Raw genomic sequence first — 140396 nt, 5'->3', positions numbered from 1 at the left:
ACATCAATTCTTTTTATATCTTCCGAACAACATAATGTTCAACAGATGATACAAGATACAAGCCTCTTTTCTTTTTATCATTTTTTTTCTTTCTGTTATTTGTATAAAATACGCGATCGTTTTCTTATAATAAACATTGTTACTAAATCAAATTTATATTGTCTCACCGACGACAACGACAACCAGTGAATCTTTATATTGGCTTTTTTTGGGCAATTAAGAAAAAAAAATTGAAATTGAATTCAAAACAGAGGAGAGAAAAAAAAAACGGATTTCATAACTAATTAAATACTCTGCTGGCTGAACGCGTAAATAAAAACGTTGACAAATTTGAATCCTAAATTATCTTTTAATTGAAAGTTTATTGTAAAGCCTGGCGTTTGGCCTGCAGCTGGCCTGGTGATATATATCGATAAATTTATCTGCATAATCCATATAACCGATTTTAATGTCACAAAAACCAATCTATCTGTAATTTTAGTCACAACAACCGAATAGCACCAAAATATCAACGTACACAAATTAATATCAGGTTATTATCTAATCGCATAGAGCAAAAAGGTTTTGTGTTTTCATGAATGGACACAATGATTATGTTTGATGTTGCAGCGCATCAGACCTCTTCGAATGACAATAATTCAATTTTTTTTTCTCTAAACTTGTAATTTGACAATTTTTTATTTAATCTATGAAAACCTATGAACTGAACATTAATAACTTTCGTTTTTTTTTTGTCTGTAAAAATGTATTCGATGCAGTATGGATTATCATAATAAATTTAATTGTGCGGTACAGAGAGATCGGCCTTAAATGTAGACATATTGATTGTAGGGCCATCAAAGCTGGTCATGGTATATTAATACCTATATATTAGTAGAATAAATAATTATTAATGATTATGTGCGGTTTTCTATTTGGGTTATTCGTGTAATAATTTTTTGTCGTGTTGTTGCATGGATTAGGTCATTTAACGATTTTAATATGGTTAATGTGCTGTCATCAAAAGCCCTAAACTAAATTTAACGTTAAATTAATTAATTGATTTTTGTTTTTGCATAACTTAAGGCTGTCTGATACATCTTTCGATATTCATGTATAATATCTTTTGTTGACGTTTTTGTATTTGCAGATCTGTAAACCTACAGTTTTCCTAAAAAAATTAAAATTCGCAATTCATTGAACATACTATTTCTTTTAAAAGTTAAACAAATTGAAACAATAAATTTAGCCGTTGACTTTATGGATTAGATATCCTCATTATAGAGTGGATCGATTTTAATTTTGATCCAAAAAGCACATAGTGTTCCATCACCGCCCAAGCTCCAAGCACCTTGATAGCTATTCCGAAATGAGATTTTTTCGAAGTCCTAAGTTAATTTTATTGAGATGAAATTTGCAACTTACGCCGCCTGTGTGCGATGTTTTATGAACGTCTTTTATCGCACTAGTGTGATAAAGATTTTGCAAGGGGTTTATCGCTTTATTTCGAAAAAAGACACGTGTTACTGACGTCACGCTTCAGTTATCTTCGATATTTAATCGATATTCTTCATTGCATAAAACGTTGTATGCTACTGCAACATGAATCATATACTGGTATATTCTGGCACTAGATGTCATACTGCCAATAAAGAGGCGAAGCATATACCTTCTTACTATTCTTGTTTCATAACTAACTATTTGTGAGCTGTACGGTCGTGCACAGTTAAAATTTTGTTCCCAACGAAAAACTGTTCAACTTTGAAGTGATATCTCGGACTGAAGATATAACCATGACCTAGGTCAAACTAACCGTTATTTAATCCACATTTGCATGAATACATCAGATGCCATTATTGTAACAGAATAACACAATACTCGAACCTAAAATTTAAGTACCTTCTGAAAGTGAACATTTTGAAGTTTTTATTATCTGTATGTTATAGTTAGAAGCGAGGTTAGAAGGAAGATGATGATGCAACAGATCGTTCCCATTGGCAATGGTCTCCGCAGTATAAGTATTCGAAGAATTCTTAACACGTAAAAAATGGTCGGATGGAAAAAAATTGGGAAGAGATCAGATGGCGCTAAGTGCACCGTTGATTAAAGTTTTAAAATCGATCCACCCAAATCCTAATAGCGAAGTGTAAATATTTGCAAGCCTATTTCGTAATAATTAGAAAACTAAGCTTTCTAAACAAGTATTGAACAAGTGTACTAGGCGACCTTGAACGAGCAACTACTTTACGCGGAGCAACATAGTAAGAACGAAGATGTTTGATAAAATCATTAGACGAAAATTTTGCGACAAGAATATGTATGAATGGCAAATTCTAAAAAAATCGGTGGATTCGAAATTCAACGCATTTTTGGGTCAAGTCGCAGTCTCGTTTATTTTGGTCATTTATTTGGATGATCAATTAGAAGTATGACGAAAATGGTTAGCAAAAGAGAAGTTGTTATTCTATTCATCTCACACAGAAAGTCGTAGGAGACGAGCATGAGCAATAAACTAAAAATATCGAGCCGCCTATGATACCAGGTGTGATTACATTATTTTCAGTTTAAGACGATTTTCTGTGCTATTTTATTGAATGATCGAATGATTTCTTATTAAGATTTATGGTCAGAACACTCACACTTTACATTCTATGAAGTAACATCTAGATGAGATTATTGTGGTAGAGTGGTGAAGATAGTCATAGCGTCAGCAATAAAAACGGACCGGACGAAAATATCTTAAACATTTCTGTTTGACGAACTTTAGAATACTGCTGCTCAAAAATTTTCGCCACTTAAGTTGTTCCGGGCCATAGTCTGAAAAGCAAGGTTTGAGGATCGACTTCCGTAGAATTGTCCATTCCTAATCATTGCATCGTAAAGAGCATCTGTGGTTGGTATTATCGAAAAAGCTATTGGCACGGAACCTGATGAGAGACCACGAACACAGTGTAAACTTTTATGAGAATGAAACCTTGCTGATAGACGGGAGCGACGGGAGCATTAAGTAACCATTAATTTTGTAATAATATTGAATTCGAAATAAATGAGCAAATTAAAGACACTCCAAATTCTACTAACCCATCGAAGAACAATCCGACATTATCCTGTTCCCTGCATTAATTTTAGGTTCTACAGAATTCTAGACACTATTTTCACGCGTCAGTTGCGGCGTTAAAACAATTGCTTTTGAAATAAATTAGTTCTCAATTTTGTATTAACTGCATAACCAATCTTTAAACACACGCTCGGCACACACTTCATAAGATATCATTAAGTTTATTAGTCTTATATCCATATATCCATACGACTTTTACTTTTTTTTCGCACAAAAAAGCGTCTTGTATAACATTATTGTTTTATTACAGTTACATTAGACAATTTATAACCGATCCGACTAATAATAATAATAATATGTAAACTTGATGGGTAAATTATTGGATTTTGATCTACTATATCAAATCGCAAAATGGACATATGTGTGGATAGACAGTTAAAATGCCAAAAGATATTATTATAAAGACGTTTTACGCTTCGATACCGAAAACATAAGGTGAAATGATTTTTGCATATCTCTCACCGATCGTGACATAATAAATAATATTCCTATGTCGTATAGACACCACATTGCAGATCGAAATGACTTTTATTCGATTTATTGATTGATATTTTTGGCGATTATCTATTATGGAATTATTATCAATGAAATTATTATAATGGGAAAAAAAAGTGTTGGTGAGACGTGAGGTGCAGTATCGTATTATAGACAAAATTCGTATTTGGGAGAAATATAAAAAAAAACTTCAAAAGTTTAATTATGCAAATGACGTGAAAATAAAAATAACGATGAGAAAAATCATAATTGATCGGTAGAGACAACTATAAAAATTTGATATTTTTATCCCACATTAAAGTTAATTTATTTGACGGTTGAGACGACCATTTATTCGATCGTTTTACATTTTTGATGTATGGAAGCACCGCTATTTTTTAACAATACGTAACGAGAAGACAATGTAAACTCCAGCAACAGCGGTGACAAAAAAGTCTTGCATAGCTATTAGGAAATATCGAAGAATTCAATATAGTAAATCGACGGGTAAAGTCAATCGTGCCATTTCACGTGAAACGTACATTAAATTGTATCGGAAAACCCCAGCACGATCATTTTTCCTGACTACAAAATTTTCATATAGTTATAATCGACAGGTGACATGGTGGCGCTAATCAGCACCCAGAAAATACATGGGGCCCATTGGCCATCATCTCTCGATGGTGTCACTCTATGAAAATTGTCGATGTCGAAAAGTTCAAAGGTTAACGAAAAGGATGTTTCTTCAGTTATAAAATGTGGTGACGGTAGTTTTCGAAGCAATTTAACGTCCACCCTCCACCCTCGTGCAGTGACCTTCCCTTTGAGGAATTCTTTTGAAAAACAGCCTGCAGAAATCGGACACATTTTCTAGTGGACTTTTTGATATGTGCCTAGATAGGTACTGGTCCCTAGAAGCCAAAGCCACTTTCAAAAAAATTCGTCCAAGCTTGTGTGGCTAGTGAGAGGTGACCAAAAACATGCACTTTTCTTATGGAAATTTCTCGTAGGCCGCGAAACGTACAAGGTCGTGTGGGGTGTCATTAGAAAGGTAATTGCATGTACTTTCGGAGCAGATTGAAATTTACGTTAACCGTAACAACGTAGATTTGTGGCTCATCACACAAGCTCATGTCTTAACCATTGATACCACTGTCTAATAGAATCAAATGTTTGGACTCTTTTTGGCTTATTGTTCGTTCGAACAAGGCAATTTTAATATTTATTTTAACAAAAAGCACTTCAAGCATTAGTGGTACTCTTAATAGGGTACTGAAACTTGTCAGTGTGTCAAACAACTGTAAAACACTGTAAAAAACTATTTCATACAAAATACTTGAAGTGCGTTGTTTAACAGCAAAAATCTACAGCCGGGGTAAGCCTAAAATATGACATATCATGTTTTAGACTGTCCGGTCCTCAAATGTAAGACTGTTGATAAACGTTTTTGTAGACGGAAGGTTGATAAATTCTAGCATAGCACTCTGGAAATTGCCATTTCAACATTATTATTTTTTAACGTCATCGAGAAAGTCGTAAGAAAAAAACTCAAAATTTCTAGACTTACAATTTCCACTAAAAACCAAACCAAAATGGCAAAGCGAATGGCAAGCAACTCTCAGCCAGACTATTATCCTGCGAAACGATTGAAAGTCAATGTGAACAAAGAAGAACATCCCACCACAATATTCGCTCTAAACGAAGATTGCTTGACAGAAGTGTTCTGCTTTTTAAGCCAAACTGATTTGGTTAACGTTTCCGAAACTGATAGACGGTTGAAATATGCTAGTGAAAGAGCATTCACTCGAAATTTTGCGAAAAAGAAGACAATTGTAGCAACAGTTCGAGACCAGCAACAGAATGCTACTGAGCTTAAAAATTCTCTGAGACTGTTGCAGGCGTTCGGTCATTTGATGACCAAGGTGTTGGTTATGTTTAGATTGGAAAACATTACGAAAATACTGGAGTCGATGGTCAAAAATTGTGATGAGAACATAAATGAGTTGGAACTTTATCATGTTGGCGTCAACATCCGAAAGCGAGCGCTGTACAACCGAGGAGTGAAAAAGATGAATTTATTTTTAAATGAATTAATTGGGAAATTTTCCAATTTACATCATCTGAAGCTCGAATATCGCAACACATCCAAACTGTGTCCGTATTTCAAAGCTTTACTTCAGCATATTCCAAGCTTGAGATCGTTTTCTGTCTCTGGAGCCTCGTTCCTGATAGAAGATGTTCGTCAATTCATCCGATTGAATGGTCAATTGGAATATCTGTCTCTGGTTGGAATACCCACTGACAGTTGGATATTCGGAACGTTGGATATTTCGCAGGAATTTATAAACGATGTGGATGCAGCTCTGCCTCAGCTAAAAAATGTAGAATTTTCTTGCGTTTACATTGGACAACCGAACGAAGGCTACAATCCAAATCGCTTTCAAAATGTAAGGAAACTCTCAATCGGTCACTTCGCAAAATTCACCACTTTCAGCGTAGATAAATTGTCATTTGCTGGCATAAATCTTGAGGAAATTTGTGGCTATTTCAACGTCATAGATCACGGTCACCTACGTAATTTCGCCGAAAACATTTCACAATTCAAGCAACTGAGACGACTCGATCTTCATTTGATGATTAATAATTCAATTTCTTATGATGCGCCGACTCTTATTAATTCGACACTTTGGAACAGTCTTCGTATAATCTCAAACAATAATCGATTAATGGAAGTGGTCGTGCAGCTATTTCGGAAGGATTTAAATACAAAATGTATTGCAGTACTTACAGGCCACGAATATTCCAAGACGATCGAACGCGCCTTCTTTTCATCTCAATGGAATGTGAATGAAGACTCAAACCGTTTAGTATTTACTAAAGGTCATTAGACTTGAATCTTTCATTTTGATTTTGTAATGAAATTGTTTGGTTCGTCCTCACTTCGAGGAATAATTTTAAGTTTGTGCTAATTTTTGGACATGTTAGTTGCATCGATTTGTACATTTGCGACAAAATAAAAATTTAATTCATTTCTTGTGGATGATAACTGTTTGTACAACTGACCTCACTCAATGACTTTATTAATCTGTTTTTTTTTTTGTTTGAACTTGAGTGAAGACTGTTGATATCCTAGGTAGATTATCTAAGAAAATATAGTTTCATCTCAAGTTAGCAAACACTTTTTGTTAGTGGGGGTTTGCAACCACCAACTTTTTGTTTTAGCAGATTAGAATGTCAATCGAAATTTCGATGAGATAAGTTATCAAAATCAAGGCTCACATTTCTTAATCAAGTCTAGAATAGTTAAACCACTTTAAATCTATAATTTAATGTTTGTGGATATGAAATTATAATTCGAAACCAGTTTGGACATTTGATCGAGGTATATTATAAAATACGAAAATTTAAGCAATAACAAACGTAATAAACGATCGAAATGGCATTTAACTCTGATAAACTGTTTGTTTAGGTGGTGTCAGATTGTAGAAGAATTTTAAGTCAGTTTCTATATGGACTTTACAATTAGATAGAATCTTTCGTTGAGCAAAAGTTTTTCAAGATACAGATGGTAATCGTCATCTTTGAATAATATTTAGAAATCACCAATTTTAGGCATTTTTTTATTTATAGATGGGTAAGACGTCATCTTTTTTCGAGGAACATACAAAACTTAATTTATTTATCGAAAGAAATAATTTTTTTCTGGGGAAAAAGTTGTCCGCTGACGAATTGGAGTGTGCGAGGGGGAAACCACTTTTTGGGATTGTTAGGAAACCTACGTGAAATTATTCATACAAATAAGTGGAATTGTTTTTTGTGGGACAGATGTTCAAATTTATCATTTGGAGTTTGTCAAAACATGGTTGGTCCCTTGAACGTTAGTTGGATTACATAGTCTAATCACGGAAAGCACAGTATGTTCGTGATTCAAAAATTTTCTTTTGACGACTGGGAATACCGCCCACCTCTTCGGGTCTATAACGTAAATAAAAATTTGGAACCACGGTCGTAATGTACTATTCCATCCTAGTGATTCATTCATTAAACTAGCCATACCTGCAACTTACTTCTTTCATTGTTCCATTGAAAGTCGAAGCAATAAGTGCTTACACATCTGTTATTTCCATGGAATAGTAAGCTACTGAATAATGAAAATTGATTTTAGGTTTGTAAGTGGTCGGCGTTCGGAAAACTTGTCAAAAAAAGCACATCAGCCCAAAGCCATTTTTGAAAATTTCATTCCTTAAAATTTCTAAAATACTTTCAAACAAATTTTAAGCAGTGTAAAAATGGTCTATTACTACTTTTGATCGAACAAGTTTCAAGAAATTGATGCAAAATCTATTACTTCATTGCCGTAAAGTGTGGCAAATATTCTGAAATTGTGAGAGTGGATTGAAAAAATCTGTGAGAAAATGAAGTGTGATGCGATGTGTTGACAATGGTCTAATAGCCCACCATCATCATGTTTGAATGAATCCATATTTACCTATTTTTAAAATTCATCCAACTAAGCGAAAGATAGGATAGGCAATTGAATGAATTTAGGAAGGAAGGAGTTAACAAAATACGCATAGACATCGGAGAAACGTTCAATAAATCGTAGAACTAATATTTTTTATAAATAGTTCGACCAGAAAAACTTTGAACCATAACTACATCATAATCTACTGAAATTATCATGAGAAATATCTGCGTACAAAGAAATCCAACCGCAAGTTATTGTTATCTTTAGAGAAGCGTGATCTACAAATTTATGATTTTATGTGAAAAGGTAAACCTACACAAAGGTTTTTAATGTGGACAATAATTTAGCAATTATTATCGTACAAAATTAACATAATTTTGAAGCGACATACCAGAAAAAAGAAGAAGATAAAATAACCAATATATAAATGTATATACTATACTACGCGTTATGAATAAAGTTATGATTGTTGTGTTGTGACGAACATGGTGACAATCCACATAGCATGTGTCGTCAAGATTAAAACCATTATTTTATGATGTAATATTTTCCTCTGTTTCAAGTTGTATACCTAAATTTTTACGATCATATCGAATACAAAAAAAAATTGATTACATGAATGGTAACGGTGAAATATTTATGTTGTTTCTGTTCTGAGGACGGGTTTCGCTCTCGTCGAAAAAACAAAATTTGACTCAATAGAATATCGTTTTTATTTACAGGAAGAACATATTAAAATTCAATCAAAACATCGTCAAAATTCTAATTAATTTTATAAAATAAATCTTTGAAAAATTTGCTACTCTCTGACTATATATAATACTGTACAAAGTTTGATCATTAAATGGATGGCAGTATTAAGCATTTACAGATCAACAACGTAACTAGTGCCGCTAGTATTAATACTTTTGATGACCATCTACTATCGATAGCGACTGTGACTGCTGGAATTAAGATCTGCCTAGCTCGGTCTTAATGCAGGAAAAATGTTCAAAAAAACTGAAGTAAAAGATTTACAGTCAATCTGGTAGAATGTACAACAAATTAAATGAAGTACTAGATCTGTTAGAAACTAAATAACAAAGACAAAAATAAACCATTCCACAAAGTTGAAATTCCGATACATAAACAAGCTTGCAAACTTCTGTTTGAACGAGTAGAAACCTTGTGAGCATTTCACTTCATTTCATTTGTTTCATTTATTATGAAAATAAAAGATAAGGGAAGTATACATAACAACTAAATAGAGCTACCCTGAATGTCGAGCCGCTTGCGAAAGCAGAAACAATAAAAGAAAGAAATTGAAAAATTCTTTCTCTTTTTGTTGTTGCAATTTTTGGGTGCTTATTTAACAATCGTGAAATTTTTGTGGAATTTGCTTGACCCCTCGGTTTTAAGCGATGGATTCTTTGCAATATTTCTACTGAAAATGACTACAAAACTTTAACTGCAAAAATCTGTACTATTATGTAAAATGCATTATCACATTCAAAAGGTGAAGAAACATTGAAAGGGTTTACAGAAATTTCGATCTCGTGCAAGTCATTTTTTTTAAATTTACGAACGATGTATTCATGTGAGTATGTAAACTATAAATCAAATCGGCGCTGGTGATTTATTAGTCATAACGTGAAAATCAAATTTAACAACAACGATTTATTGATTAACATGAGATATTGAAAGTTAGACGATCACATCGTATTGATGCTTCAAATGTAAATTTATTTCTGAATTTTTGGAGAAAAACTAATAATGAAATTATATAACTGGAGTAGTGTCGTATGGAATGGCAAAAATTTCACAGACATTATAACCAGCGGCATATTCAATTTGAATTTAAAGGGTGCGGCTAAATAACCTCTTGGAAATTTTTTTTCCTCTCTCAAAGATTTCCGATTTTTATTTGAAAGTTTTATTTAGCTATAAATTCTGAAAATAAATCAAATTTGCATTATACCCGCTTCATATAACACATCATTCACTTAATAATGTTGATTTGAATATTATAACAGCATCATTTCTTCTGGACAGCATATGGCTGTAACATCGAACTGTCTATATAATGCAGCCCAGTTTCATTTTACTAAAAAAAAAATTAAGTTTAGGATTCATCATACTATACCACCCGGTATAATTACAATGTTCATTCAGTCGTAGGCATATTTCAATTTAACTTGTATTGACTTCAGATGTCTTTATTTGATGGCATGACGTGATAATTAACACTTTTGTTTATCGTTTAGAAAATATGAAGAAGAAGAGAAAAAAAAACACATCTCGAATGCTTTCAGAAAGCTGATTGGTATATGATGTTTAGCTTATTCATCAAGGATGATTAAATAATTCGCAAGTGAATTAAGTGATTTTCTCCAAGACTTAACATAAAATATTTGCATTTCTTATTGTTTTTGAGTGATCTTTGGCTCGAAAATAAATTGAATTGACGAGTATGATGGTGTGAATGGGCTTTTTTTGTTGTAAATTAAATTCGGACATCCGTATTAGGAAATTTTTACCGCGAACACACTGTCGCGAAAACACAACATGTAGAGGGAGTATATTTGGAGTCTTGCAATTTGAAGATTACATCAGATTTCACCTACATTAGTATGTAGTACATACTCGTGCCATGAATTTGTCCACGTGACTAGGTATGCAAAGATTTCCAAATTTACTAATTGATAAAATTGTTCGTGTAAACGCGTTCATAGTTACATATTTAATTTTTCTTTGTGCACCGAAGACGTGTTAATCGTTTCAGTCTGTTGATTAAATATAATCAAAAATACTTGAGTTTTGAATGTTTTTCGATTTCATTTACAAGTTTTTGATCAAACAGGCGACCTATGACGTGGAGAGATTTTTTTGTGAAAACTTACCTGACCTCATCAATAATACATTTCGTACCTAGGGTACCTAGGACTAAATGAGAATGAGGGCATTCTACTTGAAGAGCGCTCAAACTTAGCAAAGCGAGAAAATTCCTAAGAAGCGTCAATATAGGAATTTTAAGTAAAAAGCAGATTAGGGCGCATCGGGTGTCTGAATAGACGTTTTATTATTTCTTGTTCGTCTCTGTCTCGAACCTTCCGAACCTTCCTTGAAAATATAAATAGTTCAGGGCTTAACATTCGGAATTTTTTTCCAAGAATTTTAAATAATTTTCAGAAATTTACAGGAAATTACAGGAATTTTTGAGAAGTTTTACAATCAAATTCTTAAAAATTCCCTAATTATTCAATGAAAGAATTTTTAAAGAATTTAAAGTAAATATTCCGAAGTATAAGCCCTGAAATAGTCTGCAAAACTGGAAGATCGATAAGACTAAGTGATTGAAGGCATCCTGGCGTTTTTTTTATTGAAATTGCGGCTGCTGGAGGGACAAACATTTCTAATTGGTCTTGACTGCCGATAAAAATAATAATGAAAGAGTGTTGCAAACATATGACTCCAGCTCACGCATACTACCCCATAACAATATTACGAAAAGTTTGAAAAGCACGTACTTCATGACAATACTCCAGTGCCTGAGCCAAATATGAGAACCCAGAGCGGCTTTGTAGTATGAAAGTGGAACATGGCCTATTTTAAGGGAATTAAATTCTTAAAAATTCTTAAAGTTTACAAGCGATTCTCACTATATTTACTCCTAAGATTAAAATACCTATGTTGGTTTTGTGTCGTTTTCAATTGTTTTTAATGCCCTCGAGTCAACCAACTAACTTTGGATCATGTTTTTTACATTTTGACCAAAAAATAAAATTTAGCAATTTTTGACAAGTTTTAATTTTTTTTATAATAGAAATCTAAGAATTGAATTCTTTAATAATTGATGCTGAAGTGGAAGTATTTAGTCTTATCAATCCGAAGCATGAATTTTCGGCAAATGTCTTCAATTTTCATCCTTTCTCACTTCCCCAGTTGTTCGCACTTTCCCAGTTATACGCCCATTCCCGTACGCACTTCCCCAGTTGTATGCGCTTCCCCATTTGCACGCACTTAGAAACATGATCCGTGAGCTCCACTCTTTGTTTTTTAATATAGCACAACTAAACGAATGATACAGCTTATGAAAAGATCTTTTTTATCAAATAGCAAATAAATTGAATAACTGAAGTAAGAGATGAAAATTTAATAATTGTCATACAGCCTTACAATTCGCAAAAGAAAAATTCTGAAGAAATATTTATACCCCGATGCCGATTATTATTAACCGCGATAAAGCTTATAAATCATAAGATGGAACATGGTTTTTCTTGTAGGTTTTGAGCTTCAAGCATTTTTTTAATTATTAACATAATCTGTGGTATTCACGCAAATACTGTGTTTTGACTGACATTTATTGGCGAAAACATCTTCGTTCGATATGATTTACTTAAGACAAAGATCCAAAAACCATAAAATTATATTACCTGCATGCAAAGAGTCTATTAACATTTCTCACTTAAAGTGTATTAAGACTGGTAGATTACAGTCAATTTATTATTGCTAAAATTATCTCATGGTCAGTCAATTGGTATTATCGAGACAGAATCGTACACATGCCTTTCTTCATGACTCAATGGATGATATCATTGAAAAGCATTCTACCCAAAATATATCCATACTTTTTAATGGGCACACCGCAGTTAAATTCTATGAATAAGTCGGAATTAAAATAGCCTGCCAATGAAAGTAGATTTAATAATTCTAATTAATCGAGTTCGCTTCACATTCAGATTAAATAATAAATAAATGGATCCTGGAGTGAGTTTTGAGACTGTAATAAATGATGGCTGTGACCGCGATGCCGATTTATTTCAAAATGGTATGGACATTTTTATATGTTCGATTGCTGTAGGCAGCATGAACTCATTTGTAATTTTTGTGGTAAATATTTTTGGCTTTCAGAACTATCTGACCGCAATTAATTCTGCTTAGTAAGACGCAATATAAATTTCTACAGAACAAGTCTGGTGTTTTCATTTTCGTGTCCATAACACACAGATTAAAAAATGGGATTAAATTTTTAAGGTTCAAGGGGAGGGAACTACTTCCAAAAGGTAATTACGTGGGGATTATATTTTTAATTCCAACTACGAATTGAGAAAATTAATTTCAGTTCGGTATTAGAATTGGGACTAAATAATGAACGGGCTTACCGGTCAGCTAATTATCCACTTTACGATATGAAATAGTTATATCTAGAACCGAATGATAAATACTTTTTTTGTCACTAGATGTGACAATGATGATGTGCCGCAGGCCGAGTGTGACAATGCACATCGTGTATTTAAAAAATCATTTATCATTCTGGAATGGAAAGTCCTGCACAGAAATGAGCAGAACAACACTACCTTAATAAAAAAAAAAAAAAAAAAAATTGAGCATTTTAGATTTTCAGGACGTTCAGATTTTAGAAAGTTGTGAGAATAGAAAGTCAACTCTCAATGGTCACTTCTTCATAAATGCAAGACGAAATCCCTTGAAATCCATTAATAATATAAAGAATTTTATGTTTAGGATTCGATGATGGTTTAGTTTAATACTGTAAACTTCATCGCTTCAAAATAATGTTTCACTACTAATATTAACATATGTCATGTAAAACCATCTGCAACATTTATGGATTTTGAACTAAGCTCTCGAAAGAATAAAATGTAATACCTCCAGAAACTAATTCCCTTGACTGAAAGTCAGGGTCTTACACCAGAAAATACCGAAAAATGTGGGTAACAAAAAGGTTCGCTGTGATTGAAAATGTATGAAATGCTATGAAAAACGTTAAATGTGGGTAACAAAAAATCGTTGAGGGCACGATAACTTGAGTAATTTTTAACCAATTCGGCTGTTTCTTTTTTTTAAATACGTGGAATTAAAATCCCGAGGCTAAGTTCAAAGATGGGCTATGTAGGACTAAGGATCTGGAAGCTATCCGAGAAAAACGTGATTTTATACTGTTGATCATAGCCTCGATTAAAAAAGATTACTTTGATGAAATTTGATTTTGTTTGGTAGTATGGGTAAATCATATAAGTTTGTTTTCGACGTGCATGAAACTAGTAGGAAGAATAATTTCATCATTCGATGCCCATCTTCTAACTTGTAAACATATCTTCCTAACAACTTGATAGTTGACTATCAAATTTGATAGTTGACTAACAACTTGATAGTTGACTATCAAATTTGATAGTTGACTAACAACTTGATAGTTGACTATCAAATTTGATAGTTGGGAGGGAATCGAGGGAATATTTTTTCTCGGTGTACCAATAAATTTCTCTTTTTACAAATATTTTTAATCCCTTTACCATTATAGAGTGGTACCAATTTATCTAAAATATTGGTAAACTTAGTTATTTTCAACGATGAACCAAAAACTAATTAAGTTCATTTATTACCATGTAACATGTGAAGGTATATTAAGTACCGGGGAACTTCCTTTTTTTACGCAAAATTGTAAGAGAAGAACATCTATCGCACTTTTTTATTTTGTGAAAAAGTCCTCGTTTCACATTCACAAAACAAACTTCGCATCTACTCTGATGTAACAAAAAGGCAATCAAACAGAATAATAGACAGCTCATACGAGTGGGAAGTTTACGGCCAGAGCGAAGCGAGGGTCGTAATCTACACGAGTCATATTTTATTTATGATTTGAGGTTGATTGAAAATCTTGAAAGTTGAAAATTTTTTAGAAAATTGAGAGCTCAAAAAGTGGTCAAAAATAATTCCACCTTACCCTCCATGGTTTCCAAGATTTTTTTTTCAAATTTTACTGTCATTTGCGTGGAGTCATTAATATAGTAAATATATTATGTATTAAATGTGACAAGTTTTCATGAATAGTCAAAAATACATTTAGAAAAGTGTCAGTCAAGGGACCTGACCCGCCCAAAAGGTGGGACCTAGTGATTTGGAGATAAATGAAGGTAATTCCCGTTGGAAAGATTAAGATCTTGGTCCACATTTATATCGAGATCCAATTCGTCATCTATTTCTTGTGAGTTCTTATAATATCAACATTACAGAAACAACAAAAAAACCCAAACAAATTTGACTACCAACTTCACTGACCGCTTCATAGTTTGCTGTATAGATGAACAACCGAAACATCGAATGGAATCTTTCACAAAACCTGAATCGAATTTAAAGTGAAAATTTCAAAAATTTAGTAATTATCTGCAGAGTCAACAATTTTACAAAATATTCCTATAATATTGAATTATGAATGAGTTATTGACAGATCCGAATTACGGTAGTTAGATAAACTCAGAAGTATATGCTGAGATAATTTTGACACTGACTGTAATCAAGAAAAGAGAGTCAGACACAACAAATTTACAGTGGGCCCTTGTGAGACTTTCTTTTTAAACTGTTACATGCGGCAAGCATATTATATCGAGTCTGTTACTTCATTGTATTTAATCATCTACTGAAATATCTTTAACTTCGTTTGGTTATTTTTTATAAGATCCAATGACTCAAATCTCAATGCTTATTTTCGCCGTCGCGTCGTTGCCCGACAACGGTGGTTAAAAATAACGACCAAAAAAGGGTTCACGGAGAATTCCTTTAACTAAGGCTATGTAAAAGTTATAATCTGAAAGTGTCTTTCTTGAATGAATCCTCAGACCGGCCCTGTTAAAGTAACACTCTTCAATTTAGGATGCATTTAGCATTCAGTGTAAAATGTGCAGTCCACATAATTGCAGGTGCTATAAACATAAATAAAAATTAAACAAAATGTTGCAAACCATATCATAGTTCGTTGCATTTCGATATAACCAGTAGTACAGAAAACGAAGCACGTAAAATAGGCGTTTGAGATTTATACCAAGTCTTCGTTAACGAGTATAATGCGAAAATATTTTCCATACTTAACATTTCTTTGAATGATTCATTTATGATATGGTTTGGCATGTAACATTTCTGGCGCCGTGATTTCAATTCGTTTATATCGAGGTTTATCTTTACTTTTATTCTTTTTAATAAGCCATTTCTACTACGTATAAAAATATAAAGTCCATATCTTTATATCATTTTCTACAATGACCTTAACTGACACGATTATGTGATTTTCGCTGTAAGTTCAGTTTGGGTAAAAATATTATAAAATTAATGGACGATTGCGCGATTGCCCAACGAACGGGTGTAAAATGACGAGATGATGAGTGCAAGATGGTAATAAAATTGTCGCGCATTAAATATTAACTAAAAACGTCTTCAGTAAAATAATTATTACATTTAATTATGAAAATGTCGAAAAATGCATAACGCTGTGTATCACCCATCACACCATTATCATCGTATTAAGATACTTTCAGTTTCAGGTGAATTAAATGGGAGAAAACTGATTGGGAAACTCTAAGAAACGGCAGCAACTTTGAGTATAATATGTTCCCATGTTTGCAGCCACAGTAAAAGGTAGCTACCGAAAAGACAAAATAATTGGCTGGCCTTTGAAGGAAAACCAATTATTTCCTTCATAGGTTTCTTCCCAACAACGGTTTCGCCGAACAAAATGAACCGAACACTAACCGAATGCGAACCGATGTCATCCATAGAACCATAACCACAACTTTTCTCTTTTGTTATTTTGACATTTTCATTATTAATAATGTTGAGGTTATACTTCTATGGATGACGGTTTGACATTTCATTTCACCTTGGAAGAAACTTATGGCAGATTAGATTAGATTAGATTAGATGGGAGGGTGTAAGCCCAGCACCTAAGCCTCAGATGGGCCTGTTGTGCTATTGTACAAGTCTCTTGATCATATGGACTGTGATTTTACATCGTATCTCTCCCGACTTAGATTGTTCACAAATCGACCGTGTGTTAACGTCCCATACGTTGTGAATTCTCCAAGCCGTGGGTGGTATGCGAATACCACAACCATCACTAATTGACCTGTACATTTTCCCAAAGATGGCGCTATCAACATTGTCATGTTGTAGCTCTTTCTACTATTGACATTATGTCGATATGGTTTCTTTTATGGAGAAAGCGAATGTTGGGTTTTTTGATATTTCCGACTTTGTTACGGTTACGGCTATTAGTTTTAGGTAATAGCAAGTGTCTAATCACCATAGGCCATGAGTTGCCTCTTCGTATAAATCGCCATGCCACCATGTGACTGAACTCGTTCTGGCGTTGCAGGTTGTAGCGTCTGAATGATTCGTATTTCGTCATATCCCTTGACATCCATACAACGTATCAATCAATAGATCTGTTAAACCTCGCGGTCATTTTGGAGTACAAGATAGTTTCTGTATCTTGGGATTGTACCACAGCAAATTTGTAAAAATTTGCTATGTGGTTTTGGGGTGTCAAATGAGAACCCGAAGCGTTTGTACCTTACCTGCACTAAAATTGACTGCCAGATGCCATACGGCAATGTGTCATTTTCGTACATTAATCGAGCACGTAATTTAGCATTAGCTTCTGGTAGAGTCGATTGTTAATCCGTAAACCGACGCCACGAAGCACATGTTAAATAACAAAGGAAATAACACAATTGTTGATATCGCACAATGAGGCGAGAACGACTTTATTGATCAAAGAGAAAATGACCTACGAGAACAACACTTTGACTTCGTTAATAAAACCTTTAAAATAATTTCACCATTTAAACATTACAGCAAAATAAAAACACCAAAGCCGTAAAAGTTGGCACAGAAATTAGACAAAATCGAAAATGAATTCACACACAGCCACACAAAAGAAACACTTTTAGAGAGCAACGCATAAACACGTCCGTTCTCTGTGACTGCCGTTGTCCAACCCTCAACTTATGGCAGAGTAGGATATCGATATTTTTAATGTTGTCATGTTTCCTTTACAGACGGAAGAAGAGAAGAATATGATTAGCGATTACCTGTTACTTGATATTACACACACATACTTTCAACTGATTGAAATGAAAATCTTTTACTTCATTGTTTTACCATCTTTTCGCTAAATACAATTGTGAAAAATTACGAATTAATCACATTTTTGTTTTATGTGGGATCTGATATTACTAGTCCCACAGATTCTGACAGCTGTTATATTGAATGCAATTTTTGAATTTTTTCCCAGTCGAATTTTTTGTCGCACATGTATAACGACCAAAAAAACCAAATAATCATTCAATATCTAGACTGTCAAATTTGTGGATCTAGAAATTACGTAGAATCTGTTGAAAACGAAAATGTGATAATTAGTTAATTTTGTTAAGTGTAAGTCGAAGTTTTCCGAAACTGTAAAACCCTATAAACAAGAATTATTTAGATGGACTCTATTTGGCTGTTGAGGACTATGATCACTTTCGCTTGAAGTGATCGTGTCCATTTCCAGATCTTACGTTATCAGGTCTTGAGTAGGCAGACCAAACACGAGTCTTATCTAAATTAACTTATATGGCAAACCACTTACCTTTAAGAACAGTGCGTTGAGATTAGGATGGATCGATTTTAATGACTTGAAAATCCACACCCAGTTCTATTCGTAGTTTGCCGAGACTGTAATCTAATTGATTTTAATACCAATTTTTAGGGTATTGCGTACATTGAAGGGTGCTGTTGCTACGATAACCTGTAATTTCCTTCACCTCTCCAACGATACCTCTTTTGAAAACTAGATCTATGTCACACTCTATAGCGAAAAAATCGATTTAAAAATTGAGCATCGCATTGATACCAGCCAGTGGATCGAATTTCTGGAATCAGCGTACCCAGATCTGTCTAACAGAATTATATCCGTCTCGTTTAAGGCTGGTAAAATTAAATCAAAATTTTGGTTGACTAGTGAGCTGCAGTAATTTTTGTTTCCCTTTTTACATGTTGCAACCCTTGTTCCGACAACATGAGAGTTCGACCATTAATTTGGTGGGATTAGTCGTACAAGTAAAGTTTTGAACTGCAGAGAATCTTTCTCAGGTCTTATAATTTGTTTAAGTGGCAAGGAGCTGAGAGATTTCTGTCTTTGAAAGCGTTTTCTTTATTTGTTTTCATTTGTGATGAGCTTGGAAAAGAATCATTGAGGCAGAATGGCATGGTCGACAGTAATATGTCGGAGGTCGATAAGTCAATAAGTACTCGAGATTTGCGGTCCATTCTTAAACCACCTTGATATCCCAGGTGAACTATTTAACAGACGGCAGACATATGACCAGTATTATTATCGGGTCTATTACCTACATCGATCAAAGTATTTTCCAATCTCAAATCTTGTACTTCAATTTTTTAACATCCATATAAAGGACCATATTACCCGGAGCTTGTCATTATTTCTATCGTCGTTATCGATAACAGATGAATTCGACATGGATGACATGGGTGTATAAAAAACATCACAGTAACGTCAACATCGTTCCATTTAATTTCCAAAATTCAATTCACTTCCTGACATCATTTTGATTATTGATGTACCATTCGACTGTCTTCTGTATGGCCGTATTGAATTCGGTAAATTCAAAATTCGGAAGAAAACTTCTAAGCTTCTTGTTCGATGCAGTCTTTTTGAACTGTCCATCGGCTTTGGACGTGTCGAAAGTAATTTTCCCCTTAAATTGGAAAGCCTGTGCAATCGACCGGGCCACATCGGCTATGGACACCTCGGCAGCCTCATCAACGGACAGAATGATCGGCTCAACACTTTCGTAGCTACGAACCACCCATGTGATCAATCTTGCCATGTCTCTCGAGTAGATAAATTGTCTCAACGGCTTGCCGGATCCGTAAACATAAAATTCCTTTTCTTCTTGGGGCTTGTCGGGCTCATCTTGGTAAATGGTGCGATACAGTCGATGTATCATTCCCGGGATTACGTGGCTGACATCCGGACGGAAATTATCGTGTGGACCGTAAATGTTGCAGGGAACAATTGATGTGAATATGTGGCCGTATTTCTCGTAGTACGCTTTGTTCGTGATGTCAATCAACCGTTTCGCGTAGCTGTAACCGAAGTTTGAGGAATGTGGCGGCCCATTATGGATCTAAATAATATTTTGATTAATTCAGTCTTTTAGGTTCGACAATATACTGAAGGGACGGCAGTTTTACCATCGTTTCATCAATGGGATATGATGTTTGATCCGGGAATATGCATGTAGATAGGCACGACACAACTTTCGTGCAATTGAACTCGTGGCTTAAGAGAAGGACATTGTCGTTGATTTGCAAATTCATTCTCTGAAATCGAAAGAGATCCATCATTTCGCTGGAGTGAATCAGGACAACACAAGCGGTACGAAAGGCACCTCATTTACTTACCAAAAAGTCTAGATTGTTGGCCATGTTATGGAATAAACCACCGACCATTGCAGCCAAATGTACGACATGCGTGGGCTTATATTTTTCAAAAATCAACCTGGCAGCATCTAAGTTTCTACAATCAAACATCAGTTGGATACGATTGTTGTTGTTGTTGTTATTATTCTAAATTTGGAGCAAAATCAACGTACGTTAGATCGCCTTCTTTGGAGCCAATGAAGAACCAATTTTCGTCATTTAATCCATTTGAAATTTCCTCCTTGATTATATCTTCTAATCCTTTTCCAACCAGGCCGGTACCACCTGTTACTAATATCCTTTTTGCCATTTCGTAGGATTGTTTTGGACTTTACTGTTAAATTATTTCGTTTTCTGAATATGTGGATACTTGTCAGTCGTCGTGTACTGTTTTTGACAGTTTTGACATTAAGCATCAGTGCTGTCGGCTGATCGGAATGATTCAACTTCATTACCGATTACATTTGCTGACGCGTCACTGCTAAGGTGTCGTCGGCTAGGTTGATCAGACGATGAGTCTGGAAAATTGTTCACCGGATGTACCGCAGGACATGTAGGACATTTCTTGAGATTTATTAAAGAAAATAACAGACATTCCAACTATGGTTGAAAGTAGTTATTTATGCCACTACAAACTTTAGATGCCTCTGTGGCATAAAATGTTGTATTTGACTCAATGCAAAGTACTTTATTATGCTCACGATGTTTATTATGACAAACGGCCTATTTTAAATTATAAAATATTAACTAGATAGGCCCTTTAATAAAGTACTTTGCAGCTCGATTGCATAAATAACTATTTTTCTATTTACGGTTTCTGTTTTTTCAATTCTTAGATTTTCGTCTTCGTTCGCTGGCTGTTAGAACTGCATGTGCCTTAATCAATTCAATTATTTCCACGGTTCCGTTCGAATTTACACACATCAGAGTAAAGTAAACCAGGCAGCAGCGCTTGATTTGACTAGGGACCTGAATAATATAGTAGTCTTATTTTCATGTCAGTGTTCATTTGAGTACATTTTTATACAGTGTATTAGGTCCCTTATTTGCTTGCTTATTTGACGTTTTAAAAATGAACCGCTCCTGCCTGGTTTATTTTACTCTGCCGTGAATTTACAGCTTTACTCAAACATTTGATCTACCGATTTCCCTTATATTGTCTTCCTTCGCTTTTATGTCCTTATGTTCACGATCAGCTCTTTTCAGCTTAGAATTTTTGAAGATCTAAATAAACCTGATAGTTTGTGACAAAGTGACAGCAAACGATCAGTTATGGGAATATATTTATGCATCAATACGATCCTTGCCTGGCTGTTGTTCCTTGTATCGACTATTTATTTTGCAGAAGGTTTGTGCTGAATACAGCATTTGCGTGCCTCAAACAAAAACACGCTTTTGCCAGTCGCGAAATAACAGGATATTTAATATGTCCAAGAATATCTTTCATCTCTGATAATCTAAGCCAATAATCGTATGAAGTTGGGTCGAAAATTATTTTAATTTACTTTTAGAGCTCAAAATCCGCTTGATTGTTACTTAATTAAAGTCCTTGAAGTGCCCTACGTAGGACAAAGTAGAAAAGTAGGACACTGTGGGAGCGCTGAAAGAAGCAAGAGATGACACACACTCTCTCAACAAACATATATAAACCGATGGGTCTGGAGCACAGAATAAAAGACAGACTAACCAACCTCTCTTGAGTGTTACCGTTGTGTATTCATATTCAACTGTTCCAATGCACTTCAAGCTAACGTGCTTTTAATGACACCTGCCAAATAGAGTACTGTTACGTATGGAAAAATTGTCGAAATTTTTTACAGTACCAAAATTTGTTCGATACACTGTCCCGTTTCAGTACTCTATTTAGAGTACCACTCATGTTTGAAGTGCGTTGACTGTTCATATAACATGTTTTGCCTAAAGAAGTGTTGCGAAAGATGTTTACTTCTGTTCGAAATTGAGTTCAGCGGTTATGAAGTTTATATGAAAAAAGGCAACGTAACACGAAATTCCAGATTTTCGTAAAAAACATTTTCTTCAAGTTGATTTCACACACAATCTGTACTGAGTGTGTTTATCGATTTCGGTGTCAACCGCCTTCGTGGCTGTCTTAACCTGTTCTTTCAGAACCTTGATTCGATGCGGCTTCGAATTACTTTGAAAATAAACACAATACTTAGGGCGCCCTGCCCGTTCAATTTCTGTATTTATTCTGACAATAAGTTGCACCTACGAACTTATCGCCCACTTCATCCATTCTCAATGAATTAAGATTGGCTCACCTAGTTTGTGTATATCACGTAGGTGGAAGCACGGGGTTTCAGGGGGTTTCGAACATTTAGTTTTTTCATGTTGCAGATATTGCAGTGTTAAATTCTGTCCAAGATGTGACATATTTGCAAGGTATTGGCCTTTTTCACAAAGTATAATCAGCGTAACCTTCGTAAAAAGAATCTTGAATCTGACAAGAGCACGTGTGCCAACGTGTAAAAAACAAATGTTCAAAACCCCCTGCTGAACCGTGGCGATCCTCTTGTCAAACGGACAGTACATAAACAAATTCCATCATTTATTCAAAGAGATACTTGATTGAAGTTTCGTGGAATTCGCGACAACTTCATCAATCTTAGCTATTTTTTATAGAATTAATAAGCGAAATTGCATAGTCAAGGGATTATTATTAACCATCAATCATTTACATTTAAGAAAAAAAGCTTCATACTTTTTGATAACAGAATACCTTCTAATATTCAAGTGCTTTGTGAACAACGATGGCTGTGAAGAAATGAACAAAATATTTTTCAACGGCTGCTCCGACTCATTTTTCTTTCAAAACAAAAAGAAACGTTCATACGATCTCAACGAACAAAAAGAGAAGTTCTGAATAAAATTTTATTCTTTTCATTATTTAAAATAGTGCAGTTACTGTATGACGTGCTAGTCAAATTTTTCATTTTGAGACGTCCATGTTCTGTGATTTAATTTAATTAAGTGTGCTTCTGTCTGCCTTTTCCCAACCAATTTGTGAGTAAAAAAATTTCGTACAACAATTTGTTCCTTCCTGAACGTTCGTCAGGATTTCAATCTATTTGAAGGTTATTTCATTGCAAAATGAAATAGCCCAGTCATGTGTTAGTAACCAGGCACTTTATCATTAGCCAGTTTACTAATGAATTACATTCACTTAATTGACTAACCGTTTTTCAAAATCCAAATTTATTTACCTTTGCAGATTCTATCGCCTGATCATGGATGATTCAATTTTAACAGGTAATAAACTGAAGCACAGTCAGTGTACACTATCACATCTCAAATGCGCCATCGTCTATTTTTACAGATAACTCATCATATAGCACCGATACAAGTATCAACATTGACGAAACATTGAACGAAACCGACACCGACAATGAAATCATTGAGAATTCATCGGTCGACGATTCCTTAAATGATAGTTCGACTAAGGCAAGCCTTGGTGGTGATACCTTAGACGACACTGATGCTGCCAATTTAGCCGAATCAATTGACGGTAGCGAGGAAACAGAATCATCATTTGCCTCTAAGCATTCCGGATCACTTAGAGCACATGATTCTTCTAGCAAGCTTGAAACTTCAGAGATAGACTTGTCTGGTAATGAGTCGCATGCCGCCAGACTGCTAACATCTTCTAATGCACACGAAGATTCCAGCAAATTTGAAACTTCGGAGATAAATTTGTCTGGCAATGAGTCCATGGGACCATCGAAATCTGCTAAAGCACGCGAGGATTCCAGCAATTTTGAAACTTCAGAGATAAACATGTCTGGCAATGAGTACGTTGGACCATCAAACTCTACTAAAGCTGCTCAAGCTACCAGCAAGTTGAAAACGCAGACCAAGGTATTGGGCAATAAAAATGAATCGGCGAAACCGGTTGCTTCGTCTGAAGTATTCAACATAGTAGACAGCGATACAGATGATGATGATTTGGACAAGAAAGACTCCCAAATCTACACAATAGAGAGTTCAGATGAATCACCGGACGAGGATGTAAAGCCAGCTATGAAACTTCTGGCCGGCGTTAAATCGGAACCTGGTAATGTTAAAGAGCAACAGATGGCTTTCAAGCCTGAGTCTGGTGCCAGACCTATTGTTAAATTTGAGAACGGAATTAAGTCGGAGTTTAACATTAAGAAAGAAATGCAGGGCATTAAATCTGAGTCATCTACTCAATCTGCGTCTTCCAAACTCAACGCTTCCCAGTTGGTGGATGATGTGAAACCGATCCATTTAGGTAAGGTGAAAGTGAAACACGTCAAGCTAACGTTTGACTGATAACCTGTACTCAATCGTTCAATAGGCAAAACTGGCATGGAGACATTTAATTACCAACAATCAATGGCTGTTAAATGCATGGATAATTTGTGTAAAGCTCTGGATGTCAAACCCGACGAAAATAAGATGGCAGGTCAGTCGATGAAAGTTGTTGTTCATATCACATTTCCGTTTTAAAATTTAAATTTCATTTTTCTGCAGACAATCCCAAACAGTTGAAAATTGAATTGATGCCGCATCAACGAATCGCCCTGACCTGGATGTTATGGCGCGAAGAACAGAAACCGAAAGGAGGCATTTTAGCTGATGACATGGGACTTGGAAAGACGATGTCGATGATATCGTTGATTCTTGCTAAATTGAATACGAGTGACCCGGAAGAAGATGACCAGTCGAGTGATTCCGATAACGATGACGATGACGATCGAGTTGAGGAGGGTAAATCGTCTTGGATAGCAAAGGGATCGTCAGCAAGTGAGTTTCTTTTTATTTCTTGCCTCATCTCATTGAGATGATTATAATTGACCCTGTCATTGGCCATCTGATAGCCATAACAAGACGATAAAATCATACAAATTCCACTAAATGGAGAAGCAGCGTTTGTCAAAATTTTGTACAGCCGCGTACAGTGACAACAATCTATTTAGGACTATGCTTTATGAATGTTTGCAGTTAGTTTAACCAGCGAGCTGCAAAATATTATACTAGCTGTTCGGTTCACTGATCAATAGTTTTTCTGCTTTCACAATCCATATTCCGAGCGTTTCAAATAAATGATTCTGATTTGGTCGTTGTACGATACGGCATTTACGGGTTGTTCTAGTTTTGGTTGTGTAAATCGTTCGAGGGATTCTTTTGAAAACGTACCTAAATCGGGCTCATTTTCCAGCAGACATTTTCATGTGAAGACAGGGAGTCTGGCTCCTAAAATCCAAAACATTTGAAAATTTCTCAATACTTAGCTAGAGTGGTTGAAAACCTGAAACATGCACTTTCCTTATTTGCATGTAATTTTGGGGAAAATAGGATCTTCTTGGGTTAAAGGCTCATCAACCTTGAGATATGGGCGGTCGAAAATATGTGTAAAAGTTGCGAGCTTCTAGAGGTTCGTCGGCAACCGAAAAGCAACCGAATCTGTTTTTCCTGATTGCTACTGGTCTCAGCAGAATTTTGCTGTTTTGTATTGGTTTATGTGCGTTGATATCCAAATTATGAGACAAGAGCCGTACATGGTCCAGAGAATTTTTTTTTTGATGTAATCGTTTCGATGTTTGTAGCATGCGAGCCTCTTTATACTTCAAAGGTTCATTCATCGTGTCACTACAAATGCGTGTTGCGTGTCATTGGAAAGCTGTTACCAGTAGTAACCAGGAGAAATCTTTTTTCGGTTTTTGTTGCTTTTCCGTTACATGCAATAACCTTTCCAACGACACCTTGCTCGACTAGTAGCGGTAACGTATCTGTAGATAACTCCATAAGAAAAGTTCATGTTTTCGGTTTTCGACCACATCTCGTTAGGCACACAAGCATCGAGCAATTTTCAAAAAAAAATATGTTTGGGGTCTTGGACGAAATAAAACCATCAGGTTCAGGTTGACTTGAAGTTTTTAACAAATTTGAATTAAAATTTTCTAAAGTTTCAGGTCAACCTGAAACCGTACCTGACAGGTTTAAGAAATTCAGGTTCAGGTCAGGTTGCTTCAAATTCAGTTCGTGTAATTTTTTTATCTTTTCTGAATTTTGGTCATTTTATAAGATTTTGTTCCAAACAGCACGGTTGTTACCATAAGTATTTTCAAAAGATCGATGCCACCGTTACAATTTTTAGAAATGACAAAGTGCTTTTAATCATTGAATCGGTTTCCACTGCTGTTCAAAATACTGTTGCATTCAAAATCTTTTACTTCATTTGTTTTAACATTAATTTTACTGATCACATTAACAGTTGACGAGGGGAAAACTACGCGAGCAAGTCTTGTCCCATCTGTTTGCTATTGGTACACGATTTCCTTCTATTGACGCCAATAGTCTGTCCCAGTATTTGCTCGCGTAGTTTCCCCCTCGACCGTAGGTCATCGCGCTATTTTCTTGTTTACTGTCGATAACAGATGCTTCCGTATATAACGAGCCAAATTTTATTTCAGAATCGTATTACTACGGCGGAACCCTTGTCGTGTGTCCAGCCAGTATTGTGTACCAATGGCAGGCTGAAGTCACCAATCGTGTAAAGAAAAACTCACTAGCGGTTGTCCTACATCATGGCAGCAATCGTGAAACGAAACCACGACGTCTGTCCCAAGCCGAGCTGGTCATTACAACTTATGGTATCGTTTCCAGTGAATGCGACAATGTAAACACATTTTCTGAATTTAACCGCCGTTGTCGGAAGATTTTAATTTTGCTTTTTCATTTGACTTACAGCAAGGCGCCTTATTTTCCGTTAAATGGGAGCGAATCATTCTGGATGAAGCGCACATTATCCGCAATCACACGAGCAAACAGTCCGTAGCTTGTTGCAGATTGAAATCTTCAGCTCGTTGGCTTTTGACTGGCACTCCGATACAGAACAAAGAGATGGATCTGTTTCCACTGTTGAAGTTTTTAAAATGTCGGCCATTCGACGACCTGTCATCATTCAAAATGTGGATCAGTAAAACTTCATCGAAATCGCAGGAACGTTTGAATCAAGTGTTACAGGCGTTGCTATTACGTCGCACCAAAGAAGATTTAAAACAAATCGGTCAAATCGATTCGCTACCGGAGAAAACCCGGATTATTGTTCCCGTGCAACTGTCAACCGACGAAATGAACGTGTACCAGAAAGTGTTGATTTACTCGCAGTCCTTGTTCACGGAATACCTGCATCAGAAGGAAACTCGCAACAATTTCTCAATTGAAGTTGATAGAGATCGAAAGAACGAATTTGCACAGTTGCATCAACAAATCTCGAAAGCGACTGGACATTCCGAGGCCATTTCTGGACATCATATACTGATACTCATTTTGCGGCTCCGACAAATTTGTATTCATCCTTGTCTCATCAATGCCGTAAGTTTGTTTCGCTTCTATTGCTAAAAGAGAAAAATGTCTTTCATTTTGGACCGTCCCTGCCTCATGGCAACACCGAATTTTCGGTCACGGGCCTAAATTGAACGGGCACAGTTTAGGAATGGGCAAGATTTCCATATTCGGAACGGTCGTAATTTAGAGACGGATTGTTTTTCTAAATTCGGGCAAGCACGGGCACTCACCTTTAGTGGACCGTGAATCTTAACGAATACCTGTGCTTCTCGTTTTAAGTTGTATTTCACCTTTTCAGATGCTTACAGATGGTGAATTCGACACAAACGACAGTGACGAAGAAAATGTACCCGAAGTAGATTTACTCGAGAAGCTAAGCCAACTGAAGATCGGATCAGCCGATGAAGATGACGAAACCGTTTCGAAGGCATCGTCTAAGGTGTTGCTGCGATCGAATCCAGTTTTCGATGAAAATCGAATGAGTTCAAAGGTAAATATTATGAAAGTAACTTAAAACCGCCGCTAATTTTCAATTTTAGTTCCAGAAAATCATTGAATTCATCACAGAGAAATTGATTGCCAGTGGCGACAAAGGGATTGTAGTGTCACAATTCGCTACTGTTTTAAATATGCTTGGCGAACATTTGAACGGGTTGGGGATTAAATTTGTCACCCTTACTGGCCAAACGAAAATTGACACTCGTAACGACATCGTGACCAAATTCAACAGCACCAGTTCATCCGTTCAAGTAAATAAAAGAGTTATTGACCAGTGTTTGATACCGAAATTTACAATTTTGTATTGTCGATAGGTCATGCTATTATCACTCACTGCTGGTGGCGTTGGTCTGAACTTGGTGGGCGCAAATCATTTGTTCTTCATCGACCCACACTGGAATCCACAGTTGGAAAGTCAGGCACAAGATCGAATTTATCGAATTGGACAAAAGAAGCCAGTTACCATTTACAAGTAGGCAAACATCAACAGCAATGATGTTATGATCAATTGAAAAACGGTTCTCTTTTCGCAGGTTCTTATGCGACGATACCATTGAGCGGCGAATTGAAAAGATCCAGGAAAATAAACTACAAATCGCTAACCAGGTTCTGACTGGCGCGAAGAGGAAGACGGTCAAATTGACCCTTGATGACATGAAGAGTTTGTTTGATTTGTAAATAACTTTGTTGAATGGGTGGGGGTGGGTGAATGTATTGTTTTCAAATAAATTTCTATTATCCACAACTGTACCAAATTCTTTTCAATTGTCATTTGTTATCGATAACGACGACAAAAATAATTAGAAGCTCTGGATAACATGATCCTTTATATCGTACAATGCATGTTAAAGAAATTGAAGTTCAAGATTTGAGATTTGAAAATACTTTGATCGATGGAAGTAATAGATCCGATAATAACACTGGTAATATGCTTGCCGTCTGCAACATAGCAATTAATTCGTATAGTGATTGCTTTGTGATTGATGCCTGCAGAGAGAGGTCTTCTGCGAATTCAGTAACTGATCACTTTTTCAATTCAGTCAGTTACAGTAAAATCTTGTAAAATAGCCTACAATCACATAAGACCCAGAACAGCCAGATCAACCTGACCTGGGACAGGTGAAACCCGACCTGTTCCCATAATCAAAACGACAATCGCACATAAAAATTCATCAGATTAACCCTGGTGTCGAAGATAACAAGTAAAGACGATTCAAGGTATGGAAAGACTCTCAAAATTATCTTTATTGAGTTTTTCCTTTGCATTATGAGTGTCTTATTTGTGCAGAAGTTGTACACTTACAGGAAATCGGTGTGTCGATCTAGCGACTACTGGTTCTGTGTCAGCTGATGTCTATTTCATTGTTAGTAAGATCTGCATTTTTCGTTTCTTACCAAAGCACACACACGCATATAAAGAGAACAGCAAGAGCTTACAAGATAAACACAAAGTAAACAATCGTTACAATGTACAAAACGAGCTGTTGCTAACTATAACTAAGAGGATCTACGACTATTTGGATTACCTTCTTCGAACTATAATTCAATTTCAACTTTTAAATTTCAGAATCATTTCCATTCTTGGTTGGTCATGGTTTAAAGACTTGCTTTTGTACTTTCAGCAAAATCTTTTACTTCATTCGTTTTGCCATGAATTTTACTATTAGCACCATGTCAATAAGTGCTCATTGTTTGTCGCAGGGCCTATTTTTGCGAACTTTTTAAGGAACTTTTAAGAACTTTAGAAACTTCAGGAACTTTATGAACTTTTGAGAACTTTTTAAGAACTTTTTGAGTATTGGGTCATCAGTACCAATTTTGGAGAAATTAGTTCTTAAAGTTCCTAAAAGTTTTTAAAGTTCGGAAAAGTTCTTAAAGTTCCGAAAAGTTCCTGAAGTTCTTAAAGTTCTCAAACGTTCTTAGAGTTCTAAAAAGTTCTCAAATTAGTGGTAGAATTCGAGACGCGTTTGTACTTCTTGCGAGACATACTGGCGCCTACGAGTTAAAGTAAGAAAATATTGTCAATTATAAGTTCCCTATGCAATGATGTGATCATTTTACTTTTTCTTAGATGAGATTTGCGCCTCTTTACGAATTATAACGCTGAACTGAAATTCAAATCGATAATTGAATCCCGGTGCCTGTGCCACACAATATGAGTGATGTACATACCATCTTAAGAGTTATGTAAATCAGATTAAGAAAATATAATAAATTAATCTTAAGAGTCAATTCGCGAAATTTTCGACCGGTTTATATGGAATCAGGATTGACTCCATATAAACCAGTCGAAGATTTCGCGAATAAGTCTCTTAAAAGTTTTTCATACGATTTGTACGAAATTTAGGCAATATATAATTTGTACGAATTTGTAGGTTTGTGGCATGGGTTTACGATTTCGATCCAAAAATTTAAGAACTTTTAGGAACTTTTAAGAATTTTAAGAACTTTAAGAACTTTAAGAACTTTTTGGAACTTTAAGAACTTTAGGAACTTTAAGAACTAAGTTTCAAAAATAGGCCCTGGTTTGTCGATTCTGTCTACATCGAATACTGTTGAGAAGCAAATGGTGAAACCTTTTTATTGAACCTGTTAGTTGAGTGTGATTTCCTGGCTGAACAATATCATACGCTAAATAAATTGATCTGGTTCGGTCTACTGATATATAACGAGTGAATATTATAAAACTAAATTACATTGCGTATGTGGTCGAGTGGTTAGGTAATTAAGCATGATTAGTGGAGTGGTTGTTTATAGGTATCTGTGCGTCGCTGTACCCTGAGAAAAACTTTAGTAAATTTCAAACAGATGGTAAAAGATGAACTTCACACAATTTTCACTGACAAAAAAGTTTCGAAAAACTCACCTGTAGCAGGTAACTTTGTCTCCAGGTAATCCACATTATATGCCGCAGCTGTATTTTTTGTATGGAGCGCTACAGCTGTGACAACTATTGTAGACAAAGTTACCTGCAGCAGGTGAGTTTTTCGAATCGTTTTGTCAGTGTTCCCTTTCATCAATAACATTAAGGCCAACACACACTAGCATCTAGTGTCAGTTGGTAATATGATATTTCTATTGTTAAAACCGGTTTTAACTGATTTTAGCTGATTTAAATAATAGAAATATCGTATTCCCGATGACAGTAAATGATAATGTGTTTTGGCCTTTAGGGATAAAGAGTGATGGAGCGTAAAAGAAAAGTTCAATCTCCACAACCGAGTTGCATAATACGCTTTTAAATATTTGTTTACTTAATCTCTAATGACTTTGTCGTTAAAGTATTACAAATGTCTGAGGCGACCTAAATTCAAAATTTGAACAAATACTGATATGGCGGTATTTGAAATTAAAGTAGATAATTCTCGAGACCCAAAGGTAATGACAAAATCTACATGGATTTTTATTTATCGCAACGTTTGTGTGTCTTAAATTAATAACTTAAAAAAAGAAATTGTTGAGACAAAGAATCATTTTTTAAACCAGAGTAGAACTATTAGAATTAAGTACTTCACATAAACACCACTAGGCAACATGAAATTAGTAATAATTATGTAAGAGTAATATATATTACACACTGCTGAAGTTGAGGCTTGCCGAGACTGACGGTGACAAGTGTGTACTCTATTTTATTACATATAAGAGGAAGACGGTCAAATTGACCCTTGATGACATGAAGAGTTTGTTCGATTTATAAATAATTTTGTTGAATGGGTGGGGGTGGGTGAATATATTGTTTTGAAATAAATTTCTATTATCCGCAACTGCACCAAATTCTTTTCAATGAAACGGAATTGTCATTTGTTTCCGATAACGACGACAAAAATAATTAGAAGCTCTGGATAACATGATATGTTATATCGTACAATGCATGTTAAAGAAATTGAAGTTCAAGATTTGAGATTTGAAAATACTTTGATCGATGGAAGTAATAGATCCGATAATAACAAGATGTTCAGTGCTATGGATAAATGCAATTACTCTTCTGCGTAGGAGAAGTGAACTATAGTAAATTACTGTCTTGATGGGACATTTTTTGATGAAGCGTCTAGGAAGGTTGTATTTTGAGCCGAAGGTGAGGAATGTATCGCACACTACGTTGTCTTACAGTTCGAAAATGTGAAAAACTGGTTTTGAGCGAAACGGTAATAAGTCGTTTTCTGGCCGCAACCCGCAAGAGAACGAATTATTAAAATGAGCCAAGGACGAGTTTGTCAACACTGTTGACTCAACAAAAGATTGCGCGAACAGCATTTCGTAAGAGTAACTTGAACGTGCTGTCCAATAATTTTCGTAACGCAAAATAATCGCGGTCGATTTCTTCCGTTTTTATAAATGGAATTTTATTTTTACACTTTAAATGAATCAATGTTTTCAACAAGATTGGTTTATCAATGACCTCTTCGATTGATTGTGACCCAGGAATACAATTCTTCTGTTGTTAGCAACACAAACTTTTTCAATGCATTTGCCGTTGAGACCCTGGGTTGTTGGTCCGCCGATGCCCTCCAATTGATCAATAAAATTGGACCACTTCTAAACGTCGCAAGCGGTGACTCGCGCTCTCATAGCTATCTCGTTCAGAAGATTTCTCTAGCCATTCAACGCTCGAATGCCTCTTCAATGTTGGGGAATCTCCCACCATCAACGAAACTTGATCAAATATTTTACTTGTGATCCGGCTAAGGATCGCCTTAATCTTTGTTAAACCGTTATGTAACCTTACATTTTAATTTGGCACACGGTGCTGAGACAACGCTTTTTTTTAAACTACGCTTAAAGTGAACTCGCACACAAACTCTAAAATTTAACTTATTGAATCATCGCTTGGAGTTAATCAGATAATTTTATGAAGAAAAAGTTATTTTCATTCATGTGTCCGGAAGATGCGTTGTATATTTTTGCACCAGCGGAAAGTAGGAAAAATTGCTATACTTAACTTACGCAAGAGTCTTGCGGCAAGACTGAAGATACCTCATAGAAAAATGAAGATAATCAGGTAATAGAGAATCAGTTCCTTGCTTATTTTGTTACCAAATCTTTTGCTTCTCTAGTTTCACTTTACGTTCACCTATATAAGGGAAAGCCAGTACAGCCTGATCTTGTCGTTTAGTTAGGTCGCTAAAAAGTGTGTTCACGATCGAGAAAAATTTAGATTACATTAGGTATCGTCACCCATAATATATGTGGAAACTTCCAACAGATTTTCACGGAAACTTCTTTTGTTAGAAATGTGTTAAACATTTCATGAGAATTTCAACAGTTTTACTATCGGATCTATTACTTCATTCGATCCAAGTATTTTTAATAGATTTATTTATTTTTTTACGTGATACGACAATGTAAATGGCGCTTCGCTCATATGAAATAAGCATTTACATTTTCCTAGTCACGTAAAGCACAGTGAAAAGACGCGGATAATGTAATCTTAAAGCGACTGAATTTGTAATTGTTGTTCCCGATGCTACTTCACTATCTCGTATGAAATCAACTTGTTTCGAACGGGTCTATTGACACAGTTTCGAAATTACCTGACCTAGGTATTTGTTTAGTCTGTCCACTTTTTCCGAGCCTTTACCTTTCCGATATTTCATATTCTATGTGACCTCCTAAATACCACAGGTTAATAAAAATCTGTAAATAGTCTTGAGTATTGAAAACAAAAAACACCCAAGAAACCACTCTCACTGATTTTTTTAATTTCAACTCTGTCCACGAATCCATGGATGATAAATATTTTCTCAAACAAAAAGATTACAGATGCCATTCACATCGTTTTCGTGGTACTTGTGGTAAAGACAATAATTTAAATAATGTTTTAATTAGTATTTGGCCGTTCAGCCATTCATGAGCTGATGTTTGTATATGCTAGAAAAATAACGATAAAAAAGTGAAATGTTGAAAAAATGTTTAATTTTCGGTTTGGTGATACTTTCGTCAGTTCAGTTGATAGTAGCGAGTGATAGTTCAACATTCGAGAGCAATATATTTTTTGAATTCTACAATGGAAGGTATATACGCGATTGAAATCATTGAAAGAAGGGTGACAAGTTGTACGAGTGAATCTAATTTTCAATCAATAGCAATGAAATTTCCTATGTTTCAAATTCATTTGGCGATGATTTGATAGGTGGTTCAGGTTGTAATCCTAGTGGAGATGTGGCCATAATCGTACATGGTTGGTTAGAAAGTTGCGAAACGTTATGGGTACAGGAAATGATTTCATGTGAGTGCTGAGCATGTGTTAAGACAGTCATAAAGTTATTTAAATAAAATTCGACCAAGTGTTAAACGAACATCGCGGAGGATGCATCATATGCATGAATTACTCTGCATACTCGAAAAATTTCAACTATTTCGGAATGGTGGCCGATTTTTCCTTTATTGACGATATTCTAGTCAACAAATTGCATCAACTTGTTCAAGAAGAATTTACTCCAGACAAAATATTCATTTTTGGATTCAGTTTCGGAGGCCAGTTAGCTCTAGAAGCTGGCCGTCGGTTTGGAAAACAATTAATAAGCCGAATCGATGGTTAGTAATAAAAGTGGGAATGAATATTTTGAACGAAATAATCGAGTAACTTATCGACAGCTTGTGAGCCAGCTGGTCCAGGATTCGATTCAAATCAAACATATTCAAAGCAAAGTCCTATGGACTCGGCGAAATTTGTGCAATGCATTCACACGAGCTACGATAAAGGGACCCAAAAGCGTAGCTGTCATCAGAACTGGCATTTGGGTCATTGTGGACTGTATCAAATCGCCGCAGGTCCATATCCATTAGGCAGCCACGGTCTGTGTCCGTATTTCTACAATAGTGCATTTAGTAATCAGTTCCACGCAATACCACAACCTGCAACTTGTCCAACATCAAAACGATTGCCAATGCACCCACTTGTTGACATGGCAATGGGATACGTGTTCAATGACTTGTCAGAGTAAGTTTTATGCGAAAATGGTTTTTTATTTCGCCAATTATCGATTATTGTTTCAGAGTAAATGACACCACTGGATATGATTATTATGCGAATACCTATAAGTTACCGCCTTACCATACAGATGTAGAAAAGGAAATGCCAGCCAAATCCTAGGTTCTTACTTTTAGTCGATTTTTTGTTTCTAGACTGTTGTCGTCTTACGTTAAAAAAATGTATAGTCAAAGTTTATCAGACTGGTGCCCCATGGCACTCTGAGTCACTCATAGAACCATGGTATGCCAGTTGATTATACTACCTGATAAGAAAGACATTTTTTCTACGACTTTTATTTTTGAGCCCTTGAAGGTCCCTAGCGTACATCCTGGCCTTATTTTTGGGAATTTTAATTCTGAAAAAGTTCCGAAAAATTCCGGAATATTTCTGATTTTTTTTCGGAATTTTTCTGTAATTTTTTCCGAATTTCTCAGATTTAAAATTCCCAAAAAAAAGTCCTTCGCATATCTGCATGTGTTCGGTTTTATATCCGACCGAAACGGCATCTCATCACACAAGACAGCAATGCGATAATAATAAAAAAAAATGAGGTGAAAATATCCTCTAACATCTTTGACTCGATCTTTGCAGTTCAATTAAATTAATCTCGAATGCAAGCGTTGGAGTTACTCACAACACAGTCCAACACAATATATATATATACAAATAAACTCATGTGTATACATAATTTGTTTATGCTCGTAATTTATCGTCTTTGTAAATGACTTGAGATGGAATAAAACAGGAGGGAACACCATCTGATAAATATGCGAATGAATGCTCTTTTATTCACTATTTAAATTGATATGTTTCACCGACTCTGACTGAGCATAACAGAATTTATTTTGTGTCTCGTGCACTACAAACCCAATGTTGTCTATATATATATATATACGCCACAGAACATAAACAAAGCATAAATAAGTGAGTAATGCTCTGTATAGTAGCCGACAACGTTCAATATGCATTAATCGGTTTATATGGGAACGTATATTATACAGTACACGATGCCACAGTGTACGGAGTGTATCAAGACATTGTTTTACCAAACAAATAAATATTTCTATTTGTCTGCAATAAAAGGTGATTTTGAATCGAGATCGAGAGATTGAGCGAATTGGTAAATTGAATGAAACATGTGAATAATCATGGGCACACGTTAGCAGAGAGCCCGTGATGCAAGTCCTATTACAAGGAAGAAAAGTTTAGTCTGTTGAATCATTAGTGTGTGGTAGCAGAGCGCTGGTGACGCAAGTCCTATTACAACCGATAAGGAAAAAAAAAATGTCTTAGACTGCGGCATTATATATACAGCTTTGAGGCGCAATTCAAAATTCTCAAATTAATGGCCAACAGTATTGTGCTAGGCCTATTAGTCCTGGACATGGGTGGTCATTTAAAAGAAACTTGGGCATTGAGAATGGCCTGGACATTTTGTTGGGTGTGTATTCTCACGTCTAAAAGAAATTTCTTGATCACACGATAGATGGCAAACGTGCAAGAAATGTGCTGTCTGTTCGGTGCAACTAATTGACCTTCAGAATATGAATTTAGGACGAGTCATTGAATGGCAATAATTTTACACTGTTTTTGTTTAGTTTTTGTTACACTTCATTTTTATTTTCAATTTTCAGCGAACTTGCGGCGTCAATAGTACATAAAGCTACACCTCCTTGAACCTTTTTACGTCATAATTTCTTATATTTCGAGTCTTGTCTCAGTGTTCGGTGTTTTGTCAATGCTTTGGAGGCTCAACAATAAAATAAAAGAATAATTTTTATTGTTTTCAAAATCAATTCAACAATTTAAAAATTATAAAGAGGATTCTTTTGAAAAACAGCCTACCTAAATCGGACGCATTTTCTATTGCACTTTTTTTATATGTGCCTAGAAAGATAGTCGACTAAATAAGCCAAAACCACTTTCAAAAAAATTCTTCGAAGCTTGTGTAGCTGGTGAAAGGTGATCAAAAACCGAAAAGTTGCACTTTTCTTACAAAAATTTCACCAGTTGCACGAGCCGTACAGGGTCGTGTGGGGTGTCATTTGAAAGGTAATTTTATGTGCTTTTGCACCAAATACGTTCTCATGTGGTTTGGATGCATCCACGGTGAAATAGAAGTTAAACTGTTTAAGTGCCCAAATTTCATCGAATATGCATCCAAACCACATAACACCTGCATAAAATTACCTTTCGAATGATACACCACACGACCATGTACGTTTTGTGTACCTCAAGAAATTTTTGTAAGAACAGTGTAAGCCTTCGGTTTCTCAAATAAAAAATTTCACCAAGATTCTTTGATGGAGGAAGCGTTCCTAGAATCGAGGCAACGTTTCCTCGTTGAATGGCAACAGCAATTCGTTGAATCAAATAACTTGTTGGTCGACGTTCGTGAGTGACCTGTTTGATTTTGCTTCCGATTTGTTTCAATAATTGTAAGCCCGTTTTACCAATCATGCCTGATGTCGGATGCAATTGGGACGAAAATAAATTGATCCATTAAATGCCTGTAGTGGTCAAATTTCTTGTCTTCCGCTTGTTTGGCTTCATAACCACGATCACGTGACATTTTATCGACATAGGATTTAGCAAAGGTATCAGCACATGTGTAATCCCAAAGTCAGGACTTTCCTTTGACCCAAGGAACCAATGTAAGACCATCTGGTTTCTTTCCATCAGTTCGTGAACATCCTGGTGATTCACGAACGCAGGGATTATGTCATTAACGGATTCGTGCTTTGGTTTTGTTCCTGCAGCTTTTGCACATGACAGACCATGTCGACCGAATTTGTCCACTTTTGAGCCGCATAAACACTTGTGAATTGAACGATTGCTGCACCGAATCGAAGAGATGTCGCGACACGAAAATCGACGTTACTCAAGTGTGTCCCAAGCTGTGGGGATGGGAGAGCTTGCAGCCAGGCACCGGTTTCAGCACATGGCAATTGGCCAAGAATCGGGCTTTGTCTTCTTTTGTATATGTAACGAATTCTGTATTGTTGTGACCTTCTGCTCAATTTCATAGAAATAAAAGATATTTCCATTTTCGTTACAATTAATTTATTGTTCGTCAAAATTTCGTTGACAACTCATTTGAAAAAGTTGATAAGACTAAAAGAAAGTACAATTAAATTACGTAACAATACTTTTTAACATAACTTCAAACTAGTATCACTTCCGGAGTACAAAAAAGTATTGAGAAATTGTGCAGTCAAACGTGCAGTGGGGCCTAGTATTTTTATATTTTCTTCCTTTTAATAAATTTATAAAAATTAATATAAAATACATAACCATATCACGTTACTATTTTGTGGGAAGAGTGTTGATACCCATTTCCTCTTCGTGAAAAATGTTCACGTCATAGTAGTACATGTTTGGCGTTAGCCACGCTCTCTCATTAATAGGTCTGTCGAATGGATAACCGAACGGCAAATTGTCGTTGTAACAACTACCACTATCACTTCCACTGCCAAAAATATTCGAGACTGTTTGGCCGAGTCCAGAGAGTAAATTAATATTTTGTGCAACGTTTGGTGCAACGTATGGTGCAACAATGAAAAAGAATTGGAACATCATGCCTGAAATGAAAATGCGTAGAAAAAGTAGTAATCAATCAAATATTGTCCAACGGACAATGGCATACCTCCACGTTTACCCTTAGGCAACATCAACCGCATTGGGAATCCACGACGAGCTTCAGACATATCCAATGGGAATTTAATTTCGCCTTTAACGGCCAACATGACTTGTTTGTATAATTCACAGTATGTGATGCGATCTTCGACGAACGATGAGAAATCTTGTGATTTACGTACAATGTCGTTCTTTCCAGCCACTAAGTCAACAAGGAAGTGATCCAATTCGAAGAAGGTTTCACGGCTCTCTTCGTAGGTGAAAATGTGTCCGTATTCGTCGAATTTGGGTCCAATAAAAACCTTAACGATTGCCTTTTGAGCCCTATCGGATCCAACGTGCAATGTGAATGTGAATGGCAAATGGTTAAGACGAGGTTGACGAGTCTTGACGACCAAATCATATCCATCGTAGTGAGCGACCCGTCCAAATTGCTGAAGTGCAGAATTTGGTTTGTAATCGAACATTTCAACATCAACAACATTGGTGATGTCTGAGTCGAACTTTTCAAAATATGTGACAAGCTTATTATCAATTTCAACCGATTCAATCTTGGCACCCTTGAAGTCGAGCTCATCCCAGGTGTAGCGTGGTAAATGTTTTTGCCATTGGAAGATGTATTTGATCAAATTCTTGGACAATTTGTAGAATATCGTATCGCGTATCTCTGTTTCGAAGTGCTCCAAGGTGTTAGGAATTTTGTATAGGTCAAAAGGATCGGTTGAACCACCGAGCAAACTCTTAGCTAGTTCCCAGTAGCCATTTAAACGGTCGAAATTACTGTCTGGATTGCCTTGGAAAAAGTTTCCTAACCATTCAATGGATTCCGGTTTCGTCAGATCCGAGTATTTGCCTCCTGGCAATGTAATGAATCCATATTCGATTGCATCACGGAAATGACGTTCATAGTCTTCAACGTGATCTACGTCGTAGTAGTTTTGCTCCTCATAAACAGTATAGTGATTGTCTCTCGATGGGAAGAAGTCTCCGTTGTAGGAACGAAGGGATGTATAGTGTCCGGTTTCGATTGGCTCGTACCAGCTGAATTCTGGAATTTCTCCAACTGAAATTTAATTAAAAAGGAAATCTTAGTAAAGAACGAAGAAAAAGGAAAATTGAATAACTTTACTGTCGTTAGACAGACGTTCCATGTAGTAACGAGCCAAAAATTGTTGGCGTTGGAAGATATAATGTTCACCACGACGATCCTTGGACACGTTGTATTTTTCACCTCCCATCCAAAATGGATAGTCAACATGTAAGTAATAGTTATAGGAGTTTAGTCCAATATCTTCGGTGAAGTAAGACAATTTTTGTTCAGGATTTGTGTCATCCTGGTAAGCTGTGTAATTCGATGGAATGACGACAGTGTATAAGTCGTCAACCTCCTCAATCTCATAGATGCCTTCCATCGTGAAGTTTTGAGCGTGTTGAATGACTTCATTGTTGAAGAAGTAGTATGGATAGATTTCATATTGAGCTGGCAAAGCAATGCCAGTCATATCTGATCGATGGAAAACAGCAACAGTCAAAGCATATATGAACATGCCTTTGTTGACGTAGAAGCGGGCCCAGACGATTGTCTTGCGGAATATTTCCCAGCTCTTGGCATTATAGAACACATTGAACAAAGCAATGACTTCCTCACGATGTTCGTGGTCCATGATGGAGAACACTTCATTTAGCCCCAACATACCATGTTCGTAGAAACGCTTGAATTCATCGACAACTTCTGGTTTGGTATAGGAATCTCTTTTGTCAAATAATTTGAATTGTTTAGCTTCGTCATATAATTTGAGAAGAACGTCATTCTGGTGAACGTGTTGAAGAATCTCAAGAATTGCTTTTTGTTTTACCAAAAACGTCGAATCGGCGTATTTCACATCGTTTGTCATGTAAATGCCACTTGCAAATGCACAAGCGAGAACTAAAATTGTGATGGAATTCATATTGATGACTGATATCGTTCTCAGTACTTCATGCGTCTTCTGAAAAACTGCAAAAAAAGAACGAGTCATAATTACCACTCGTTTGCTTCATTCTTAGGCTGAAATTTTATTTAAATAAATTATTTAGCTTGAATCATAAATGTTCCTGTGAACTCTGGTGTAAAACCATGAAATTTTCATTTTCATTAAGTGAAACATACTAGACTTCAAAATCTGAAGTGAAAGCATTTTTGCTCATGTTGTCTTCAGCTGGACTTGAACTAGCAACCTCTTTACTAGCTCACAGGCTCGCATGAATATTGTTTGCCACACATCAGTAACCACACTGATCCATCCAATACATTACGTTCTCCAGGAGCTGTAGACAACATGAGCAAAAATGCTTTCACACCGAGTAAAAATAGTTGAAAATCTCACCTGTAGCTGGTAATTTTGGCTCCAGGTAATCTACAATTGCTCCGACAGCGGTATTTTTAGTATGCGGTGCTACAGCTGTGGCAGCTATTGTACATTACCTGGAGCCAAAAGTACCAGCTACAGGTGAGATTTTCAACTCTTTTTCCTCAGTGCATTTCAGATTTTGACGTCTCACAAAAATGCTAGATTTAGAATATTTTTATCTAATGGTGTTCCTCTTTGAATGCATGCAAGACACCATAAGAATAGAATTGGGATGAAGAGTAAGACATTTGGAACATCAAAATACTCAGAGTCAGAGTATATCATAGTTCGTCTTTTATCTTGTCAAAGCTTCTTATTTTGCTTGCGAAGAACAGGGTGGGACGATGTTCATGCATATGGATCGGAAGCTTGGTGCATGACAGAACAAGACGAACAGACTTCTAGTGCTTGAAAGAAGAATTTTTCGACTATTTTTGCGTTAAGGTAGCTTGGTCATGTACACGGAATAGTGAATGATCGTATACCACTAAATCTGCTAAATAAAGTTCCCAATGAAAACAGTTATTAGGCATACCGAAGACGCGGATGTAAAGATTTTGAGTCGGGTATGGAAGCTCCAAGAGTGAGCGGATTGGAAAACGATTACGTTGAATAGGTGCGATTAGAAGAATTCTAGATGAGGTCAAAACTAATAAAAGGTTGTCGTGTCCGCTTAATAGTCTGGGTTCTTATGTCAATCCGCGCGCTAGGCGTTTCCAGAGTTTTTCAGTTATACCATTCGATTGGGATAGGGATCGCGATATATTAACATTTTACCATTCACAACTAGTGTTTAGTCTTCTGATAAGCCCACCTTCGACCACCGCCTTAGGATAAAAGTGATCTCCTGAGCTTAGAGAATAATGATAGAAACAAGCTCGTTCTGGTTATGTGAATAACTGACTTTATCCATTTTTAATTGTCTGCTTTTATACTAAAATTTAACAAACAAAAAAAGCAGGTGGGCATTCACCTACACGTGAAATATTATTGCCCACAATAATATACTAATTATTCTCTCTTACATTTATTCACAATTATATCGTCGGTCTCCTGACCACCAGGCGTAGACTTTAAAAGACAATGACATTTCTTTGTGTTTTTACCACACTTGTTTGTCGAGAGACCAACGACATGTGATCAACCCCAAATTGCAGTCAAATTGCCAAAAATATGGCATTGTATTTGTATTTTTCTATTTTTATTGATTGTGGTAAAGGATTGGAGAAGTGAAATCAACAGAATTATTTGCACCTTTCGCATCTTCGGCTGAAAAACAAAATTGAAATGCGTCACAACGATTGCCACGTATGTTATCACAACGACAGTGTGCTGTCTTTAGGTATTAAGACATTGTCAATGTTTTACACTTAATTTACAATTTGTAAAAAAAACGTGTTCATAAATGACGTTCGCATTTAGGTGGAGGGGATGGTCATCTAAGTGCGCACTATTTGAATGTCCACTAATACAGACGATAAAAAATTCCCGGAACTGATAATGAATTAATATCTAAAGTGCAATCAACAATGCTGGGACAACAGTGAAAATAAAAGTGGAAAAAATTTCGCTTCGAAGCCCATATTACCATCCTTAAGTGATATGGTAAACAACATCAAAGTAAAAATTGAAAATTGTCTCTACATATACTTTTCATGAAAAAATTACTTATACGAGTAACCAGTGCCTATATTCGCGAAAATATTTTCACGAATTTTCGCGAATATAGGCACTGCGAGTAACTGTTACCGATACTGTTACACAAACGACAGGTAACATCACATCAAATGTTCCTTATAGCGCAGCCAATATTTTTAATGACCAAGGCGAAATAAATATATAGGTAACGCAAACGGCAGAGTAAAGCGATGTCAGTAATTTTGTAATTAAAGAGCATAACCATAATATAGTTACACAAGGACTTGCGTCACTTTTACCCTTTAGGCATTTTTTTACTAATATTAACTGTTTGAAAACTGTGGCCTCCGCTGCGATCTTCGAAAATGATGAACGTCTGGAAAAATAACACAACAATGAACACATGCAGACTAATATAAGTTGACTTTTTTTTCGAGTGTGTGAACAATAGTCAATGCTCTGTCAGGCTAATTGAATGGAAATGTAAAAATATTTAAATTTTTCTCTTAAATAGTAGGAAATGGTTTTGCTAATAATTTCAGTTAATACAATAAGTGTCTGAAGTAGCTGCCAGTAAACCACTAATTGTTTTCTTTAGTCAAACGACTTTTCTCAGTAGGAACAACAATGGATGTTTAATTTACCAACAAAACTTTGTTCAATTCTACTCATTATAACAAATTGTAGCTCTTATTCCGGAACCATTGAATAGGCACATTTACCTACCTTAAAGAATTGATTATTTTGCATTGTTTGTTGATTTGACCATCAAATAATTCGTTGAATATTCTTTTGTAAAAATGCTCTGATTTAATAAGTTCTTGTACGCACACCTTTTGTTCGACCGGACCAACATTCATCAGTTGAATAGTTTCTTTAGCAGTAAAGCTTAATGTCTGTTCGTGGAACATTTTTATTTAATTATAAGTTCTTATTCATAATACAGCCTGAAAAGAATAAGTTCTATGGTTATAGCAAATAAGTTGGTGGAGCCTAAGTCGCATAACATGATAAAAGTTACTCCATCTCTTAATATTGCTCTGGTGGCTTTACACGACAAATCTTAATGAATCAACTGCTTTAGTGTCGTCATGCTTATGCCATTGTCCAATGAGCTTAAGATCCACAGTGATACCGGAAACACCTACACCACACAAAATAATATTTACGCAACCGTTTTAGAGACATTACAGTCGCATGAAATGAAACGGTCGTTTACATAAGTAAGGTAATTAAGGATTGAAAGTCAGACAATCTAGTTTAAGTCTTAACATACTCTCAGCATAAATTCGGAGGTTTTCAACACATCTAGCAAGAAATGATACTGCGTACTTTCTTGTTAAAACACAATGCCCTGTCCAAATGTTAATTTTCCGAAGACCATCATCGGCGTCTTCGGAAAATGAACAATTGGACAGAGGTAAGACATATAAAATTTTATGTGTCGATGCAAAGATAGACCCGAATTCCATCTCCTATAATGTAAATTTTACCACACATACCTGTCGTATACACCGAAGTCAATCACTATAATACATTGACAAATGTGACTACAAAAAAATTGGAATGAGAAATGAAATTGGTATAGGCAAGGAAAATGTCGTGAGTTCATGGTTCCTTGTAAGTTTGTTGTTTTGGCAAGTGTGAGCTTTGCCAATTGTACATTTACGTTTTACCACACAGAGACATATAAACCATTATATTACAAAAAGGCGCATTTTGCTACGCGAGCCGAAGGGTGCATTTATGTTAATTGAATTTCCTGGATCCAAGATTCCATTTGAGTATTCATTTTGACAATAAACATAGCTAACGCCGACCCGTACGAAACACCTATTCGTATCAAAAGCCTTTCATGTGAAACTCTTCATTTGTCTTACTTCATTTTCTTCTCTGCTGAAAAACTATTCTCCCTTTAAAATCACTTACATTATCCACTCTTTGCCTTGCTATCATATACAAATAAATTGCCGGAGGCAATATAGACAGCCCCGTACGAAGTCGAATTTCATAAAATCTTATTTAAACAGCTATATACCGCTATATTTAACTATATTTCACTATAAATAAACATTTCACAGAGGAATATGCTATTTTATAGCTCCAGTTAGCCCCAGGTAGCTCAATCGGTAGAGCATAGGACTCATACCCAAGAGGTCCCGGGTTCGACTCCCGGTGCAAAAATGCTTGCCTGGTTTTATTCTAATCACTTGGTGATTAAGCACTCGCTATTAGTTATCTAATGGCTGTACGACCGTAACAAAGTCGCAAATTTCAAAGAAATCCAATATTCGATTTCTTCGCTACAATCACGCCATATTGACATAATGTCAATGACACAATTCACAATATACAACAGACTGTAGGATAAGCGCCATCTATGATCGACTAGTCGCTCATTGGGAAAATGCATGAGTCATTAGTGATGGTTGTGGTCTTCGCATACCACTCGTGGCTTAGAGAATTCACAACGTATGGGACGTTTATACGGTCGATTTGTGAGCTATCTGAGTCCGAAGAGATATGATGAAAAATCACAATTCATATGATCAAGTGACTTGTGCAATAGCACAACAGGCCCACTAGAGGCTTAGGTGCTGGGCTAACCCCCTTCCCATCCAATCCAATCCAATCCAATCCAATCCAATCCAATATAGCTCTATATGTCTGTATATAGCTCAACATAGCTGTATATAGGTATAGGTATAGGTATATAGGTATAGATGTCCGTATATGTAATCCCTGAAACCCCACACACATAACCGATTACTTCTCTGTTAACAGAAACTATCTTAGTACCATTTTTCCCAAGATATTTCAATTTTACTAAAATCCAATATGGCCGCCGGCAGCCATTTTGTTAGGAGACCGGAAATAGTGCCGTCGCTTTACATTCGTTTATACTCGAGATATTGACAAAATACTCCACGTTCGCTGTACGGCCGAGTAGCCAGATAAGAGGTCACTCCAAGAAACCTAGCTCACGCTCCGGAGAACATAATTTCAAAAACTTTTTTTTCCCTGATTGGTACGGTCAATGCCTATCTAATAAAGCTAAAACAGACGAAATATGTTCAAATGTGGCCGACCTACAAGCAAAAACTGCTTGCCGCCCTGTGCCTGTTTCACACCAAGGGGTCTAACTCACAGGTCGGTCATCCGATTTCCAAAAACTTTTTTTTTGTCTATTGGTATTGTAAATACCTTTTATTTGACGTATCACTTGCAAGTGTAACGTTTAAATGTCCGGAGATATCTTCGAAAAACCGTAAAGCACTTATTGGGCCACAGCTCGGGAGGGGTCGATCCAAAATCACTCATCTTCGAACTTAGCCTGTCTTTTGACATAACCAAACGGGAAAAAAAGAATCGGATGCGTTTTACTCAAGTTATCGTGCAGACAGACGGACGGACAGACAGACAGACGGACATTTTTTTTTCACTGATTTTTTTACTCAGGGAGTCCAATTCGACGTGTTACAAACTTATGCGTAAACCTATAAGACCCCAGTACTTCGTACGGGTCTAAAAACACTTCTACGGAATATGTATAAATTTCTAACAGGTGAAACAGGCATTAAATGCTCTAAAATTTAATTTAAAATTTCAACGACAAATCTTTAAAATCAATTTAATTGCAAAGGCAGTATCGACAAAGTAGACACGATAAACTGTTATGAAACAAGACGATAACTGAACGAAAGTTCATGGACACACAAAAATCTATAAATAAAAAATTAGCAGACTTTTCTGTACTTCTTCATTAATTTACTGTATACTTGTTGGGCCAATTACCAATTACAATATTAACAGAACGTAATTGTAATATAAATCAGTGTCAAGATCACCGTTTGCCGTATTTTAACAGAGTACTAAACGATAATCACCAACTACTTATTTAAAGGACCGCCTTAATTGCACATTGTACATCCAAAACACACCAATGTCCTTACATTTCTTGAATGGGTAGACATAAATACCAATTAGGAAAATGGTTTCGTCAATAATTAAACATGTTGATGTCTAGCAAAGTCATGTAGTCAAACATAGGGTTACCATTCGGTTTCTTCCTTCGATTTGTTTTTCTAATTCTTCACAAAACTTATCAAATCAACAGAAATTTCCGTACACAAGCATGAAATATATAATTATTTCGGACCTGGGAACCCTAGGTATCGATGAATCCTAGAATATCGCGTATTTAATTGTTTTGCGTAACAATGCAAGTAAAACAATAATTCAGTTCAGTTTCGAAAAGGATTAGAATCGGACGTGTTTTGTGGAGCATTTATTCGAGTAAAATGGAAGACTATTTCAGTATTCTTAAAAAAATGCTACAAACTATGGGATTGGACATATTTTCGAAGCAACAAAAAAAGTTGCGTCTAATTATACGAATGACTTACATTGTCACATTGCTATTTATAATTTTGGCATTGTTTTATTCGTCGATTGATTCGCAAAATGATTTTGTCGATAAAGTTCTTAAGAATATGTACAATCTGGGAAACGTAGCCGTACTCATTCAAATTGTAGTATTTTTGAAGAACAAATCAAAAATATTAGACCTGTCGATTTGGTTGAAACAATCGTATATGGAACGAAATTTGTTGATTGTACAACGCTATTCAAAAGAGCATTTAATGGAAAGATACAAAACTATTTCGGTAAACTTGATAAAGTAAGTGTATCGTTTAGTGTATCGGACCTGAAACCTGAAATTCAGCTCTGGTTGAGGTTTTTTAGCAGACTTGAAGCTCAGTTCAACTTTAAAAACTGAGCTGCAAATTAGGTAACCTTAAAAGGTTGTCTGAACCTGCCCTGACTGAAATTCAGGTATCAGGTTATATCAGCTCCGATCAAACTTAAGCAGATTCAGAAAAATCGGAGATAAAACACGTCCAGACGGATTAGTGGCACCATTTATGGACCATTTTATTGACGGTCTTCTCTTTCCATTATATAGAATGACATTACTTTCTGGATGTATTATGGCAATCATGAATTGTTTAATTCCTTTTATTGTTCCTGATGGTTACATATATCCAATCCATCTTTCGTTTACAAATTCGAAAGCGATTAACGCTACCATAAACTTCGGATTGCAGGCATACACGTGGCTGATGAATTCTACATTTCTCACTGTTAAATCTTGTCTTTTCATAAGTTTTACAATTAATTTATTGTTTAAACTGAAAACGATCAGTGAGATTTGTAACAGTGTCGGCGAAAGTGAGGGACTGCAATTTATGAATTCATTTAACATTGAGAAAGTACAAAACCCTCGCACGGCAGCTATGACGATTATACTGAAGGCCTCTAAAAAATCTAAGAGCACATCGACAGCCGAATTGAAACTTATAATTGATTTACACAATGAAGTCCTCAAGTATGTATGATAGAGCGGGAATATTTAATTCTTTCCTTTTTTAAATTTTGATCAAGAAAAAACTATGTTTCACATGAAACCCTTAGTATCTCTCACATCTTCAACAATTCAAAAATACCATATTTTCAAAAAAATCGTTTTTGGACAGATGAAAGGTCGAAAGTGTACTATACTCGTACCAATGTTAAAGAATTCGTATTTTCGTCGATTTTTAAAACTTTGTAACAAAGTCATAACTGGCCTTATATGAAAAACGAAAAAAACAAAAAAAAATCCTCGGACATTTATAATTCGTCGGACTATATGAAAAAACATCGTAAATACAAGTGTTGAAACACTAGATAAAATTAATCTCTCATAAATTCGTCAGTACCTTCGTATTATTACAAAGTATTATTATTGATACAAATCAACAGGAGGATGGGTACATCCACCCTACCCACATCGCCATTCATCACCACTTCTACAAATCAAGAAAACCGACGAAAATCAAAAATTATTTTTTGTTACTTATTTCCCCTGTCGTTTAGGAATAACGTCAACTCCGGCTCAAGCTGGAAACCTCTCATTAGCTAAAAAAGCATTAGGAAAATACTTATTATGCAATTCAGTGATGATATTAGTAACTTACGCCGCCTGTGTGCAATGTCGTATGAACTAGTGTGAAAAAGTCACGTGCAAGTGACGTCACGATACGATTATGTTTGATATTTGTTCGAATTTCTTCATTGCATAATATAAAGCGTTGTATGCAACACGATTCGGATTGGCAATCTGCCATTTATTACGATAATACAACTTCAAACGATTCTTGTTACATAAATAACTATTACGTAACTCAGACAAAATGCACCATTGCGACGATTTATGCAACTAAGACATCTAAACGGAGCAATTTTAAAACGTTGTATGAAACATAGAAATATATTTCAATTAATTGTGCTTTCTCCGATAAATTTTTACAGCACATGAATTTTACAGCGAAACACTTGCGAATGACCGCACTTTCTTCTATATACATTTTGACCAAAGCACCTAGCAGGGTAATAGAAAAAAATAGAGTAGTACTTTAATCGAAGTATGCGAATATTTCCATACCTTTTTTTCATAATGTCATTGCAAAATTACCATTAAGGCTGCTAATGGTAATTGGTATCAAAAAACTACTCTATTTGACGTGTAAAAACCTCTATTACCCTGCTAGGTGCTTTGTTTTGACAGATGAGCTGTAGTGTTAAAAAAAATTAAAGGTGAATCTGAATACTGCATAATTAATTGACGAGTAAATTTTTCCGATTTCTTTAGGCTATAAAAAAAATCTCTCGGTGATCCTTGGCCACTGGCGTTTTAAGGCATTTTAAATTAGTGAATTATTTTTCAATTGATCAAAATTTAAAAAGAGAAGGTCTCCGTTAATTGTTTAACTAATGCACACAATACTATTGACACCATTTTCCCATTTTTACCGACTAGTACGTTCAAAAAATTGATTCAAGTCGAAGAGATTAACTTACTTACATCAGAAATACTGGTACTCTGTGCTAGTGTTACTTTCTTCATATTAATACTTAGCGATGATCTAACAAGATCCATCCCATTGTTACTTTTGTTATTGGTGCTCTACGTTCAGATATTTTTCGTTTGTTTGGCTGGTTCCTTGATTCAGATTGGATTCGAAGCAATTGGAAATTCATTGTACTCATCCAAATGGTATTGGCTTGCACCAGCGAATCGTAAAGTACTGGTGACAATAATGATTACTGCGAATAGAGCAAGAATACTGAGTGTTGGGAAATGTAAGTCAGCGAATTTGGAACGGTTCACACTGGTATGTTTGCTATTAAATGTTGTGAAACGATTTTAGTGATTGGGAAATTGATTTAACTTTGATGTCACTTCAGATATCAAAGGCACTTTATCAAATTTACTTCATTGTCAAAGTTTTCTTGGAATAATTTATGGCAACAAGCAAGAACTCTTTGGACAAGAGAATGGATAATTACTCTGGATAATAGAAATTAAATAAGAAAATGTTAAATCTTTTTGTTTCATGAATAAATAACAGGAGCCAGACAAGAAGACTTGTTCTTTGTTTAATTTGGTAATTTTCAAAAGTTGTTTCAAAATCCATTTTTCTGTTACAAATTTTGCTCAGGCGGGTGAATCTCTTACGTTGAATTAATTCCTCACGTTCCTTACGTTCGTTCTACATTCATTCGATTAAACAATTAACCAAGTATTGAAAGCTACACATGCAAGTACACTCTGTAAAAATAGCCAAACTTTTGTAAGGTCTCGGAGTTGAAACACTTTACAAAGTCGATCCCGTTTTCTTATTCAAACAAGCAACGGATCACATAACATGCTTTCGTGCGCTACAACTGAAGATCAAACAAATCCTGAGAAATCAAAAGTTTACCTAGCACACAATGACAAATCTTTATATATTTCTTCAGGTAATACACTCGTATCGTCATCTCATGCGCGATAATAAACATGTTATAAAATTGTGAGCAATTTAAATTTCCTTTTAATAATATGCAAACAAACATAATAATCGTTTTAAAATGACCGCTATTGACAAAATGTTCTATATTATACATATTGTGCGTTCAATTCGTCTTTATGCTAGGAATGTTTGTGTATACATTTCATTGGAGCAAATATTTGAATTTGTCAAAGGAAATTTGAGAGAAGCAAATAAACACTAAAATTGCATTTAATTTCAAGAAAACCATATGTCTTTGTCGCTTGCTTTGCAGTAAACATACAGATTCGGTCTTCGTTATAGAAAATTTTTATTGGAGTCAGCGGCCAAAATTACCCATCAAGTAAGACGACAAGAATATCTGCCGTAATTTGTATAAAAGATCGAGGGGGAAACCACTCTTTTTTATTGACGTGATTAACATGATGACGAATCAGTGATTAACCAGCATTTAACCGGGGAAATCGTCGCAAAACTACAATTAATGGTGAAATATGGTGGTTAATCATGTTAAATCAATGATTAACCGTGCGTATTCACAAAAATCATGTTGCTGATTGACAGATTTACTGATTAACCATGTTAATCACAAAAGAGTGGTTTCTTCATCGTAAAAGATTTAGTGAAAATTAAGTTACGACATATCATCGGACAGATCTATTACTTCATTTGAGTATTTAATTCTAAGTATTTTTATAAATTGATTTCAAATCTGTTACTTCATTTATTGAACATATTTATTCCTTTATAAAACCATATTAGGTCCATAGGTCCGTAACAGATTAAGAGTATTCAACTGAATTCGAAAGTAACCTTCAAGAATTTGAAATTCGGTTCGAGGTTTCTACATTGATGATACATCCCAAAATTTACATTTGCAATCCCGCTGGCCTATCCTTAACCTATTATAATTTTAGGTCCAAATATTCCCAACAGATACCAATTTGTCATAAAATCTATTACTTCATTGTCATTCAACATACACTTTCCACTTTTGTCAGGAGGTGATACGTAAGATTTGTTAATGTCTCTGTAAGCAAGTAAGTTAAAACGTAGACCTACGTCAACTGAGGGTAATAGAAGACTGAGCCGTATAATCACATCGTAAACAGTAAATGTACGTAAATAACAAGACACCATAATACGAGGTTTGTTAACCCTTGTTTAAAAGAAATTCCGTAAAAACAGAAGAAATTCCGTCATACATAAGAACGAATGAGAAAGATACGTGTGTGAATTGTGATATAAAAGTAGTCTCAATGTATATTCGATTAGTGCTTATCGCTGAATGACTTTCAATGCTCACATTATCACTTACTGATTAGATACTCTCGTCTCCTAAACTATATTTAAATTGGATTGAAGAGTTAGTTAGAAACGTCGAGTCGTTGCAGCAATAATGGACAAATTCGATTTATCCGTTTACAAAATAGCAGTTGAAACACCGCTAATCGAAAGTGTACCGATTTCACAATATACACCCAATTTTAATGTTCATCTGAAACTAGAAAATACTCAACCTTGCGGTAGTTTCAAGCAACGAGGTATCGGTCTACGATGTTTGAAGGTTGTACTGTATGATGTTAATGGCATTTTGCTTATTAAATCGGTTTACCATCAGGCTAAAGAGGCTGGCTACACAAAAGTGATTTCGTCGTCCGGTGGAAATGCGGGTCTTGCTGTAGCGCGTTCGGCTCGTGTTCTTGGTCTCGCAGCTACAGTAGTTGTACCACTTACAACTAATCAACATGCTATTAGCCTCTTGAAAGAACAACATGCGGAAGTGATACGACACGGTTCTGTCTGGAACGAAGCCCATGAATTTGCTTTAAAACTAGTTGATGAACAGAGCTCCATAAAGTCGTGCTATGTTCACGCATTCGATGATCCTGTTGTCTGGTATGTCAATTATGGATTAAAACCTGAAACGTAAACTATCTCAATGTAATCCGCTAGGGAAGGACATTCTTCAATGGTTATGGAAATATCAAATCAGCTTACGAATCAACCAAAAGCAATAGTTTTGTCATGTGGTGGTGGAGGACTTCTGATCGGTATTCTTGAAGGCATCAAGAAATTAAATTGGTACGATACTGAGGTGATCGTTGTTGAGACTCATGGAGCTCATTCATTTAATTTAATGACGGAATCTGGAGGCAAAAGAGCTCGTCTAGACAAAATAACAAGTCGTGCGACTACATTGGGGTAAATGAATATTCTTACGATGAAGAATTTTAATCAATCATTCTTTTAAGTGCGTTGGAAGTAGCACCTAGGCTTGTGGATGACTATTGGCAGAATCAATTTCGCATGACTTCTGTACTTGTGAGTGATGAAGAAAGTATTGAAGCGATTACAAACATTGTCGACCAACATCGTATGCTTGTTGAGATGTCGTGTTCGGCATCAGTGGCTGCTATATACAACGGATCTGTGGAGAAGCTACTCAAATCAAAGAACATAGCTTCAGGTGACATTGTCGTCATACTTTGCGGCGGGTCGGGTATAAACATGCAAGTATTAAACGAATTGAAATCGATAAGTAAGTTATAGTAGTAACTCGTAGCTCAAGAACTATAACAGCACAATTATCGAGGAGACTAAAATAAAATTGTCGACCATGAAACATGTAGAATTTTTTTTATTGAAGTCTCCTTGAATACATCAGGTCACAGCAGAGAAAAGATGACAGGTGCTGCTGCGCTGACTCTAACAATCATGTTTCTATGTAACCAGTAACCATGCATCATTCGACATCAAAATTTTACTTGTAGCTTTATCCCAGCATCACCTGTTATCATTTCGCTGACCTCCTTCCAAATCGGCTAGGTCCATCACTTTCAACTCGTCAAAATGAAAATTTGAACAGAGGTGCATGATCTACTAATAATCAAACAACACATGCGACATTTTTAACAAAAGAGTACAGTGTTAGAGTCTACAGTCACTAGTGTTAAGGAATTAAATTTCCGAAATTATTACTTGTGAAGTAATGAAAAGCAAATAATTTCTATCTGGACAATGTTTGCAATTTGTGAATCCACAGCCTAACACAAAATCAATTACCCATTTATCCAAAATATCAAATCGTTTTAATTTTAGTATGATAAAGATACTTAAACATTAATTATGGGCTTCATTTCAACACAAACGCTGCAGTATGATTATAAACAATCAATTTCGTTTTTTTCGTCTCTCGATCGTATTTTTACATCATACCTGCACTCTCATCATAATCATCCAATCATCCATGTTAAGAAAGAAAAAAACACAATTTTTGTCTTTATTTTATTCGCTTTTAAGTTTTTATTCACTTTAGATGCTTAACGATGATATGAAAATTAGAAAATTGCCGGTTATATAAAATAATGTGTTTGAAAATTGTTTATATTAATCAACACAATTATTATGTTGAGTTTGATAGCCTCTTTACATCGCATTCGTTTATTAATTTACTAAAAATTTGCTTTGCTGAAAAAGACAATCAAGACAGAACGGCTAATAGTAGATTATGTATCTATGTCCAAAATGTTTATTTTGACGACTTGGAAGTTATGTACAGAGCTGAAGCAGTTACATAATTTTGGACATAGATCTCATTTGCCTCCAGATTGTGGATGCTTCACTTTACACGTTTCGATCAACCTTATCAATTCTTTTGATCTGGAGAAATTGATGAAAAAAACTGAGGTTGATTTCTTTGTAACATGCAGTTTCTTTATCCACATAGTTCACTGATCATACACAACAAATATAGAATTTATAGACTTGAAACACCGTTTGCAAAGCACCTAGCAGGGTAATAGAAAAAAATGGAGTAGTACTTTAATCGAAGTATGTGTATATGTCCATACCAATTTTTCCTTAATGTCATTGCAAAATTACCATTAATGCTGCTAATGGTATTTTTGGTATCAAAATACTACTCTATTTGACGTGGTAAACCTTTATTACCCTGCTAGGTGCTTTGCCTATTGTCATACTAAGCAGAAGCCATGAAAACGAACTGTGTCGTAGTAAGGGGACCGTGCCGCGATTTATCGACTCGTATGTTAAAATGTGTAATAACATACGTTATGCTTACGTATAATAAGGTTGTTTTCTGCATCAGTATTCTGGTCTGCCTATGGGAATCTACTCTTTATCCATATACCTAAGTTTCCCTTGTCTAGTTGTTCAATGGAAAAGATCGAGATTCTTGTAAACGTTGGTTGTTATCGACCAGACAATACATGAAAGTTAAGGTGTTATACATTTCACTATCTCGTTGTTATACGGATGTAAAGAGCGTTTTAACTTATCGTGATTTTTGTGGTCATTAGTGATAACAGATGCCGTCCATTCACGAATGTTCCAACGTTATTTTTCAAAAATTTTAAACAAATTGCGCATCTGTCCTTGAAATATTTACGTTTGATCATTTTCTCTTTCTTCTAAAGCTTTAAGTTTAGGGAAGGACTTACAGTGTTGGAATATTTTGCTGTTGAACTTTTAGTGTGTTGTCTCAAATCTGCTCATATTGATACAACATCAATATTCTATATGAATCAGAGTCGAATATATTTGTCCGCGAATTAACGAAAAATTTATGCAGTTCATAAAGTACAATTGTTATGACCTCAAATTTGCAACATTTTTATAGCTTTTATCTCCAAAAATGTCAGCTTTTATATCTTGAAATTTGCATTGCTAAACAATGTCTTGGTGTTAAATGTATTTTAGCTTGCGATACACTTTATTTTTCTTTTTATTTCTTTTAACATTTTATTTGCCATAAACTATAATCAATTCTTTGATAAAAGCGCATCACTGATGAAGGATTTGTGACGCAAGCCTATATGGTATTAACTAAAAAAACGTTGTAAAAATGAACGACAATTGACCTCAAAAACTGAGTAGTGGAAATAAGATCTGTTGCTACCTTATTGGAGGTGTTTAGGTGCTCTCCCTTCACTTTCTTGTATTTTATTTTTGCACTAAAAATTAGCTAATTAGAACTTAACAAACAAACAAGAGATGTTACGGTGGTTGTTTAGTGTTTGACCATTTCTTTTTCTAGGTTCAATCTGCTTCTACATTTTATGAGACATTAATTCATTGTTTGTGATGAATGTTTGTGATGAAGTGTTAATTAGCTGTACTAAATAAAGATAAGTCCTCTAAGTCATTGACCGACAGTTACATGTTTGGGTTTAATTCAACGCGTATAAGTAAGAAATTTTTATTTGCAAGTGTCTAAGCATGTGCAAGGAAGCTTGTGTGCTGCAGGAGGTCTCGGGATTGGCTCAGCCTATTGCGCTTTTATATAGTCAAATGTATGCTTAAACAAATGAAGTACAAGGCGAACTTTAAACAGCAGTAGCAGATTTATTGATTATACATGCTAGCTGTTTCTACAAGATTGTAGAATACATTGTTTTCGATCCTGTGAAATCTAGACTTCGTATGTAAATTGTACGACATTGACGTGACTAATATACGATGGGGCCGTACAAAATCTACTATGTCCATGCAACGCAAAAATATATTCATTTTTTCGGTGTCTAGGAACACTTACGGAGGAACATCCCAGTTCCCATTATTTGTAATGTACTAATAACAATAGAATTTCGAATAAACTTGGTAACAGTTAACAAAATCGGTCGTGCGACAAAAATTTCAAGATTATTCAGATTATTCTTCTTTCGCCGTGGATCAACCGAACACATGCACCAAGTGGTATGTGTGTCTATATAAAAGATTTAAAAAAAATCTTTCTTTATTAGAGAAAGATTATACACGAGCAGAGATGTTACTCATTTCATATTCAATATCACACAATGAATATTATATGTATATATAGAAGTGTATGCACATCAAGTTCTGATTCTGGTTTTTCTATAAAAGACCACCCAATTTCAAAATTTGCGGTTTTATTTACTAATAATCTGTTATTTATTTCACACATTCGAAATTGAATGTGTCAAATATATGTAGTCAATGTAGTCATATTAATACAAATTTACATATGTGAATAGAGACATAAAAATTATTATTCAATTTTATATATATGTGGAGGGAGATGGAGAGAGGAGGTCGAAAGTGTATATTTAAATTTATCGTTATTAATTATTTGGTGTTTTATAGTTAATTTTGTATTGGAATAGATAGACTTTTGCAGTAATTAATGAAGATCATTATTGAAATGCTTAGTTATATTATAGAAAATAACGAATTGGAATTGAAGAGAAACCGTTTATTTTTTCAATAAATGGTGTGGAATTTACAACGAGTTATTATCGTTATTAATCTTTTTTATTGATAGACATGCTATAAAATGTTATAGGCTCGATGCAGCTTAATAAGAATGTTCAACAGAACGCACCAGTAATCGTCTTGTGACTTTTTTTTCTTATTAAATTTTTAATTTCTACGAAGGTTTCCAGCACAAAGTATTGCAAAAATTCGATAAGTAAAAGATTTTCTCAGAGAAAACGTTTTTGGTTTGTTATTGGAAGTTACTAACTCCAGACGCAGGTGTGCTTGGCTACACAGTACAAACTGCGGTGTCGACGTACCCTATGAAATATTGTTAAATATATTTTGGAGTATAAAATCATCTAGAAGAGAAGATTATAAACATACATGGAAGGGACGTCGTGACCCTACGAGATTGCCACTCATAAGTATAAATTTTGCTTAGAAAATGATTCAGCCAAGTGATAGGAGGTCGACGATCCAACGTAATGTCCTTGAATAACATTGACGTCACTCGAGTTTTTCAACAATCTGTGGACTTAATATACCCTAAGGTATATATAGGATAGTGGAAGCCAAAGCTCATTGCTTTTCTTTGTCATCATTGTTGATAAACAGATTGGAAATGACTGTTATACCAAATTGTCCGTTTTTTTTGCTACGAATAAGCTTTGAATTAATTTTACATTTTTACTGGCTTAAGGACGAAACAGTCAACCCCAAAAATTTTCGTGTACAGTCTTTGACATTTCAAATATCTCACTGTCAAATTTTTCTGAGAATTTCATTGTGTCATTGCGAAATCACAATGGCATTCTTTGAAAAAAATGACAGTGAGACATTTGAAATGATAAAGCCTGTAGATAACCAATATTCAATATTATTCACCAATTGTATAACAAATTTTTGTAAGCGTTTTTAGCAAACGAAAATTTTCAGTTAATACCCGTGTATACACCTGTCCTTAATCTTTTTTCTGTAACACACGTGAAAACCTATCAAGTGATACTCTCACTTATGTTCGGATCATATGTACATGTACGAAAATTAAACTACAAGAAAAAACGGGAATCTTCTTTTCAAAATTGTGTTTTTTTTGGAACGATCCATGGAAGATGTTTTTTTAATAGGATTTTAGCTCGCACTTTGTTTAAGCGTTCATATACATTGTTATATCGGTCAGTTGAGATATACATATTTGTACATCAGATGTAAGTCGAAGGGATTGGTTAAATATCGCATGAGCGCGTCGATAAGTATGAAAAGGGTTGACAAAAAGAAACTGGTACGGGATACGAAAAATTTGTATTGAATTTGGCTGCATCATGAGTCAATTACGAAACCCTGAATTTGTTTTCTTACTAATTTCTTTAAGCGACCAAGTTGAGACGTATCAACTTACATATGGAAACACGTTATGTTTTTCTCCTTTTTTTATTATTTCACAGTAGGTATGCAAAAAGCATGCACAAAAATATGCTTTAAAAATCAATGGAGGTGTTAAACGTTGCTGAAAAGAATTCTGTTTTACATAGCTTGACACTGCAGACAAAACACTTTTTTTTCGCTGGTGGGAAACCAAATAAAATTTTTGTATTAAATAAACCACATCATCATCAAGATTAGAGGTGTGCGCCGCCGAGTTTTTAGCCGGCGGCGCGGCTTAGCCGAGTTAATGAAGACGCCGCCGCAGATACAAAAATTTCAGCCAGCCGCCGACCGCCGCCGATGCTTTTCGTTGGCTTGAAAAATTTGAATATTAAATTTCATTAAATGTTAGAATTATCAGCTGCACAGTCGATTAACAGATTTTAATTATTTAAAAAGCTATCACTCCCAAGACATTTCTGATTTTCTTAATAAGAGACTGCTTTTTACGTATACCTATCGGAGGTTTCATACTATGAAATTCATAGAGTACCTATGCTTTGTTCCGAAAGGGCTCTCACTTATAGAGCTTCTGAGCGATGGTCTTCCTAAAAACAATTGTTGACTATGGAAGGCAGAGGGATTCTTTTGAAAAACAAGCTACCGAAATCGGACGCATTTTCTAGTGGAATTTTGTATATATGTACCTAGAAAGGACTTCGACCCTAGAAACCAAAACCACTTTCAAAAAAATTCTTTGAAGCTTGTGTGGCTAGCGGGAGGTCATAAAAAAACCGAAAACTTGCACTTTTCTCACAAAATTTTCTCCAGTTACACGAGCCGTACAGGGTCGTGCGGGGTGTCATTAGAAACCTCGAGAAACTTCTGTAAGAACAGTGTAAGTTCTCAGTCTTTTTCGTTTGAAAACTTTAACTACACATATTTCAGTGTGGATGAATTTTAAACCCAATAAGTCTCGATTCGGCCCAATAGTACATGTTCGTGTAGCGTACTGGAGAAATTTTTGTAAGAAAAGTTTATCTAGGGACCAAGAACTATCGATCCATATAACTGCGATAAAAATACTTCCGATTTCGGCACACGGACTTTCAGAAAAATCACTCTCAATGCGTTTTTGCAAATGAGAATGTGAGTCTTTATAAGTAACTGATGGGAGGATACTCAGGTTCGACGAAAAAACAGAAAATGCAAAATTACATAATTCACTCGTAGTCAGTAATGAATAAAAAAAAGAAAATTTAAATTTTCTATAAAATGGATCGGCGCGCTGCGGCTGAGCCGAGCCGCCGATAAAAACCTGTTATGGCTGGCCGCCGCCGGAACCACTACACTCGACTAGCCGCCGCCGAGAATTTTCGCTCGGCGCACACCTCTAATCAAGATTTATTTCGTTGACAATAGCAGTTTTTTATTGCATGAAAAATACTTGGCAGGTTCTTAGCTATTTTTATGGAAATTAAAATTAAAATTTTGGAAAAAAATATTTAAAGACAGCCATCAATTAAATTGCTTCAATAAAGGATACATTTTTCTTACTTGCTAAAAAAAATGGGTGGATCGATAACAACTACAATAATAACCAACAACCTCTGATTGATGTGTTATTAGGTGTTCACTGCAAAATATCATCAATCGATGATAAAATTTCCAATTTTTTTTTTTTGTATATTTAGTTTATTCAATCAAATTAAGTACACAATTAGTTTTTACATAAATATTTGAGGTTAAAATAAATTTACAGTCATCCAGACTTTTTCAAATTTATGTTCGAGATTTCTACATTTTGATTCGTGTTTGGACTCGATAATTCAGAGAGTAAAATTTTTTCTGTAAAATTAAATTTCAGTAGGCATATCACCTTATAGATTGAAAAAAGTATATAAAAACAATCAATTTTCTTATTTTTTTGAAGGGGGGGGGATTACTTAACCTAGAGATACAACTAATCTGTTGTTAACAAATCAAAGTAGAAAGAAACCAATAAATTCTTAATTTTCAATAATTATTATTGTCAATGGGAAATAAAATTTCAAGATGCGCGTGTGTCTAAAGACAACAGCTTAGAGTAAAGGCCTCTTATCAGCGAGTGAGGGGGTTTGTAAATACAGTTAGCGATTCTTTCGTTTGAAAAATTACCAAATTTACTGATAACAGTGTTATCATGTAAATAGGTCTTGCTAAGCACATTTTTAGCCAATTTGTATAAGTACACGTTGAGTCTTGGTACTTTCGCAATTCTGTGCAGTTCCTCAGTAGATATAAATTTATAATTCGTTCTTGACCTTCTGAAGTTTATTGCCATACGAAGGCATTTATTCTCAAAAACCTTCAGCCTTTTAATTAAGTACTTTGGTAAGGTATGCCAAACCGCCACAGCATAGGTGAGAACCGGTCTAAGTATAGTCACATAGATTTTAACCTTCACATCTTGTGAAATGCCATTATTCGCTTTCATGATAGGATACAGTTTATGCAGCCCAGTGTTTACCTTGAGTAACATTCTGTTCACATGTTCGTTATGCTTGAGGTTCGATTGAACATAATAACCCAGAAAACGGACGCTGTTCTTGAATGGGATTTTTGTGCCATTCATTAAAATAGCACACGAGTTTTCACGGACAATACGCGAACGGTTTGATCTCTGAATGAAGAGTGCTTCCGATTTTTGCACATTCACTTTAATTTTCCAGGTTTGGTAATATCTATGCAACTTATCGAGGTGGCTTTGTACATTTGATCTTGCTCTACTATGCGACAATCGAGTTGAGAAAATGCTCGTATCGTCTGCAAAGACTGTTAGAGTTGTGTTCATATGCGTCGGGAGGTCTATCATAAATATAATAAAGAGTAAAGGACCTAATATAGATCCTTGTGGAACCCCATCATTCACAGATACTGAGTCAGACAGCTGGTCTCCCAACTTAACTCTAAAGCTCCGTTCTTTGAGATAGGAAAACACAATTCTGATGAGATAATTTGGGAAGTTCATCTTCATCAATTTATATATGAGTCCCTCAATCCACATCGTGTCGAAAGCCTTCTCTATGTCCAGGAATGCTGCTATTGTCACTTTGAGATCGTTAAAACCAATGATTGCTTCTTCGAATAACCTTATGAGAGCATGTACGGTGGAGTGCTTGCTCCTAAAGCCGAATTGGCTGTTGGGTAATAGATCATTTTCATCACAGTATTCTAGCATTCTAACATAGAGAACTTTTTCTAGGATTTTACTCAGGCCATTTAAGAGACTGATGGGTCTAAAATTCTTTGCCTCATTTGCCGGTTTACCCGGCTTCGGAATCGGTACAACGTGGGCTGTCTTCCATGAACTGGGGTAGTATCCCAAACTCAGAATACAATTAAACAACTTAGCCAGAAGTACATGTGCTGAAACAGGAAGTTTCTTCAGGACAACGTTCGGAATAGCATCAGGTCCACTAGACTTTTTGTTTTTAATACCTTTAAGAATACGGCTGATTTCATCAGCGTCTGTCAATCGAGGTTCAAATAAATTTTGCGCGACCAACTGAGAGAACGAATTCACCTCAGACAACACGACTACATCAAAATCAGGATCACCCATTTCTCTATTCTGTCGGTGAACGTCGCCATATACTTTAGCAATGGCGTTAGCTTTATCGAATGGATTACTAATTAGAGAGCCATCACTTGCCTTCAGTTCGGGCACCGTCTTTCTATTATCACCCAAAAGTTTATTGATATTTTTGAACATTTTACTGTCTGGTCTGATTTGCTTCAGCTTATTCATAAGCATATGGGAGTCCCTCGCATCAATACTAGCCCTTATGCACTTGTTCAAACGATCAATTTCAAATTTCAACCCGGCATCATTAAGTTTTCGCCGAAAATATGCCCTCCTCAATCTTTTCTTCTCTGCAATGCAGTCCCTCAAATGTCGTGGGAAATGGTTCTTTCCAGTAAAACACTTCTTAGGTACAGACTCATCCATTGCAATTCCAATCACTTCAGTCAAATGCTCAACGCAACAATCAATGTCATTGGAATCAATCAATGTACCCAATTTTAGTCCATCGTCAACTACTTCCATGAATCTAGCCCAATCTGCTTTATTGTACATAAATTGTTTAACGGGGGCCTCGTATGATAAGTCATCATCAATGTTCAAAATGTATTGATCGGGGCAATGGTCAGGGTTGAGCTCAGTAATATTACTACTAGTCGCTCTTCCAAATTTCCAAATAATCGATACTATATCAATCGAATGTTTTATCGATAATCGATAAATATCGACTGATAATCAACAAATATCCACTGAAAATCGAATTATCAGTCTATATTTGCCGATTATCAGTCGATATTTATCGATTTTCAGTCGATATTTATCGATTATCGATAAAACATTCGATTGATATTGATTTTCTGAAAATATCGATAATCGATTCCAGGGAAATAATCGATATTTTATCAATCGAATGAATTATCGAACATGCCTATGTGTTATATTATAGTAAACTGTATGTCAAAAGAAATGAAGTAAAAGATTTCGCATCTATTTCATAAAACTTGTTCGTTCAAATGAAGTAGTGGACCGATATTACCATTGCTGAAATACTTGCTGTCTTCGAAAAATAAAAAAAATGATTTCTTTACACGTTGTTAAGAGTGGTTGCTTCATTGGCTATATATTATTGGATTAAAGTGTCAAATTTTATTTTTTGAAAGAAAAGATCGATTTTTGACTGGCTGCGTCATTATTGTGAGCAGTCTTTTTTTTGCTCAAAAAACATCAGTCAAAAAGACAGAGAGGGTAGAAAGAATTTGAGACGAAATGTTGTGGTGAGAATACTATCGATTCAGTGTGAACTATACATAAATGCACTTACACTTTACTCTGTACTGAAAGCGAGGACATCGAATCGGAAATCAAAATTATTCAAGCATTAAATTTAAGGTACGATCACACTTTCGATCTATAAAAATGGAAAGTAAATCGACCACAATCCAATCTCAACACATAAACGAAAATCTTTGGTGTAACAATATATTTTGAAACCTCACCAAACAAAAGAGAAATCAATAACACGACATTAAGAGGGATGTTCACAGCGGGACTTTTTAAAATTAATTTTGTATTGTGTCCTTTCACACGGCCACGACATTATGTACTGTATGAAAACAAAAGATATACAATTTCCATTCCAATGACTGACCGTGTTCATAAACTTGGTTCAAACTGTTACATGAATGAGAGATGAAGAGCTCCACCTAGTGCTCTATAAAGCAAAATGTATGTTAAAACCATGGTAAATATAGTGTTTAAGGTACTGTCATATATAACCGAATTAGATGTACTGAGTCTGCAGAGGCACGAAAGTTCGATACAAACGCCATAGACTGTTATGATCAGAGCAAGAGAACCTGAAACTAGTTAATTATAATTTGCCTTGGAGTACTTGTCAAAATATTGTTTTCTCTTTCAATATGTTACGTTGAGAGCGAGAGGACCGAAGACCAGTCTATTATAAGTTGTCTTGGGGTACTTGTCATAATATTTCTTTCTCTTTCATCATAACACTCTATCTCATCCCTTCCTTAAAAACAAAAAATGAAAAATGAAATCTGTAAAAATATAGAACTTATGTTCATATGAATGCGCATTACCTCCACACTATTGCTACCTTGGTTAAAATTTATGAAGCAAAGAATTTTTTGTCAACCCCAATGAAGACTTTATACAAAAGAGGTAGTAGATTTAAACTTAGGGTGACGATACACACGCTGTTTGTATATATAGTTGAATTAATGTTGTGAGTGATAACGTCCGATAAGTAACAAATTAGTTGTGTTCAATAAAAATTGAATAAGTTGATTTAAGTAAAACAATTTGAAAGTTTTTAAATAAATAAATTCCCTTGCAAACATATTTATATTTGGCAATAATAAACATTTTGGTTAATAGTGTGAAAAAGTCATTTTTCGTAAATGAGTGAATGGTCATGAACTTTGACGAATTTTCGAAATTCGGAAAAAAACTTTGGAAATTTTTTTAGCGAAAAAAACTCTGCTTTGGACGTTACCACCCGCCCAAACAGAACCATCTCATTTTCAACGGTTGTGTATTACATATTCTGTATAGGATTCGGTATTTGTCTCTGAAGTCTAAACAAATCGCCTCCGTATCGCACTCATGAAATGAATTTCTATCAAAAACATTTGCTTAAAAATTCAGGTCGCGCATACCATTAGCATCATATGCCATTCAAAAAAAAACCCTTCACCCAAATGTCCAAATCAAAATTTCTCTGACATGTTTTTAAAACGAATATGTTAATTGTACTGTTATTGTTATTCTTTCAAAAGTATAAGAAGAAAAAAATTAAAATAAACACAAACGCCATTATTTTTCGTTTTTCAAACATGGGCCACATGAAACTCGTGGAACGCTCGAAAAATTATTATGTATGTGGATATGATCATTGTTATAATTCCCGTCACCTATAATCTACATTTTAAATATTAAATAAATATTAACGAGCATGCATCTCATAGAAACAATTTAAGAGGCACCATTAAGTCAACACTGATGTTTTCAAACACACACACATCATATTGATATAAGTTGGACGTTTTTCGTGTGAGAAACGAGAAAGTTAAAATAACAACAACCAAAAAACTTTGCCTTTAATCAAATATGAAATTGTGTGTAGGGATACATTTTGTCAAGAATGATTATTTTTTTATTTGTTTGTTTAGTTCAAACTGAGAAATTCATGGAATGATTTCATTTATGAAACGTAACAGTCATTTCATAATTTATTTTGAGTGCTTAGTGAAAAATCTCTTATCTGTACCTACCTTTATGGTAACGGAAACAATATGAAGACTGTCTATTTTTTAGATCTTCTACATTTAAAAAAAAACTTGGTGATGGTTTGGTTGCCTGCATTAGTTAGGAGTTGTAATAAATAAATTAAATATAAAAAATTCGTCAGCGAAGAAGGGACAACAACAAAACCTAATGAGGACTTCCTTTTACAAACGACAGTCGCAATCGAATTGCTAAATCTATTATTTAGGATCTTCTAATTTTAACATAAAATCTCCGGTATTTAGGGTATTTGATGCAGAAAATTCATGTAGATTATTTTGAACTGGTTGAAAAACCTTTTTCCAAGACTATTTGGAACATTTCAACCAAAAATGCAACGGGCCAACAATTTCAACAATTTTCCACCCACGAAAGCTCAGACATCGTGCTTTTTTGGAAAAATCAAAAGCCCTCCCTTTTTGAATCATCAGTGTCCTAGTCCTTGCTTCGATAGAATCCTCAACTACGAAAAACCATCAAAGCGAAGAACCGTGTACAAAGGATAATCGTTAAAAGTTCTGGTTGATGCTAGATTTAAGGTGAAGAAGGTGATGAGTTGCACTTTTGGTTGATACATTAAACAAGTGTGTTAACAGGAGGACAGAATGTCAACGAAGAGGAATGCTGTGTAACAACGTTTCAAAATTAGATTTGTAGTGAAGAAGTGCTTCGTGGTCGAAAAGGGTTATCGCAGCTGTATATTCAGCGGAAGACCCGGTGTGGAGCTGTTAAACTTGTTCGATCCAAAGGAGTAGTAGACCGAATAACATTATGAAATACTTGCCGTCTGTGAAAAGTTAAGTGTGAAGAAAAATAGATCTTACCACTCGTTGTTAATTAAAAGACCATATATCGAAAACGAAATTGTTGGATTAGACTAAGAGACGAAATGTTGTGGTGAGAATACTATCGATTCAGTATGAATTATGTAGAAGACCCGGGCTCGATGCTGTTTAATTTTCGTTTTTCAATCTAATTTACATGATGGCATTTTAACTAAATAAATTTCGGTTAAAAAAGTCCTATAAAAGATGGAAAGTCCAATTTTCGTGTGTTTTAGAACACTATAGAATGTGTTTTCTCATCGTTTCATCAAGTTATCAAACATTTTACATGCTGGACTTCATATTCCAAATAAAATCCCAAAATGCTCGAATGAACATTTACCCTTACCTTCAATTATTGTTTTAAAAGAAATTTCAAATAATTTCTCACAATCATGATCTCAAAACTACGTTCCACTCTAGACTCTGAATAAAAGCTTAAATTGCAATTTTAATACACGCAATAATTTCCATTCGGAAGTTATATCAAGTAACCAACAGTCTCTTTCTATTGAAATGTAGCAATTCATTTTCATTATTTATTTAGTTCCTCAAACGAATACATTTAAATCGATTATGTTCCATGTATACAACATTGTTATACGCAGCAATTTCAATTGAACCTGATTGTTATTCTGCGAACTTGGAACACAACATCATAAACGAAATGTGCGGCAATATCATAGAAGATGTACTAAGAATCGGATGGATGTTGTGTGTTGTATAAGCTGTGTATAACCAACAACAATATCTTTCGCTTCTCCACAGATCTGTGTTCGAAGTATTAACAAACATTACACGGTCTCAATATCAAAAGCAGATATTTTACCGGTCATACGAATGAGTATGTTACATTCTCAGCGATGTTCTGGAATTGTATGGTTGATGTTTTACAATGCTATAAAACAAGAAGGTTATATTGTAGCGCAAAAAAGGAGATGAAAAAAAAATCATCTCTAAAATGATTAAATCTGTGGATGTTAATCGACTTCATTCCGCGCCTCTTAATTATTGTTTTGAATTATCGAACGACATTGTGGCCCCGCCTAAAAAGGCGTTTGTTGTTTTTCCCTTTTGCTGTTTAGTAATTTTTTTTGTAACAAATTTGTTTCATTTTTTTTTGTAATTATAACTCCTTTTACCACACTGAACTCAAACTAAAGATAAAAAAAATTTGGCAGATGATATCTTTATTAAATAAAGTTTATGTTCTTTTAAACGTTCCATTTCAAACTCTTATAATAATTGATGAGTTGGTTGTGTGTTGGTTTTTTTTTCGATTTTGTTTTACTGTAGCATATTACCCAAGAACGCGCCACACCACGCTGTAATTGAATAATAATAAATGTTTATTGTATTAGCATCATTGATTATGTTAATGTGGTTTTGTTAATTTTGTTTTTTATTCTTTTTGTTTTCTTTGGTCATTTGAATTATACAACAGTGGTAACAATAAATATACGTTTACGTTACAGTTTATGGAAACGAGCGAAAAAAAACGCACAAAGGAAGAAGTGTTTAATATACTTTGTTGCGACAGACACAGGTTTCTTTCTGTTAAATGTTACCCACAATATAGCGATTTTCTCTCTGGTATCAATTTCGTACTATAAAGAAATTTCTGGTTGACACACCCACTATTAAAATTGATCACACTGAATTCGCTGTTTTGATGCTTAATCAGAAATAATGGGTCTGTGATCGCCATCAGAACTGAAAAATCCTGTTTGTTCTTGACTTCACTTGACCCCTTTTTAGGGAGTACATAAGCGCTTTTACAACAATAACGTTCTGTGCAATATTAAAGTTCAAATGTGTGATAAAGTAATAAATTTGATAAAACTATTCTAATTATAATATAACTTTACGTGTTACGGCATGTTTCATTTTCATTTACATTGCCTAATCACGTAAAGCATTGTACTTACGAGGTTCCAAGTTGTTATTTGACAAGTGGGGAATACAGCCCTCCCCTTCGGGTCGGGCTGTAACACCCCACTTATCAAATACACAACTTGGAACCTCGGAAGTAATATACTAATAATTATCGAATCTATTACTTCGTTTGATTAAAGAATTTTTAACCGATTCAAACAAAATCAGTTAGCTCATTCTCATATGTACATTTACCTATAATATCCTTGTTGGTCACAAATGACAAAGCTGTCCGTGGAAGATTCTAAGTTCTGCTAACAGCTAACGCACACGCTAACCTGTGTAACATATTCGTAATCATTAGAATTAATCGTGATGTGTGAGCGGTATCGGGGAATCTGGCACACGGTGCCAAAAGAACGCACTTTTAAACTACGTATAATCTGACTTCGCACACACAAGTTTATTGCTGCAAATGCTTTTTAGCCATGTCATCGACTTAATAACTCCTTTTACAAAAATTTGGTATCGAAAAATCGTGTGCGAGTTCTCCTTTTACGTAGTTGAAAAGTGCGTTGTTTTAGTACCGTGTGCCAAATTATCCCACGCCGTGTGAGCGACGCAAAGTACCAAAACGAACAGTACGTTTACAATTGCATCAAGGTTAGAGGTGTGCGCCGAGCGAAAATTCTCGGCGGCGGCTAGTCGAGTGTAGTGGTTCCGGCGGCGGCCAGCCATAACAGGTTTTTATCGGCGGCTCGGCTCAGCCGCAGCGCGCCGATCCATTTTATAGAAAATTTAAATTTTCTTTTTTTTATTCATTACTGACTACGAGTGAATTATGTAATTTTGCATTTTCTGTTTTTTCGTCGAACCTGAATATCCTCCCATCAGTTACTTATAAAGACTCACATTCTCATTTGCAAAAACGCATTGAGAGTGATTTTTCTGAAAGTCCGTGTGCCGAAATCGGAAGTATTTTTATCGCAGTTATATGGATCGATAGTTCTTGGTCCCTAGATAAACTTTTCTTACAAAAATTTCTCCAGTACGCTACACGAACATGTACTATTGGGCCGAATCGAGACTTATTGGGTTTAAAATTCATCCACACTGAAATATGTGTAGTTGAAGTTTTCAAACGAAAAAGACTGAGAACTTACACTGTTCTTACAGAAGTTTCTCGAGGTTTCTAATGACACCCCGCACGACCCTGTACGGCTCGTGTAACTGGAGAAAATTTTGTGAGAAAAGTGCAAGTTTTCGGTTTTTTTATGACCTCCCGCTAGCCACACAAGCTTCAAAGAATTTTTTTGAAAGTGGTTTTGGTTTCTAGGGTCGAAGTCCTTTCTAGGTACATATATACAAAATTCCACTAGAAAATGCGTCCGATTTCGGTAGCTTGTTTTTCAAAAGAATCCCTCTGCCTTCCATAGTCAACAATTGTTTTTAGGAAGACCATCGCTCAGAAGCTCTATAAGTGAGAGCCCTTTCGGAACAAAGCATAGGTACTCTATGAATTTCATAGTATGAAACCTCCGATAGGTATACGTAAAAAGCAGTCTCTTATTAAGAAAATCAGAAATGTCTTGGGAGTGATAGCTTTTTAAATAATTAAAATCTGTTAATCGACTGTGCAGCTGATAATTCTAACATTTAATGAAATTTAATATTCAAATTTTTCAAGCCAACGAAAAGCATCGGCGGCGGTCGGCGGCTGGCTGAAATTTTTGTATCAGCGGCGGCGTCTTCATTAACTCGGCTAAGCCGCGCCGCCGGCTAAAAACTCGGCGGCGCACACCTCTAATCAAGGTCATAATCTGTTCCTTCTAGCTTCTTGATACATGCTTTAATAATAGAAAGAAACTGATTCGGACTAACGGATAAAAGGCATCTTTTAGACGTAAAAAGAGAAGCTCCCATTTTTTTAAAAGTTGATACAAAGCTTTTTCCTAATTCGTGCTGAAAAATCCAACGTCCTTTAGGAAAAACGTAGGACTTATGTTAATGTTTTTTTTAGTAAATTCGATTCCAGAACTCTCGTTCGGCTGGTTCTTCGCTAAAAAAAGCCTTATAACATGCATTGGGAAAATAACTATTATAATCGCAATGTGGCTTTGTTATTATATATTACACACTTGTCACGAAGAAGTCGAGGCTTGCCGAGCTTGTTCCAAGCTGTGGAGGATGCAGTGCAGTATGTAATTTTGTAGGTGGGAAGCTCGTATGTACTGTGCTTTACCTGATCAAACAATGTGAAGCTGGGCCTACGTTAAGGAAATTAAGAATTAAGTTCCCTAAAATTCCTTGAAACTCGATGTAGTAAACAAGGCGCTCGAACCATTTACTCCATCGCAAATCAAGTTACCGTTTAGCTCTAGTTACTAGTAGCATAAATATCTATTTTTACTTACTTTTAGTTCTGAGGCTACATATTGCGGACTGTTGTTAAATTTAGTTACTATTAGGACTTAGTAATTTTCAGGAATTTAACAAATGCCCTGAGTGCATGTTTTATGTGAGCATACGACATTTACATTGTTGTAAATACGTAAAGATCAGTGTTGATCATGAATGAAAGAAGCAAAATTTCTTGTTTCTTTTCAGGATATCTCGGATGTTATTTTGCTTTTTTCTGCTTTCTTATTAGTTTCGATTAAATCACATCGAAACTTATGGTCTAATAAGACTCAGACTTATGTAAACAAATCGATTATCACAGATACGGTTTTTGATTATACTGGAGAGTAAAGAGTGTGTAGCGTACGATATCAGGACTCTGATAAAAAAAAGTAGTTTTGCGATTGGACCAATATCTGTCGAACGATAAAACTTCGGATTAAGTTACTTTTAGATATTGCTCGCCTCACGTTTCCAAAGTCTTATTACTCAGCAGATATTGTTTCTATTGACAAACTAATTATTTTATCGGAGATCATGCGCTACACACAAATATATTGTTTGACCAAAATCTGTAAATTCAAAATTTAAATACAGTTGACAAAGTACACCATATTTACTCATATACTCTAGTATACGTCGACACATAGAATACCCTGAATACCCTTCATGATCCAGAAAATTCCTTGACCGTCCTTACAATAAAATACGATATATTTAATCATTGTCTTAGTTCTCATCGCTCCAATTGTCTTTTGTTGGAATGTTAAATAAAAAACCGATGTGTGAAAAGTAATATTGTTAAAGTTTACCCACTCATTGTATTTAAATTGACTAAGATTCGAAATAATGCCAGCGAGTGTACAAACAAAAGAACGAAAAAAAAATATTTTGTACGAAAAAAAATGTAAGAAAAGAACTAAAATAATAAAAAGAGAAGAAAAAACAAATACGAAATGCAAAACAAATAAAACATTAAAATAAATAAAGAAATTTGTTTCGACAAATTTGTAAGTAAAGTGATATATTTACTCGTCGTATCGGGACGCAATATTTGTATTTTATATATACATTATATGTAGATTTTGTTGTATTGTATATTTATTTACTTATTTATATTTTATATACACAACGCCACGATTCATTTGTCTCGTTTAAATAAATTGTCTTCTTTGTTTAAGGCTCTTAATGTAGTATATGCATGTATACTGTCTATATAACGTATAATGTGTTGCATATTGTGTTTACAAACAAATCTTACATTTGCTGCACCATGCAACTCTTCTCTCTCGATTACATGTCTTTTATTGAATGTTTCATAAGCATTAAATCCACAAGAACAAATCGCCGACGATGAATAAGAAGTTATCTTCTCCGATCAATTGTTTAAACAGGTGGAATTAAAACTGTTCGTTACACATGAGCATGATGTAATGAGAGAACCTGTCTTTTTTTTCTGTTATTGAAAATGTATATCTAAAATTGTGACGGATGCACTAGGATGTAGTCAATTCATAAATACATCAAATGCAATGGTCCATAGTAAATAGACATAATGATGGAAACAAAGAACCCGTTTGACGTCTCATGTCATATTGGTTGATCGACAATCACGGAACGTTAAGCATGTTGAAGATGAAGGGGGAAAAATTGTAACAATAAAATAATTGCAAACCGAAGAACAAACAAGTTTTCGTGGTTGCAATACGAAATAATAAAATCTGAACCCATTAAGGTTGTATACGTATATTGGTCTTGGTCATGGTTAAGGTATGTTCTAATCTGTTAATGATTTTGTCAACGTGATGATTACAATTATGACATAACAAGAATCTGTTACAGCAATTTTATCAGAAAACTAATCAAAAATTCTGACGCTGACGAAATAGGACTAACGATACATAACGATACAAGTGTAGAGGTTACCATATCAGCTAATTGAAAACGTTATGACAAGCTAGAACCTGAACAATTTAGTGGAATGTATACCCTTTATATCGACGGTAAGAGTCTGTCTCTATAAAATTACAGGAAAAATGGAGTTTTCTGTGAATTTTAATTCCAGATTCCAGGTGTTTATTCTGTAGAGTTATTGAAAAAGCTACAATTTCGAGATAACAAAAAATTAATAAAAAAAATATCGAATTTGAATTTTGAATTTGAATTTATTGACCAGCAGAGAAAACTCCTAAGGTAGTACAGAATATCAATAGTCTTAGTGTATGTGCAAATACAATAAATAAAAAATTTAAACATCAGGGTCATGTAGACCAAAAAAAAATAACAAATTCGAAACAACCAAAAGAAGGCACCGTCATACTTTAAGACTCAACAAGTGTTTTTTTATCACATCGTTAGAATGACCAAACTGAATTAAAAACAATGCACATATAGTTAACAGGTTCATATTTTCCATAATTCGTTCTGTGATGTGGTATTTGAAAAAACTGAGACCGACGGTCACTCGTTCGACTCGAAACGTCCACTCCAGCCTGCCTCAGTAAGTATGCAGCATCGATGTCACCCTTCAGCACTTTCAACATAAACATGACCATTCCAACCATTCCAAGGTATGCATGCCATTACAATGATGATCATCGGTTATCGACAACGACGACATAAAAAAAGCGATGAATTTAGGCTATTTCGGTCTTTTATAGCAAAACAAATGGTGAAAGTAACGAAGTAAAAGATTGTATGAAAAATAGTTTGATCAGAAGTAACAGATTTGGTAATGATGCTGGTGAAATGCTTGATGCCTAGACAGGTTAACAAGTAATCAACAACATTGAGTTGAACTATCAAGTTTAGAATTCTGTAGAATAGTAGTTCATAGAATATAAGAAGAGGGGTCTTAACAACCTCGAAAACTCGATGGAATAATTGGAAAAAAATTGTCATCTTACAAATATTTTAAAAGTCTTGAATAGACTTGATTTTGATCGGACCACGTACTTCAACACATAGTAAAAATTTTAAAAGCGTAAAATTCCACTTTTAAGGTTTTTGGTGTAAAAAGGATTAAATGAATTTAATACCATTAATTCCAAAATTCCAAAATTCCTAGAAATTTTAAAAACATCTCATGAAAACTTAAACGCACTGGGAATCATGCAGATCTTATTTTCGTATTTAGTTTACTAATTTTTTAGATGGGTGGTCTAAATATTTCGGAAAAACTAAAGAATTCTTTTTAATTAAATGGATTAAATGTATTAAATGGAAGTGCGTCAATCTCGCGAAATCTCGAACAGAATAAAGATAAAAATTTGATTATTTCCTATATCTCGCCCGTCTCATACAACAGTATGTCAAACCAATAGAAAACATGAAAATCTAAATCTAAACTATTACTGTGTTGATCACACACACATACAGATACATATAGATCAAATCATTTCATTCCGAGCGACCGAGCCTAACTTTCTGAGTGTTCGTTTTAGCTTGTTTCACTGTAATATTACACAATGGCAGAACTGACAGACTTACGATTCTTTTCTCATATTCTTCAAGTCTAATTAGAATAGAATCAGTAGATATAAGTTTGATCAAAACTCTATATATTCGCTTAATTTTAAACTAGCACCTTAACGACCAATGTCTTGATGCCTGTTTCAGAACAGTGTGCCGGCTCCTCCATCTACCGAAGATTAAAGTAATGTTTACTCAGATTTACCCTTTATACACTCCGGAATTTTGAAAACCGACACATTTTCTGTTTCGTGGTTTACTGGTTTTTCGTAAATTTTGCATTTGGTTTTAAATGGAGAAGTAAGAAACTCAAGTAAAACTCGGAAACTGAAAATTTGTCGGTTTTCAAAATTCCGTGTGTGTAGAAGAATTATTAGTGAAATAATTCAGTTAGAATTGACATTTGTGCAACTCAGCATCATAATGTGCAAAATTTGCAAACTTTGGACGTCTCTGTTGCATAAATCGTTGTATGAATCTCGGACAAAGTAATTTATTAGACTCACACTGCCTATGGAACAGGGAACATCGTACATTCTTCCAATATTAATATTTTGCCACGAACTGCTCATATGCTCAAGTGAATCGATTAGAAAGAATCAATTGGACAAAACAAACCACTTCGTATTATCACTGGCGGAACGAAATCAACACCTATTGAAGCTGTGGAAATGTTCGCAAATATTAAACTGTTAAAATTCTACTATGAAGAAGCAGCAATGAAAATGTACGAAAGAAATTGCCGAACACCTAACACATTATGGAATAATTATCATCCAGTCGAAAATCAATTAAAATCAAAATGATCATTTATCCATAAATAACAAGAAACTTACCAGAATAATGATTTGGATTTCCCATACAAACCAAGAAAATTCACAACGAAGAAAATAAAATGGAACATTTAAAAAAAATGGCTTCAGCCAAACACTCAATCAAGGAAAAAATCGAAGAAAAAATACAAAGTCAACACTATTCCATCTCCGAAAACAAATTGCGGAAAAATATAACAGCAAAATCAATCAATTCTGACAAACGTAAAATTTATGTGGCAAATTTTCGCAGAAAAACTGGACATGACCTCCTATATAAACACCTCGCAAGGATATGTGTTGTTACATCCCCACTATGCATATTTTGTAATGACCATAATCAAACGTCAGAACACATTTTACAGTGCCTACCTAATGAAAGAAACAATATAAAAACATCAATGGTAAATGAAGAAGAATTATTTGCAGGGCTATACTGGTATGTGGAAGAGCACCAATAAGATAATGAATGAATAGTCCAACGGCATTTATTGTTATGTAGAAATTGTATGCAAGATTTTAATTTTTTGACAAATAATAACATTAGAAAGAAAGAAAAAACGACCGACCGGCGCACATATCTGCTAGCCTGATTCCATGATCTCCGCAAATTACAGGTTCCATAAATTGTGTCTTCACAAAACGACAATTTTTAACTTAATGAACACAATAATGCATGACGGGTAATATAATAGCAAAAGCAGAGCAAGACATCGAAAAGTATTTTTATTCAGCAAATTAAATAAAGCCGATAGAAATAAGCAAAACTAGTTTGGCATTTAATATGGTTGATATTCGATTGCGGATTGCACAAATACCTCATAAATAAGAAGGAATATTCTGTACAGTTATATCGGTGTGATATTTAGGTTCTGTAGATGCGATTTTTTAATCGGAAAATCAATGAAATTATTTACGATGATTTTTTTTTTGCATTTGATTGGACCTGCAGTGTTGTTGCGGTTTGCTTGAGATGAGTTTTCGTTCGAAAGAAGAGCAGTTTAGAAGCAAACTTTTTTTTTAAATACCATCGGGTCATTATAGTTGACTAAATTTGTCAGAGGCTCAAGAACACTTTAGAGTACTCAAGGAACTTTGAATGAATAAACTAGGGATTGTGTTAGTAAAAGCCTTGATTGTTCCACTCGTATAGGTATAGCCAATCTACCATTACCTGATTTCCTACGAGAAAATCTAGCAATTCACAATCATCAATGACAACAGAATAACTACAGAAAATCTTACCCACACCATCCCCATCAGGACGAATATTCACATACCGTTGCAAACAAGTTATCAACATCACTATGTATTATACCTTCATATTATACATAAAAAAACTGAATGACAAAAAGGTCATATTCAATTGAATTCCTACCTGTTCATTGCTTGTTCATTAATTCTTACAAAAAAAAGAAGATACGAAAAAGAGGAGCCTGCCAACTAACTAAATAATCGTTATTTTTGCTTATTTTCATTCACTTTGTATCATGTCATTATGAAAATGTTTTATAATAATATCCATGTAAAACTTGTTGCATATGTGAACAAATATCGATAAGAATGTGTGAAATTTATTGACATTTTATGTATTTTTATTCAAATATTAATTTTGAACACCTTAGAGATTGAACTTTTATACGTTTAAAATATGCATAAATAAGCGAACAGATATGATGTCTTATATTATACCATGTATGAGTATGGGTATGGGTACGTCCATGTCGTGTGTGCCAAAGAAGTAAAATAATCCGGAGAATGATGTTATTGTGACATATGCATTTTAAGTGATCGAAAAATAATATTGTTGGGAAGACTTAAGTAGCAAGTGTTTGAAGAATTACGACCGAAACATATATACCAATTATTGGAATTTGGAATTTGGTATTTTCATATGGGGGTCAGTTTTGTTCCAATAAAGTTTAACTAGACTATAGTAGCTCCTTAGAATTGTTTACAAACTGGAGCTACGCAGGTCACTTGTTATGTTTTATTTTTCTGAAAAATAAATGAAATGAAAGTTTAACTAGACACGTTTCACATCTTTAGTATTTTTCATACCTAGGACATTTTTCATACTTCGTCGCACTTTTTCTTCGTCGGATATGAACCACGGACTAAAAGTCTTTTTATCGTATTCAATTCCAGACAGAGCCGAAGGCGAAGGCAACCAATTATGTATGCAATTCTCTCACATTATTTCCTATATGAGCCAACTGCCAACTGTGTGAATGACAGTTGGCTCCTATCCCTACGGGAGAGAATGTGAGAGAATTGCATACAAAATTGGTTCCATTCTCTACCATAGGAACCAACTGTCATTCACATGTTCCGTCTATCTCGCCACAGGCGTACCAACTTATCATTTCTCTGGTTACACATACATTCATACATTCTTTCCGCACACACGTTCTTTGTATCTTTGCTTATCTACCCTATATTATATCGATGACTTCAGTATAAGACTACAATAGACACTTTCTGTCATATGTTAGAGTCAAATACGATCAAAATAATTGATGAGCTCAGGCAAATGTATGTTAAGAATTAATGAAGTAAAAGACGAGGTCAGACTAAATTTGAAAAGAAAACTCGACGTTGAGCTAGAGAGCTAGTAACAGTCAATGTACGTCAACACAAGCTATGGTCGAATGTCAAAATTTGTATGGGTCGGAGGACATAGCGATTTCATATAAAGAAACTCACCTCTCATGAGAGGGCATCAGGGAATCTGGCACACAGAGCAAAAAGAACGCACTCTTGAACTACGTAAAAGGTGAACTCACACGCGCAAGTTTAATGCTGCAAATGCTGCAAACAAGTGTTGTAACGTTGATTTTTTCAGCACCTAGCGGAGCTAGAAAAATTCAGTGTTGTAATAAGCCCTACAAATTGCATATCGATGTTGTACAGTTCTAGTAGCATAAATATCTATTATGACGAATCTATTGACAAGGTATTTTTAATCGACGTGAAACATTATTCAAAACAAAAAATTGTTCAACGGTATGTCTCTAAAATGCACCGATCTTTTTATAAGTTCGTCTAAACTTCGAAACGTACAGCCGCCCGTACGAAAATTACAAAATGGCGGCCCCATATTTTTGATTTTACACTGTTTTTAGAAATTCTTTCGATCAGAATTGTCGATACCAATGAAGTTCTTGCTGCAGAACACCTTACACATACTTATTTCCATCGAGACTGGAAATGGCCTCCGGCACATTTTAGGCGGCTGACAAAATTGGGTCGATTTTGGGTCGTACTTTGTAAACAAAATTAATTTTATAAAAAAATCTGTGCATTTTAGAGGCATACCGTAGAACAATTTTTTTCTTAGACAAACGTTTTGCGTCGAATTGGTCGAAACTTCAATCCACCATTGCCATTTGCAAGGCGTTAATGACAAATTCGTGCTAATAGAAATGACATAAGAACCCGTTTTCAAATAATTTTAACAGTGCTTTCATAGATTGGTTACATCGGTAATATTGTTGTAAAGGATAAATAGACAATAGAATTTCCAAAACTTCAAAATTACATTAGTTATGTATCGAAATATTACGATTGAACATTAGAAAAGCTATACTTATAATGTAAAATATCGAAGTGTCATAAAATAATCTATACCTTCATTTGTTAAGTTATGTTATCTATCGTAAATCCAACATGTGAAAGGTTATTTTTGCTACTCTAAATACAGACAATTTTCAGTTCATTCAGAAAATTGTCTGTATTTATGAAGTGAACTTATTATAATTTGGGTATTTGGACCTTCATACGTACAAGACTTGTAACCTTGGTTCTAACATGGAAATTAGATGACGACTTGAAAATTAATATTTGATTTTTATGTTGATGATGTCGGTCGGTGATGGTTTGAAAGTATTTACTTAATCCTTTCTATTCAAATCAGAAAATCTAATTTAAGAATTCGATACTCAAAACCATCCAAAGGCGATGGACATAATGGAAATTCTGCTCTTGCCTGTTTCAATCCATAAATACAAAATTAACAGCATGTCGTTCAGTTTAGAAGTTTTATCAATGAAACTGGTATTTATTTTAATTCTCTCGTTTCTTTTCAATATAATATTCGCGGCGTTGATGGTGTCATGTTGAATATATTTATAATTTCATTTAAACACTGAAAATATGCAGATATTTGCTCGAAAGAATCTCGTGTCAATTTGTAAAGGAAGAAAATTACAAAAAAAAAGAATATTGCGATTGTGATGGCATCGAAATAGCGTTATATAGTTGTATAATTTGTCCGCACAACTTTTATTTATTGTTTCCAAAACTGAAACTTCTGAATTTTTTTTTGGGGAGAGTGCGGCCAATAAATTTCGTTTCGTTGTTGGTCTTGTTGCTGTCTTTTTTTTCGGGCTCACATTGCTGGGATCGTTTATTTATGGATATTTTGCAACTAAATCTTTCAACTATTCTCGCGGATATCAGATTAATGCGTCAGCATAGACCACATACGTTGCCTTTTGCAACAATAGCAAATTTGAATGTCAATAAAAGATCGAAAACATTCCATTTTAAACAAAATGTTAATAAATTTTCTTGTTATTTGAGTAATAATACAGTTTTGTTGTTAGCCATATCACACACAACGAAGCCTTGAACTCTAAGTTTAACGGCTGAATTATTCGATCATTGCACTTTCTTGTATCTATCAATCCGATAGGTGTGATCTAATCGATCTAATACCTAACAAAATATTTATATCTAGCAATGTGTTAATATGCAAATTTTGTATTATTTTGGAAATCAATTCATTAGAACGTGTGTATAAACACCCACGTTGCAGTGGTAAATCAGCAATGAAGACTCACTTAATAGAAAATCACATTTCAAGCGAATTTTGAATGCAGGAAGCATTTGAATTTGATTGATCAATAAATTTTGGTCAAACCCTCTGTTTTTGGAATGTATTTTTGTTGATTTTAAATTCTATTGAATTTAGTGTTACTAGAATTTTTAAAGGACACACCAGTACTGTTTAATTCCACCAGAAATCACCTTCAGTATCGGTATGTTCAATGGACAACCATATCATCGACGACAAATGCTAATAATAAACGATTAGCTTAAGAGATAAGGATATCTTATTTAGCAGACTACATGTTATAACAAATGAAGTACGAGATTTTATTTGAATCGACTAAACGAAAATATGTTGATAAAATAAAGTAATAGATTCGATATCTGTCATAATGATATGATTGTCGTCTGAGAAAGATTATAAATAATGTGTAAATCCAACTGGCGTACTTTGCAAAACGGAATTTTTATATATACGAATCTGCAATATCACACAGTTCGAATCTATTTGATTCCCAGTTATATGTGATAGCAAAAACCCGAAACAAAACCCAGTCTGGAAATTTATAATCATTACAAGAAAAACCTTTCTGTCTATTAAAATAATTTCGCAGCGATTTCTTTAATTGCTTTTTGATGAATTTTTTGAAGCAATTTGATGGGAGGAAAAAAAACCAATGAGAAAACGATGATAGAAACAATGTTTTAATTGTTTTAGTGAGGAATGTTTATTGCATTGAAGTAATTTCTGTTAAACCAACTGAAATGCGAGAAAAAATTGCTTGTATTTTACAAATCGAAATTAATCATACATACGAACATGTCTGTATGTTTGTCGACGCTGTACGTTTGTTTAAATTATGTAAACGTTGAAGCCGTACACATTTTTTCAACGGCCGAATGTATTTTTTCCGATTTTCGCTCCCCATTCCTCCCGCACCCACATTATTTCACATGTCGTGCCTCATTTGGACAAACTTCATAATGTGCATCGTAGACGTAATTATTGCACAATCTCTAACGCTAAAGACACCAAATTGCTAATTATATTTGTGGTGCAATTGCATAATCATCGTAACAATTCGACTTCAAAACTATATGAAACGCATAAAAACAACGAAAATAAGTGGCCATAAATGAAGATCATAAATTCATAAATTATTGAAAGCTGTAAATAAGTTAGAGTTCATTAAAAAACATGAATATTAACACGTAAAGCGAATCGGTTTAATTGGGATAAAAAATGTAGTCGGGAAAAAAACACGCAGATTAAGTACCTTTTACATCTTACAGTTGCTAGAAAATTTAAGGAAAAAAAGTCGGAAAGGCTCACAATCTATAGGTGCAACTCAGTGTAAACGATGCCGGTTATTTAAAAAAAAAAAACATTTCCTTTTCAACATGTTTAAGTAAACAAAACAAACGTAATGCGGTATTGTATAAGGTCTTAGGTTATAACATTCAGTGTGCTTCATAGATGATTCACATCTTTTTCTCTGCGAAATTCTTCTAGCTGAAGTCGGGTAATAATTTTTAATGTTTCTGCAAAAACGTAGACAATATTGCTGATGGTATATATAAGTGTTTCCACGCCGTTCTACTATGCACCACCTCTTAATATGCGATTTAATGTTTGCTTTTATCTTAACCACTTTATAAGCGTAAATTACAAGAATTTAATGGTGCAATAAAATGATGAGCAATGAGCATAATTATGATGAAAAAAAGGTTTCCACCAGTTAAATAAATTGCTGAAAAACAAATAATTAATTTGTTTCAATTTAACACATTGCCTGTAATGGCATATGGTCAGGTAAAAACAATCAATAATTTTAATTACTTTTCATTTCTGGAATATTCTTGTTAGAAATGAGTGTACCGCGTCAGCGAAGGTGCTAGGCTAATTATTATTTTATTTGTTGGAATTTTGCATTAATTGAAATAAATTCATTTATTGTTGTTGATTCAATTAAACGGGCAATGTATTAATACAGGGTCGTAGTTGGGTCACTTCCGAATAGGGTATCCTTGTCCTCCGTCGACATTATATGTATGTCCAGTAGGGCGATCAAAGTAGTACGTACATTGGATTTTCAATACATATTTACAATACTAGTGCGGAAAAGTGACGTGTAAAGAATGAGGATCAAACTCAAGTACACAGAATTTTGTTTCTAACTTCTGCTTAAACTGAAATTTACGAAATGTGTTATCAACCTCCATTTCGTCTCATATTGATACATCTTTTACAAAAGTTTATCATCAGAAATCTATACAGAAAGATGATTTTTGTAAACCTTTTTTGCGTCTCAAGTAAGCCACCTGATGAAAAAGATAAACAATATTCCAGCTGTAATCATTTGCTATTGGCAAACGCCACAAGAATAAGCAATGAGCTGTGGCAAGTGTTATCTTATATAGATAGACATCTTTATGATAATAATATTGAAGTACTAGATTTTGTATCAATCATGTTACATAAATGAAGTAACATATTTGCAGATATTGTTGAGATACGACTGCCGTTTCTAAGAGGTCGCCCTTCCAATAACGTCATGCGTATCGCCAGTGTAATCATAAGATCCGCTGCTTCTTCTGTTTAAAGATAAACTGAAAGTCGACATCAACAGATAAATAGAGTCATTATGCGTTCAAGTCTTAGGAACTTATACCAAATAATCTTTTTTTTTTTATTATTGGTAGTGTTACTACATTAGTGAACTTCGTCTAAACCTGTAGTTATGGATCTGTTCTTACATACCCTAAACACCTTAAGATATGAGAACACCGATAGAAAATGATAAGCTGTTCACCTCCCAAAACATTTTCCATTGTCGTCAAACCATCCAATCCATTAGCCCTTTTTTGCTTTAGTTTTTTTTTCCATTTTTTATTAGCTCAAATATCAACTTTTTACAAACGAAGCTCTAAAATTTCAAACCATCTTTCTTTACCTACTTAACCGAAATACCTAATCATATAATTTCTAAAATGGAGTAGTGTTTAGATAACAATATACTTTAAGGAATTTATACTTGATAAAAGAGAAAAAGAAGAATGTAGTTTCTGTCCTAATATGACACCAGCGTATATGCCATATTCAAGCTGTACTTTATACAAGGTACACTATACATGCATATTGCATATTGCATATTGATTTGAGAAAACATTTCACACCACCAGTCCTCTGCCATTGTTCGTTACCATTTGTAAGGAGAAGTCTGCAAATTCTGCTGCTATTTTACCTTGAGTATGTTGTATGCGCATATTTGTGGAATCTGTTTGTAAGGGAAAAAAAATATTTTCAATTCATATACCAGCATTCATAACAAGGATCATATCTAAAGGCACATAAAAAGTAGTCTCATTTTTCATTTTCATTCGAGGTAAAACGATTGAAGTTTTCTATGTATTCATATGTGACTGTTACCTGAATGAAGGCATAAAAAAAGGTCTGCGGAAATCGCCTAATCCGAATTACCTTTGTCGCCTTTTCTAAATACATTTTTACATACACAAAACACCACCAGGTACGGATATGACACGTATTGTTTGAATTGTACTTTTTTCTTCTTCTTCAAGAAAAAAAAATATTTTCAAAATTTATTGTGCAGTTGATTGAATGGCAGGATACGTACAAGCCGAAAATAAATGAACATGATATGCATGTCATTTATCATAATTATGCGTGGTTATGCGGACTACGGGTTTGGTATAAATTGATTTCAGGATATTTTTGTTTATTCAGCGGTTGAGTTTACAGAACAATTAATCATAATTTTGAGTGAAAAGAACTCTTTTCAATCAATTCTATAATTAAAGTAAATATTGTGTTTGTGTATCGAACTGCCGAAACTGGTGGTGGGTAGATGCATCGTAACTAATGGAAGGCATGTATTTTGATTGACTTTTGTGGAGTATGTAGTAAACGTTCAGCGTTAAAGTTAGTTGTTATGGTTGAACGTTTTGGTACAACCTTTTCACCTCTTTCAAACTATGCTTTCGGAAATTTACAGAGTCTACACCGAGCGAAATTTCCTACGTGCTATGCGTATATCATTCGTGCCCCCTGTTAAAAAGTGTGGTAAGGTAGTTATACAACCGGCTCGAATATAATACGTGCGAGACGTATTTCTCTTCCACAAAGATTTAAAAATATGAATTTTATTCAATTCATCTACGGTAGACACCATATTAGCAGCTAATAGTAGTTATTATGTATTTTAGCAGCTATTGGTAACAAATATCTCAAATTAAAAATTGACTTCTTTGAGAATTGAACCGGGGACCTCTGGATCATGAGCCAACGATCTTTCTAATGTTGCAGTACAGTAGTGTTGGTTGACATTTCTTATTGTTGAAGCGTACTTTAGAAGCCATTTACGTGTGTGGCGTATAAGTTACGCATGGAACGTTATAAAGTATCGCACATAAATAATTATATGTCGTTTTTTAACATAATTGAATTTAAGTCGACTTGATGGCAAGATAGTTATGGATTATCAAAATGCTTATAATCAATTTCAGATAATTCCAACTTAAACAACTTTCTGATATGATTATGAAATGATATGATATTATTTCACAAAAAATGAAATTATTTTGTCGAGATTTCTCTAATTTACTAAAAAACAATTTTGTAGTTGATCTTCTTCGTGTTAAGAAATATAAATAAATATTCAATGTTTAAGACCAACATCCACTATATACGTTAAACATACGTGATGTGCGTTTAATTTCCGTCCCACCCGTAAGTTGTTCACATTCAACGTACATCATTACAATACGTAGCACATGAATGTTCAAATCTGACAATCGAAATACGTAACTACGTTGTCAACGTGTCCCACGTATAGAAAACATTGTCCATGTATCATATATGTCAATGATGTATATCATACCGTTTCGATGAATTTTACACATACGCGGAGTATTGTCTGAAGTTTCTGGGTGTAGGGCAAAATTATTATCATACACCATATGCTCCATATGCTCAAAGAGCATTTTTCATATATACTCAATTATTGTTGTCCGTACAGTGGCAACAGCAGTACGTGTGGCAATCAGACACATTTATAGGGCACCTTTAAATTCAGTCATAACTGGATGCAGAGGAGAGGGTTAGACCAAAGTAGTGGTCGAAACTCAGTGCGTCCATATCCATATCCAAATGTCTTCGTTTTCATAGACAGAATGACAATATGAATAGCAACATGAACGTTTTTCCGAGTTTTTAAGGAATAGTTCCATGAGTCTCTTTGTTTTTGGTGCTATTTTCAATAAATAAATAAAAAAAATTAAATGGTAAAAAGGACCAGCCGTAGTCGTAGATAGGTGGGACTTAAAAGGCTAAATGGCGAGTTTTCGAAAATGCATCGAAAAGCGCAGCCAAAATTTATGAATGCAAACTAATCCCTGGTTCTCTATTCAATTCGGTCCGTCATTATTTACAATGAATTTATGGTCAACTAAAATTCATCCAGAAAACTATGCAATGAGAAAGTAATAAGAATAATCCAAGTGGAGTAAATCCCAACTAAACGTCAACATTTCATCTACTTGACAGTCTGTAAGAAAATATACAATTAGAGGCGTCAGCTCGCATAACTGACGTAAACTAACCATTTTTGGATTTGTCCTGAGATTTATGAAAGCCGCAATTTATGTGACCATTCACATTTTTTAAAAAGAAGGACAATCGTCTGATTATAGGATGATGTAGTTTGATCAATTAATTTCTTTTTAAATACTCTCAGTGAGGTAAAGCATACGATTGTGTTAGAACCGCAGTTGCAAATCTTTCAGACACGAAAATCATATGAACTTTGTAATTATCGGCAGATCTATTACTTCATTTGATATTACAATTATCAAAAAATTGATGCTAAATTTTTTACTTCACTTCTTTGAACATTCAGTTTTATATGTATGTTAGTCAGAGCTTTTCGTTTATTTTTGTGGTCATTGTCGAGAGGAATTACATCTCGTTCAATCTCTTCATGCCTTCTTATCGATATCTTGACAATTTTATTTAAGTCAATAATTTCAAATGGATATCAGAAAGGTCTGTAGGTTGTGTCTAGCTGTTAGAAAAAAAATACAGTGACTTATCAGTTCCATTTTATTTCTTGATCAGTTACTTTATAGCCGTTATTTATAAGTGCATTCGACTATAGAATTGCAAAGTTAAACTAAAAGCATAACGCAGAAAATTGCATTTTCCAAATGAATTGTAAATAATTTTATATTTTTTATCGTTTTGTCATTTATTTCATTTTATAAAATGTATAACAGACAACTGCAACAACAAGCAAATGCTAAACTTCTTAAATTACGGAGAATAATAATGATAGTTTTATGTGTAAAATGTGTAAAGCCTACACACATTGCGACCGAACTTTTTTTTTCTTTTTTTTTCTCCCAACAACACAATGCGTCATAAACAAGACCACATGTCCGATGTGTACTCGGAGTATTTCTATTGAAATGAAAATATTGTGACCGAGCGCACAATTTACTGGCTAATTGCATTTGAACATAAAATATATACGTTACATTTCCTGATTCTATATAAAATTGGGGTATGCTGCTGTAGTGTTGGATTTGGTATTGTGTATTAAATGGAATGCGAAACACTATACTATTATCACACAACGAATAAATTACTTTGTTGGTTTGATTTAAATGAATAACTTAGGATTATTTTTATGAGATTGAATATAACTGACAACGAGTTTACGATGGTGATCATCTAAACAGAAGCTTAATTGGCTATTGTTAGTGCCAGGCCTATACGGTTTAATGTAATCAAATTCAGTGATTTAGTGTCTATTAGTAGATATACAGGTGATGAGATCCAACATTATAGCTCTTTTATTGAGCCGAATAATGTTCAAGGTGAGAAGTAATAGCACGAAAATGTTTCGAGGAATGCCTTCATTGAGTGTAAAATACAATTACGCAAATGTTATGAGCCAAAAGTTGTGAACGTGTGGTGCAGTTTGGGTTGGCTTTATTGTAATTCTTCACAAACTGCGAAGGTCAAGGTATGATCAATAGGTAGATTTTCGTCCTGATTGTAAATCACGAAGAACTAAGACTCTAGGACTTCATCATCATGATCTATTTCCATTTAAAATGAAATGTGAATTACGTTGGTGCGAGTGAGACGTATAGTTTCGTCTCGCTCGCACCAATCGAATTCACACTTATCTTAGAAGGAATACACCTCATGATCCTGACGTCCTAGATCTTTATTACTTCATGATTTACAATCAGGAGTCTGTAGGCTATCGCATTCAAAACTTACACGCGATAGGTGTCGAGTAGCAGTAACAGATTACATCCATTTCCCAAAAAATTTTTTTTAGAGAATTGTCTTCTCTTAAAAACAACCAACCGACTGCTGCAGTTGATTAAGTTCAATGTTTTCATTTCACTTCTGTTTTGACCCCGCACAGCAAGCTACTCACCTATAGAGAAGATAATACACATTTTTAACGAAGAAGAAAAATTCGGTTGCCAAGCGTAGAGTGTAGAGTTCTCAGAGATTTTTTGACGACATTCTTGTTTGTTTTATTATTTTCATTTATATGTTAAACGAGACATACATCATTTGGTCACTTAACATTTACCCTTCGTGTCGAAAAATTCTTCTGTGTATAATACGCAGGAGTGCATTTAATATTTGAATTTTTTTAATATTAAAACGGCACTGTGTGATTTATGAAGTCAATTTATTAATGAATACACTTGATCGGTTGATATACATACCCGTCCCGTGGTGGTCCCACGAAATTAATGGTTGCAGTTGTTTTTGTTTACTTAAAATATTCCCGAAATAGATAACATTATGCTGGATTTAAAACCCCAGTCTGTCGCACTGTCTTTAACAAAAGTAGTTGTTACGCAGACAAGTTAAGTATCAACTTCATGAGCGAGGGAGCTACATAAACTTTTGCTGATCTATGGAGTTCAAAAGAAAACATGACAAGAAGCTGAAAATTTTTGCACTTCGATCAGAGGCGTATACTTTACAAAGCTTTAAACGAATAAAATAAAATCTCCGAACTTAAGAATTACGCGTGCATTTACGTGACGCGTGATGCCTTATATTTTTTATCTATCTAAAACGATAATCTCGACCTGATCTCCCTAGGGAGTTTTTACTTATCTCGATATATCTTTTCTCGACAGATAAAATATGGTATGCACCTATTGCCAGACTGTTATTTTGACGTGTAGGACATTATTGCCAGAGCAACAGGTACATAATATATATTACTCTTGACTATACAATTCTATGTGTAGTGAGAATTAGAGTGTTTTATCAAGAACAGATAAGTCCATAATAATTTTCACTCTTCTAACCAATGTTGTTTATAGGATGAACATATTAGTTGCGAGCTTGAGTCTCGATCTTGAACCTAGACCGGAGTTCGCAACTAAACTATTTACCTTATCAATCATGTCTAATCATTTGCTAGGCTTTCAACCTTTTAACAGCCAATCACTTGTATTGACTCGTTAAATTGTCACATTCCGTGTATTAATGTTACAACTTCTCGAAGACATCCACCGCAGTAGAGGTCTAACACTAAATCTTCAGCGAAAATATCAATAATTTTCTTAGTCCTAAATGAGACACAGCAGAGGAGTAGAATCTCCAATGTTCCACGTATACGTAATATAATACGTAAATTTATTTGTAGTCAACAGGGGCGGTCTACAGCATTGTATAGCATTAAATATACATAACACACGATTGTTTGTACATCCAATTTTTCTTTCTTGTTATTATTCTAATATAATCTCTGTCTAATCCACTCTCGAAGAAGAAGAAGAAAAAAAACGGCTATGTGTGTCACATATTATTTCCAAATATATTTATTGTTTTTATTCATAGAATATTTTGTTTACGGATTTCATAAGCCGCGTATATGAATTTCATTTTTGTATTTTATACTCATGTGGTCCGACTTAAAGGTAAAAAGAAGAAAATGTCGTTGTTGTGACGTGAACTCATTAATATTACCTTACTTATATTGAGAAGACTTATTATATCCGTTATCTCTGTAGCTATTATTTATGTGGATTCTTTATATATGACTTGATTTGAAGTTTTTCTTTTAATTCTTTTTATTTTATAGAATAAATCTATGAGAATTTTATGAACTTTTCGATAGTTATCTGAAGTGGGGTTTCAGTTATTATTGTTTATTATGAGTTTATGTGTGAATTTTAGTATGCAGAACTGATTCCGCCATTACGACACTTACAATTCTAAAAACTCAAGTTTCGAAAGAATATTTGTGATTAGTTTATCGAAATTCGTTAGAGGCTTGGTGACTTCTATAAATCATCTTCAAGGCCGTTTAAAATGTCACGTCAAGAAATGCCATCCACATTAAAAAAAATCATACAAATGAATGAATGAAACATTTAACGAAACTTAAGTGTGGTTACGTCTGAAAGTAGCGTATCTTGAAAATAATCTATATATGAGGAGAGATTGAACCGATTTTTTTTTATTTGGGAAATGTCTTTTTGTGACGTTGACTGCATAACTCTCATAATCGGACTCAGAAGTATTTTGCGAGAGCAAAAGAAAAAAGTGGAATGTTGCTTGATTCATTCTACTTTTTTCTAGCTAGCGTTCAAATTTGCAAAAAAGACTTCCTAACCGATTTTCAACAATTTTTTCACAAAATTTTTCATTGTACAATTAATAAAAGATTTGGATGTGTAGAAAAAACACTAGCTGAATATCACCAGCTGGTGTACAAACAAAAACAAACAAACCTACACACACATAGTGCATTCACGATTCCATAGCACCGAATGAATTTTTCGAATAGCTTTCCAACCTCAGGTCCGAATGAGATCATTTTCATTAAAGTTCATCTTTACCCTCAGCCACATCAAAAAAATGGATGAATCACGCCTTGATTAATGAATTAATGTGTAGATGATTTCGAAAACTCTCAACTTCGTTGACCTCGTCTAACAAGAAAAATCTAACTAGATAGAAACGTGAAATTTCGGCGAAAAAAGAACCAGTTACAACAGAAGACCTCTCCTGGTGATTTGGCTATATTCATCTATTCTCTGCAACTGCGACAAAAATAAACAACAAGCTCTGGCTGATGGGCTTATATTACCAAATATCCATTAAAAAATGAAGTAATAGATTTCGAATAAATCGTTCTGTAATGTCAAAGTGATCAAAAGAAGTAATAGACCCGAAAATAACACTTTGCTATACTATATATGGATGAGCTTGCTATTTGTCAAATGTCTTTAAAAATAAAATCTGTCTACTGAGGAAAAGTTCATAGTGTGACAGCTAATAAGAAGTTAATGGGTTGGTGAAATTGTTTATTTCTTAAAATCGGTCAAATATTGAGAATGCGTACAAGTGGTAAAGTTCATAATTAAAATAAATTTATTATTAAGGATCACCCGTCCTTAGTTCATTGGCGCTTCGATTACCAAACAGTACATTTCATCTCTGGATTCATTGGTGTGTCTACAGAGCATTTGAAATCGTTGGCAAATGTGTCCGGAGGCATATTACTAACGACTCCATTGACTCGAGTTTCCCCTGGCGCATGACTGTCAGTCAAAATCCACGATTTCAGAGAGTAATCTTCATACACTGCACACCATGATTGAGCATATGAAATCCAAAATAGTTGTTGCTGATTGTATTTCAGTTCTGGCAGCAAATTTTCCGGTCCATTGCGTTTGATCCAATTTTGGTAAGCTTTATACGACAATTTGGTACCACCATTATCAGCAATATTCTCACCTTGCATGACTTCACCATTCAACTAAAAGTTTCGAAGGTCAGAGATTGCGTACATTTTACATTAATTTTAAATAGGACTCGAAAAAAGGTAAATCGTTGACAAAACCATGGCCTTAACGTTTAGGTCAAGTCAGGTAAATTCAGATATAAGCCTGACCTGGTCAGACTCTAGTTTCATTCATAGCTGAGAGATCAGCTTCAGTTAACTGGCTTATACTTGTTCACTTCAAGTTCTGGTCAAACTAGGCTCAAGTATTTTCAGACATCAGATTCAGGTGAACCTAATCTGTTCCCAGCTTTTCAATTCATAAACAATGTAAAGATTCAAAATTACCGTCAGATTTGTTTGTCGATCCGTATAATTACCATACTGATCGATAATGCATTGTACTCTATCCAAAAAATTGCTTTCCGTCGTTGAATTCCACCAATCCACTAAATTCCCGTCAAAATCATATTGTCGACCTTCGTCGTCAAAACTGTGAAACATTTCATGTGCAATCAAACTTCCCATATGACCATAATTTAGGTATTGTGGTCTTTCGAGGGAAAAGTGGCTCTTAAATAGCGTGAGTGGAAATTCTGGAATAAATTGTGATGAAAACGAGGAATTATTCTCGAAACATTTTTTGTTGAATGTTCACATACGAATGGCATTTTCACCGTATCGATTAAAAGCATCAACAGAAGCTAAATTCAATATTGTTATCGAGTCCCAATTCAATTTCTCTACGGGCTCCCGTAAATTGCCGAAATTCCTATCAGTTGCAAATTTCTGCAGTCTGAGCAAATTAGTGAACATATCATTTGGGTCAATGTCCAGATTTTCGTAATATTCGTCAAGTTTTGCCTTATCGGCCGTTTCATTTGGGATGTCGATGTAAGTTTGGATCATTTTCGCCTTTTTTACAGCTGATTGTCGAGTTTTTTCATCCAACCACGGTGTTCGTTCCATCGTGTCAATTAACTCATTTTGAATTTCGTTTACAAAGTTTAGAGACGTTTCTTGCAGTTCTTTATCAAAATATTTACGACCGTACAAAATGCTCACTGGTACAGGAAATCTAATAAATTCAAAGCAAAATTTAAGATTTTTGTTAAAGTTGAGGAACAAAATTTTTTCGAATTGCTATACTCTGTTGATGTCTTTTTAACACATATTCTCCAGGTAACTTCCGTACCTATAAAAAAGAAATTGAAATTACAAATTCGAATCTTTATTAGGAACCGTTCATAAATGACGTCACACTATTGTTGAGATTTTTGAACATTCATCTCCTCCTCGTCACGCAAAACGGGTCAAAATCGGCCCAATTTGTTAAGAAAGTCACGTTTTCTTGAACTTGAACAGCCTACCCCTAATAGCATGACGTCATATGAACGGCCTCTTATCATCAAACTCACTCGAATCCCATTGAATCGTACGGAAATCATATGTTAGTGCTTCGGCTACACTGTACACAGTTCTCCATAACATATAATTGGCTATAGTGCGTCCTGATGTTGAGTTCAACAGTTTCCCCAGCTGTTCGAAGAACTTTGGCACTGAGTTGATAACAATTTCATTTTCGTTCACTTTTTGATCGGTCGGCATGAATGCGTTGATGAAATCCAACCAATCCAGATACGGATACAGTTCTTGTAGATCTTTTATTGCATATGGATGATAGTAAGCTGAGACATTACGAAGCTCTGCGCTTGAGAATGATATCTGGTGTTAAAAAGACAAAATAACAAATTTGATTTGTTATTAATAAAATTGTTGTATTACAGTGAACGACATCTCAAATGTCTCACTGTCATTTTTTTCAGAGAATGTCATTGTGAATTTGCAATGACACAATACAATTCTCAGAAAAATTCGACAGTGAGACATTTGAGATGTCGTTCACTGTAATAAAATTGTTGTATTGCTTGGTTATTACAAATTTGATTTGTATTGAGTTAAATCAATTTTTACCTTAGCCAGCTCAATTTCGAACTCAAGAGCACTTTTCATTTCTTCTGCTGCACGTTCTGGACTTGCTTTAAGGGCAACGGCAGTATCGATCATTGTTTTGTGAAAATCTCTGACATCTTCATCACTAAAGCCGTTGATTAAATACGGACGCTCCAAGTCGAAGTCTGTTTGATCAATCTGTAAAATTTTATTTTTTCTTCAGTTTGTCTTTGAAAGTGTAAGTGCAACGACATACATATAAAACGTTTTTCGATGAATTTTTGAGATCCCTATCAACAGTTAAGCCGAATACCATGTTTGTGTTGAGTCCCATACCCTTCAATTGTTTTAATAGTTCTACCCAATTAAAATCAACTTCTGACCACGAATCGCCTTCTAGAATGGGCCAACCACCCAGCTCGTGCAAAATGTCAGTCAAAGGTTTAAGGCCACGCTTCTCAATCGCAGTAGTGTTTAAGCACGACGAAAAGAAATTTTTGGCCAAACTGATTGCCTTTAACTCATCCGGTTGAGTTTCTCCGCGCAATATTTCATATAAGTATAGTTGTACTCTTCTGCTTAAAATAGCAAACGGGTCAAGCCATCCATTGTCGGGTTCTGTGTTTTTCACGAAATTTCCACAAGCGAATTCATAGAAATTGTCGCATGGGTCCACGTTCTCGTTTAATTTACTTTTCAACGCTGCTGCATCATCGATGCATCGTGTTGTATTACACACTGATTGACTCGCTGTTGGGACTTCTTCTACGATCCGTGCTGTACTGTCTGCGTGCTTATCTACATATTTGAAGTATTTATATGAGTTTTTGTCAAATATGCTTGTAACGATTGTAGAAAACTTACGTTCACCGTGTATACTCAGAGTGTGCGTTGATAAAAGCGAGTTCAAGACAACTAGAATCGTGGCTAGAGTACGCATTTTAATTATTATTCAATTTTGATAGTTAAAGAATGAAATACAAAAACTTTCTGATCTGTGCTTACTTGATCTTGCATATTTATAAAAAAAATAATTCAGAAATAGTACATTACGCATTGCAAATTTTCTGGCTTTAGGAGCAAGATATTCCCACTCCTCAAGACATAAAACTTACAATCAACATAGCGTTGTAGTACGAGCACTAAGCTCTATGGGTTTTGCTAAAATAAAAACGACGAAAACTTAGTTCCAAGGACCGTAATTGTACGTTTACATACCGCAAGCACGTAAAGTATTTGTTATTGATGGATCACGCGGGAAGAATTCAAATGATCAGTTTCATAATTTATTGGTGTTGTCAATGACAGTAACTGGTTTTTGTTTTGAATTATATTAAATTTGATATATATCATTGCATTCACTTGTCTTACAAAATAAAGGACTTTAGCAGAGACAGAAACTCTTAACTACAAAGTCTTTATCTTTATAATAATTTGCTTTGGTTTATAAATAGAATGTGAAAATAAGTCCACTAATGTGATTAAGATTTCGTTTCGTAATGAAGTCGTTTTCAGTAGTCAAGGCCTATTAACTTGGCAGACAGCGAAAAATTACCATTTTCATTAATTTCAGTAATATTTCTGTAGTCACGAAAATTGATCAGATTATCTAATACTCACTGGTCACCGGAGCACGTGTTCGATGTTCAATGTTTTTAGTTGTCATTCAAAGCGTTACATACAGGTGAAGAATTTTGTCCAGCTCAATGTCTTTAGCTTCAGAGACATCAGGTCCACGGATTTTATTAATAAAATCAACATCCGGCGACATTTTGGCGGTAATTATTATTAATTACTGAACCATTCATAATTATGCCAGTTCTGTCAAAATTTTATATTTTTTTTACAGTCAAAGGCAGTCAATTTTCAGCATAAATTTGCTTCAGCTGTTTTTCAGCTGATCCACGCATACAATCAAAACTGGTTTTCCTTGTTCATACGGTTGAAGCTGCTACACGCACGCGCATGATAGTGGTAAAACCGTATAAAGACGTATAAACGGTTGTGATTGTTTGTATGGATCAGCTGAAAAACAGCTGAAGCTATAATTTATGCTGAAAATTGACTGCCTTTGACTACTACTCGAGTATAAAAAGTTAAACTTGGGTCGGGAATTGCCCTATTGTAAAACGGAATCTTCAATAAACGAATATAAAAAAAATTTAATAAATAATTGCTGATCAGCAATTTATTTACAAAGTTAATTTACAGAGGTCAATTTCACATTTCAAACATCCTAAACTTGACCTGCAGAGCCGAAATGAACTTTTTGTAACCAAAATTGTAGTGACCCTAGTGCGTCCGTCGCTTTACTTTGACCGTAAGCCTATTGCTCACCTAGACGTAGGTAAAGTAAAACTAATACAAAATCTGTACTTCTTAGATATTGAGCATAGCACAATTACGAAGCGAGGTACGACATTCCTTCCAAAAGTAAGTAACCAAGTTGACCAAAAATATTAATTTATTTATATAAGATAGAAAAAGAAAGAACGAAAACAGACTAAAAATCAACGCGTTTTATGCCTAATCAATTCATGCTCAGAAATTTCACATTTGTTGAAAGAAAAAAAACACCGGCTTGTTCTTCCAACAAGTTGACGATAGAATCGATTCCGCACCTTTCCAAGAGTGCGACCGTAGGGAACATTCTCGGCACATTATGAATGCATTTTAAAATTTAGTTCTGAGTTACCTTCAATTAGTTGAGATTCGTCAAAGCACCTAGCAGGGTAATAGAAAAAAATAAAGTAGTACTTTAATCGAAGTATGCGAATATTTCTATACCTTTTTTTTCAAATTGTCATTGCAAAATTACCATTAAGGCTGCTAATGGTATTATTGGTATCAAAATACTACTCTATTTGACGTGTAAAAATCTCTATTACCCTGCTAGGTGCTTTGGATTCGTTCGTGATGTTCCGATCCATACCGGTGACGCATAAGTCATTTTAGGGCGAATGATGCATTTATACAAAGTCAACTTTGACTCGGTTGATAGCAATGAATTCCGACAGAGGATCGGGTAGAGTGCTTTGAAGCTGTTTAGCGCCTTCGTTCTGCACGATTCAACTTGTCTCGTAAAATTCAGTTTGTGATCAATCACCATCCCGAGGTATGTCACTTCCGTTTTAAAGCTGATTAACGAGTTGAAGTACAAATGCATCGATGGTGTTCGTCTGCTTGATCGATCAAATTTGAAAAGAATAGCTTGCGCCTTGGCACAGTTAATCTTGATCTTCCACTTAACGAAATATTTGTGGATCTTCGAGCGGCTATTTTTGATTACGGTATTGGACTGTTTCGGTGAAGAGAGAATGGCGGTGTCATTTTCCAAAAAAAATGGGTTACGGACCCCCATTTTTACCCATTTTCGACCGTTAGACCCTGACTTTCAGTTTAGGGAATTAATGTGTAGATGATTTCGAGCACTTGGTATTTTTACAAGAAAAATCTAACTAGATAGAAACGTGAAATTTTCGTCAAGTTCGATTTTCAAGTAAAAAATCCATATGACTTAGAAGTTCACAGTTCGGCTTCGGCGAAAAAAGGACCAGTTCCAATAGAAGACCTCACTTGGTGATTTGGCTATATTCATCTGTTCTCTGCAACTGCGACTAAAATAAACAACAAGCTTCAAGCTCTGGCTGATGAGAGCTTATATTACAAAATGTCTGTTTAAAAAAATGAAGTAAAAGATTTCGAGTAAATCCATCTGTAATATCAAAGTGATCAAAAGAAGTAATAGACCCGAAAATAACACTATGCGCATATGCTTGCTGTTTGTCAAATGTTTATGAAAATAAAATCTCTTTACTGAGGAAAAGTTCATAGTGTGACAGCTAATAAGAAGTTAATGGGTTGGTGAAATTGTTTATTTCTTAAAATCGGTCAAATATTGAGAATGCGTACAAGTGGTAATGTGAATAATTAAAATAAATTTATTATTAAGGATCACCCGTCCTTAGTTCATTGGCGCTTCGATTACCAAACAGTACATTTCATCTCTGGATTCATTGGTGTGTCTACAGAGCATTTGAAATCGTTGGCAAATGTGTCCGGAGGCATATTACTAACGACTCCATTGACTCGAGTTTCCCCTGGCGCATGACTGTCAGTCAAAATCAATGATTTCAGAGAGTAATCTTCATACACTGAACACCATGATTGGGCATATGAAATCCAAAATAGTTGTTGCTGATTGTATTTCAGTTCTGGCAGCAAATTTTCCGGTCCATTGCGTTTCATCCAATTTTGGTAAGCTCTATACGATAATTTGGTACCACCATTATCAGCAATATTCTCACCTTGCATGACTTCACCATTCAACTAAAAGTTTCGAAGGTCAGAGATTGCGTTCATTTTACATTAATTTTAAATAGGGCTCGAAATAGGTCGACACAAAAACCAGTTCGGCCTGAACGTTCAAGTAAATTAAGAACCAGAACCTGGCCTGGCCTGAATGTAGTTTCATTCATAGCTGATAGATCAGCGTCAGTTAATTTGCCAGATTTAAGCCCTGGGTTCAGGTCAAACTAGGCTCAAGTATTTTCAGACATCAGATTCAGGTCAACCTGATCTGTTCCCAGATTTTCAATTCATAAACAATGTAAAGATTCAAAACTACCGTCAGATTTGTTTGCCGGTCCGTATAATTGCCATACTGATCGATAATGCATTGTACTCTATCCAAAAAATTGCTTTTCGTCGTTGAATTCCACCAATCCACTAAATTCCCGTCAAAATCATATTGTCGACCTTCGTCGTCAAAACTGTGAAACATTTCATGTGCAATCAAACTTCCCATATGACCATAATTTAGGTATTGTGGTCTTTCGAGAGAAAAGTGTCTCTTAAATAGCGTAAGGGGAAATTCTGGAATACATTGCGATGAAAAAAGGAAATTAATTTAAAAAAAATTGACAAATTTTCACATACGAATGGTATTTTCAGCGAGTCGATTAGCAGCATCAACAGAAGCTAAGTCCAATATTATTAACGAGTCCCAATTCAATTTCTCTACGGGCCTACGTAAATCACTGAAACTCCGATCTGTTGCAAATTTTTGCAGTCGAAGCAAATTAGTGAACATATCATATGGTTCAACGTCCAGACGTTCGTAATATTTGTCAAGTTTTGCTTTATCGTCCGTTTCATTTGGGATATCGATGTAAGTTTGCATCATTTTCGCCTTTCTTACAGCTGATTGTCGAGTTTTTTCGTCCAACCATGGTGTTCGTTCCATTGTGTCAATTAACTCATTCTGAATTTCGTTTACAAAGTTTAGATATGATTTTTGAAGTTCCTTATCAAAAAATCTACGACCGTATAAAATGCTCATTGGTACAGGAAATCTATAGAATTCGAAACAAAATTTAAGATTTTTGTTAAAATTGAAGAACAACATTGTTTGAATGGCTATACTCTGCTGATGTCTTTTTAATGCATATTCTCCAGGTAATAACTTCCGCACCTATAATGAAGAAACTGACAAATTCGAATCTTTATTCGGGACCGGGAGCGTCATTTATGAACGGCACCGTATCATCGAACTCACTCGAATCCCATTGAATCCTACGGAAATGATATGGTAGTGCTTCGGCTACACTGTGCACAGTTCTCCATATCATATAATTGGCTACAGTTCGTCTTGATGTTGAATTCAACAGTTTCCCCAGCTGTTCGAAGAACGTTGGCACCGAATTGATAACAATTTCATTTTCGTTCACTTTTTGATCGGTCGGCATGAATGCGTTGATGAAATCCAACCAATCCAGATACGGATACAGTTCTTGTAGATCTTTTATTGCATATGGATGATAGTAAGCTGAGACATTGCGAAGCTCTGCGCTTGAGAATGATATCTGGCGTTAAAAAGACAAAATAACAAATTTGATTTGTATTGAGTTCAATCAATTTTTACCTTAGCCAGCTCAATTTCGAACTCTAGAGCACTTTTCATTTCTTCTGCTGCACGTTCTGGATTTGCTTTAAGGGCGACGGCAGTATCGATCATTGTTTTGTGAAAATGTCTGACATCTTCATCACTGAAACCGTTGATTAAATACGGACGCTCCAAGTCGAAGTCTGTTTGATCAATCTGTAAAAAAATGCTTCAGTTTGTCTTTTATTTGAAAGTATAGGTGCAGTGCAACGTCGTACATATAAAACGTTTTTCGATGAATTTTTGAGGTCCCTATCGACACTTAAACTGAATACCATGTTTGTGTTGAGTCCCATACCCTTCAATTGTTTTAATAGGTCTACCCAATTAAAATCAACTTCTGACCACGAATCGCCTTCTAGAATGGGCCAACCACCCAGCTCGTCTAAAATATCAGTCAAAGGTTTAAGGCCACGATAATCGATCGCAGTTGTGGAAAAACACGACGAAAAGAAATTTTTGGCCAAACGGATTGCCCTTAACTCATCCGGTTGTGTTTCTCCGCGCAACATTTCAAATAAATTTTTTTGTAAACTTTTGCTTAAAATAGCAAACGGGTCAAGCCATCCATTGTCGGGTTCTGTGTTTTTCACGAAATTTCCACAAGCGAATTCATAGAAATTGTCGCATGGGTCCACGTTCTCGTTTAATTTATTTTTCAACGCTGCTGCATCATCGATGCATCTTGTTGTATTACACACTGATTGACTCGCTGTTGGGACTTCTTCTACGATCCGTGCTGTACTGTCTGCGTGCTTATCTACATATTTGAAGTATTTATATGACTTTGTCTCAAATATGCTTATAACGATTGTTGACAACTTACGTTCAGCGTGTATACTTAGAGTATGCGTTGATAGAAGTGAGTATGTCAAAGCGACTAGAATTGTGGCTAGAGCCCACATTTTAAATATTACACTATATTGATAGATAAAGACAGAGGTCTTGCTTCAAATAATGTTTTTAAATGAAATACAAAAACGTTCTGATCTATGTTAATTTGATCTTGCTTATTTATAAAACTTTTGAGAAGTAGTACATTACGCATTGGAAATTTGCTGGCTGTTCCCACTCTTCAAGACATAAAATTTCCAAGCAATAACGTACTAGACTATACGTGAAAATTAGATCTGAGGACGTAATTGCATGTTTACGTATCACTATCACGTAAGGTATTATAATATTGATGGAGAACACGGGAAGAATTCAAATGAACACTTTCATAATTTATTGGTGTTGTCAAGGACAGTATCTGGTTTTTGTTTTGAATGATGTCCGCACTGGACATGTTAAACATATTAAAGATATAATCATTGCATTCAAATGTCTTACAAAATAAAGGACTTTCAACCACAAAGTCTGTATTAAGATTTTGCTATGGTTCATAAATAGAATGGCAAAATAAGTCCATACTAATGTGTTCGAGATTCTTTTCGTAAGAAGCAGTCAAGGCTTATTAATTTGGCGGAAATCGAAAAATTAACATTTTTGTTAATTTCTGCATTATTTCTGCATAAATATTTTAAAATGGTTACCTTGACCTATGCGTATCCACAAATTTATTTATTTGTTTATAGATCAATAAACTGGTCTTTCAACCCAATAACATATCAATCTGTCACAGTCACTAAAATAAATATACTAAAAAACAATAGAAAAAGATAAAGTTTATAAACCAAACTTATCACTGATCAAGTCATGTAAGAATTACACATCCCTGCCTTAAACGGTCAGCTTTGCCTTCATGACACACCTTTTAAAAGCACTCGGTGACTGTTCAAAAATGTTGCATTCGGAGAAGTATTTATCGTGGTTATCCTGCATTCTGTGTAGGGGCTCGTTTTGCACTATGTTACTCGAATAATTCGGAGTGTAAAAAACAGGTCTGTTCATCCTCGTAGTTCTGCCATGATGATAATACGTAATGCTTCAAGGTTGTATCCATATACCCATGTATTATCTTGTGAAGTATGATCTCATCATTTATCAGTCTTCTTGCTGTCAGCGAGGTCATGTTATGTTGCCTTAAACGATCATCGTATTCCGTCTTATGCAAATTGAATTTAAAGAAGTACATCCTGGTGAATTTCCTTTGCACTCTCTCCACAACACTAACATGTTTTTCATAGATTGGCGACCAAACAGCAGCACAATAATCAAGCCGACTTCTCACCAGCGAGTTATAGAGAGTTGTCTATCTTTGTTCCAGTGGATAAAGTTTCCAGTAATAATAAAGTGTCCAAATATTTATGCTCTTAGATTGGAAGATTTGAATGTTTCCAGTTAACTCAACTTCCCACCTACGTTCAACGTTGAAGCAATAGATTTCACAATTATTTAAAACAGCTCGCACATAACGCACTACATTCAGTCAAAATAGTACTTCGATGCTAGTATCTATTAATTATAAAATATTTGTCTACTAAAATCATGGCGTGCCTCCAAAAAAATCCATTGTTTCATCCGATTCAATTCTTATGAAAGGCATGTTACAACGGTGAAGTCTAATTTGTATAATGGATGTAGAATTCCATAGTGATGCAGCAAAACTTGGAATATATTGTATAAACTTGTTGATTCGATATGGTCAATCAGCGGTGGCAGCTAGTCTAGCAGATGGCATGAGGATGTCGAGATTTTACAGAATTATAATATTGCTGTGAATTGTCAAAAGCATTTTTATAAGTTACGTTCAATTGAGTTGAATTGTTTCCGACTAATTTGGGCAGAAGATGCTATTTGTAAATTTATCTACCGAATTCACCTAAATTTGCTAAAATTTACCTTTAGCTTTTTCGCTCACATAAGTATTAGTTAGGAAAATTTCAGCAGATTTCACTGAATTTTGGTTAATACATTTACCAAAATAGGTCCTGATCTTGTTACACTGGTACCGAAAATACAAACCAATAATGTTGCATTATTGAGCCAGATTTTTTTTTTCACTATACTTGATTTATCGAGACTTATTAACGTTAGAATGTTTGTCGAAGCAGCATCCTTCGGAGCTCATGATACTTACATCAAAAAATCATTCAAACATCTGAACGTTACTTAAAAATTATCCGTAATATCATCACTGTTATCAACAATCATGACTAGCGATCGTAGTCTGATAAATATCAAAAATGTTGAAACAAATGAAGCGAAAGACTTTGTTTGAATTTGTTGACTTAGATCAAAGATCAAATAATCAAGTAACAGATTCGAAAACTGTCCTAATGATATGCTTACCGTCTGAGAAAGGTTAAGAATATAAACACTGAAAGGTTCGTTCTAAGTAAGTTTCTAAGAAAATGGATTTTTTTCTAAATTTTAATTTTAATATTTCAGCCTCCAAACTAATAAAAATGGATAATAATAAATATGAAAAATAGACAAAAATTTCAAAAATATTTATAAATAAAGTCATTTACCATTATAAACAAATTGAATAAAAGAAACCAAATTACAATGGAAAGGGTCTGGTCCAGCACACAGATAAATAATTTTCTATACAATGTCGTCGGTAGATACTTTGATTTTTGATGGATCAGAATTCCCAAATACGACTCGGATTCATAACAAAAATAAGCTTAAGCCTCTAATGCACTCATACATGTGTAAGCTATATTTTTGTTGTATATTTAAATGAATGATATTCGTCATATTATTCATTCAGAATGACCTGTACAATTCAACTTTTAAATCTAATAATTTGACATTGAGCACATTTTAAAGTTGCTTGTCATTCCGTCATGAAGATGAACCATAGGAACAGGTTTAATTTGCTATTACTTTGGAATATCGACCTTATCGTTGAGATATAATTTCTGTGTTAATTTCAAGCAGAAAATGATGGCCATCTAACACCTTTTAATTTACTAAATGTTAACGCACTTCAAGCAAAAGTGCTTCCAGTGACAGCTGCCAAAGCAGCAGTTTACAGTTTCAGAATTTGTTTGATACACTGTCCCGTTTCAGTACTCTATTTAGTAGGGTGGGTCGATTTTAACAACTTGAAAATCCACACCTAGTGGCATGTGTACCTTACCAAAACTAGTCAAACTGCATCATTACTTTTTCTTTTCCGAATACTTTTGAGTACCGCACAATAGATTGAATGGGTCTGTCAGGCTTCTTTGAAATTTTCATAGAAATGTTTTTGAAAAAAGCTTTGGAAGGCCTTGTAGAGGCTGAAATAGACGAAAACAAACAAAATCAACTTAATTTAAAAAAATCGGTGCATTCGAAGTGAAAAAATGTACATTTTCTATATAATATTGGGGGTCTGTCAACTTTGAACCACCATAATGTGCAATAAACTTCCTCAAATTTGATTAAATCTTTCTGTTAGAGTTAGAATAGGTAAAAATGATAATGATGTATATTGTCGGAATGTCTCAGTTTGATTATTACCGAAGTAATAGTTCCAGAGGTCTATTTAAAAAAAAAATCTTGTTAAAAACGTCATTTTTCGAAGTAGTAGATTCTAACGCTAGAATGAAATATGTTCCTTCGAATCTACTACTACTACAACTCTACATAAATGCATTTCAGATTAGTTTGATATTTCCAAAGATCTCTTACACAAGTTGAGCAAACATTGAAAATCATGTCCGATCACGAAATAGAATGGGAACAAAGTGAGCAATCAACGTCTCGCGGAGCGTTATCATCTGAAGGCCGATTTGGCTTTATCAAGTCAAGCATTTTAAGTAAAGAAAGAAAGCCAACAAAATTTGACATCATAAGGAGTGTATGTCTGGGTTACGACGATAAACTTGCTGATGAAAACAAAAGCGAACTGTTGGAGTTTTTTGTTCCTGAGGTTATTCTAATTTGGAAAAAGACACAAGAAAAAGAAAAGAAACAAGAATCGACACGGCTTTAAAATGTTCTATGACGATAGCGAAAAACTTTTTGATATTGATCGCTGTCAATGTGTCAGAAATAGTTGCAAATGCGATGATGGTGATAGAATCCCGATCTATTTCATTTTTGATCAACGTGGTGACCGACAATTACGTTTAACTGAACTTCCTGAGCCAACAACGGAAATTTCTACAGATTTCCTTGCGAGAACTGAAACTGAATCGGGAATAACTGGCAATAAATACATTCCAGGAATAGAATCTGTAGAATGTTTTACAATAGAACACGCTCCGAAACGTTTCCCATGCTGTTTCGTGGTCGGACATGATTTTCAATGTTTGCTCAACTTGTGTATGAGATCGTTGGAAATATCAAACTAATCTGAAATGCATTTATGTAGTGTTGTAGTAGTAGTAGATTCGAAGGAATATATTTCGTTGTAACATCAGTATCTACTACTTCGAAAAATGACGTTTTTAACATGCATTTTTTTTTATAGATCTCTGGAACTATTACTTCGGTAATAATCAATCTGAGCCATTCCGACAATATACATCATTGTCGTTTTTACCTATTCTAACTCTAACAGAAAGATTTAATTAAATTTGAGGAAGTTTATTGTACATTATATGGTGGTGAGACCCCCAATATTATATGGAAAATGTACATTTTTTCACTTCGAATGCACCGATTTTTTTTAAATTAAGTTGATTTTGTTTGTTTTAGTCTATTTCAGCCTCTACAAGGCTTTCCAAAGCTTTTTTCAAAAAAATTTCTATGAAAATTTCAAAGAAGCCTGACAGACCCATTCAATCTATTGTGCGGTACTCAAAAGTATTCGGAAAAGAAAAAGTAATGATGCAGTTTGACTAGTTTTGGCAAGCTACACATGCCACTAGGTGTGGATTTTCAAGTTGTTAAAATCGACCCACCCTACTATTTAGAGTACCACTCATGCTTGAAGTGCGTTGTAAATGTTCAACTCATTTGTTTTACTTTCCAGATTATTTTTAAGTTTTTGGAGACTTCTATTACTCGTTGATCGATTATTATCAACTATTAGCAACAAACTTGTAAAATTAAAATTAATCAGAACTGAAGTTAGCTATTAGTCGCTACTACACCAAATCAAAAAATACCAGCCCTTTTTACATGATGGGAATTCAAAAAAAGGAATGTATGTTTAATAGTATGGATGTGGTAGATTGAACTCGAGATTGAAGATATATAAAAAAAATGTTGAAAACAATAGTCATTTCGCCCCCTAAGTTGACTAGTTACAAATGACATAAAAACGGGAGAGCATCAATTTTTCAACTGACTAAACGCAATATGTTTCGAATGCCACAAAATATGTGCATTCATAATTTAGACAAGTCTATTTTTATGACTGATATATGTTCGATCGTTTCTATAACCACATTACCACACCGTTCAAAAATAAAATTTAAGACTTTTGTCTTATCGTATCTTGTATCGGCGTGTTTTGAATTATTAATTCAGTTGTTTGAAATATTTCCTTTCTCGTCTTCTTCGTCGTTTATTTTTGTTTTTTATTTTTACTTTTTTGTTCAATATTATTTTTGTTGTTATTTGATGAATCCTTGGGAAAATATGAGTTTGATTCATGTTCATTCATGTCATATATACATGCGGTCTTCACACACACACACATACATATGCTACTCGTTGGTTTTCGATTGATTTATGTTTGAGAGAGTAAACTAAAATGAATGTTATGGTCAAATTCTAATTTCATGTGAAGCTCTACTACGAGCAACGAACAATTTTTGATTGAGATCAATTATACTTTTTAATTCACCGATTTTTACTTAATTTTGTAAAGTGAATGTCAATCAAATTTAGACAAGAATTAACTTCAACTGGTCCATGCAAACGAAACTCTTTATACGTTTATATACATGTATAAACCAGTATACGCACTTTTGTTTGGATGAGTGGACCAGTTAAAAACCAGCTGAAACGAATTTATGCCTAAATTCTGCTGACGTTCACTGTATTGTTGAGGTGAAGAATAATTATTCCAAACAAGAAAATGCTTTCCATTCACATTCATTTGAGTTTAATAGAAGGCTTATCATGTGTTATCGATGAACTCGCTTAAAATGTTTGATAAAACAAATTACTCAAAATTTTGTATCGATCTGTCGAGGCTACGGAGAGTTGAGAGAAAATGCTACATTGGTTACAAGATGTTCGTCATATGTTCTTAGAGCAATGATTTCTCGCTAAGTTTTTTTGTTTAACTCGAGCAGGGCCTATTTTTGGATTTTTTTAAAGAATTTTTTCCAAAATTTCCAAAAAATTCCAAAAACTACGAACGTCCAAAAACCGAATTTTTCTATAATTTCGAACTGTTTTGGCAACTCCGGAGCTCAGCCTTATGTTTTAGCCGGCTCTCAATGATTTATGTTTGATTATTGACGATTGATCGAACTCGAGCGATCACTTCAGCTTTATTTGTTATACCAATTATTATGCTTAGGAAATTGTCAGCCACATTTCAAAATTATTATTTACTGTTTTTGAAATAAATTTGGCTGCAGAAAATCTCCTTTTCAGTTTTACATCAATCAACGATTTCAACAATATCGTTTCTTTCTTGGTAAATAAGTGTATGAGAACACGTACATAGAAATGTATTGATCGAATCTATTACTTCTTTTGTTAAAAGAAACACGTTGTGATTGATATAGAATCTCTTACTTCATTTGTTTTAATATTCAATTTAAAATGTAAAAACACTATACCCGGAGTTCGTCGCTTATTTTCACCGTTGCAAATGATAACAGATGATAACCATCTACTCATTATTAATCAACGGTCCATCATCAATTAAATTACTGCTAGACACTGCTTAAATTAAATTGGAATGTTGAACGCATCTACTGGAATATGACCTCGAACATTTTAAAAAGAAATCCAGAATCTACATCACTCACCGCATACAATAATTGAAATAAGTAAACAAAAAGTAATTGAAAAAAGAAACAAACTCTCAGAACCGTTTCTAATTCTGATTGATGTTGTCCTTGCAACTTACATGCTGATTGATTGCGCGAATAAATTCTAAGTATCTTGAATAGAAAATGATTAGCAAAATATATATTGAATATAGACGCGATGCTCTAAAATCCATTAACTTAAACAGAAATATTTGTCAAATGTTATGTGTGTGGCTTAATAAAAAAAAAAACAATTTTTATTATTAAATTCTAGCACCAAATTTATCAAACCTTACCTATCATAATATCATTATCTCGGCTTATTCCATCTACAAACCGAAACATTACTTAAATTTATGAGTTTGACCATGAAGCGCCCACAATACAAGCAGGGACTTTATTGAAACTAAATTAATTTTGCCAACAAAAAGCTATTTATATTTAATATTAAAATGATTAAGTACCGGTTTCTGCAATTACTAGCTAGCAAATGTAATCCCGATTTCTATATGTGAATGTATGTATTCGTTGAGAAAAAAGATATCGCAATTTATGTACTTTTATGTTCACACATCCCGCGCGAAGTAGTAATGACAAAAAAATATTCTACTAAGTTCGTTTTGGTTTTTGTAGTTTGCCTTCACGTTTTCTTGAGCGACAACTTCGACTGAATCTGGTGAGAAATTTTATTATCTTCACTTCAATCATTTTTAAAATGGCAACTAAACTGCTCAGTACACCACACAAACAGCTTAAAAACAGCTTATGAAAACTGAAAACTCAAAATAAAAATTCTAAGAACTTGTTGTTTGAAGCATTTACATTTTTTGTACGAATTGCTGTCGTATCACTCGTAAAAATCAGCAAATTTGAATAGAACATTTTTGTCACCATAATTAGGGTAGATCACCCGTATTACCGCAAAGTAGTCTGCAAAGTTGTTATCCTAAGTGCTAATATATGTGTAATGAGTGACTGTTAAGAGGATTGTTCGACACAAAAAATTTAAAAGCTAGACATGCAGCAGAGATGAGATCTTGGATGAGATTAGAATTACGATTACAATAATGTGTGGTTAACATGAAACTGATCAGTAATGCTGTCCTGCGAGCTTTCCATTGGATAGAGTAAATTGAACTCATTTCTTTGTATAACATTTTTTTACTCAAATTTGTTTTTGTTGTTCATACCTATTATGAGCCTTGACCCATTACGATTAAATGAATAAAATAAAATGACAAACAAAATAATATCTGCATTCCATTTTGGAGAACTTCACTTAAATTTTAAGCAGTAACGTTAATATCAAAATTTGATATCACAGGTTATGTAAACTGAAAGCTCGGAATAGTGAAAATGTGAAATAAAATGAAAAGCAATTCCCTGTACCGAAAGCAATAGGCATACCTTCAAACATTACCGAGATTCAACATTCATTTTCATCATCGTTGTTGATAATAGGTGGCTAACCTTTGATTTGCCCTTTGGGCCTTGGTGCCTTAAAGACAGCAGAACAGAATATTTGAGTTAAATTGGTGCTAAACGCTCTCTTGCCTGAACTGTCTTTGGGTAGCCAGTTCGGGCCTGTAACTAGCCGTTTCTAAGAAGTTACGAGTTACCAGAGTTTGAAACCCTCTATGTAACTAAAATTTGAGCTGAAGGGTTAAAAAAGACTTGGGTCCCTACTGTAAACTGAAATATTCTTTCAATCGAACATCTCTATACGAGACTCGAACTTATGCGTTTGTTTCGGCTCACCTTGATACGATGTTGAACAATTCAGCTGGACTCGCATAATAATAAAAACGAAACTACACAGTGGAAACTACAGAAACCGTAAATTCATTCATAGAATTTTTGTGAGGTCCTCACCAAACAACAAACACTCATATTCGGCTCAAACATTAATCAAAAATGCATGAAACAATGGAAATGCCTTTCGAAACGAAATAAAGCTGAGCCAGTGTTTGTGTGCGCAAAGACATTTTTTCTTCCGTATTTTTATTGTATTGCACCATTGAATAAGAATAAAAATGTAAAAATGCAGTCCTTTATAGTTTACCATCAGCGACAGTTTGTTTATTGTACAAATATATTATTTCTGGTGTTGTCAGCGGGGGTTTTGGTGTAGGTCTAGAAAATAGATAAAAAAACACACACAACTCAAGCATATAATATCAGTATACGGTACTGAAAATGACAATAAATACCTGAAGTATTTGAAATTATAGAAAAGTTAAATATACTTGACATGTTAAACATACCTATCATCAGTGATAGAATACCATGGAGAGCGAACGGTGTCCACATAATATTTTTGTTACATCAATGGGAAAGGTTTGAGTCTTTCAGTCACTCGAAATACCTTTATTCGAAATGTCATCTGCCTTAATTGGACGAGTTTTGTGCCACTAAATGGATAATATTCGACGATTAGACGACGACTGAAAAAACATGCTACCCTTAAAGTAGAATTTATTGACATTTTTCAACAAATTTGTTGACTATATGAGGGTCTAGCAAGTAGAAAGGTATCATACTGTTGTGTGCAGGGACTGGATCGATGTATCATATTGATAATATTACTAAAAAAATACGAAACCGTTTTGTATAATTTATTCAACATTTTCGTCTATGACGAGGCATCAGTGTGGCTCGAAATAATTTTCTTGAACTATTTCTTATTCGACTGCTGACGATTGTCCGTTTAGAATTATCATCAGAGATTGTAGATTAAATTGTACAATGTTAGAGTTCTAGACTTTAATGTGGAAGCCATAGCCATATTAATATTTCCTTGAAACAATTCGTCATTAGTCATCGATTACAATGAAAAAAAGGCAACAGGTTAATGTATCCTTATATAGCCAAATGTCTACTAAAACAAACGAAGTAATAGATTTTGTATTAAAGGCAAAGCAATACTTTAAACAAAAGAAGAAAAGACTTAAAGGTTACGATTGCTTCTTTCTTTAAACAGAACAAGTGGAATTTATCGGTTATGACTTACTTCTAATTCTAAGACCATGTAAACAGTTGCGTCACTCTAGTTTTAAGACTGCTTGCAGCTCGCGAAATAGAAATGTTTGAGAAGTATAATAGTCGAAATTTACCAATTCTAGAATGATGCAAATGTGTCCTCACACATCGAAAATTACTTTAGAATTAAGAACGGATGTACAAAAAATGTTCTTTGTCGCCATACTGATCCCATGACATTGGATTATTTTAATTATGAGAATTGAAAAACTTTAATGAAAAATGTTTTTAATTCAATGCCATATCCACTTCCTTCAATTATTGTGCCAGTGTACGAATATGTAAAAAAAAGTCTTTTTTATTGAAGCAATTTGAAAGGGAACCAAAAGCTTCGCCTTTTTATACAAAATACATTTCGCAGACACACCGGTGAATCCGCATTTAAAAGCAAAATTGTTACAGAGATAACCATTGTAAATGATGAGCGACGAGGGCAATTTTGCATGTCCAATAAAAGCATTTTGAATATTTTAGATTACCATACAGTTTGAGGAGACGAAATAACAAAATAAAAATAAAAAAAGAAAATAAAAAGTCTACACACACAACGTATTATTGCTGATTAAAAGGAATAATAATGTGATGCGCTTTCGCTTAAAATATGCATTTTAGTTAATAAGTGGAGCAGATTGGCATTAATTTTCTGTTAAATTTTATCTAAAAAGGCACATTATGCAGCTTTTATTTATGGTGTAGGTATATGACTGTAAGGTAGATAGATCGATAATGTAAATTATGTTTCGTGGACAGTTTATTTGTGTATAGCAAAGTTTTGCGAAATAAAATGCATACTCTTGGCAGACAAAAATGCCTTTATTGAAACTATACCAATAAGAGTAAGGAAATAAAGCGATTGAATTTATCTCTGAAACTCTTGGTCTATACAAACCAATTACATCCCGTGTAAAATCACAAACTGATCTACTGTTTTCCATTCGTGATAATCTAATTTTGTTCAGAAATTTATGTTTTTAGTTTAGGCTTAGGGGGCATTATTTACCAGTGATGTGATTGAATCAACAGTACCAATTGGCTATTAAATAGAAAGGTTTCTGCTCGTTTAGCAACTCAAAGGCTTAATGATTCTGTAATTTCCTTTTAAAAAAATGGAAACAAATACTGATTGTATAATGTTGGGAATGAAATTAACGACATCGCCATGAAGTCCATAACAAAATAAAATATTTTAGATTCCGTTTACCAAATTCTGTATTCATGTTCAGCATTATATATGAATCCAGAGAGAGAGATTGTGTTGTTTTTAATGTATTGTTGTAACCGCTACGAATATGTCCACCGTGGCCCTGTGCAGATCCGAGAGCCAAAAGGCACCATATAGGTATAAGATTCATATTTAACACACAACACATATATTTGTTCATATCATGTGTGCGTGCTTAATATATATTTTTGGGAGACAGCCACAGCAAGAATTTGTCTTTAAACAATTTGGTAAATGCGCGCACAGATATGCAAACTGTTTATATATCGTTACGAGAATGGTCCATTATTTATATTATGGTGATTTCGTGCTGGCGGAACGACACAAAAAAATATTTGCCATTTTTCATAAAATAATTTGTTTGTTGTTACATACATTGAATTTGTAAAAATGTGAAGGTATATGAGACAAGAAAGTAATACGAGCTGCTAATTTCATTTAATTTGTGATCGTTTTGTAGGAAAAGAGGAGTCATGTTTTCATTCGAAATGCAGATGGACTACCGTTGTATAAAAATGAGCAGGAAAAAAAACGAAAAATATAAGTTATGATCATGCACACCAGTGTACACTGTATAATACGTACAAAGTATGAATTTAACTTTTGGAAATAAGAAGTCAATAATTAAAATAATAATGAAAATTTATAGCTGTCATCGGGTCAACAATATCAACGGAAATTATTAGGGATTTTAATTAAAACGATGTCGTTTATTTTAAAATTAATTTTCCGAGAAAATGAGCAATGACTTTTTAATTTCGTTTGCGTTTGCATTGCCAATTAATTGTTTTATGAACACTTTATTCGTTGGAACTGACATAATTTTATTGGGACATTTGTCAAAAATATTCGAAACAATTGAGCACAATCAATACATTCTCTGGAAACCTAACTACTTTTATTAAGGTGATGAAAATACAACTTAGGCTTTTCATTTTTCATGTAAAATTAGAAATTGGTCAACAGATCCTACAAACAATGTAAGGTGGAATTTTGACAATGTCAAAACGAAGTGTGTTTGCTAGAGAGGGTGTTAGAACAACACTTCAGTTTTGACACAGATTCAGAATTTCGGTCAAAATGAATAAAAGTCCTACAAAGCACAAATACGAAGGTCGTACTGGTTTACTGGATTTTTTTGATCGATATTCCAATTTAACTTTAGCATATTACTAACGGAAAGGATATCAATAAATCTTTTCCTTCTGTTGTTTAAACTGTATTCTGATAAATGATTCGCTCAACCTTTCACAGACGGCAAGCACAACACAATTGGAATATTTAATCTATGTAGGATTTCCGACCAATTGAAATCTATTACTTCATTTGTTTCAACTTACATTTTGCTATGTAACACGACGTTAGTTAGAAATTATGTTAGAAAATGGTTAGTTTGAAGGCAATACTGGTATTACCTTAAATGTATTAAAGTTTGTTAGGATAGATGCACTGGGAACATTCGTGTTGTGTATCCTGATCTGCTGATTTGCGAATAAAAATTTCTTCTGTTTTACCCGTTTCACATTAAAAAACTACCTCGACTACAATATTATGATACTAAACATTAATATGAGGGACATTGTGATTTTCACTTATAATTGAGGAGATGCATGGAACTGAAATTTTTTCATTTGGGAAATGTCTTTTTGTGACGGTTAGTGCATAGCTCTCTCTAAGTTGACGTAGAACTTGAAATTTATAAGGTGACAACCATACTTTATCGCAATCTCCCTATATAGTTTACATCCTACATTCAAATTATTTAAACCTCGAAGGTGTTGTGTGCTGTAAACTTCAAGATGTTGTGAACCTTCAGATGTTGTAAACCTTCAGATGTTGTAAACCTCGAGATTTTATAAACCTAAAGATGGCGTAAATCTCGAGATGTCTTAAACCTTGAGATGTTGTAAACCTTCAGAAGTTCTAAACCTCGAAATGTTGTAAAAATCGAAAAATTCTCAACCTCGAGATGTTGTAAAAATTGAAATGTTCTCGACCTCGACATGTTCTAATATTTGACGGATTGTTCTAATCCTTGAAAAATTGTAAACCTAGATATGTCGAGGTACGTTTTGCCACTGTTTCGATCTGTGAGAAACTTAAATAAGTCTTTCGACATGTTGCATTAATATGCAGTTCAAAAATACCATTTCTCATGAGGCCATGGCGACAGTGGCAAAGAAATGACCAAACTACGAGAGGTAGTCATAACTTTATACACGCTAGATATGTCGTTACCCTGGAAGCGGTGTATTGGAGATTTATTTTCCTCTTTTATCGTTGTGAGTTTGATTCTATGGTCCGTTATTGTTTTGTTAGAAATTGACAACCCTAACACATCGCAAATGACAAACACCATTCGATCAGTTGTCTGGCCGGCCGACATACAGAAGCAATTAAATGGTAATTTTAATTATTAACAACGTAAACAAAACGAAAACAATTTTAAGTGTAGGAGAGATGTAATATGTGTAGATTAATTTCATTAACAATGCTATATAAATCTTAACTGCAGGAGTGACATTTTCTATCCAACGAGGTCACCTTCACCTGTATAAATATAGTGTGCGATGCATGTACACCCCGTTGTGTACGAGCAACGAAGACGGCACACATTAAAATATTTGAATAAAAATTTCAAAAATAAAAAGAACAAAAAAACCTGAAGCTCCTCAAACACAAAACTAAACTTTTTCTTCGACGTTGTGTGGACGAGAGGGAACAGAGTAAAAAAAAAAGAATAAAAAATTGGTAAAAAATTGTTATGTGTATAAATATGATATAAATATGAATGTTATTTATGGTAAAATATGTCTGTTCTGTTTTTGAATAAAATTATATGAATCATGAAATTAATATTGAAAAAATATTGGGATAAGCCATATAAGCATGTGGGCCTGATGCTGCGTTTTTATTATCGCTGTGATGCGGAAAGATATTATTTCAAGTAAAAAAAGGGATTACAAGAAACAGTGGTTATTTTTTTCGTTAAATATTTTGTTATAGGTGCACATGTAACAACATATTATGATGAATTTATATCTCCAACAACATATTATATACATATCCATACATACAAATACACACTCAGATCATGGAAGAAATACGCAGATAGTGTTTTATCGAAAATCGTGAGCAATGGATTAAAAGCAATTGATGTGAACCTTTAAGCTTTTTGATCAATTATGTGTGTATTTATGTTATTATTTACATGCAAGTAAATATCCAAAATAAATAATAAAAAAAACTGAATTTTGATTGTTCAGACGTATTCGTACAGTATGTGTAATAATATGAATTGGGCTTTAAGCCTTGTCAACAAATTTTATTACCAACACAGTATGTTTAAGGTCATACTTGATGGTATTTTTTTATTATCAAAATAATTTATAAACCTTTCGGATAATTGGCACTTTAATGCTTTTTTATTACAGAAACAGTGTTACAGGATATAAAATAACGCTAAATGTGAGTACATCTTCGGGTAAATTATATAAAATGAACGAAGATTGTGCAGCGACTATTTTTTTCTGTCTTTCTAATTCTCACTTAGTTCTTGATGTGACACACCCGTCTGCATAAGCTTGAGTGAAGGTCATACGGATCAAAAAAAAACTTTACTCACAGCTCCGCATGGAACTGATTCATTAACATAGTAAAAGTGAGCGTCAATAATATATTATAGTGAGCGTCAATATATTACACCCTTGCTCTTAATTTTTTTTTTGTTTTGACAAGTGTAAGCTTTGCGGAAAGAGGCGAAGGCGAGTGGAGTAAACACACAAGCCAAAACATAACTTACAAACAATTTCGTAAGATATTTTACGTGTTTGTGTACATTTTCACAAAGAGTGATGGTAAGTGCTCTTTACCGTCCAAAAGTATGTAAAACACATTCACCTAAAAAAAAGTAAAAGAAAGTTTTGATCACGACGGCGAAGCTTTACCTCAAGCTTTTGAGTAAAATATATCACTTGTTCCGGGGCGAGGCAGGAAGCTTTTTTCAAGGATTTTTCGTATCGTTTTCTTCTATGGGTCACCGTCCTGCAGGGATTATTATGGGATTATTTTGAGGTTGGTGACCCCTCGGTTTTCCTAGGATTTTCAGAGGATTTTTGACTGATTCTGGATAGATTTTCAGATGAATTTTTTCAATTTCCAAGTATTTCTTCCTTTTGTGTTTTTTATAGGACTTTCTTAGAGATTTTCTATGGATTTTCTACGAAATTGTGGATAGATGTTCTCTCGTAAAATTATGGAGGATTTTTTTAGTGTTTTCTGGCTGACACAGGATTTTCTATGAACATTTGCATTATTGAGTAAAAAAACGTACATATCTATCGGATTACGATCACCAAAGATCTCTGTAACAGAATAATCCATATCGATTTATCACCATTTCTCAAATAGATACGTAATCAACTATTACCAGTAATCCAAATGCTTCGAAAACCATAAACATACTTTTCACTTTTCAGAGTTGAAACACTCCTATCAATCCTCTCAACATTTAGAATCAAGAAACTTCACACAAAAAAACGACATTTCAGCTCGATTAGGATCATGTAAAGTCTATTACTTCATTAGTTTAAAGTATGTTCCAGTGTTTGACGCAAAATGTTTTCGTTCGTTGAAGTCAACTCCGAATAAGCTCCGAAATGGAACAATATCTTGGCTATTTTGTTGAATAAATGTGAAACGAATTGCAATGCCAGCTATAATAATGACATGGATATATAGTTCCGATATGTCAACAGCGCACACCGTTCCACCAGCTTAGTACAGTGAGTACAGTTAATAAAAAACGGGCGTACTTCTCTTATGAATTGATCTTTTGATATTTCATGTGGCACGAAACAGAGGATAACAATATTAAACAAGAAATTTAATTTTCATGCTTCAATTGTGTAAAATAAACAAATCTTTCAAAAGTCGATTCAGATAATTCTTTCAAACTTAAATTTATAAACTTTCACACGCACCAAGAGAATCCTGTTTGGTTCAGTTTCGTTGCTTTTTGTAGGTATCCCGTGAAGTTTCTTCAAAATGACTTCGATAAAACATTATTGAAAAAATTCTGTTTACAATAAGACTGAAGTACAAATCAAATAAGATTTAAGACCGTTCGCAATTGAGTGTCGAATTACAAATTAACACAGCACTGTTTTTAAAAGACATTCTTCGGCCAATATTCGTAACAAAGTGAATCCTTTCGTCTGAGTTCTGTAATCATCGTTTATTCATATTTTTTTATTGAGATGCCTTTATGATCTTATGCTATTTTATTGCTATCCTCTAAATGTTTCTTTTTGCACTTTCACATCGACTCAGTTGATGTCAAGATTTAAGAGGCGCGCGCACATTATTCTTTTCAACGTCACAATCCTGTCAATATGGTTGATGAAACAGAAATAAAATTGTCACAATAAAATGAAAGCATAAAGAAAATCATAAAGTGTTCGACAATCGTGTTGTGAAATGTTTTATGGAAATTTATGATTACAAAATCGACTCCAAATAATTATTACAAAGACGACAATAGAATAGAGAAATCAATTTCAAATAAATTTGTAACACGAAAACAAATATATGTCTCGTGTGCACCCACGAGTCCTTAAACTCGAATGGAAAAAATGTTCACCAACACCACTGTTCTGTTACTTTAATGGTTTTAAAAAAAATCTAAAGTAACGTCCATAAGCCCAAAGTGGTGACTTTACTTGTCGTTTGTTATGTTCAAATAATAAAATTTATTTTAATACACTTTTTTGTGTGCTCATATAAGTATACATACAAGCAATGTGGTTTATTAATATTATTGTAACGTTATGTGTATGTTGAATTAAATTGCATTGCTCAAAGTTTAGCTTTCTTGCAGAAAAAATATAGATACGACATATGCATTATACCGATATGCAGATATTTCATTGCATTGAGAGTTTATATATATATATATATATATATATATATATATATATATATATATATATATATATATATATATATATATATATTGGATTTGTGTGCACTTAAAATTAAATTTATACCACAATATTCAATGACGCCAGCGCCAGACCAGACAATACTTGAAATGGTCTGTAAGTGTAAGTATAATATTTTTGAATATCACCACAATACTTCGTTAGACATTATTACATATTATATATCCGAGTGGACTATAAAACTAATAATCAAAAAGAAAGAAAATTTAGTCCTTCAACTGCAGACAATATTGTTGATGTTTTCTGCGTGTGTCTTGGACTGTCGTTGCCATCGCGTACTTTCTTACAATAGTTGTGACACATTAAAAATAAGGAAAAAATAGTTATTTCATTCGGAATAATAATGTGTATTGAATTGGTGTCATGTGGGATGTATTTGATGTTAAACACTAAATGATACCTAACGGCTATAAGTAATTCGTTCGTTTATGGACTCTTTGTTAGTTTAGAAGGTTTATTACAGTCAATTTAAATCTAAATCCGCTTACGGCCTCTATTCTGAGCTTAATAGTTACCGACAAACTAATTGTGTCCACTTCTGTAATTCGTATTTATGAATTTGACTGCAGGACACGAAAAATGATATTTGACTGCAACCATGGTAATGTACGAAAGTATTAGACTCTTCACAATTATTTATTGAAATTGTTGAAAATTACTTTTATACTCACAGCCTAAAGTTTGACTAGTTAAGCGATGATTAATAGGAATGGATTTACCATAGGTACATTTTGTTTGTATATTTAAAAATATCTTAAGTTACGTTTGAAATCAATGCTATCATTGTCAAAGAAGATTTGAATTTTAATTATTTTTGAAATGGAATGCGAATTAAATCTGTTACATACTTTGCTAGAATTCGATACTTGAAATCTTCTACTTCATTATTTTTAACAAACATTTTGATATATATAATAACCGATTCCTAGAAGTTCAAGTTCAGTTCTAAAACTACTATTCTGTGTCATTATTGTGAAGGCTAGTTAATGTTGTCTTATATTAGCAAACGTACACAAAAACTAAAGAAGTACAAGGTTCTGTATCCGTTTGTGGAAAATATTTTTATCAAAAGAAGGAATAGATTCAAAAACTAATTTTCTCAACTTTGTGACCAAAAGTAAAACTATCATTGGTTTTCTTGAGAAAAACGTTGTATGCAACTCGGTGATAAATAGTTCTTTAGGCACACGATGTGTATTGTCAACCTGATACGGTTGGTGATGTGCTTGTACAAGGTTAAATTAGAAGTATTTTTTGGATCGTTATTTTCGTTTTTTTAAATGTATTAGGGGTATTCTTCACCCGAGGTTACTGTTTTATACTCGAGTATAAAGTATAAAGGTTTGACAGAACTGGCATATCGTTGAACGGGTCAGTAATTTGATAATATTTACCACCAAACTATGGTCGGATCTTGATTTTATTTGATGAAATCGGTAGAGATGATGTCTTTGAAACTAAAGGCAGTGAGCTGGAAAAAATTATTCGTATTTGTAAATAGTTATTGACAATCGAAACTGTACTCTCATGTGCACGTGTTCGACGTTCAATGTTTTTAGTTTTTAGTTTTAGTTTTAAGTTTTCAATAGCGCTACATTTTGGTGAAGAATTTTTTTCAGCTCACTCTCTTTATCTTCAGAGACATCAGCTTTACTGATTTCACAAATAAAATCAAGATCCGACGATGGTGGTAATTATTGTCAAATTATACTAAACCATTCATCGATATGCCAGTTCTGTCAACAACTTATACTTTATTCTCGAGTATAAAAAATTAAACTCGGGTCGGGAATACCACTATCATTCTATTAAAATCGATCAACTTCATCGCTGTTTTTGTTTTTATTTGATTTGTGCGTAACTTTACGATGTTGCGTTTATGAAACCAAAAACCATATACAGTTTCTCATCAAATGTTCAACCAGAATAAAAAGAAGACGAAAACATTCAAATCAAATAAGTTGTTCATGGATTTATGAAGGATATAAAATTAACAATAAATAAAGGTATCAAAATGCCATAAAAATATAAATCCGACGAATTTTAGAAATACAACATCCACACAAAATTAGACAAGCTATTCAAATAGTGAAATAAAAGACTGGCGCATTTTCGAAATAAAAAAAATGAACATTTTTGTATACTTATAAAAAATAACTGATATTAACTTATTAAATTGTGATAAGTCGAAAGTTATGAAATATCATTGGCCCTGCGTATATTATATTGGATACAAATATGTGTAATTTGTACCAAAAAATAAAAAAAACGGACCGTAAAAGAGTCAATAAAATAAAGAAATTAATAATTTTTTACAGCTCCACAAGTCTCGTCGTAAATTATTTTTACGGCAATTTAATGTCGAAAAAAATGAAACTTCTAAAAAAAATAGACACACCGCTTCCATGTTATGTATTATCACATGTTGATGCCATTTCGTAAAATCGGAATGAAACTGAATGGAAATTTATTTACAAAAATATTTTTTTTTGTAATTATATTCCTTTCAGAAGGTATGTAGTTTTCAAACTAGTCAATTCGGAACAAAAAAAATCTTGCGAGAATTTCGAACATTGAACAAAAAAAAAGAAGACAGACACATCTATCCAGGCCAATAAACTCTTCGGCACAGTCACCGTGTATATATTTCAATAATATATAATCATACAAAGTAAAGCATTTTTATACGCCACATATACCTCAAGTAAAAATGTTTTAATCCACCGTCGTTAATCAATCTTGATAAAGTAGAGGTATACGCATCTACCCAATATTTTATATATATTAAGAGAGAGAATAAAAATATTACAAAAAAATTTATATATTTAATATAAAAAATTATACGCTCAGTGTTTCTATCTTGAATATTTTATGATGATCACTTAAGTATACCATATTACTCGAAGTCAATCTCTTTAACATTAAAGAACGTTTCGAAAGCGACGCATCCATCAATGCACCGATGCACCGTGGAATTATTGTCCTCAAGCATAAATATTGAAATATACTGTAAAAATATTCAGATGTTGCTGCAGCCTTTACTTTATAATTTATGAATGATGGGTATCTACAAAATTGTTTTGTCTTCGAAAACTTTGAAATCTGATTTACTTTAACATCTATTATGTTAACTCCGGTCTTTTTTTATATATTCATTTTAACAGCGATACAGAGAATTGATCAGATCTTATATGCTTTGCATATACGTACAGAATTACGATTATCGGTTCTTTCCAAAAAAGAAAGAAAAAAAAATCCACCGAAGAACAACTGTTTCGGAATTTTTATTAATAATATGACACGGGTGAATGGCGAGATCAAAACCGTTGTACCAGAATTGCTATGTTACTTCATTTAAAACGAATCTCTCTATATGGCTTGAATCTGACTATCTGAGAAATACGTGAAGGATTCTTTTGAAAACAGCCCATCGAAATCGGACGCATTTTCTAGTGGAAATTTTTATATGTACCTAGAAAGGACTTCGACCCTAGAAACCAGAACCACTTTGAAAAAAATTATTCGAAGCTTGTTTGGCTAGCGAGAGCTCATCAAAAACCGAAAACTTGAACTTTTCTTACAAAAATTTCTCCAGTTACACGAGCTGTACAGGGTCGGGTAGAGTGTCATTAGAAAGGTAATCACATGTACTATTGAGCTGAATAGGGATTGTTGGTCTTAAAATTCATCCACACTGAAATATGTTTGGTTAAAGTTTTCAACCGAAGACTTTCAATGTTCTTACAGAAATTTCTCGAGATACACAAAACGTACATACTCGTGTGGGGGGTATCGTTCGAAAGATAATTTTATGTGCTTTTGGGCCAAATAGGGTCTTATGTGGTTTGGATGTATATACGATGAAATAGAAGTTCAAATGTTTATGTGCTTAACTTTCATCTCAAATACATCCAAACCCCATAAGACCTGAAAGTCGACCTTGTCGAAAGCACATGACTATAACCGTTTCTATAGGATTAAAAAGGGCAGGAACAGATTAATACTGTGATCATGTATTATATCAATAGACTACGATGCAATACTCAAAACAATAATCAAAAGTTAGGAGAGCTTTAAGCTCTAGTGGCCGAAGAAGTGATACATATTACTGACAGAGATGTGTAATCTGCTCATGAAAGTAGGCTGTCCATTGTCCATACCACATGGCATGGGCTTCAAATTTAAAAATCATTTGTAGGTGATGGATATTTCCATACAATGAAAATAAACTACTCGAAATGTTTAATGAAATGAGATTTTCGTATCAGGCGGGAGGTTTAAATTAATGCTTGTCTTTTTGTCGGCTTTTAATATTTTCTTGCCCAAAATTCTGTACAAATTTATTGAATTTTGAAATAGTACACTGGAAAGTAGACAATAAAGAGCTTTTCACATATTTTTCGTCCTTGCTATAGACGCTATAGTCGAAAAGAACATTCGGCTGTAATATGCTTAAATCTTATTTTTACATTATAACTAAAGGCTTCAAATATTTTAACTGAAACGAACGAGATAAGCTTCTATGCACGAGAATCATATTTCAAATAAACGAACTTATCAAAAAATATTATTATTAGCTTACACCAAAGTAATATAAAATGAAAATTTAATTACTGCCCATTTATAACCAAACACAAATCCAGACCGATTATACCTACAATAATTAGTTTGAATCATTCTGAGCAGATAGTTAATTAATTACAAAATGACTTATAGATTGCCCCCCAAAGACTTCGCCGTTCAAATACATAAATAATTTACACGATATATATTATGGCTATAACTTCCATTATCCCAAATGTCTCTTCATCGGTTGAATTGCAAATATTTATAAAATCTTATGGATGGCTACTCCCAAGCATTTATCGAAAATATTATCTAAATAAAACTGTCAATAAAGAAATTTATTGTCTCCGTATGTAAGTTAATAATAAAATTTAAAAAAAAATATCAAAAAGAAAAGTATCAACAATGAAAATGTACACGCAACATTTCGTAGCAGTACCAACTACAACGATCCCTATCCCATAATATTATTTTTGACTCATAAACAAATACTCCAGATCATAGGTATTGCCTTTCGGATGCAGACTAAACACTTGTAGAAAAAAGGTTTCTTCAAATTGAAATTAAAATTGTCATCATCAATGATTTATTCAGATGAATCATCAAATTCAATGGATCTTTCACAGCGCTTATTAGATAAAGAGAAAAAACTTACAAAAAAAATCTTTGGAATGTTTGAGTCAGTGACGGTATGAAAATGGTGACGTTATGGGTACGTCGAGCGATATATTTAGAACTTTTTATTTTTCAAAATTCCAATACAAGGATGGGCTAGCGATGCTAATCACGTCGCTACCACAGTAGAATTTAATATATAATTATGATAAGCAGGTTTTGCCGGCTAGCCAGGCAATCTGTCAGGAAGGTTGAGATGCTCAGTTATGCTGCGTGTGGTACAGATTGGATTTAAATGGAAAAGGCAGAATATTTCCGACTTCCGTGACTCACAGAACTCACTAGTGGCGACAAGGGCTCGATTTCTTCAAATTTGGATAACAGCCAATTCATTTAGATCAAGTTTTAAAAGTGTTAAAGTCATGCTTACGATTTTTTATTTGAAATTATTGAAATGTGATGAAGGGAAAATGTTTAGAGATTTGAGCGAAATATTTTATAAGTTATTATGATGAAAATTCGAAACTTTATTTTCAAGTTACGTAGTGGCATGCAATTTTGTGTCTTAGTGTAAATCGTCCACTTGATGCATATTCTGGTAAAGCCACACAAGCACGTGTCTATGCATATGAAGCATATCAAATAACGTACCAGCTATTTTGTTCAGCAGTTAAATAAACTTCGATGCAAAAATTACTGACACTAGATGTAGTTGGACATTATGCATCCGAACCCGTAGAGTATCAAGTTCACTTTTATTTCAGCCTTAACTTAAGCGTTATTTTCGAGTGCAGCTTTCATAATCATTTTAAGGGCCATTCATAAAGTGCGCATCCCTCAGAAGCGTTACGTACTTTGTGGATGGGTCCTCTTCATATAGAAGTTAAAGCTATCAACTATTAGAACTTTGTCGTCAAAATTTTCCAAAAAAGATTTTTAGAACTGTAATACATCTGTTATCGATATCTATGATAGTCTCCGCGAAATGCTTTGGCTGATGTCTTCTTATATAAGAAAATTGTATGTTAAAACTAATGACGTGAAATGATTTAGATAAAAATTAGATCAAAAGAAGTAATAGATTCGGTAATTTCTGTAAACAATTATTTCGTAACTTCTCTTAATCTTCATAATGTTTGTGACCATCTTACATACCTTGACAAATATTCTGAATCATGGACCTAACATTTGCCAAGCCAGAAGTAGCAAACCCATTGGTGTGACATTCGGCGTCGAAACTAAAAGCATAAGTGTGAGACACGATGCTGGTGAAAAAAAATTGCTTATAAATATAAAATGTCCAAACAACACAAAAAAAAAACTTTTTTTCGCTAAACTTTCAGATTGAACATGTATTATAAATGCTCTGGCATCTATAAGTATGTAAGCTCTTCCACACATGCATTTCAATCATTTATAAAGGATACACACCGGTGGGACATCCGCAACGTAACATTGTCTTTTTTCTTCATATACTTTTCAATTCCATAATAAAGAAAAATAATATTTATTTCGCTACATGTGGTTAAATTGCATTTGCTTGCTCTGAGAGAAAATAGCAATCATAATCTGTTTAGATGGAGCTAGATACTATTTCCACAATTTGTAGATACATGCATGAGCGCATTATACCAGCGACGTTTAAAATATATTAATGCATTCCAAATAACATTTTTCTTTTATTATTAAGAAGGAAAAAAATTTTAACATTTAATAATGAAGAACATGTTATACCAGAGATATTTACACGGAAGACATAAAATTAATGAGAAATTGATATTTATAATAATTTTTATTACATTTCAAATGGAGTAATTCTTTTTAGAAAGACGTGAAGCAACTCAACTGTTAGCATTTCACAAAAAGAGTAAAAAAAAAAGTAAAAAATTGTAAAACTAAAATGAAAATTTTCATTTTATGGATGTGAACTCAATACGTGACATTTGTACTATTTGCAAATCTATGCATTTTGTCACTCTGGCAACAATGTTGAGCGATTTGTTGATTTATATGGTCTCGGATAGGCGAACCAATCACAAAGTCATCCTCAATGCATGTTTGAAAATCCATTTCTTTATTACAACAAAATGAGATTTGTGCCAACACATAATTAAACGGTAAAACTAACTGGAGTGCCATCTGAACACCTTTCATAATAACGATGATGAATGAGAATTCAAATTGCGCTTACGTGAAAAGTCACATCAACTATGTGACATCAAATCTACAGTCACGAGAATTACTCAGTCGATACTTTTGCAGAGAGTGTCGATGATATCAGTTGTTTTACTATCGAATCTATTACTTCATTTGATAGAAGTATTTTTTCAGATATTGTATTCGAATCTTCTACTTCATTTTTTTAAACTTCTGTCTCCTATACAAGAAATGTAGGTGAATCTAATTATTTCGTGGAATAAAACTAGATTTTCGTGGAAGTATTAAGTACCTACATGCAAACGAACCCTACCTAATCCTAATCTAAACTCTTAAGTCTAGATTTAGAATTATGAAATGTAGACGAAGTTACACGAAGTTAGGAAATATTTTGACTTATAGTAGTTTAATTTAGATAGAAAAAAATCGGATTCGTGGTTGCAGTAGAGTTGCAGCCCGCTAGTCGTGTCCGTGTTCGAGTTCCAAATATATTTTTTTAATAACACGCATTTTCATGTTTCTTTTCGATTTTCTTAATCTTCCCGTTTTTCAATAATTTCCTGTTTGAGTCAGAAGGCAACATGGAGAGAGAAAACCAATCCTTAGAAAGTGTAAAAATAAATTCGTTAACTCAACTCAATTCAACATTACACTTACAGAACTAGTGATAAAAAGTAGATTTTTCGTGTGAATTTTGTTGATCCGGGACTAGGCCGAGGTCAATAACCACGCGAAACCGAGACCTTTCATTTTGATTCCGTGTTGTGCAATGGATTTACATGGTACGGGTTTCAATGCATGTAGCATGTAATAGTATTTTGCACGACTCGGCTACGCCTCAGACCAACAAAATTTACACGAAAACTCTGTTTTTCGTCTTTTTATTCCGAGTTATGTAATGGATTTTTCGGCTATTTTGTTATTTACTCGTTAACATAAAATTCAAATTCTGAGGCACACTTACGGTGTGAATTGTAGTGATTTTCTAGCTAGCAGGAGCTAATATGTTTAATTTTTATTAATTTTCAGTATACCGAATGTAGGAAACAAACAAAGCTTACGTACATATACCTAATCCTGGTTCAATTATCCAACATTCCAATTTTGCAAAGGTGATCGCAGTTCTTTACTATGTCAATGTATCAAATGACAAAAAAAAAAACAATTCTCTTGAGACGCAGACGCCCATTATATTTCAAAAAATCTTTGAAAAAAGCAGGTAGAAACGTTATGAATCATTAGCCCGTAACAATTTTGAGTATCCACAGTACAAAATCAATCGAAATGACTACTTAATAGAGAAACTGTGAAAAATTCTTTAGGTTTATTGTCGATGTAAAGCTAATATATCTTTATCCAATTCATTCATGAAACTATATCCGATTAAAGTTTCATATTTTATAGGTTCAGCCATGAATAGATTAACGTCCGTACAATATATATGCGTTATAAACTCCAGCAAACAGTAAAGATATTTGAAGCATCTCTAAAAATGGTAAAATGCAAAAAGAATGAAAGAAATAAATCCTCAAAACGATAGATCGACACTACACGTATTCTTTTATGGATATGTACACAATGAGAATTTTAGATAGTTGAATAAGATTTTGTATTAAACAAACCTCTTCAGGGTCGATGCATGAAAAAAAAGGTAAAATTATCACTTAAAGCGTTTTCCAACACAGCTAAAAGGCATCCTTTTACAGATTTATGAAAAAATTATTATCAACACACAATACCATTTCTTGCAAAATCTTATGAAATACATTTGTTTATGTCCCAATAATGACTAATCCACCTAATTCAAAATTTATGTTCGAATTCTTAGAAAAAAAAATTGTTTTGTTGATTGCAGACATTGAACACATAAAAAGTTTTTAATCTTTAGCTCTTTGCATACATTAAAAAACACGTCGCAGAATTTGATAATATATTGGTTCCGGTTGCCATCAGTTTTTTTTTTCCTTTTTAGCTGTTCGTTTTAGTATTTATTTTTTTTCATTTATTTATGGAACATATGGGAATGGTGGTGTAAGTCTATGAGTTTTGTAGCTGAAATGAATCAGAAATTTTGTCAAAGAACTCGACTCTTTTTGTCTCAAAGATCATAGCTAAATTCTGCATACAATTACAGTGAACGTCAGTGAAATTTATACGTGAATTTGCTTCAGCAGTTTTTAAGCTGGTCGACTCATACCACCGAAAATAAATGTGTGTAGCCATTTTACTTGTATAAATAAATGTAAGCACTTTTGTTTGTATGAGTGGATCAGATGTTAAACAGCTGGAGCAAATTGCTTAATACATGTTCAAAACACTTACATATTTTTCGCCGAGACATTCTTCAATTCGATTTTTTACCATGAAGTGATGATGGACTATATTTTGAGCAAATTCAAAAAAATTTAGAAAACAACATGATTAGACTTTTAAACATTTGCACAAAAATAAGCCATCATGCCTTAATGGCACAACCTATTTTAGAAAATTGAAATTCTTGAAAATTCTTGACTCCTGCTATAAAATTGATTTGAGGAATGTCTCATCCAATATCAGTCAGTTCTTTGGCTCTTTCACTGACGTCCACCGTAACATTTTCTGCAAATTTTAGGAATACGGTGTGAGACTAATGTTGCATTCTATACAACAAACTTTACCAAATTCATCATCATAAATTTAGCTGTTGTTGACGCATTAAAATTCTGAATGATTTGAATACAAATGCTGAAAAAAATCTTCTTTTAAAATTCATATCGTCGTCTCTCATTTTCAAGAAATTGCCTTGAAAATTACACATAAATCACAAATTATTGCACTTTAATCTACTGCGTGCTCAAAAAAACGAAAATCCACATTAAACGAAAACCAAAAAAAAATCAAAATGTGAAAAACAACGGACATCATGAATAAGAAGGAAAAAAAAAAAATTGAAGTCACGTTTTCACTTAACGTAAATTAAATGTCTTTAAATTCAAATGAAGTTAACAAAAATTAGGATGTTAAGTGCCAACACAGTTTTGTCCTTCTCCCTAATCGGTGCACGAACAATGGTTTCGCCTTTGAGCTTCCGACAATTTTTCGTTTAAAAACAATTTTTCTGTTTTTACTTGGGCGGTCTGTGATGTCTTCTTGATCAATCCATATAACAAGCACAACACACAAAGCCACACTTGGAATGTAAAGGTAATTTTTTTCTTCTTTTTTTTCTTGAGTAGATATAGTGGAGGTACTTATCGGAAACGATGAACCACAGGTATATCAATGTTGTATCGATGGATATTTGTATGAATTAGAACTCTAGGTGGTTATATAAATTTCACATTTTTCTGTTTTGTTTTCAGACATTTTTTGAGTGTGGGATAATATTTTTTTTATTAAACAACAATCGTTTGAGTGTACCTAAGACCAGAGATTGAATATTTTATAAACAGAAGAGAAAAAAGAACTGATAAAAACTGGATGAATTTGTTGAATGTTTTTTATTGAAAGCAAACGAATCCCAAGATTATAACCAGCACTGTCATATGCAGCCGACGATGATTCAGGTGACGTGTTTGATGAAGAATTATACATGAATTCAATTTTTATTTTTCATTAAATAAAATTATTCCCTTTCGTACTCGTACACACTTTGTATTATTACAATCGCTTTTTCTCGGATGATTTTAAATCTGAAAGCATAAAAGAACTAAACTAAGTCAACACTTGAAATGCGTCTCTCAGACAATCTGTGTACCCTCCTTCGCTTGGATCATACTTCAGTAGGATTGAGAGCGTAAATTAATAAAAAAAATCTTCGTCTGAACTTCCACACTATGCTTCAGTCGTTTAATATAAATATATAAATAAATGCATGGTACTTGTACTTGTCATGATTAAATTGAAATAGTGGAATTCAACTTAAATGCTTAAATGTAAATATAAATTTTGAAACGGTGGTTGTTCGATTCAAAGTTTCAATTTTTTAATTACAATTATTGTTGAATTCATGGAAAATACTTTCGATATGATTTTGCGTAGGCTAATGTTGTTGCAACTAATTACAACAATTGTATAGAATAAAACATTGAACAACGGCTTCCAGCAAATGATTTGACGAATTGTTTTGTGAATAAAGTTCATGTATAAATGATGGCACATGGAGGACATGTCCCAAATCTCAATAAACAGAACTAGTGCTGAAGTACTGATGTTACCGCTTCAGACTTGAAGTATTTTTGCTGTTGCAAAACTTCAAACAAAAGTCAAAATCGTAAACCTGTCACATACTATTCATCTGTTATCGATAACGACGACAAAAATAATGACAAGCTGAAGCTATGTGTAAAATGGTCCTTTATATTGTAAAATACATGTTAAAAAAAAGTTGAAGTACAAGATTTGAAATCAACCGATACTTTGATCGATAGAAGTAATAGACCCGATAATCATTCTGATCAAAAGCGCCAATCGCACTGAAGTGTGTCGAGATATAATCATCAAATCTATTTTATATTTATTGACTAAATTTTACATCCAAGTTGTGTATTTATTTGGGCCCGGTCAATGGATCGTCAACACCGCACACGTTTTACTAATTTCGATGCATTCGTAAAGAAATTAGTACACTTCATCAGTAGTAATAAACATGCCGTAACACGTAAAAATATTAAATAAGAGAAGAAAGGGTACTACGTGAACTGGATTGCGTCGTGTGTCCATGTCGAAAGATCTATTACTTCTTCTGTTCAAAGTATTTCATATAGAATCTTTACTTCGTTCGCTTTAACGTTAATTTTGCAATATTGAAGCTTACTTTACAGGACTCTATGACTAAAATTGTTGCAATTACCATTCTCTGGTTCAAAATGTATTTTGGAAAATGGAGCAGTGTCAAAATTTGGATCAACAACATTACAATCTCTTTAAACTTTAATTCGGAATAGAGTTGTTGTCAGATGGAGAAAAAATCCATCCATAGAGTGAAAGCCGGTCTCTATGGATGAAATTGTGTTGGTTTGGCCTGTTGAAAATCGTGTTTAAACTTTAATAGTATATTTCAACATACCCCAATACACACAAGATGTGTGTGCACGCGCGGGCGAAGCCCAAGCGAAAACACACATCGAGTGTGAATTGGGGTATTTTGAAAGATATTTTTCTGTATACGTGAGAGTGTATTGGTGAGCTATGATATGAATCGGTCGGTAGGGAAAGCAAACGGTCGAGAAGGAAAGTAACGGTTGGGAAGGAATGCACCAACACACTCTCACTATTACAGAAAAACATCTTTCAAAATACCCCAATACACACTCGATGTGTGTTTTCGCTTGAGCTTCGCCCGCGCGTGCACACACATCTTGTGTGTATTGGGGTATGTTGAAATATACTATTTCTGTAATAGTGAGAGTGTGTTGGTGCATTCCTTCCCAACCGTTACTTTCCTTCTCGACCGTTTACTTTCCCTACCGACCGATTCATATCATAACTCACCAATACACTCTCACGTATACAGAAATAGTACATTACTATGCAAGGGAAGTAAAGTGATATCTCGTATGCAGATGAGAAAAAGTATCCGAGGGCGGCAGCCCGAGGTACTTTTACTCATCGTGATACGAGATATCACTTTATTTTCCGTGTGTAGTACGACGTTTTACTATGCGAGTGATGTAAAGGTTATTGCCTATACATGTAATAGCCTTATTACATGCACCAGCATAGTAAAATTATATTCCGAACAAACCTATATGGCACAGAAGATTTAAACGTCATCAATTTAGTTTATCTCACAAGTTAGAAGAAAGAAAGAAATTTATTTTTTGAAATCCATTATTTTCTGAATACTTTGTGGTGGACATTATTCTTAAACTTGAAAACCTAAGTGAATTAACATCTCATCATGAGGTCATCCAGCCGTCTAAAAGCAAAAAATTTGAAAGCGCATAACCTTAACAACTGTATCGTTCGACTAAAACGAATGAGCCCGCAACTTATAGAAATAGTAAGAAAATTTTGCCTCCAAAAAAGCATAACGATAGGCAAAGCAAACGTCCTTAAGGCAACTACGACGGGCTATAATTGCTGTTGCAACAAGGAGCAAAACTTTCCATGCGGCCCACTAAGCGGCTGTAGCTTGAGAGCTATTCAAATTGAGTGCTCCAATCAGTGTTCGCAAACGTGTCTTAATAAATCAATTCAATTGAGCAAATTCCCTAGAGTCACAGTCGAACCAGCAGGAAAAAAAGGATTGGGTCTCTTCGCCGAACAAAACATTGAACAGAATGATGTTGTAATCGAATATGTTGGTGAAATTATTGACAAAATCGAATATAGCCGAAGACGGAAACAAGGACTCTTAGACTATTGTTTAACATACGGAAAGTACTACATAGACGCCTACAACAGGGGTAATTTTGCAAGGTTTAGTAACAGTAGTCACATGCCGAATTGCCAAATGTTTCCAATTGATGCTGGTGACGAAACTCGACTAGCGCTGGTTGCCTGCAAAGAAATAATGAAAGGTGAAGAAATCCTATGGGACTATGGCAAGTACTACAAAGGGCCTTGTTACTGCGGTGAAGAAAATTGTAGTGGAGAAATAGGAACCGAAATCAAACACTCAAAATCATAGTGAAATTACTTGATTTTTCTGGAAGAACGATTAAAGAATGAATAGAGATTGCAGTTCTGTAAGTTTGTTCAATTTTCTTAGTGGGTTGTAGTATTCAATCGCGTAGTCAGGTAGTTTAACAATCTAATATCGAATCCCCTTAAGTATTTTAAATGTGAGAAACCCATCATTGTATTCCCTCCTCATCGAATGGGTTTGCATCAGATGTCGGGATGGACACACAGATCGCCAGTTTATTAGTTACACGGGAATACACCAGTTATGATGATTTTCGTATACAGCCTGGGACAGTCAAAAAAGTGCATTTTTATTCTATACGTGTTTCATCGATTTCAGCTGTTTTGCCATTGTAATTTGTATTGTTAAAACAGCTGAAATCGATAAACACGAAAATCATAAAAATGCACTTTTTTGACTATCCTTGGCTGTACTTTTTTTCTCCCTGAAAATTAGAATTATTCCCTATTTTCTAAGCCCCACGTCAAGCCTATCCGAAATAATTCTAGATTTCAGCGAAAAAAAGTTTATGAAAATCAGTCGAGTAATTCCATAGAAATGGGAGGTACGCCCTTTAGTGATGTTGCCCTCGATATGAGATGAATGTTTGTATAAAAACCTGGCATATTCGTCAGCGTGACCACCCCAACAGTATACAGACTTCTCATGACCGTGGATTGGAAGCATAAAAAGAATTCCGAACGCAAACAAACGTTCAATACAAATTCATTAATCAACTCGAATACAGAATGAGAGAAAGAAAAAATCGGAAATCAACTTTGACATCAACTTTTATGTTAATAGATTTTGTTCGGCTTTTTTTCTCTTTTTTTTTGGTTCAAACGCCACACACACACAATTTTTACACTTCGGTGGTAAGCCCCATTTATACGACTGTGCATTTGTTGCTTCTTTTTAAAATATCAAACAGACAATTAACAGCAAGTTATGTTCGTAATAAGCTTGGCTATGTGTATGTCCGTCCATTCGTTTAACTATCCATCCATGGTGTGTATACCTACATTTCTTTACGCGTTAAATAATATAAAGTTTTATACAGACGATTAAAGAGATCGGTGTATCAAGGAAATGTTCTATTGTTCTATTAGTGATGCCTGAGGAACACCACAAACGAACCATTTTACAACGTCTGCTGACTCTATTATATATTATTCACCATCTAATTTTACGCGCGACCAAGTTTTTACAAGAACAAACTGAAAAGAACATGCGGCTACATTGTAATATGTCCTATACACAATCACAATCGCTATTTTGTTATATGGAAAACAATTTTTCTTCAGTCAAATTAGTCCAAGTGTTACCAAATCTAATAAATTATCATGGAAATTTGCCTTAATTTTTATTGTTGTTGTTGTGTCGAATTGAATAATGACGTCTGCGAATTGCCACAACACTTTCGAAACATAATCGCTATTTAAGATCAGTGGCAGGTTATACATACAGACAGATATATAATACTATATTGTATGAGTCCATGTCCACACATTTCAGCAACTGAAGCAATTTTTTATATTCCTCTCTGTTTTGGGAAGTCCGAAGATGGAATGAATTTATTTCTTATGCAAATGTGAATATTTGCATGCAATTAAAGATAAATGTGGTGAATTTTAATGATTGTTTTAAATAATTATAACGCTAAGATAATTTTTATCGGTTCATCATTGCAATTTCGGTCTCGGATCGGAGTTTTGGATGGATTTTGTTTTTGTTCTTTTTTCGGGATACATTTTAAAATTAATCGTGTGAGATCTGACATGATTTATTCAGAGTTTACATTTACAGCTGATTCACAAGCAAGTATTCTGAGTTGAAGATTTATAGAAGGGGAGCAGCTTCTCTGTTAAGGTCGCGTTGATTGTATGATTTACTATCAATATCTCACAGTTTCACGTTTCGGGAAAAAACTGAACTAGTATTATCGTTTTCGCTAAATTCTGAAAATTACGAATTCAGAGATTCTCTAAAATAAACCTGGCTCTGACTGAAAGGCTTGGACTGACTAGCTATCGGACTTTCGAGCCCATAAAAAAAACCAAGTAGGTCCAATCATTGAATCTGTTACTTAATTTGCAAAATTTTTTCATAGAAAATCTATCACTTCATTCACTGAAACTTAGATTATAGTATATATGACCGTGCTAATCGGATGTCATTGCTTAATTTTTTCGTTGCTGCCTATAACAGATGAGTGAAGTTATACTTCGATGCTATTTTACGAATTATTTCGCAAAAAAAGTCGAATGAATTAAAACTGAGATAACTTACAACTGAGACGCCTGATGTCTTAAAACTGAGGCTCAATGCTTGTCGGTGTTTATCAGTCAATGTGGCCATGGCCATTATGGGCTTATCTCATAAGAATCTTTTCAATTAAATTCTACACTTTCAGTTTTTCCGAAGTAATTTGCATATTCTAAATAGATTAAGATTGGCTCATCTAGTATGTGTATATTACGTAGATGGAAGGACGGGGTTTCAGTGGGTTTCGAACATTTACTTTTTTCATGTTGCAGATATTGCAGTGTCCAAGATGTGACATATTTGCAAGGTATTGGGCTTTTTCACAAAGTATAATCAGCGTAACCTTCGTAAAAACAATCTTGAATCTGACAAGAGCACGTGTGCCAACGTGTAAAAAACAAATGTTCGAAACCCACTGCTGAACCGTGGCGATCCGCTTGTCAAACGGACAGTACAGAAACAAATTCCATAACCTATATTGTTACAGTTTCTCTATTTTCTATTTTTGAACTTTAGTTTCTATTATCAAGTTTATTTTAGACAATACGCAAGTGATACAATGTAATTTTTCTATTTAATGCTCTAGCCATTTTGCTCCAATTGCTGAACTCCAATTCTACACTTCGTTGCGATCGGTGATAAGTTGTAAATTCACATCCGATCACAATAGTTTTCGGATCTATTACTTCTTTTTGTTTGAAGTATTTTCAACAGACATACATAGCTGATTAAGTCATGTTCAGTTCATTCTAACACCTACAGTGATAGAAGATTGAAATTCGACATGTTTTCTATTTTAACAGTTGTGTTAGTTTGTAAATGATTCCACACAAAATTTGTTTAACAAATAAAAATCTAGATTTTTTAAAGGCGTTAAGGTGTGTTGAAATCTTTTCAATTATTTCAAAATTAACAGAAATCTTATGGTGACAAGTGCGAAGTAATTTCGCAGTCGCTACTACATTTAATTATTTAATAACCCTAAATTAGTAATATTTGTCGTTGCTATCGATAACAGATCATATTTATAGCCAAGTGTTAAAGGTGACCAAGTGATTCATCAGCCTAAGCCTCATAAACAGACCAGTAGCTTTTAATAAAAAGAAAACAATTTTGATCATGATAATATAAAAGTATTTGGTCCGAAAGGTGAAGAACGAGTTTTACTAAATTGTACATAATAAAAAAGTAACAAACTGGATTACACATTTCCCATCAATTAACCGTCAAATTGCTTTTGAAGCAACGTTTTATTCCCAAGCTGCAAACCCACTACATTTTAATACTATTAATTAATTAACTTAACTAATAGAATATGTAAATACCTCTCAAAACCTCAAAAATCTATTTAAAATAACTACACATAATTAAAATGTTGTAGGAACATCATGTTTACAATGGTAACATTATTTTAATATGAAAAATAGATCAATCAAATTACAATTCATAAGTAATAAATAATGTATTCACGCAGTCACTGGTCTGACTGTGTTATACGGCAGCAATATTAATACGAAAAAAAAGAAGATATTTCACTGTGTGTAGCTGTCTGGGTTTCTATAATATAATATCAAAGAACCTCCATACCTTTATATCTATTTGTAATATTATGTTTCTAATTTCAATTTGTTGGACTATTTAGAGAATTTATTTAAACAAAAAACGCAACTGTCGCGGCATATTTGATGCTAATGTATTAAAAGACAATGATCCATCGTTTCATTTGATTTGATGAAGAAGAAAAAAAAAACGAACGAGAAAAAAAACATTTTATCATCTACATGATCAATGGACATTTTAAGAATGAAAACAATTTTGTCTATACATCATTGCTTCACCCTGTCTTCGAACGTTTAAACATACAGTTTTTCAACTGATGATTTTGTTTTTGCGGTTATATTCGTTAATTAATTTAAGGAAACCTGTGTTTGTTGAAACTTTGTCAAATTGTGCGAGATGTACCCTTAAAGGCTTTAAAAATTTCTGCAGTTGACATGAACACCTGTTATCAGCTGCACTTGGGGAATGTCTTGACAAAATATGAAGCGACGAAGTTGAGTATGAAATTAGACTTTTAACATCCCATTTAGTAGGGTGCGTCGATTTTTCCCATTTTGAAAATACACACGCCTATTGTTGCTTGCCGGGACGAACTTATCTATTTTTTTAATTTCTGGCTTCTTTGGAATATCTGACCGACGTACGAACGATTTTTTTTGGGATATTCTCCAACAAACCATCTAATCTATCTATGCTTGACGTAAGCTGTCCAATGACACCACACATGAAGAAACATGAAGTGTTTTCGACTATTATGGGTATGCTGAGTCTGAATCTGACGAACCCCGCCTGCCAGAGTATCTTCGAACGACTTTGTGTAGCATACATTATATGTCGGTTAAAGGCGGCATGTCACACTACAAATATATCATTGGAAAGTTTAGGTCAATCACATCAAGTACAGATGGCTTTTATGATCTTTAGATGGTTTGTTGGAGCAGCAGTACGTCCCAAATTTGACATTTCCTTAAAAAAAGTTCAAAAGAAGAAAATAAAGAAAACTAGAAATAACTGCAGATAAGTGAGTGTGAGATAAGTTCGTTCCGGCAAACTGGAATTGGAATTTTGAATTGGTGCAGATGAAAAAAATAGGAAAATCAACACACCCTACCATTAAGTCAATCATTCAACCTACACCCGTCTATTCTTCTTTTCATCGCTATTTACCCGGAGCTTTCGTTGATAAAAATTTTCTTTTATTCAGAAAGTATGCGCTTGCAATAACAGTCCATGCCAAGAATTTCTAGCAATTTATGTAGAATTAAAATTTTACTTGCTTGTGGCTAATTTCGATTTCCTTATAGACATTGGACATTTTAAGCAAAATTCCTTTGAAATTATTTATAAAAAAAGAAACAAGCAAGTTATGTGCCACTACATCATATTATTAACTGAAAGTCCGACTCCTTTTTATATATTTTCATTAATAAAAAATAAAAAAAAAATGAAAAAGAAAAACGACGATGATATGTTGACCAATGGAGAGGAGAAATATTTAAATATTAAAAAAAATGTATCGAACGATGTACTCAGTTGATTGCAGTTTTGATGTAAAATATTGTTCGTCAAAATATTACATTTTTATCCATTGTAAAACATGGGGCGACGGAACGGACTGATCGATCGGAGGATATACATTTTATACTGTACACATGGTTATGGCTGTAAGGGAAAATGTAAAAGTGCGATGCAGATCTACCGTAGATAATTTTTATTGCATAAAATATTTAAAATGACCGAAGCAAATGTTTTTTTTTGTCTTCTTTCGTTCTTATTTCAAGATTATGCCGAAGAAAATGGCGATAGCATTTCAGTAAAACACTTCATTCCGAGTGATGTAGAAATGGCAATCTACTTATTGAAACACATGATATAAAACTGATTAAAAAAAATGTTGAGAGTTGTGATGAGGAAGACGGAAAAACGAACGAAAAAATTAACACAAACGACACAATTTTTATAAAAATACAAAAATTTGTTTCACATTACCCACCTTTATGATGTAAATATATTGCCTGCAACTGAAAAGCCGAAGAAGAATGTTCTTTGTCGTTGTTTAATCTGGTATTATGCAGACGGCAGGCAGGTATATCTTTCAGTTAAATTTCATATTTTTAGCTTTGATGAGAATTTATTGTGAAAAATATATAAATTTATAAAATAAGATATGATATAGATAATGTTTGACGTTTTTGATCGATATATGAGTATTATAGATCTACCATATAATTATCATAATGTACGCACTGATACTGATAAGTACTACGCATCATTATTGTACGTATCTAATTTGGAGCATCGTTTTCTTTTTTGTACTGTTTCCTGTTTACTTCATGTAAAGAAACTTAAGTCTCACATATCCTTACAATCAGCTCGGACAACAAATCAATAAAGAAATACTCTGTGCCTAAGGGATATCAACTACAATTATTAAGAGTCAGCTTCAGCTTGCTACATTTTATAAGACCGCAAAGATGTCCGATCCTTCACTAGATTACAAATCCTTAGCTAAGTTCCTTTACGTTTATTTATTTATTTAATGTACAGTACAGTAGTGCGATCAAAGTAGTGAGTAAATGGAGTTTCATATGTATTTTTGCGTACTAGTGCGCAAAAGTGACGTTTGGAAAAATGAAGATCCCACTACTGTACATAAAATCCTGTTGTTAACTTGTGCCTAAACTGGAATTTTGCGCATGCGATGTGTTTTCACATCTAATTGCGCAAAATTTCCATTTAGGCACATGTTAGCAAAATAGCTATATTTAGGTTTAGGCCAAGCGCATCACGGTACAATTAAATTTATTATTTAAAGTATTTTAAGTAAGTAAGTAAGTATTTAAAGTATCGCCAAGTGTTCAATACAAAATCTTTTACTTCATAAGTTTTAGTCGTAGGAGTAATTTAGAACATTGCATTTGAATATCGCACGGAAAATCCTGATATGCGTGTGAGAGCTATAAGTGGACTTAGCACCCCCATTTTTTGGCATATAGCTGTGAAATGCATATTGCATATTGTGTGAGCCACATTTCAAATCTATCACGAGAAATAAAAAATTTTCCCAAACTTTCATGAATTTTGCGGTCACCCATCTAAGTACTAACCGCGCCGATTGATGCTTAACCTGAGAATCCGACCGTCACCTACGCTGCTGATGTGCTAATTTTGCTTGTGTGTTAACACGTTCTTACTTCGAAGCGTTGCTACGACAATATAAATTCTGCAGCTATATTATGTGGCACACAGCCTAATTCAAGTCTGTAGTTTTTATATTTTACTTTTGTGAATTGTCATTACTAGGATTGTTCTAGGTTCTGAAAGAAAGTGAATTGAAACCGCGCGAAGAATCACGAATTCAATTGCAGTGAAATTCCTGATATTCTCATTCGTCTGCGTTTCTACAGATTCTGACTATATTGAAAAGGTATTACTATAACCTGATCAGCTTGATCATTACAATCAGCCAAGATATTTTAGAACAGTTTTTGTTTGTATATTCACATTGAGTCCGACCAGACTTCATGACTTGAATGCATGGTCCCATACATTTTCTCATATGCAGCACATAGCTATATTTTTCATACGTCAAATATGTGTTACACAGCTATGATATAGAGTACACAGCCACAATATGCAAATCCTAGCTATAAAATGTGTTCATGGTGCATAATGTAGCTGTGTAATCCATAATATAGTTGTGTAACTTATACTGCACGTAAATAACCAATGTAAATGAAATATGCGTTTAGTAGCTATATTTTTATAAGTCTTGCAGCTATATTATGAAAACTACAGCTATATTATAAGTTACACAGCCTTTATCGAAATTCACGGATTTTTCGTGCGAAAGGATTTACTTTCGACTGTTTTCTGGATAAATAAAATGACATGAAATATGTGAAACACGACTTTTTTAAGGAACTGATTCCGGACGAATCGTGTTCCACATATTTCGATTTTTTTTTTCAAAAGATGTTGGATGCTATTACCTGCAATTTTGCGTCATTTAACCCTTATTTTATCTACTTTGCCGAAGACCTGGCCTACTTTAACGACGATCGATGATAAATCTGTTTACTGAATCGATTAAATGGTTAGATGATTTTTGTTTCTTCTATCACTTATACCTCAACTGCAAAAACGTGAACATCCCTCTAAAACATATCGCTGTTTCCACCACATAACAATCATACACCCATCATACTCACTAAATGTTATATTCAACTTTCCATTTTATAAAAAGTAAATTTTCAAGTCTCAATTGTAAGCAGAATTTTCTTCTCAACCTTCTGCTGTTTAACTCTGTGATGCTATGGATAAGTGCACGCATGTGAATTTAATCCGAACATCCATTGTTACCGATGGAATTCTGTGCGATTTGTGTAAATGAATTAGACGTTCAACATATGAATTTTAATCAGTATACCAATTAAAAACACAACAAATATTTTATAATAATTCTACAGAAACTTCAATCATCCTAATGGGATACGCATTAAGTTATACAACAAAGCTCAATAAGATTAAAAGAATTCAGAGAATGTACGGTTGCGCAGGGTAGACGACTTCAAAATGATTTCTGGCGAGCATCGAATTTCAACTGATTTCGTTTGTACATTTTCGTTTTTGGATGGTATTGTGTTGGAATCGGAGTGCAGTAGATGCTACCATGTGACAGAATTTTCAAAGTTTAACCTTTCAGCTTCAGTTCAACCTAACAATTTACAACACTTCTTTGGTTCACTTTAGTGTTTCTCTAGGAAGATAAATAGGCTTCCAAAATTTGTGTTGCTCTAAACTCGAGTCTACACTATCACCCTCACATCCATTTTCCTTCATTTCTTCTATAGATACGTAATCTCCTGTTAATGGAAACATTTTCAGATTGATTAAAAATCTGTTACTTCATTCGTTTAAACATCCATTTTGGTACATGAGCCGTTTATTGTTTAGGTTCACGACTTTGTTCGGATGTAAAAATTACGGAGCACTACCTGTCATATACGGCTATTCATCTGTTATCGATAACGACGACAAAAATAATGACAAGCTCTGGGTAATATGGTCATTTATATAATAAAATACATGTTAATAAAAAAAACTGAAGTACAAGATTTCAAATCAACAGATTGAAAATACTTTGATCGATGGAAGTAATAGACCCGATAATCACTCATAATCACTCAAAACCTGAGAAAATCATTTCCTTCACCTCTAATTTTCATCGTACATTAATTGATTCTTTTCTATATACCGACGAATTGCGTCATGATTTTAATAAACAAAATGGATTGTGGTTTGGCGTCTACAAATCCGTTTTTTTGTTTGATCTTTATTATGAATCTCTTTCAGGTATTAAAAATACCAGATTAAAATACTGTTCTGACAGTGTTTGCAAAGCAAATTGCACTGTGATGTGAATAATTTGGTTGTCACATTTTCAAAATTCTTAACGTCCGTCGTCAGTGATTGACTTCACATACGGCTGATCTCTCTTTATATTGCTATATGACCGAACACCGATTGTAACGTGTAAGCTAAATGTAATTTAAACATAAGTACGGTACAGAATGAATTGGATAATTATAGAAAAGGTAGACACGCAGCAATAAAATATTTTCAATAATTGTTAAGGATTTAAATTAAAGCGAATGATTTTCCGTTATGTGACTCGCTTTTAGGCAGTAGGTAGAACAAAAACTCTATGTCTTTTTCTATTCTAACTGACTAAATATAAATTAACATTTCGAGTTGTGTTGTAATGCAAAGATATACCACATAATAAATTTTTGTCACGCCAAGTATGTCTCGCTAAGATTGTATACATAGTACTGTTAGTTCTTCTCACATCTCAGAGTTTGAATTATGCGAGGTAAAAAAAGTGTTGAACATTTTACGATGTTAAATAAATTGTAATAGACGAGTGAATATGTAGCAATGAGGTTATTAATGAAATTCTTTTGCTGCAATATGCTTGGGTGAAATAATGTTTTTATACAAAGTTGCATTTAAATTATGGTCAGGTAAAGTAACTTCAAGGGTCTGTCCACTAATATTGATTTTACTCGTAAAGGGGCATCCACAGATCCGCTGAGACTTTTGTCAAAATCACAATAATTTAGAAAGATAAAAAATGTACAAGTAGAAGATCACAGATTTAACCTGTTACAGATGGCAAGCATGTTACCAGTATTATTATCGGGTCTATTACTTCCTACGATCAAAATATATTTTCAAATCTTGTACTTCAATTTTGTAACATGTAACATGTACATAACATTTTGTAACTATAGGTCGACTCCCCGTATATGTTGTATGGAGAAGTTACTTACAGGAAAAGTCGGTTGGCCTATATATGCGCCACCTTTTTTTGTAATATTTCGTTGTTTAAGTTCTATTTTCTGGTAAAATAACTTCACCCATGAAATTAGCAGTTACGTTGTTGGTTCACAAAAATAAAGAGCTGACATTATGAAGAAATGTACTGGAAATGTAACAGAATTGTATAAAAATCT

The 140396-nt window shown here is 34.2% G+C and overlaps 7 protein-coding genes and 2 long non-coding RNA genes across 11 annotated transcripts; 5 read left to right on the top strand and 4 right to left on the bottom strand.

Annotated features, from left to right (window-relative positions):
- Positions 1-19360: 19360 nt before the first annotated feature.
- On the bottom strand, positions 19361-30566 carry LOC119081145 (probable GDP-L-fucose synthase). 2 transcript variants are annotated; one of them, XM_037189890.1, is made up of 5 exons: positions 30554-30566; positions 20468-20628; positions 20277-20391; positions 20067-20195; positions 19361-19999 (listed from the first exon to the last, which is right to left on the bottom strand). In XM_037189890.1, exons 2-5 carry the CDS (start codon positions 20602-20604, stop codon positions 19400-19402), a joined length of 981 nt encoding a protein of 326 aa, XP_037045785.1. In that variant the 5' UTR covers positions 20605-20628; positions 30554-30566; the 3' UTR covers positions 19361-19399. The 2 variants fall into 2 exon arrangements, with proteins under 2 accessions (XP_037045785.1, XP_037045787.1); XM_037189892.1 differs by lacking the exon at positions 30554-30566 and adding an exon at positions 29913-29924.
- Positions 23137-28874, top strand: LOC119081144 (transcription termination factor 2). 2 transcript variants are annotated; one of them, XM_037189888.1, is made up of 11 exons: positions 23137-23318; positions 23527-23564; positions 23632-24564; positions 24631-24738; positions 24807-25079; positions 26750-26955; positions 27027-27653; positions 27925-28116; positions 28166-28375; positions 28439-28596; positions 28658-28874. In XM_037189888.1, the coding sequence occupies exons 2-11, from the start codon at positions 23543-23545 to the stop codon at positions 28800-28802; spliced, it is 2874 nt and encodes a 957-aa protein (XP_037045783.1). In that variant the 5' UTR covers positions 23137-23318; positions 23527-23542; the 3' UTR covers positions 28803-28874. The 2 variants fall into 2 exon arrangements, with proteins under 2 accessions (XP_037045783.1, XP_037045784.1); XM_037189889.1 differs by having other exon boundaries at positions 23527-23569; positions 23640-24564.
- A 3402-nt stretch (positions 30567-33968) lies between the features above and the next one.
- On the top strand, positions 33969-35372 carry LOC119079874. The gene is made up of 5 exons (XM_037187956.1): positions 33969-34135; positions 34208-34350; positions 34410-34658; positions 34719-35064; positions 35121-35372. Exons 1-5 carry the CDS (start codon positions 34020-34022, stop codon positions 35215-35217), a joined length of 951 nt encoding a protein of 316 aa, XP_037043851.1. The 5' UTR covers positions 33969-34019; the 3' UTR covers positions 35218-35372.
- A 3031-nt stretch (positions 35373-38403) lies between these two features.
- LOC119081077 (larval serum protein 2-like) lies at positions 38404-40690 on the bottom strand. The gene is made up of 3 exons (XM_037189820.1): positions 39863-40690; positions 38744-39796; positions 38404-38678 (listed from the first exon to the last, which is right to left on the bottom strand). The coding sequence occupies exons 1-3, from the start codon at positions 40680-40682 to the stop codon at positions 38404-38406; spliced, it is 2148 nt and encodes a 715-aa protein (XP_037045715.1). The 5' UTR covers positions 40683-40690.
- Positions 40691-51997: 11307 nt separating this feature from the next.
- LOC119079958 (serine dehydratase-like) lies at positions 51998-53295 on the top strand. The gene is made up of 4 exons (XM_037188070.1): positions 51998-52205; positions 52260-52537; positions 52595-52843; positions 52894-53295. Exons 1-4 carry the CDS (start codon positions 52038-52040, stop codon positions 53189-53191), a joined length of 993 nt encoding a protein of 330 aa, XP_037043965.1. The 5' UTR covers positions 51998-52037; the 3' UTR covers positions 53192-53295.
- Positions 53296-73427: 20132 nt separating this feature from the next.
- Positions 73428-83492, top strand: LOC119080630. Its single transcript, XR_005088359.1, has 3 exons — positions 73428-73438; positions 79005-79015; positions 83346-83492. It is a non-coding gene; the product is annotated as an uncharacterized LOC119080630 (long non-coding RNA).
- Positions 83493-89695: 6203 nt separating this feature from the next.
- LOC119080628 (neprilysin-2-like) lies at positions 89696-93054 on the bottom strand. Its single transcript, XM_037189036.1, has 8 exons — positions 92943-93054; positions 92335-92876; positions 92100-92276; positions 91544-91850; positions 91275-91320; positions 90788-91203; positions 90474-90721; positions 89696-90161 (listed from the first exon to the last, which is right to left on the bottom strand). Exons 1-8 carry the CDS (start codon positions 93016-93018, stop codon positions 89817-89819), a joined length of 2157 nt encoding a protein of 718 aa, XP_037044931.1. The 5' UTR covers positions 93019-93054; the 3' UTR covers positions 89696-89816.
- A 2888-nt stretch (positions 93055-95942) lies between these two features.
- Positions 95943-98983, bottom strand: LOC119080627 (neprilysin-2-like). The gene is made up of 8 exons (XM_037189035.1): positions 98849-98983; positions 98241-98782; positions 98002-98178; positions 97636-97942; positions 97503-97551; positions 97017-97432; positions 96706-96953; positions 95943-96407 (listed from the first exon to the last, which is right to left on the bottom strand). Exons 1-8 carry the CDS (start codon positions 98925-98927, stop codon positions 96063-96065), a joined length of 2163 nt encoding a protein of 720 aa, XP_037044930.1. The 5' UTR covers positions 98928-98983; the 3' UTR covers positions 95943-96062.
- Positions 98984-99579: 596 nt separating this feature from the next.
- LOC119080629 lies at positions 99580-102381 on the top strand. Its single transcript, XR_005088358.1, has 3 exons — positions 99580-99645; positions 99684-99688; positions 102365-102381. It is a non-coding gene; the product is annotated as an uncharacterized LOC119080629 (long non-coding RNA).
- The last annotated feature ends 38015 nt before the right edge of the window (positions 102382-140396 follow it).

This window comes from Bradysia coprophila, unplaced genomic scaffold, assembly GCF_014529535.1.
Source record: "Bradysia coprophila strain Holo2 unplaced genomic scaffold, BU_Bcop_v1 contig_350, whole genome shotgun sequence".
NCBI classification, from domain to species: Eukaryota; Metazoa; Arthropoda; class Insecta; order Diptera; family Sciaridae; genus Bradysia; species Bradysia coprophila.
Note: the sequence above shows the minus strand (reverse complement) of the source record. Positions and strands in the feature narration are given on the sequence as shown.

Excerpts from the sequence above, each read along its gene's own strand:
- LOC119081145 (XM_037189890.1), bottom strand. The coding sequence starts at position 20,604 with ATGGCAAAAAGGATATTAGTAACAGGTGGTACCGGCCTGGTTGGAAAA. Across the intron at positions 20,392-20,467 it reads TCCAAAGAAGGCGATCTAAC|AAACTTAGATGCTGCCAGGT; the intron begins GTACGTTGATTT and ends GTTTGATTGTAG. Across the intron at positions 20,000-20,066 it reads ATCCCATTGATGAAACGATG|ATCCATAATGGGCCGCCACA; the intron begins GTAAAACTGCCG and ends AATATTATTTAG.
- LOC119081144 (XM_037189888.1), top strand. The coding sequence starts at position 23,543 with ATGGATGATTCAATTTTAACAG. Across the intron at positions 23,565-23,631 it reads GGATGATTCAATTTTAACAG|ATAACTCATCATATAGCACC; the intron begins GTAATAAACTGA and ends CTATTTTTACAG. Across the intron at positions 24,565-24,630 it reads TGTGAAACCGATCCATTTAG|GCAAAACTGGCATGGAGACA; the intron begins GTAAGGTGAAAG and ends ATCGTTCAATAG.
- LOC119079874 (XM_037187956.1), top strand. The coding sequence starts at position 34,020 with ATGTTGAAAAAATGTTTAATTTTCGGTTTGGTGATACTTTCGTCAGTT. Across the intron at positions 34,136-34,207 it reads TTTGAATTCTACAATGGAAG|CAATGAAATTTCCTATGTTT; the intron begins GTATATACGCGA and ends TTCAATCAATAG. Across the intron at positions 34,659-34,718 it reads ATTAATAAGCCGAATCGATG|CTTGTGAGCCAGCTGGTCCA; the intron begins GTTAGTAATAAA and ends ACTTATCGACAG.
- LOC119081077 (XM_037189820.1), bottom strand. The coding sequence starts at position 40,682 with ATGAATTCCATCACAATTTTAGTTCTCGCTTGTGCATTTGCAAGTGGC. Across the intron at positions 39,797-39,862 it reads GGAACGTCTGTCTAACGACA|TTGGAGAAATTCCAGAATTC; the intron begins GTAAAGTTATTC and ends ATTAAATTTCAG. Across the intron at positions 38,679-38,743 it reads GCCTAAGGGTAAACGTGGAG|GCATGATGTTCCAATTCTTT; the intron begins GTATGCCATTGT and ends TTTTCATTTCAG.
- LOC119079958 (XM_037188070.1), top strand. The coding sequence starts at position 52,038 with ATGGACAAATTCGATTTATCCGTTTACAAAATAGCAGTTGAAACACCG. Across the intron at positions 52,206-52,259 it reads TCGGTCTACGATGTTTGAAG|GCTAAAGAGGCTGGCTACAC; the intron begins GTTGTACTGTAT and ends GTTTACCATCAG. Across the intron at positions 52,844-52,893 it reads AGTCGTGCGACTACATTGGG|TGCGTTGGAAGTAGCACCTA; the intron begins GTAAATGAATAT and ends CATTCTTTTAAG.
- LOC119080628 (XM_037189036.1), bottom strand. The coding sequence starts at position 93,018 with ATGCGTACTCTAGCCACGATTCTAGTTGTCTTGAACTCGCTTTTATCA. Across the intron at positions 91,851-92,099 it reads TCGAAATTGAGCTGGCTAAG|ATATCATTCTCAAGCGCAGA; the intron begins GTAAAAATTGAT and ends TTTTAACACCAG. Across the intron at positions 91,321-91,543 it reads TACGATTCAATGGGATTCGA|GTACGGAAGTTACCTGGAGA; the intron begins GTGAGTTTGATG and ends TCTTTTTTATAG.
- LOC119080627 (XM_037189035.1), bottom strand. The coding sequence starts at position 98,927 with ATGTGGGCTCTAGCCACAATTCTAGTCGCTTTGACATACTCACTTCTA. Across the intron at positions 97,552-97,635 it reads TAGGATTCAATGGGATTCGA|GTGCGGAAGTTATTACCTGG; the intron begins GTGAGTTCGATG and ends TCTTCATTATAG. Across the intron at positions 96,954-97,016 it reads ACTCGCTGAAAATACCATTC|AATTTCCCCTTACGCTATTT; the intron begins GTATGTGAAAAT and ends AATGTATTCCAG.